Here is a 144,179-nt window from a genome sequence, read left to right on the forward strand (position 1 = left end):
CAGCTCAGGAGAGGTTTCATTCAGAGAGAATGGTGATTTTGGACATTACCGCAGGGGAGGGTGAGCCCGCGTCCATGTAGCCTCCTCCTCCAACTTTGACATTATTTACTGCTGGAGGACAAGCAGAGAAAGTAGCCTCTGAGCTTTTGAAGCAGCTTGAGAGCAGGGACCCAAGGTGCGGGGAGCTCTTTGCAGGTTTATTTCTGGCTGCTCACAAACCAGCCCTCTGGATGCAAAAGGGCTTCAGGCTGGTGATGCAACGAGCTCCCCATACAGAAGTCAGCTCAGTATTAAGGGCTCCAGCCTGCACTGCAGCTTGTATTTCCCTGCAGAGCCCAGCCTGGAGGAGACACGGGTGTTGGAGGCTGAGCTGGCTTTCCAGCCTTCATCTGAGGAAGACGGACTGCTGCAACGCTCAGACAATCGATCCAAGCGCCCCTCCTTGAAAGACAGAGAAAAGAATTGAAGCAAAAACGAACGCTTTTGCTAGGAAATAGGTCGATGAGCTTTGGTTTGCAACCACAAGGGCGATCATTTTCCTATCGCATTGCGGCTCTCTGCCCTGCCCCACGCTCCAGCAGTTACTCACTAGGCAGGGGCAGCCCTGATTACCCGCGCCGGCTCGAGCACTAAATTATTCAGCAGCGCACAACCTCGGCTTGTTGTGTACGAATTACCCCCCGCTCGATTAAGCAGCGCCTTTCGGTTGTGCGCTCGGCAGCACGCTAATGTGATAAAACGTGTTTATATCACACACAATTAAACTGTGTCTCAGTCAGGTGCTGTTTTCAGAGGAGCTCAGCAATGTCACGGGGTTAACCACCAACGGAAGCTGAAGCTTCAACAGCCTTTATTAGCTCGGCAAGTGCTCGTAACCACACTCTTCCTAGTTGCAGAAGAGGCATCTTCTTTCATTAGCCTCCTCTCGGGCTGGGGAGGTGGTATTTACCAAATAAAACTGTTGCTGCACCTGTGTAGTTCTCATGTGGCTTTCACCACCTCCCCGCTTAACCCGTTCTTCTTGGAGGATGTTTGAGGACACATCCTGCCTTTCATTTGGTTCTGCAGTGGGGAGGGTCATTTCGGAGCCTTCCTGGTGGCACCTTGGCTTGCTCCAGCACGCTGACATGCCACCCCATGCCAAACTCCCATTAGGTGTGCCCGATGATGGGGAGAGAAGGGAGGTGTGGGGCTGCATGGCAGGAGCGTCTGGGACTTTGTAGAGCTAGTGGCTGCATCACAGTCTTCACAGGAGAAGGTCATATGCCATCAATTGCTTTAATTTGTGGGACAGAGAAGGGGAGGGTGATGAAGAGACAGCCTTCCCACTCCCTGTTGCAACTTCAGAGAGATAGTAAGTAAATAACTTTGTGTTTCCATATGTGTTTTCTTATGAGCAGCATCCACCCTTATCTGTGTCCTGGCCCCTCATTCCTCATTCCTGCTCCGCCGCTGAATTTGAAGGGCAGACTGTTTGTTTTTTTTGTTTTTTTAAGCTGAATCAGACCTGCTGCCTGGTTCCCAAAACACCTGCCGTCGGAAGCTATATTGGCACAGCTGAGGCAGCTGGCTACGGCAACAGGAGAGAGGACAGGAGTCCTGTTGTGACCTAATGTGGAGACTTCCCCTATGAATCAAGCCCCTATTCATCAAGCTTAATGTTGTCCACCTGAACAGCAATGGGAACTAACCTGCAAGGGAAACTCTGTAAGTGGTGCCATGCTGCTCATCCCCAGAGAGGCAACCCAAGGGTCAGCCCTCCCAAAGCTGCACCGCACCAGCTCCTGGGCTGCCCTTAGGAGCCTGCCTTCAGCCAGGCCTCTTTGGGGTGCAGGGCCCTGCCACATCATATACCCCAGCTGCAGGAAAATGCTTCAGCCTCTCTCACTGCTGGGATTCCTCGTTTCTGAGGCTGCTGCTTGATGGATACCAGACCAGACCTACCAGTGGCATCTGGCAATGCAGAGCAGGACAGAAGTGGCAGTGTTGGTCTACAGAGGCAAAGGTAATAGACCCTTGCCAATAGTTTGTGTGGGTCCAATGAGCAGCTAGAGAAATTCATAGAAGAAGAATACGCGAAGGGCTATTGAATACGAAGACAGCCTCTCTGGCTCAGTAAGTCCTGAGGATGCAAATTGCTGACACCTGGGAGGGTGTTTAAGGAATTTTCATTACATGATTATTCCCAGCCTCTTTCCAAGGTATTTATTGTTTGCCACTGTTAGCCATAATATACTGCTCTACCCCTAAGTACCCATTCTTCTTAGCTGCAGGAAGCATGACATGCTGTGAGTCTTGTGTTCAACATACGAGGCCCAGTAAATCTGACCTGAGTTGTTTTCTGACCTTAAAATAAGCAATCTATCTCTCAATACTGGGTTACAATTTCAGATGAAAAGACTTTGAGATGATGCTGGTGATGTCGAATGCTTAAAAGGAGGGAACCGAGTTATCCAAATTCTGAGGCTGGCTTTAAAATTGTGAGATTTCACTAAGGAGCAATTCTGTGTTCTCTTTTACTTGCTTTTTTGATGCAGGCATTCAGGTAGCCACATCATTAGGTTTATCTTCACCACTCCGAGAGCTGGACATGGACTGTTAACAGATGCATCTCTTCAGGAATTATAGAAGTTTGTATTCTGGAAACATCTCATGACATTCAGAGGACTGAATGACATGAGACCTGCAGAATACTTGTATTGTCAGAAATGAGCATCAGGAAGGAAAATGGAGGAAAAAGCACAGCCTGGATGCTGACCCAGGCTGGTCTGATCCGTTCCTTGAGGTCACCAAGGATAAACAAAGGCAAAAGTGTTTCTTGCAAACAGTTCTCCCCTATCCCCTATAGTGGGTCTGAAGTCATTGCTGGATGAATGTTACAGCAGGAGAGGGCAGGACTCTTAAGTCAGTTTATAGTTCCTGTTTTCCTTCACTGGTTGACTAATTAGTACCAGATGGGGCTAGTTATGTTTCCCCAAGTGGAAAATGTGCCACATTGGAAACTCCGTGGCAAAATCCTGTTCTCCAAACCTGTGCTCAGCTGCTGTACCATGAACAAATCCTATCTCTCCCTGTCATGTCCTACCTCCTTCATCTTTCCACTTTGGCCAAACCTGGAGTAGGATTCCTACGGGGACTAATCTCCTTACTTCCCCAGCCCTGCATTATTCCAAAAATCCCATCCTGGTTATTCAGTGAGGAAAAGGTCCTGTGAACTTTTTTTTAAAAAAAAAAAAAAAAGATTATAATCATGTCATTCAGAATTGTGTTGTGTGGCCAAGAGGACCAAACAAACATGGAAATGAAGTTGCTTTTGGTAATGTAGACCTTGGAAAATGCAATGCACTGCTCTAAGGAAGCAAAGGATACCAGCAACTCAGTGGAGGAAAAAAAAATCCAGGGCCGGATGCTATTCCCTGGAGTCCCTGAGGGTAGGTGTTACCCAAGCAAGGTGTGACAATGTTCCAGCACTCCAGGACTATAAACAGAACCTTAAGCAACTCTTTTAAGACAAATCATTTTAGAAATGAAACATTTACTTACTCATCGACATAAAACCTCCACACTTTAATTGTCTATCTCGTTCTATGAAAGCACATTGAAAATTTACCAACATTATAAATAGAACTGCTCAGTAAATGACTGCTTTGATGTCTGAAATGAAGTCCACATTGTTACTCCCCCTGTCTACCTGTCTGTTTTTTGAGATTGCCTCTGTTTAGACCAGCATTCCTGGGCTTGTAGTGAGATAGATGTAAATGAGTGATGATGAAAGATTATTTTCATTGGAAAGAGTTTCTTACTATGCACAAAAAATTAGAAAGGTTTTCTATCTCATGAACATCCCAAAGTAGAGAATGAAGATTATAATGTCAGGGAAAAGGTCAAGTCCTCCCTGCTTCCCTCTGAAAAACAAATCACTTCTTTTAATTGTGATCCCCATATTCAAGTGCTATAGAATTGGAATATAGTCCTCATCTTCTCCAGACTGTTTACTGGGGTGCCTAATTGGGCTACAGTAGGGATTTCACATTACTGATGGATCAGAGTGTAGAGACTGGGATGATTTGAATTACTCATTGGTTTCTTGTCCTAACGTATACAGGCATGTACAGAAAGCGGTTTGAATACGGCCTTCAGAGCCTCTGGTCTGTCCTTTGCTGAGCATCTCATCCCCTAAAAACTGAGACTTCTTTAAAGATATTCTGAATCCAAGACATCCATATTTTCTGTTGAAAACCTTATCCTGCCCTATTGAAAACTCAGCCCTGGGCTGGCAGGTAGGATGGGAGGGATACTGGCCAAGACTGGTTGTGCGAGTTAGCTGAGGAAGAGCCCACCCACGTCTCGCCTGACTTAGGCAAGTGCCATCCATCCCTCATGTTCATAATTCCTGAAGTTACTTCCAAAATTCAGTGTGTGGGACCTGAAAAACTCCTATCATGGAGGGGGACTGAGCACAGATAAACTCCTAGACCTGCTGCCAGCACACTGGAAGGCTAATTAAATGAATATGGCTTTCAGTAACTTCCAAGCTAAACAATTTGCCAAAGCATTCAAACTTGCTAAAAATTGGAAGTGTTTTGCCTCTATTGGCTCTCTGCTCAGGCATCACAGGCTGGTTAGTTCCACCAATAATTCATGTACCTGCATGTTTTAATGACAACTGAAATACCCTGGCATTTCTGGGCTAGCATGTGTGCTATGATCTATGAGCCTACACTCCCTCTACCTTCACTTTGAACTGAACTGCTTTATTAAGCAACCCCACAACCCACCACTATCTAACATGCCAAGACCTGTGAAGTTTTCTTGTACAGTACTGCCTTTGAATCCCTTCCAAGACCCAACCAGTAGCACCAGTATTCAGACACTGTAGGGTGATACCCAGAGCCAATGAACTAAAACTTCCTTTGGGAATCTGAAGAAACCCACGGAGTCTGTTTCTTTTTTCTTTTTTTCTTTTTTTTCCACAAAGCCAATGAGAACCAATTGACACATGCATTGCAACCATTAGGACATGGAGCTAGAAATTAGTGTATCTGCAATAACAATCTCTTTACACCTACCTACTTCCCCAGGATAAAAAGTTGCCCATCCTAGAGGAGCAGAACAGGGCACTTTCTAAAGAGGCATATAGCAAAAAGGGGTTCCCCTGCTCTGTCTATACTGCACATGAAGCTGCTTCAGAAGCTTTGTTCTATTTTCTGGTATTTACTCTCTCATTTTTGCAAGGGAGGTAAGATATAGCCAGGGCCATACCCACTAATAAGCTCATGCTTTTCAAGAGGCATTTAGATATTCAGGTAGGAGTTTGGGATGAGATTTAGTTCATAGATTAAGGTATCTAAATTTAGATGTTTACATGGTGACCTGTGAGCTCCCACTGTGGCAGGTAAAGATCTAACAATGTTTTCAGTGGGATCTAGAAAGATACTCAGCTCACCTTAAAGCACACACTTACATTTGACCCACTGATCAGTTGTCCTGAGTCTAGTGACTGTACTGTCCAGGGGCTTCATCCAGTTAGCCACATACCAACATCTGGTACCAGGAGTGACACCCTAAATTATCCATCATATTTGCACTGAGTTACCAAATATGATTCAGGATCTATGGAAGACCCATGGTCTTCTGGAGCACCATCAGGAGGCAAGACAACATGACCTAGAGCACCTCAAAGGATGCTCAGCACATATGTGTGGAAAATCAGCAGGGTAGAGGAGGCCAAAGGGGCTGGCAACGGTGGATAGAGGGAATCTACGACATGTGCCACCTGCTTCCAGGACCATGGTCTGTTTATTGTCGTAGATGCGTGCTTCGAGTGTAATCTTTTGAGTCTCAGACTTTTGAATCCGCTGACTGGAACCCCTCTGGTTAATATATTGGTTGCACAGTCCTCTTATACCTAACTACTCTTAAGATAAAACAGTATAACTGAAACATAACAGATAGAAAAAGAGGTTTTTAAAAAAACAACAGTCTAGATGCTTATCGGTTTGATCTAATGTCCTCTTATCTTGGGATGAAAGGCCAAGGACAGTCTGGCTTCTTCTGACCACCAAACAACATTCTTTATGCATTTGTTTGCATATATATATTTATTTATACTACAGCACTTCATAGAGAACTAAAATGGTTCGTAGCCAAAGAATGTGCAATGTTTTTCAGTTTGGTCTCTGTGAATAACTCCCAGAAATGTCTGGACAGAGAGAGAGAAAAAAAAATTTGGAACAACACCTACTCCTTGTGTTTTGCTGGATCTTAGCAAACACAAAACAGGATGCAGAGTTGGCGAGAGCCAGAAAAGGTGGATCTCTAATTGTGTTTTAATGCCTCTTGAATTTACCATGGGGTGTCTTCTCTCCAGTCACTATTTTTTTTTCCTGCTGATTTTCCTAGAGCACCATGTTGTGCCCTGCAGCCCTGATTCCCAGATGCCTGGGCTAGGCACTGGTCACCATCATTCCCTCTGGTCCGCGTGCCCCAGATTCTTTCCTGTGCAAGTAAAGCCACATGGCTTTCCATGCACACCCGAGTCTTCTCCTGATCTGGGATCATGATGTGTCTGTGGCATGTGTCCAGCCCCAAGCACTCAGAATTTCTCCCAGGTTTAGTAGTTTAGAGTCGTACTCATATAATCAAATAGAAAAAACAATCCCAGGAATGAGGTCTTGCTCAATGAATAAACATACAGCTGCCTCCCTCCAGCCAACACCCCCAAGCCTCTGTAGCCTAATTCCCTTCACATCCCACATCGGTACACTTATACCAGCCTGTCTGCTCTGCTAGGTGTGCGACAGGCAAGGAGCAGGCAAAGGGTTTTATTACTCTAACTATTCCAGGATAATTAAGCAGTACAGCTTTTGGGTGTGAGCAAGGCCTAAGCCCCCTTTTATTGTTCTGACAGAGTGGAAAGGCCAGAAAAGGCATTTAATTTACCATTACCCTCAACAATGAAATTCAGAGTCGGCCCAAAAGAAAATCTATCCATTTCAGACTCATTGACTTTGGTGGAGCTGAGATTTAGCCCTTAATTTCACAATCTTGGAGAATATCCACATTAAAACAAGACCCTTAAGCAAGCCATTACTATAGCCTTTGAAGCAAAACACAGAGACAAATGTCAGGAGATGACAGCAACCCTGGCAGTATGAATGAAGCCTGTGTGTCCTCCAGGGAATAGAGATTTTCGAACACCCCTGCTGTACAAGGAGGTGGCCTCTGCTTGCCTGTCCTAAGCACTGGCGTCTTCTCAGGTAGCTACTCTTGATGCACTCTTATAAACTATACCCTTCTCCTTGACTCAAACCTTTCGGTGGGATTTGCAAATGCTCAGCCTCATCTATTAGGCTGTAACTTTGCCTGCAAAGTCTAGTGCCTGCAGTTACTTGAGCAAGGATATACTGTATCATCGAATCTTCAGCATTTCCTTTATCTGTTATTTAAAATGGTAAGGCTTACCAGGGAGATGAATAAGGGAACAGAGGAGTTGAAAGCTTTTATATCAGCCTTGTGCAAACAAAGTTAATGTGTCTTCCTTGTGTGCAAAGATTAACTGTGATTAAGTGCTCCAATATGAAAAACGAAGACAGAAAAATAGAAAAGTGTTGCAGTGCTTAGCTGTCCTTCTTAAAATAACTACCATTGTGTTAGGCTTAAAAGGCATTTGCTGAAGATTTTGTGAAGAATTAAGCTTATTTGTTATTCTTTTAAGATAGAAACAAGAGTAAAGGAAAAGCTGTTAGTCAACATTGTCTTAGAAGATAAAGGTTTCTAGATAAGAGCATATATGGGTCAATGGAAGCTTCAGTAAATATCTTTCTTGATTGACAGGTCTCTTGAGATTTTTTTAGCTGGTTTAATGTCACCTTCTTTCTTTCTTTTTCTTTTTTAAAGGCTCCACCAGTAATATTAGCTGATGGAGGCAAGCAAGTTGTGTCACACCCACATTTGACCTACAGTGACACCAGGAAGAGCAGTGAGAAGCTACCTAAGGGATGGTCTGTGCTCTGTGTCAGCCCAGCTCACCCATTTATCAAATGATTCAATCAAATGAACAACACGGTGTTGTTCAGACACTTACCTCAGATTACCAATGTCTCCGGTAGGAGAGACTTTTCTCTGACTAAACTAAACTCATTTAAAATCAGACCTCAGAGCCTGGGTAGAAAAGGCCAAGCTTTGCAAACGCCAGGCCTTGGACTCACTTAGATGGGACCAGGCATCCATGCTTTGAGGTATTTGTCTGCAAGGTGTTGCTGTCAGGTGCTAAAAATAACAAGCCTAACAAAAAGTCCTGAGGAAAAATATATAATTAAAAGATCTTTTAATTTGTCTTCTGTGGATAGGGTTACTTTTTCTACTTTTCACACAGCCACAAGGATTAAAAGCATCTTATATACATGAACCAAAAAAAAAAAAAAAAAAGGATATTCTCAGATGATAACCTGATTCCAGCTGCTGGGTCTTTATAAGAGGATTCGAAACAAAATAAGCTGAAACAGGATGAAGATACGTTTGGCCCCGTGCTCTCCTGAAATAACGTCTCACTCAGCAGAGATTCCCTTGGACATCGGTGTGGCTATCTGAAGAGTAAAGTGCTATTTAAAGCAATAACACACACCACCCCTCGAAATTTATCCACCTGTGTACAAAATAAGCTGCAACCACAGTGCAGCCATCCCTTGAATATAAGTTTTAAAGGGCAGCAGCCCCCCAAAAGAAATTCCTGTGCTGAATAGTAAATAAAGGAATAAATAAATATCTCTGTTTTGCCTCAGGATGCCAAAGTTGTAAAAGGCAGGAGAGAGCATTCAGACAGGAGCGTAGAGAGGCACAGAGGTTCAGCCAGGATGGAAAAGTCGAGCCAATTTAATTTCACTGAAGGACCAGCAAAAGTCTTTTTTTTTTTTTTTTTTTTTATGGAGAGATCAAGACAGGAGCAAAACCCTTTTGAATTTTATTGGGCAACCTACCCCACAGAAATTAAGCCTTTTCAAATGAACCTTAGACTAGTTGCAGAGTGCCTGCACCAGGGATTCACAATGGCTTTCAGCCGTGTCCCCAGGGCAGGTTGGATGCTGCCGAGCTGTGTGTGAGCCGACGAGATGTCCACATGCCTGGACACCGCCAAAGGCTCTGGCCACCCTTCGGAGCTGGCTCCCAGCCTAGGTCCCAGCACATGCTGTCTTGCACCTGCCAGTCTGACTGAGGCTCCCACGGTTACTCTCCTTGAGGCAAACAGGGAGAGAGCAAGTCGTCTCCCCAGTTAAGGTCACTTTGCAGAGCTCAAGTGCTGCCCTTGGCTTCTGGAGCCAAATCCTGTTTAGCCACCGAGTGTCACCAGATATCCCAGTGCCTAGGATAGAGTGGAAACCACCAGGCTGAAACACGGGACCCTTCAGGGCAGAGACAGACCCCGGGAACCAGGTGTCCACTGAAAATACAGGGATGTAGGAGCTGGATGGATGCTGCAAATGCCTCGTTCTGCAGAAGCAGAGAGCCAGCAATGAGCAGGGTGAGATTCCTTGAAACGTTGTCCTTTCTGCTTCACCCATGGTGTCCCACAGGTCCTATTTCTGGGATCGTTATAACCCTGACCTGTGAGTGGGGTCAGAGAAATGGCAAAAAGCTGCCCTGAGAGACCTACAACCTGGGTATCAGAGATGGAAAGGAAATTCCTCCTGGGGAAAGAGACACAAATACAATTACAGATAAAAGCCTTCGAAACACACTATTAAGTGACAAGGACAAAGCTGATGAGAGATGTTTGATGAGGCACGGGCAAGTTTCTAGACAAATTTTAACTCATGAGCTTTTCAGGGGGAATTAGTGCTGAGTGTATGGAGGAAATTCATGCATTAGTCGTTCCCACATGCCCCACTGCTGGTGTTGGCTACAGCCAGCTCATGTGATTTGAAGCTTGATTTATCCTCAGCGCAAAGTCCTGCTTAAAATTCAGTAACGCATTTACTTATTTTTAGGCACAACCTATTTCCCCAGCCTAAAGACTGCCTGAGAGGCAACAGATAGTTCTGCCTTGAAATGTGATATGGCAAAAGCCCGGGTGATTTTGGCCTGCGTCTATAGTGTGATCACCGTCAGGGAATAAAGTCCTTCTCCAGTGGGCTGTGGGGACACTGTGTGTGGATTATCACATGCATTTCCAGGCCTCTCACTTCCAGAGTCTCCGCGTTGAGTGGGAGGGGTGCAGAGAAGAGCAGCACAAGTTCTTAGGGCTGGCAAAGACCACAGAAAAACATGAGCAGCTTGGTGAAGAAATGAGCAACCTGTGAGCCAGCCCCACCCAGTCTGCAAATGCCCAAAAGGTGTGAACGCTGAGGAGAAGGGGGAAATGGTATATGGTAGGAGAAGAAAATAAGTAGACACAATGAGTGAGATGCTTATCCTGGAAGTCACAGCCCAGGACCTAGTCCCTCTCACACTGGACCGCAGAGATAATCTGCCCAAATGTGCTTATTATGTAGTATGAGAGACCAAGACAGAGGGAACGGAATGGAACTGGAAGGAAAGGGAAGGAAAGGAGAACAAAAACAATGTTTGGTGAAATGCTTATGTTTTGTACAATAAGAGCAACCTAGTGATGCAAATGTTTCACGTGCCCGATCAGCGGTGGATGTGTCTGTGACCACACCAGCTAGAGAGATGCAGGGCTTCAGTTCAGACTTGGGCACATCAGAGCTTTGTGCTCCAGAGGTTTCCAGATCAGCACTGCTCCCCGAGGCAGGATGGGTCTCACCACCCGGGACAGCGCAGTGCTAAGGAAAGGGGAGCTGGGGATGACAAACAAGGTAAATAATCCCATCGCTGATAGACCTGTTGTTCAAAAGCAGAGACTGTATCCCAAATGGAAGTAACAGAAGACCAGCTTAAAGCCAGTCTGGGCCAAAGTTTGGTAGAGGAATGCTCCTCGCTTGCATCTACCCTAGCTTTTCTTCCAGACATGCTTTTTTGATCCAGACAAGGCCTGGTTAAATGCAGAGTCGAGCAGAAGACTAATAAACCAAAGGTCTCCCTCTCCGAATTCCCACTCGCCTTCCTCCTCTGCTATGAATAACAAGCCTCAGGTTTTGAAGTACACCGCTAGAAAATTCCCTTCTGTGTTGTGGTTTCACTTTATCTCCCCCCCCGATTTTGTTTTGTAATTCTCCAAGTTGCCACCGCTTGTTGTCAGGACCAGGTTGTTTGCTCTCAGAGGGCCCTTCTGCTGTTTGTTTTCCCCTTCGCTTTTGGCGTGGGGGAGGATGGCAGAGGGTGGAAGAGGGTTGCTCGTCATCAACAACCGTGGAGCCAACGGAGGTCGGCTCGGTGTCAGAGTCTGCACCCGGTGCAGAGCTGCAAGGACAAGAGCTGGCGTAAAAACCAGCATGGTGAGGGGAAAGGGAAGAACAAAACTTATTTTTGTTTGGGTTTGGTTTCCTTTGGTCAATGGCCATGCCAAAAAAAAAATAATAATAATAATACATGTGGGATTTCAAACTACTGGAGACCCAAGATGCTGAGGTGTGTTAAAGAGATTGGAGTTTGTATGTGTGACATGGATGTCATTAAGAAAAATAATGTCCCTGGGCAGGGAAGGTTGCAGGGGATAAGGAAGGGGGGAGGTAGAAGAGGAGAAAAGCTGCTAAGCTAAGAAAGGATGAGGTAATAATAACATAATTTCCTAAACCGGCTACTAATTAACCACAACTCTGGCTCTTAGTGCTGTGAACTGACTCCATCATAACACAGGAATCACTCTGTAACCTGAAAAAAAAAAAAAAAAGAAAAAGAAAAGCAGCAGCACATGTTTCAGTGATAACTCTAGCCAAAGAAAAGTAGTGAATTTTATAGCTTTATTTTTTCTCCTTTTATTTTTTATTTTTTATTATTTTTCCCCATGCCAGAAAAACTCCTTGTGCACACAGGAGACAGGACATGGGCATTTTTCTGGTGGAAAGTAAAAAATGAGGGGACGCAACTAATGAATAGAGAAATTTCCTTTTTGGTGTTGCTCTGACGAAGCAGAGAGATGAACAATGCTAAATCATACTTTTAAACAATCTCAAAAAGTTGCTCATGCATGTGAGTAAGAAGAAGGAAGCCCTAACACAAGCAATTTGCCTTGCTCCACTCTATCAGGGACCAGCTGCCCCCGCTTTGCACCCTGAGTCGCCCTGTAGACCTGTGGTAGTCAGGTACACTGGATCAGCCTGAAAGGTCTCAGAGGGAATTACAGTATGGTGTTTTAGAGGTTTGGGCTACTGCTGCTGTGCTCCCTGACCCTTTCTCCAGGAAGATGTCTACACAAAATACTATTTTAATGGGAATTGCTATGTAAGAGGCAGGGCAGGAAAGAGCTAGCTCCCTGGAGCCCAGGTCTGTTGGCAAGCGTGGCCTATAGTCTGCACTGCCCTGCTTTCAGCACAGGAAGAGGTGGAGTCCTGGTCCTCTTTCCTACATCATGTCCAAATTCAAAGAGGCTTCTTTCTAGGGAATGACAGGAAAGGAAGTCCGAATTCAAAGACATGATGTGGTGCAATGCTGCAATACAAAGCAGCCTGTAGCTCAATCACAAAGCGCCTAAAGAAGGGTTAGATGGCTATTTTGACAGACTTGCATGAAGCTCTAGATATTGATTTACAATAGCTGATGTGCATGTTGGGGAGAGGGGAGGGGATGTCATCCATGGCAAGTTAGAAAGGGTGGAGAAAAGTAGCCTGCCCAAAGCTTCTCTTTTAATGCCTGACCCGATGTACCGATGGTAGAGTACCAGCTGCTTCCAGCAAGAGAGTTGTTGAGAGCAGAGAGAAGTAGAAACACTAAGACAGGGAGATGAGAGTAGCTGGTACCTACAAGAGACAGAGACATGAGCTGCTTTGGGGCCTCCAGAAAAATGGCCAGTTGTTCACTGTGGGGCTCAATGCTCTAGTCAGGAGCCAAGAAAAGCAATATTTTTGGAAAAATAAACACACAAAAGACCCCCCCCCCAAAAGCCCTCAGGCTTTGATGATTCAAATACTTAGGGAAAGAAGAAGTCCCCGGGTCAGTGGAGAGGGCTCTCCCCCCCAGGGAGGAGAGCACCGCACTCCTGGCTCCAGATCAGCTACTCCGAGCACTTTACAAACGCTGCCTCCTTCATCTGAAAAGTAAGCCATCACGTGCAGTGCCTCTGAGCATCCATTTCAAACTGCTGCTCGGTCTGTACTCTTCATACATTTAACATGAGCAAAATAAGAGATCACAGCTCGCAAGGGAATTGTCTGAGCACAGGGCTTGAGGAAGACAGAGTGTGCAGCAGAGTTACTGAATCAAGAGAAAATATGCTTGGTTTCTGTTTTTCACTTTCTACCTCTATGAGTAGCGGAAAGAAAAGTGTTTCCATCCACCAGGCCTCATTAGTGTCCTTGGTGACCTTTATCATCGCCATCATGTCTGTTTATAGACAGTCAGATCCTCAGCTGGTGTAAATAGTCATAGCTCCCCTGCCTTGACAAAATGACCTTCTCTTTCACTATAGCTTCCACCCCCAGACTCTAGCTTGTCAGACTCTCCACAACTCATGCTTTCTCTAGCTGACTCCAGCCTGACCCTTTCTCAGTCATTTCTAAAGAGCTGCCTTATTTATTCCTAGAATTGATTTTTTTTTAAGACAGGGTAAATATTTATTGGAGCATTTCTGCTTTCTTCCTTGCATTTCTTAAATCTGAAAAACAAAGCAAAAAATGATCACAAACAGAAATTTCAGACACGTTCCCATGTCACAGGAGAGCGAGAGGAGGATTAGTCCTGCGTTACAATCACAGCGTCACCCACTGAAGGTGAGGGTGGGATTCCTGGATCCAAAAAATCCTGAACTCTTTTGTAGCAGTAGGATCAGCTTGAGGGTGTTCATACCTAGGACTGGACCTGCCAAGCTTCATCCACAACACATGAGACTCATTTCTTTGTCCCCTGCTCTGTCTTCCCCTCTGGACTATAGACATCTTCTTCACTGCCATCCCACCACCTTGCACGCTCTTCTGCCCCCATCACAGACACAGGACTTCCCTGTGGGAAAGGAGACATCCAAGGATCTACGATTAGGGCTGTGGGATCATCCCTGAAGCCCTGCTGGGCAACAGCTAGGCACTGGCACATGTGTGCATCCTAAAAAACAGAGAAGCACTCATGTCTTCTTGGGGATCTAGATTCATTTTCAGAGAAGGTGCAGGTATTATGGAATTACTGGGGGTTGAACAACTCAAATGAAAAGTTGCTTTCATTTTAACATGCCTTTAAAAAAAGAAAGATCAAAATGATTTCTCCTGAAAGCTTTGTTTTAAATTTTTGAAATAGGAAATTCACCCTAAATGTCCCTTTTTTGCCAAAACATTTTAGTTTCAATAAATAGGCATTTTACAAAAAAACGCCCAGTCAGAAATTTCTCACTGGCTCTCATTCAAATTCAGAGCTGAAAGTGTCACAAATATATGTGAAGCTCTCCCTAAGAAAGACAAGGCACAAAAAATTAGGTACCTTTACTCTAGAAGGATGCAGGTTCTGGTGCCTTTGACATCAGACTGTCCTGGCAAGAGATGTTTCAAGAAACTTTCCTTTAGTGACAGAGGTCTCTTCCCATTATATCATGGAAGTACAGCACTTAAACAAAACACATGATCCTTTCAAACACATAATTTCCACTGATAACAGTGGGAAAAAAGAGGATTCGGACTTTGATGAGATTTGAACCAAGAGCAGCATCAAATAAGCCTAGTAGGTTGATGGAAATGTCAGCGCTTTATTTGCTAGTAGACCAATAAATTGGCCAGCAGAGCCAAATGATGGCTGTAGGAGGTCATCAGAACTAGCTTTCAGAGGAAAGGCATGAAAAAACTGTTCACCACTAAGATTCAGGAGGCAAAATAACGTAGCACTTTCTCATCCTCCCTCTCAAGGCTGTGAAAAAATTAAAATGCAACTCACGCTGTTAAAAGCAATATGCACCTCCCCGAATGCCCATTAAATAGCAGGAGGCTGCCACGGGGCCACATAGCTCTTCAGTAACACCTCATTCACAGGATCTCCTTTCAACACCACTGTCCTCACTCTTGTTCTTTAGCACCCGCTGCCGAGCAGATGGGCAGCTCTCGTGACGTTTACCATGAGGCCCCATTCACACTCTTCGCTGGGGAATACCCCTGCATAACACAGCAGGACCTAAAATCACAACTTTTCTAGGTCGGAGATTGTATGTTAGCAGTGCCAGCTCAGTCAGGGCTTGCATTTTAATTAGAAACTCTAATGGCAAAATAATATGAGAATAATCCCAATAACTGCTTCGCTTCTGGCATCCAGAGATAATACTGACTTCAGGTATTCCCTGATTATCTGCATCCATTTATTATTATTTTGTTTTTGTCCTACAGCATCAGCTCCAGGTCTCTAAATTTGATAGACAATAGGCCTCTAAATAAGTGTGATAAGAGGAAATGTTTGTCCTTAAGCAAGCATGGTCACGGGTAGGTATCTCACTGCCTACATTTAAGCAAACTAATGTGTAGAGGGTGACTAAGTGAAGGAACTTGGTTTAGATGCTCCTCTGAAAGGGCTTTTCTCTTCACAGACTATGTAGGGCGCCCAGTCCCCCAACTCAGGGATCAAAGCTGCTTACGATATGGGGCATAATTGTGCTCAAACACTTCTAAGCTTACCTGTGACCTGCACCCGTAAGGACACTGTTGTAGCAAGAGGCTGAAAACTGGTTGAGGGCAAGTTAAGCAAGATCTATGTGCTGTCCAGGCATTAGGTAGCTCTCTGTTTGGTAGGGCAAGGGGGTCAAGATCTCTGAGGAAAGGCCACTCTGTTCAACACTGTTATACGGACTGGATATAAAAATGCTTCCAGTCTCAGCTTCCATGAGCAGGACCTGTGTCTCAGCTGTTTTTTGCATAGCACAGTGGAGTTTTGGCCACTAATTTAGCCCATACCAACACCAGTAATAACCAGTTGTCTGCTGCTGTCCTGAAAGGATATCCTGTTGGGATATTTAAAATATATTGAGGCAATTTCTTGGGGCTGATGCGGTACCACTCTTAAGGCATTTTAGCCATTTGCACCCAAAGGCATTTGTACGTCTGTCTTCCATGAAAAGTGTTAGTGAAAATCAAACCTGCACTAAGGCCAGTTGTGGCTACTCAACTTCATAAGACATCAAAGCAGGAAAAAACCCTCTCATATGAGGATTTAAAGCACCTCTCCATATTATCAGAACCAGCTTCCTATGCACGCAAAATTACTAGCTTTGTTTTCTAATATACTAACACAGAAAACAAAATCTGGGTACCCAGCAGGAAAAATGGAACAAACAACCAAATTGCAATGCCTGCACACACATTAAGCAGCTGCAAAGGAGTTTAGCTTCATTGGCTTACGCCAGTCCTCCCTGCCAGTAAACTAGGCAGGACTGTGGTTTAACAGTTTTGCAGATGCTCGGAGGCAAAGAGAAAGAGCAAGTGACTCCCAAGGTGTTTGTGCTGGTAGACTAGTCTCTCTCCATCTCGCTTTTTCTCTGATCTGTTAACTGGAGCCTTCAGTAGAAGGACGGAGATGTACGAAAGTGAAGATGATTCATCAGTACCTGTGCACTTAGATTATAATGAACTACACGGAGGGAGTCTAAAATAAAATCAGGCAAAGTGAGAGTGAAAAACAATCTGAATGGGGTGGACTTTTTAAAACCACTTTGTTTTGCAGTTCAGGCTTGTGGATATCAGAGGAGTCAACAGGTACATCCAGGCTCTCTGGTAGTGCAGAATTATGCTCCTTCAGTGCAGTTTCTGATGGATCTGTCCCCAGAAATCACCGGTTTCTGAAGAACTACTGAGCCCTGGGTGACAGTTAGGTAAGCACACTGCTTTCTTTGAAGCTGCCAAACTGCACTAAAAGTAGTTAAAGGCACAGGAAGTGTTTCCTTTTTCCATTTAGGCAATTGTTGTCCTTGCCCCGGGGATGTTATATGAGCACGAGTGGGAGGGATGCAGATCCCCACCATAGGAAAAAGTTAAATAGCCCCGGAGCTGGTGAAGCGTCCTGCCTCCCGTTTCAGCCAGGCACTCCCTTTAATCTGTCAGCTGTCCGCTGCCTACTATGGACCAGCATCATTAAGAACATGAAAGGGGAAAACAAACATGCACAAAACCCAAGAAAACAAAGCAAACAGGATTCATGGTCTGGTGGTTAAAAAGCAAGTGCTGGGCAGTCAGCAGAGCTTGCTTCTCTCGCAGGCTGCGGCACTGTAATACTCCTTGGTTAGCATCTCCTCCCTGTGCCTCAGTTTACCCAGCTGTAAAAAGGAGATGATTAATCCTCCCTGTATATATTAGGAGGGCTCCAAAGCACCCACAGCCTGATCAGTGTTACAGGTTATTCCAGCCTTGGTAACCTGGGAAAAATAAAGGTTGATTCATATAGCCGCATCTTTGCTGGCAACTGGTGGAGAATTTCCTATCAAGTATCACATTTTGAATGTGAGCTTGATATCGTTCCTTCCTACCAGTCTTTTCCATGCACTTAGAGGTGTGTATTGCATATGGTGATGCCCTTTGCCCTGCAAGTCCACGTGCCAAACTGAATAAAGCACCAGAGAAAGGCTGTGGCAGAGCATCCTGTGGGTCTGCTGCCAGGGGACCCCCTTGCAGAGGGGGCCGGTCGGGAGGCATTTTCCTCGCTGCAGCTTCCCAGCATGGCTCTTCCCCATTTCGGTCACCTGCGTCACTAAACCTGACACAACGCCACTTCACACATTGAAGATGCCATCATACACTGGTAGCAGCAATGTACCCAAAGACATACTTGAAGTGGCAGAAGAGAGGAGAGCATTGCTGGTTCATTTATGTTGGTTAGACATGGGTTTGTTTAGTTTAGTTTAGTTTAGTTTTGTTTTCTCATTCAGTTACACCCTCTAACTAAGAGTATTAAGCCAGCAACATCTATTGAAGATCTAACTAAGACCCTATGGTGTCTGCACAAGTTAATCTGTTAACAGGGCTCAATGGTCACACGTCACCTTGTTCTGACCTGTGACAAGCACAGCAGCACCAACAAATGTTTACTTTCTCCTTTAAGCTTATTGTGAATTATAAGCCTAAACTTTTAACTATTTACATCTCTCTGAATCTTTGGCCCTTCTGTAGCATCTCATTAAGAATGAGCATTTCTAAGCTCCAAATGAAGAAGTTTGTTTCCAGAGATCTCACTCCTTTGGTGTGTTCCTCAGGGCTGGTCAAAACATTTCCAAAACATCTTTTCCACTGCTAAATCGAGTTATATGAACTTGCATATGTCTTGCTGGAAGAGGCATCTATCTTCTGTGGAAAAGGACATTTTTATCAAGAATCTGAAAACCTTCACATTTTCCCCACAAATTCTGAAAATGTTCCACCTGAAAACCAAAAATTTCAGGTTTCAGCCTTTTAGAGCAGAAACTCAACATTTTCCTTAGAGGATATGGCAATAAAAACAACCCAATCAGTTCTCGGTTCCTGGGAAAATTCTATCATACATATCACAATGGGATCATTCATGTATAAGGTACATAACAGTGTATTAATGTCTGTCTTTATTCAGATATTTAGGAACCTGCCTGCCTGAGGCAAATGTCAAAATAGCCACTGGGAAACAGCTGGGGCTGAATACCTTTTCTGTACACGTTCACTAGGAGGATACTTGGCCCTGGATTTATCCCATCTCACAGCATGGGCTTGACTTCATTGCCCACAGCTGGGTGTCAAGTGTCACATGAGATGCCCTGTGTCATATTTGCCAGGCCCTGCAGATGGCTCAGATACCCTAATACATCTCAAGGAGCACACGAAGCCTATGAGTAGACAACTGAAAGATCCCTAGGCGTTTAATCGCGGTGTCTGTGTTAGGAGTTCATGCCTTCAGCTCCTGCTGTAGCTAACAGGGAGGAACAGGCACTTCTGTTCACTGCATTCACATATTCGCTCCTATTTCATCTCAATTAACTCTGCACATCTGATAGACTGAGGTAATCGTCTGGAGTTGCCCCCAAAGTCAATGGAGAAGGAGACAGACACATCAGGGTGATTCAACACAGCTATCTTAGACACTTTTATTAGGACCAAGGAGCCCACTTTACAGAGAGCGCCAAGACATCTAGTTTTGGTTTTGGTAAGTCACAGAATCATTATTTATGTTTAAAAACACATCTGGAGATCATCTGGTCCAACCCCTCATTCAAAGCAGAGCCATCCTCAAAGTTAGATTAAGTTGCTCAGAGTCTTGTCCAGTTGAGTTCTGAATATTTCCAAGGATGGAGATTTCCCAGCCTCTTTGGGCTCCTCTTCCACTGTTTGACCGCCCTCATGATGAAAAAGAATTCCCAATTTTTTTCCTAGTTTAGAATTTCCCTGTGTCTGTTGCCCTAGTCCTTTTTCTGTGCACCTCTTGCTCTGTCTTCCCTACATGCTCCCGTAAGGTAGTTGCAATACCTAAGAGTATAATATAAGCAATAAGATCACCTCTGACCCTTATCTTCTTAAAACTGAACCCACCCAGGACTCCCAGGCTCCCCTCTTATGCCAGGTACTCCAGCCCCAACCACCAGTGACTGTCCACTGGACTCGCTCCAGTAAGTCAATCAAATGTTTGATATCTAACGTTAGAGAAGGCAAACCCCCTTCCCCCTATCCTCCTGATGTGTAACCTAGGCGCTGTGAGTGTTTCCTTATGCTCACATAGGATGAACACGGTCTTTCACAATGAAAGAGAGTTCCCAAATGAGGGTTTTGTTCAGAATAGCTATTGCACTTTAATTTACACTCTACTTCACATTACTTCTTTTGCGAACTTTCTGTGTAGACAAGGGCACTTAAGATCTCTTAAAAAGCTGATTTCCATTGTAGCTGCCATGGAATATGTGACCATTAGAGAGGTAAAGCCTCTAGGGGAATAGGTAACTTTGTCCCCCATCACTGATAACTGAGAAATCTTTGGAGCAAAGGCCTCATTAAGGACTCTGCAATATTATTATTAAAATATGATCTCTCCCACTGTAGATAACATTCCTGTACTGCGTAACTTTGTGCATATAAAGAAGCATTGTTAAAACACTTTTGGGGCAGTTCAAATGATTTTTTCTTTTTCTCGGAAAGGGAGATGGAAGTAAACAAGCAGTGGTATAAATGGATAGCTCACCTAGCATGGAAAAGTGGAAGTAGGGGACTGTAAAAAAGCAGGCTTCGTAATTATATAGTCATTTTACTGCTGGTAAAAAATGGGAAGGGAGAAAAATAAAAAAGGTCCCTTTACTAGAATGAAAAACTAGGTCCACTTGCCCACCTCAAGGGTAATAATAGCCATTCTGGGAGTGCTAAACTCTTTGAACTGTGTCTAAGTACCACCTCTGTTTACTTTAAGGAAGGAAACTGTCAGGTTCTGTTTGTTCATAGTGAGCCATCCACAATGTGCCTGATGCATTCAGGACTAGTAAAATAGTGGTACATCAAGTATAGGAAACAAGAGGTTTATCACAGGATTAGTCTTACAGAGATAAAAGTAATCATGGAGTTGCTCAGGACTTCTTGTTTGCTGTGAAACTTGACTACAGGAGGTGATGGGTCTTTTCTTTTACAGCTCTTTCTGGTTGGAAGGGAAGTGGGGTTAAAATAAAAACCGCTCATCTCTCTCTTATTTTGTTCTTCCTCATCATTTGGTACCTTGCAAAGGGGCAACTTTTTTCAAGGGATCATGTTTCTACCTTGCAACAAATCCTAGTCATGATTTTTATGGCTAATTGCATTCCTGAACAGGTCATGAACTCTGGGCTGTTTTATTTCTATTCCTGATTTTAATTTCAATTTAAAAAAAAAAAAGTAAAAGAAAAGCAAACTGATGCATCTAAGACTTTATGATTATACTGGCAGTGCTTATGTTATGAGGCCAGTCATTTACTGTTCCAGAGAATCACGTGTTTTATAAACTGACTGCCTCAGTCTATTAGCTAGTCATCTTGTGCCAATGTTTCTTTATTTCTGCCACCAAGAACAACAATTTAAAAAAGAAAAATATTAATGAAGAAGCTTTAACCTTTAAGGCACAGTGACAAAGTTTCTCAGGGATACCGTCTGCAAGCTAGATCCTTCTTTCACAGTTCATTTGTACCTTTTATTTGAACTGCTATATAGTGGTTTGGACACACGCACAAATCTGGGGACACACTGTCTTACTGCATGCACATGGATCTACCAGCCAGTGCTTGTATAGTAAATTGGATGCTTGCAAGAAGTTTTGGACTACCTAAGCACCTAGACAAGGGGTGGGATCGGTCTAGTTTAATTTCACATGTGTAAAAGGTAAATGTCCAAGTCTGGGCTAGTTATACAGAATCCCTTTAGAGCCAGCAGAGAGAAATGAACACTTCAGAGGGGCATTGGGATGACCTGTCCTGAGTCCCATCTCTAGTGTCTGATAAAATTTGACCCCATGAATTAAGCATGGGTCTAGAGAGCTGAGCTCTAATATCAGAAATATATCTTATTTCAGGAATGTCTATTCAATTACCAGCACAGTGGCGTGCCTCTATTTCCTGCCACATCAAAAGAGGATGTTCCAGGACTTAGTGGGTGCACTCTGATCCATCTGACCCATCACAGCAAAGATCTAAAATTAAAAAAAAAAAAAATCAGTCCAAAGTGGAGCTATTGGAAAAAAACAGAAACCATCCCAATTATAGGAATTCCAATATTTTTATTGGCAAATGTCAAGGTTCTGTTTAGTTCCAGTGTTGTTTACCAGAAAGGTGACCGGGACTTCCAAGGTTTTACATCAGTCCTTTCAACTCTAAAATCTCCTGGTCAGGAAGTGCTTATTTAATGACGGGTTTTGATGGTGGGTCTTGGAGTCATGGATCGCAACAAGCACAGCAATACAACACGGTAATAACAAAGTGGTATACATCTGGATGTGTTACAGGCTAGATGGTCGCATCTCATCTAAGTTTAGATGTCTACAATGCAGGTGGTCTATCTCTGAGTGAGTGTCTAGGATCCTTTTACAGTCTGAGGAGATCTAGTCAGTGCAGACAGTGGAGTTTATGAAAACATCTGACCTTCTCTCTATTTGGAAGAAGATGAATCGCGCCCTAGTCTCTACTGACCCAAGATGATTTGCTCAAGTGTGGATATCTACCTTATAGATGAACACTTTTGGTCAGATGACTCCCACGTTTAGTCCTTAGGGAGTCACACGGGTTAGCAAGGGACTGTAAGGTCCCTTCTTGTTCCATTCTTGTCACAGGAGCCTCTGGGTAGCTGCCAGAGCTGATAGTCTTAGTATGAAATGAGAGCACCGTTTCTAAGCACCGTTGGGAGGGATGAAAAAAGGAATTAATGCCATGGCTCTGATCACCCCGCGTGCTGTCCAAGTAAATGGAAACAGGATGTTCCAGCAACATTCTGCTACAAATTGACCCAGACACCTGACACACACACACACAAAAAAAAGTGGCCCCAATAACTAGTTCAGCATTCAGACCTGTGGAAGGGTCTGAAGGAGAAGGCTTTCTCCAGTCCCTGTCCTAACACAGAGCTGTTCTTTGAATGATAAATGCTCTTTAACAGTTGTGCAAAACCAAAACAAACCAGAGCTAAGCACTCCCATAAATCACTACAAGTCAGCGATCTCCTTCCAATTCTGTGAAAACAAGGGGAAAAAATGTTAAAGATGCATTGTTGAAAAAACAATGAATTAAAGATGTCATATGGAATAAAACAATGAATCCAAAGCCAATTTTCTGTTTAGATAGCCAGATCACAACGTGAAAGGGAAAATTACAGTTTCAGACATTAATATCATGAAAAAAGAAAAAGCTTGTAGTTTCTTCCTCTCCTACAAAAAGATAGGTAAAAGATAGAGACAATTCAGCAAGTCTCAGAACTGGAGCATCTTCTAATCCCCACAGTCCCTCTTTAAAAAAGGATATAACACTTGTAAAAGTGGTGGTACCACTAGCACTGCAGATCTCCATCTGGGGAGAAAAATAAAGTTTATTTTGAGAAATTCTGTCCAAAATGACAAAATTCAAACTATGACATGCCACCTTGGTATGCTACTTGAAGTCTGCTTTGTGTTATAACAGAGGATGGATTGATACTGAAAGAAAAGGGAGAAACAATTTTTAAAAACTCTTTTAGAAGGGTGTTTTGTTTTTTTTTGTTTTTTTTGCACTGACTTCTTTACTTTTATCCCTACTTCAGGGCATGATCAGATGAATAAATTACTGTAAGATAGCATAAGTATTGGTAGCACACTTGTGCTATGGTATGTCTTACCATATTCCAAATCACTGAGTTCAGTTGATCACACAGATTTTTAAACATTGTCTGAAAACTAGATCTACTTGTAATTTATTTTCCGGGAATTACTGCATGAAAGCAACTGGGTGACCAAAGGAGGGGACCTCTATCCTCTTAGAGGTTAAGTAGGTTATTTCCAGCCAAATGTTCAATATATTCAGGTCATGACTGTCTACTTAAGGGAAAGCAAATGTTCTGGAAGTGGAAGTGGTGGGGACGAGGGGGAGGTAAGGAGAGGGAACAAAAATAAAAAAAAATCTGTCTGCTAAATTGAAAGCCAAAGATGGGCCTGGTCCTTCCCTTCCGAGGCCTGAAAGAGAATGAAGGGAAAGTCTGAGACTTCCTGCCTTTGTAATGAGTTTACTAATTAAATGTTAATTGTGGGCCTCAACTGACCAACATTTAAATGAGGCCTCGGAGCCAGGAATCAGGCTATTGTGGTCGAACTGTTTATACGGACAGGAAGATGGCTTTCTAAACATGGGATTCCTGTGCGTTCGCCAAGTGCTGGAGGAAGTTCCACGTGCGGCGGCCGGGAAGGCAGCGGGCAGCGTTCCTGGGGATTGCACCGGAGCGTTGCTCACACGGCGCTGCCGCGGCCTGAGTCAGCCAACGCGGCTTTTCGTGATAGCGATCGAGAGCCCGCTTGGATACCTCCCACTTCCTTCTGCTTCCTGCAATGGGGTAGCTCAGACGGGTACCCGAAATGGGGATGACTCTGAGCTGGCTTGATGCTGTCACCGTGCCAGGTCACTGGGCGAGCCATGCCAAGGGGCAAGCTTTGCTAGTCTAGACAGAAGGTTATACCTAAAGCCCCAGCTTGTATACCGTGGGTGGCGATTAGAGGATATTTGTACCTTATACAGAGATTAGAAGTGGTTTGTGGCAGGAACTCTCCTTTTTTTCATCTGCGTTAGTACAGAAAGTAGCAGTATGGGACTATGATTGGTGCTCATAGTCACAACTTCTGTAAGATAAATAATACAAATAAAAGGGATAAGGACCCTTCACATTTCCATGTTTTCCTTTTTTCTTTACCATTCCCAATAGTTCCCATACAGTCAGATAGATTGGCTGTTGAAACATGTTGTACTGTGGGCTCTGTGAACCCTCTTGGTTTGGGCTGAATTTATGATTTTGGGACATTCAGTAGAGATTTGATACTGTGGGCCTAGTTAGTTTCCTTTCTCTTTTACCTTCACTTTCCTTTTTATTTTATTTTCCTCAGACACCTTGAAGAGCCTTTTTCACATCCAGCGTTCGCATCACCTGCTGAGGTGTCCAAAACATATACCTGCTGAGGAACAAGACATATGGTCTAGCACTTGAGCCACCTGGATCAGCAGTTCAGCTTCTGTTGTTTCCTCTGGCTTGGCTTTGCAACACGTCTCAAAATCCAGTGCAAAATATGCTAAGCATCCTATTAATGGCTAATTTCAGTTTCAGAACCACATGCCAGGTAGTTTTTGAAGAATTTGTGCTTTAGTCAACTTAATGTGGTCTCACGTTGCTCTAAAAGCATTTCAGTACAGTAGCATGATATGCTGTGGCAAAAATGACTTTGGGGTGCCAGAAGCCTGGGAATTATGCTCTATCTCTTGGACATCCATTTGTCCCCTGAAGGTTTCAACAATGGCGATTAAAGCTGACCTTTGTTCTGGGGACTGAAGTTAACACCCATCCCCACCAACAGCGATAAATTTGGCCAGGTAAATTCTAGTTGAACTTTCATCCTCCTACTGAGCTCCCCCTTTTGTTTGTGCATTTAAGTCGTACCTTTGTATTGTTGGTAGTTTAGATTTGAAAATGCATTTGACTATTACATCCCAGGGGGGAGGAAGAAAACTCACCTGATTTACCAATTAGCCTTCTATTTTATTTTAGAAATTGATGTCAGGGAAGTGAAGTGATAGCCTAAGCCATGCTGAAAGGTTCTATTAGTTTTGGGGTAGCCACGGTGTTAAGCAATTCCAGCTTACCTGGAAAAGGTCAGATGAGTCCGAGCGATAAGGTTCACGGCTGAATGTAGTGCTTTATTGTGGAACAGCTTCAAGCTGTATTATCCAACAGTGACTTAAACTGGTAAACTGGGTTCCCATCAAGTCCAAATTAAGCTCTTGTACAGAAGGGTCCCGTTGGATTTCAAATACTGAGAACTGCAGCAAAACTGACCTTGCTGTAGTCTTCCCCCTCAAAAGAAAACAAAAATTCATGCTTTGGGGTTTCAGAGCTTCTGTGTTAATGGGATATGAGGAAGCAAAATGCCTCCCCATTGTCCCTATTTTTTGAAATGCCAAGAGGCCACAGCACAGCAGAAAGCATGATGAGAAGCTTCTGGTGTCCCTCAGCTTTGGGATTTGGTTACAATCAGCACAAGGATGATTCTTTACCGAGGTGGTGAGGCACCGACAGGATCCCTCCAGCTCTTGTCCTAACAGCAAGTAACCCAGTTCTGTCCTGTACTAATGAGTCATGACCTTGACTCTCTTGGATGTACACTTGCTAGCAGAAAAAAGTCATCTCCAGCCCAACAGCATGGTTTTCCTTCCTGCCCAGCATGGTTATGTCAGGGACTGAAAGCTGATCTGGCTCTGTATTAATGGAGCTCCTGTAGAACCGCACCCTCAGCTCCAGTTTTATAAGTCCATTTCATCTTCTGCAGAATCCTGACCTGCTTCAAGCAGTTGTTCTTTGCTGTTTTGCTCAGGTACATTCCAGTTTTACACAAAGACGTACAGAACAGTATTTGCTGTAATATGATCCTGCCATGCTGTCGGCCAAATTATCTGCTGGGATCAATCAATATAGCATCGCTAATGTCAGGGAAGTAATTTACAGGGATTACTGAGTGTCTGCATCCTTGTATTTAACAAAACTTTGCTTCTATTAAAGAAACTGCTTCCTATTTCCTCCCAGTTTGAGAGTAAAACATTGAGTTCAGCACAGTTAGTTCTGATTAAGCTACTATAGCTGCATCAGATGAAATGAACTGTATGTATTCCTACATATCCATTTTCTTGTAAAAGAAATAGCCCTCAGGCTTATGCATTTTCTTAAACGATGGCTTCTGTAGTAGTGCATGTTCATAACAGCACAGGAGCACAGAGCAACCAGGAAGGATTATTTCCCCCACTTTACAGATGAGTCACTGACCTGTTGGGGTCCAAATTCATTCCAACAAATTTTGGACAGTGACTGCAGCATCTGAGTGAGGTAAAAAGTCAGCTCAGACTTTGCCTGTCATGAAAGGGGTGGGTGGAGGTGGTAGTGTCTTAATCAACGATGGTTAGAGCTGCAAAATCATCTCTGTTGGGGAGATGTGCTGTGGGGACTGGTGAAGAGGAAGTGCAAACTGCAGCACCAGTTCTCTTGGCTTGTTGTTGTTGTTGTTATTTATAGGTTGTGTCTTTAAATATTTATTGTTGTTATTGGTTTTCATTTGCTTTTTTTTCAGGGGTGGAAAAAAAGAGAGATAAAATGCCCACCAAGAAATTTCCACTTAATATTTCTGAGTCCAATGTATATGACCTAACTGCTTTCTGTGTAAATACATACACCATGGCTGTTTAGAATTTGATTCTCTTCTCCTTGTGCTAGAGACATGTGAATCTCTTATTTTCCATAAATAAGCCTATCCCTAAACTCTCTGAGAAACTCTGGGAAAAGTACACGGTAGGGAAGAAAGGCTGGTCTAGCAGTTTGTGGGTTACCCTCTGTCTCCTGACACTTCACCCCACATTTTCTGAGTGAAGGCTTGGGCCCATTATCATGCACCCTGGGTCACTGAGTTATTTCCATTAATTTGGGACACAACTCAGGTAGCTAAGCTGGGCTGAAGTCACCTTCAGTTCTCCCTGGAGTCACCAGGGAGTCCACAGAGTAATGCATGTCTGAGGTGAACTGTCCTTCTTTGGCCAACAGAGATTTGGCCTCTCTCTCCTTTGGCCATGAAGGAAGCCTGTGCAAACAACAGCCCTAACTTAGGTACCCCAGTCAAGTGCAATTTCAGTGAGCTGGAGGAGCACCAGTTTCCTGATGGAGCAGCAGCCAGGAGGAGCCCCATCCTTGGAGGAGCCATGCTAGGATGCAATTGCCTGGCTTCAACCTCACCAAGCAGCCGTTTGCCCAATTCATGTCTCTGCATGTCACAGGCAACCCCTGCTCCGGGCCCCGGAGAAGAAGCAGTTCTGTGTCACGCCTTGGAGAAGGAAGTTATTGCTGGGATCTGCAACCAGGTAGAAGTTTTGCCAAAGGAGCCTGCCCTCTCAGGACACCGATTTTTCCTTCCTGAGTGCCAGGCTGGCTTTGCCGAGCGGGTCGTAAATGAAGAGAGGAAAAACGAGATCTCAGAAACACTGTGGAGGAAGAAGAGGCAAGATCTGGAAATTGTCTTACACATCAGGCAAGGGAGGTGACGGCTCAAAGGTGGCTCCTACATGGTTAATGGTGGCACGTTCAAGTTTCTTCTTAGAGGAGCAGTGGCAAAGGGACATCTTGTGTTAGCTGTAAGGCCCACAGCTGTGTGGGAAGCTGTCTCAGATAACAGCAGCAGACGCTAACCTACAAACTGCCACGCCGGAGTATAACCGTCAAAATTGGAACAAATCCATAGTTACATGCATTCTCCATGGCTGTCAGTGTGCATCACAGGCACGCCATGCTCCCTGGTGATGAGGCAGGAAGGTGGGATTCAGAAAACTTTTGCACAAAAAGCAGGCCCTGAACACCTGAGCTATAGGACTACCACAGCTCGAAGTAACCAGCTGGTCCATGGTACGGCAGTCATTTGGATTTCCCCAATGGAGAATGCCTTTTACCTGTTCTGTTACACCAGCACCAGCCTAAATGATATTCTGCAACCCTGAGTACTGCTCTCACTGCCACCCCAGTGCAGCTAAGTCGGAGCCGCAGGGATATTTAAGGCATCTAATCCTGCTGATACTCCATCACTCGTACCTGAAGTTCAATACAAATTGGTATTTTTAAAGATCCAAGCCCAAGTGCTCACAAACATTATGCCATTAGGAAGTTTTGGCTCCATTTCCCAGATGGGGAGATGAGGCACAGAGAGAGGAAAGACAGTCCCCTGCTGCTCCATGCAGCAGAAGCAGCACAGCTACGTCAATGCAATGCTCCAGGCAGGCCAGTGAGCCCCCTCTGAGAAAAAGGAGCCATAACCTGGTTGGAGCAAGATATTTCCAGTGCTCCCTGGCTTTCCATAGCCAATGGCATGGCCCAGCACTCATCACTGCATGATTCTGCATTAGCTTAGCTTTTCTCCTCAGCCACCAAGTCTGATGGTTGAGGGAAGATACCCTGCTAAGGAATGGTATCGAAGCAAACCCAGTAACAATCTCTCATAATAATTTCCTAGCAGAACACACAGCCATTTCCAACCAAAATCATTAAATCAAGTTCAATCCCAGGTAAGTAAACAGTTGTCACAGGACCTTTAATCTCAGGAGAACGAGATGTGGGCAGACTGCCAAAGAGATGTTGCTTCTGCAGCAGGAATTTTCCCTCCAGCAAGAGTAACCCTAACCCTGGAGAATTTTGCCTCCACTTTTAGAAACATAAAGTCATGTTCACACTGTCCACCACAAAAGCCTAATTTAAGTACCTCACCTCTTACAGTGTATAAGGGCAAGAGAATGATGAGCAATTCAGACCACCTACTACCACAGCTGTCAGACCCTCATTCCTCTTACAGTTAACAGAGAAAAATAGTGAGAACGCCTCAGTCGAACAGATTGTTGGTCATTATAGGTAAGGAAAGCCTCCAAATCGTGGTGTCCTGCCCACAGCCCATGGACTTTATCAGCCTGGGTCAGACCCCTTTCCATCTAATCCAGTGTCCTTCTCCAACCAAATCCAAAGCCAGAAGAGGGGGACACCATGAGGAAGGAATTGAAAATGAAAAAAGCTTCACAGCAACCATCAGTTAAATACACTGTGACTCCCACCTCAACTCCTCACACACACACTTCCCCTGTTGGTGAAAGATGGATGAAATAATTCTGTATTAAATCTTTTTACTATACAAAAGAACAAGTTTAGACTCACCAAATTTTTGTAAAATTCTCGTTACTTTTGTCAAATGGTTTCATTCAGAAAAAGTCAGAAACTGGGAAAGAAAAATTAATTGTTTCAATTTTTCAAGGTTTTTTTTTTTTTTTGGTAATGCATGTGAAGTGACCCAGAAAATCAATTATTTGCTCTAATATAGAGCTATAATCCTCTCTAACAGCCAGAGTTTAGCTTAAGCCCTGAAGTACAATGTTTAATGTGCTTTCCAATAGTTTTATTGTCTTTAATTATGGTTTGTATTGTTATCCTTGGTATCTGTATAAATAGCCAATCCCTTTTTCAGTCTGGTTTCCTTAGGGGACAGTATGTGAAATCACACCGTCTCTGTGTCTTCGCGTCTCTGTACCTGTTCCGCAATAAGAACTTTTTAGTCCCTAGGCCAATTTCAATCAGATTTGACAGAGAAGCAGAGATACAAAGATATTAAGTCCTGAAAAGTTTAATTGTAAGAGGAGCTTGGAAGTAGAGCAAAGCCACCACTGAACGAAAGACTCATGGAAAACTGCATGGAAGAAAAACTTCATAAAAGTCCAGCTACCACAAACATTGACCAACGTTTGGACTTTATTATATATCAGAGAATATGACTAGGAAACTAAATCCACAGAGCCTTCTTTTGCTTTGTTTCTGACAGGCTATTTATTTTATAATCTTGTTAAATCTCAAGTTCAGCAATGTCTGATAACAAGAAGTTCCACAGTTTAGCTGCAAATTGATAGGATAAGCATGATTCTACGGGCATTTCAAATGCATGGGGAGAGAAGGGGCTGGTTGTATTCCCATTATAGTGATATAGCATCCCCAAAATGCCAGCAGAAAACGGTTACAAAACCTGTGCTACAAAAAAATCCCTTCTGTCTCAGCCTGGATAGTTCTGAAAAATATCAGAGGTATATGGTTCAGCAGAACTCATTTTCATGGAGTAAATTCAACTTATACAGACAGAAAATACTTTCTGCAGTATTTAGAAGATGGAAGAATTAGAGGGATTGAAGAATTTATGGAAAGATGCACCTATATTGCATATTCACTCAAATCTGATTCATACGTCCTGTATTTTCTTTCATGCCTTCACTCATGTCATGCTTACTTCCTATATTGGTTCCAGATGCACTTATTATGCTGTTGTCCTCCTACCTGCTTGTTATTTTACTCTCCATCTCTATTTTTAAATGCAATGCACACATTTAGTAGGTACATGACTAGCCTCAACATAAGTTAACTTCAACAGCATACGTCTGCAGTGGAGTCTCCCATCCAAATACCTGCCAGGCCCAGTGCTGCGTGATTTATATGAGTTAATGGCATCTCCGCCTACGGTGCTGAAGCTCCAAGAACTAATCTGCTGCACTGTAATGATTCAGTTCTTATTACACTGTGATGATGAAGGCCACAAGTTCAAAAAAGTGTTTAAGTGCATATTAAATACATGCTTAAGCCCTAATTGTGATAATAACAACAACACTTCCAATTGTATAGCTATAAAATAGGGGAGAGCTACCTGGATTACCTACTGGAATCTTTTTATATCCTAAATTAAAGTGCAGTGAGAGATGAGATAGATGAGATGAGATGAGATGAGATGAGATGAGATGAGATAAGATGAGCTATGAGACAGATTTACACATGCTTCTGTAGTACTAAGTGTTTTTAATTCTTATATTTTAAAGCTACTATTAAAAACTAAACCATTTTGACTTCCTGTTCTTTCATCCAGTTAGGCCCGTATCTAGTCCAATAGGTTGTGTTGCACTAACATATTTCTCCCTGGAAGGTGACTCGATTTAAATTAACTAGTGCGCATCAGGAAATGGAAACTCCAGCACTCTTTTCTGTAGTTGCTTAATCAGCCTCATTGTTAAAAAGATATGTGCCTTATTTCTAAGATGAACACGTCTAGCTTTCATTTCCATGATTCTTGTTATCTGCTTTCTGACAGATTAAACTGCCCTTTCATATCTTGCATTTTCTCTATTATACAGAGTAATCAAAGCATTTCTCAGTCTTCTTTCTGACAAGCTAAACAAATTGAGTTCTTCACTTCTTATACCATCGTGCATTTTCTCCCAGTCCTCTAATCCTTTTGGTGGCTCTCTTCTGCACCTCCTCCAAGTTTATAGCGCTCATCTCAAAGCGTGGGCCAGGCAGGGAGCTCCACGTTGCATGCCCAGACCCGCTGGTCCGGCTGCAGATGATCTATGTTCAGGGACTCTGTCAAAATGTTCTGGTTTTGCCTAAACATTTTTTTCAGACAAGCTTTTTAAACCCAGATCGTCTGGACAGAACCAGGGTGGGTAGTAATGACACCAGCAGTTATGCCAGCAAATCTGAAGGTGCAACACCATTTGCAAGGTGCATCACTTGAGGGTTGAGGGCAACAGCCTCTCACCCATCTCAGCTACAGCCATCTGACCGTGCCATAAGCCTGCTCCACCACAGTAAGCTTAGGGACTGCCCAGTCGTTTCTAAGTTACATCAGGCTATTAAGCTTTGATTTACAGATGTCATTTTACATAGTCATTTTATACTTGGTAGAATGTGGTTTGATTACCCCTTACTGTTGCCTTATCTTCAATAGCTACAAATGCTATTAGCAGTTGTGCAGCAACTTATTCATATTTAACAATATAACAATAAAGCCTATACCATGGTTAACCATGCAGGAAATGTCACTTGCAAATTATCATTTCCAATTATTCAGTATTAATTTAAGGGACACGGTTATCAGTCCAGTTACAATATTCTTTTCTTTATGTGACCTTCTATTCAATAACTACAGATTTATTTTCCTTTCTCTTTTCTTTTCTTCTCTTCTTTTCTTTTCTTCTTTTCTCTTTTTTCTTTTCTTTTCTTTTCTTTTCTTTTCTTTTCTTTTCTTTTCTTTTCTCTTTTATTTTTTCTCTTTTTTCTCTTCTCTTTTTGCTTTCTTTTCTTTCTTCTCTTTCTCTTTCTCTTCTCTTCTCTTCTCTTCTCTTCTCTTCTCTTCTCTTCTCTTCTCTCTCTGTAAAATCAGAAAGTGTGAGCTTATTTCTCAGGAAGATTTCATGCCTCTTGTCTAAAGGGCAAGTGTTTCAAAATCACAGAAATTGCCTAATCAAGTTTAGTTAGAGGAATCTGATGTCCATTTAGGGAGGGCTGGAAAGCATATTTCCACACTCTGTGAGATTCCAGCAATTGATTTCACCACTTAAAGATGGCTGGCAGGTGGAATGAGAATTTTTTAGAAGAGGAAGAAAAAAAATTGCAAGAGCACAGACTGTTGGGACGGTGTTGAGTCAAGCAGTCTGGAAGCTCTAAGAGCCACAACAGAGACCAAGGCTGCCCAGGGCAGCAGAACCGGCTGAGGAAATCATTGCTGTTAAAAACGACTTCCATGAGCTTCCTTCCTGTGATACCTTCCTCCGCTCCCTGGATGGAGTCACAAGCACTCAGCTTGGAGAGACACTGCTTCTATTCTATCTGCACAAATTCAGGAGTGCCCGTGTGGGTTCATATCCCCCAGGGTCTCTGACACCACTCTCAAATTTGTCTGTTATAAATCTGTAGCACACCTCTACCCAGCAGAGCTGTAAAGTATCTAGGTCACGTTTCTAGGAGGGACAAAATCAGGTTCTCTCAGGGCTGAACTGAGAGTTTCAGTTCCTAAATGACTGTTCAAACCAGTGGGCTATTAAGCAAGGAAGATAATATGCCACCGGCTGGGTTTTCAAAGCAAAGCAGCCAAAACTGCATTTTGTGAGAGCCTGATCCTATTAGAATATTTTAGAAAAACTCTGAGGACACCCACACTGGCAGAAAACCAAAATGCTTCTCTACCTAGCCCAAGATCCTAATGGGGATTATGCAAAGAGCAACTCTCCCACTGCTAAAATAAGTGGCCAAGAAAAAATGGGATATTTACTCTCTGGAATTGCCTGTGTTTCTCCATTGACTACAGAGGTAGTCCAAACAACCGGCACAGACCAAATCACCAAATGTATATAATTTGGTAAGATACACCCACCCTTTGTGTCTCAGTTCCCTATTTACGAAATGAGAATACTAAGATTACTTCCTTCCGTCACAGGTTATTATTCGGATAAACCTTCCTGAGAGTTGCTTTCATACTGTTAGTATGAGGTTATAAAGTTTATAGAAGAAATACTGCTCTTGGAAGAAATCAGTTCCCGCGCTCTGAGAGAAGAAGGGAGTTTCCTTCTTAGATTTGTTTCACTCCACTGAATTTGCTGTCCTCTCTCTTCAGGCCCGGCTTTTTGCTCAGAGCTGGTGAACGCAGGTGCAGAGGAGCTGGAATAGCCTCTCCTCCATCCCTTCCCACTTACGTATTAGAGAATATCGCTTGCCTCCATAGCAGCCAGAGGAACCTCTACTTATCTACACGAGAGCACCGAGAGGGGACCTTATGTGGATGCCCGGGAGATTAGGACGAAGCAGAGCTACAGGACAAGCTCCGATGAATCTTTGGAAATCCACAAGAAGCAAGGGCAGCTCAGCCTTACGCAAGACGAGACCCGAAGCAGGGTGTGCAGCAACAGACTTTGTTAACCCGTCAGCAAAGGGTGGCGGGTCCCCTTCGCTCTTTCTCAGGAAGTTTTATATAAACATAAGCTCATTTGTGGTCACCGAGTTTGAAACGATTATTCCCACAAACAGACCAATAGAAAGCAGAAATAGACTGAATGCGTATTTTTCAGTTTGTGGTCTCCCCTGGGTTTAAATACAAAGAGAGAGTTAACAAAATGAATGACAACATTACACCTGAAGACGATTAGGAAGCAAGATAAGCCACCCCTATGTTTATCTTTGACAGCCATTACAACATAATGTAGCCAATATATACTTCAATCAGTTCTGATGACACTTTCTTTCTCTTTTTATGATAAGAACCGTTAGATTTAAATCCTGTCAAGCAAAACCAGTCTAGATATTGGAGACAGTGATAAGAATTGCTCTGCCTTTGGGCTAATAATACTTGATACACCTATCGATCATAAAGCATTTCACAAATGTTAATGATGTTGATTGTCATTTTCTTCTAATTTGCAAAGAGATTTAATAAGGTCTTTAAGCAACTAACTGCTACCAGGCACTAAGGGAATTTTTAAAATTTGCCTAAATCCATTGAGCATTTAACTGCCACAGAGTCAAGTGAGCACTTGAACCCACATGCAGATCCTACTGGGCAGCTATCACCTAAGTAATGGATGATTCTTTTCTTATATGCTGTTATTGCAGCACCCAGTCGAAGGCAGCAATACGCCTCACACTGTCCTAAAACCCAAGGAGCTTGCAGTCTGAGCAAAGAAAGATGACAAACAGGGAAGCTCCCAGGACTAACGAGACAGCTTTGGTCAGCATGAAATGCAGTGTCTCCACAGAGCAACTGTCAAGCTTTCTGTTGTCAATCGCTAGGCAATTAGCTCTACATCAGTTAGTGTGGAATTAATTTCACATAGCTTAGCCAACTAAAAGTGCTGTTTCTGTGTCAGAGAGTAAAGCCAGATTAAGAAGTTCTTCTTTCACCAGTGACTGATTCCCACTTTTGCCCCAACTCTTGCAGTTGTGCCACCGCTTAACTTGAGGGCAGGGGGGAGGAGAACAGGAAGACTGATTAATGAATAATGAATGAGATTTAAAAAAAAAAGAAGAAAATAAACCAAAAAATCATGTTGCTCTCCTTAACCTGCATGATTTCAGGCTACCCTAAAGAGCAGCATTAGCACACCTGATCTGCACAAGGGCAGCATAAGGTTGGAGCTGGCGGAGAAGAACTGTCTTTTGAGGCGTCCATCTCCTTTTGTGAGCTTCCCATGGCTGCAGTCAAGGAGCTTAGACTAGATGTGTGACTTCCAAGGAGCTAAGGGCAACTCTTATTCCTAGAGAACAAGTCACAGAAAACCTAATGCATAAGTCCACTCTTTTTGCCACCAGATCAGACACAAAAGGACTGATGGGGAAACTGTAATTTGGCTTGTGTAGTTATAGCTACACCTATAAATGTTCCTCAGATAATCAGATAATCATAACCCTTTTCTAGACCATTGATGCTTCAGTTCAGAAGATTGCCAGGATGTTTACTGGCTAGCTAAGGCTATGTAGGATTTCTACTTTTTTTTTTTTTTGGGGGGGGGGGCAAAGAGCATAGAAAGGCACTTATCTGTTCAGTTACTTTGAATTCAGAGGTAATTTGCCATTCTCATTGCTATGTATCAAGAGAAGAGGCAAATACAGAAACTGTCATTTATTCCACTAATGGAATTAAAAATGAATGTAGTCCAGAGCAGTAATCAATGTCTTGCTCATAGTGATGGATTATGACTTAGCTAAAGACTGTGACCTTTAATTGTCTGCAAATGTAGTTTCCAAAGTCTCCCATATACTGTACAGTTAATGTCTCTGTCTGAGCCTCTTTAGGCAGATGCAGCTCTCTTGGGTCTTTAATCCAAAATCACAGTTCCATGGGAATGTGACACCAGCAAGAAGGTGCCATATCTGGATACTCAGCAACTCTGCTTCCTCAGATCTAGCTCACAGGAAGCATGACTACGGGTCTTACATACCTGGAGGAAGTGGAAACTAAGCTATTTGGTAGAGACAGAGGAAGGGAGGACCATCCCACATGCTTTATGTGGCATATGGCTTTGTGGACTTGCTCACGAAGTAAGAGCTTTGTGACCCTTGTCAGACCCTTGAATACCACAGAGGTGTTAAGACAGACATCAACAGCATATACTTCCATATTATAGGTCTCTACTACCCTTTTTAGCTGGCAAACCTCACCCTGAAAGGCCTCACTCACCTACGAGGAGACAGCCCTAAGTGACTGTCTCATGGTGAGTATGGAAATCCAGAGCTGAATAGAGTGTTGCAAGTAGGTTTTCCCCAAAAACTAAATGAATGTCCAAATTTTTAGTTCTCCTTCATTCTCCAAATTTTCAGTTCTCCTTCATTCTGAGCTTCCTAATGGTGCCCTCTTTGTTTTGTGAGTTGGTCAGTGCATTTTTGCTTGAGATGGGCAGACAAGAAAAATTCCATGTCCCTGACAAAAATCCAGGGAAAAATAACCTGAGACCTTTTTGTTAGAGCATGAGCCCAGTATCTGTATTCCAGAATTGTCTCAGTCAAACTGAGATTACTACTGACCATAACTGGATAAGCTCATCTCCTTAGTAGACTTATCATGTTGAGACAGTGGTGCAGACCAGGTCCTACTACTTCATGAAAAACGATTAAACTTTACCTTAATTAACAGAAAAAAAGACAGATAATAAGGCTGTATTTCTTGGATTCTGATGCACCTAACAATCACCTTCTAACATAGTTTGGTCAGTGGTGAACGGTGGTCTAACAAAGTTTGGATTTACTGGTCAAACTATGGTTGATGATGACTCACATATCTCTAGCTCTGATCTCAGCTCCATCTGTGTGTCCAAAAACAGCCCCATCTGAATAGAGACAGGAAGACGAAACTTGTGGAACTGCTGCGTCTGCTGTTGCCAGTCCTCAGGTTCGGCAAGGAATCAGAACAGAAAGAAGAAAACAAGCATCTCCATGAGCACCAAAACAAGGGATGGAGGTTTATGGATATCTGTTTACCAGCTGACTGATACTTCCTCTGATCAAGACTTTTGGCAAAATTTGGACATTTGTTATACATATAACACAACATGTGAGTTCTCTGGTGTCTAATAGTGTTGAGTTCATACTTATGGGGACAATCTTGTGGGGTCTTTTTCCCCTACTTGACTGCTTTTTGTGATGAAGCTGGTACAGATGTGCTATTTCTGAGGCCTCTAGCCCTCTGACAAATCTGGTTTAAAAGAAGGCTGGTCCTGAGGAGAGAGAGGGTAAGGGGAACATATGGGCACACACAGGGAAAGCAAATACCTTCAACTTTGTTCCTGCAAGAAACAATGTTAGAAAGGAATTAAAAAGAGACTCAGAAAAAAAGTGAAAGCAAGGAATCTAATGTCTTACAAGCCACAGGTCTTGGATCAAGTGTTTATTTATTTATTTATTTTTATCTGGGGAGGGAGGGTTAGCCTTTAAAAAATAATGTGCAGACCCTGCCATGAAAGACCTATGCCACATCTCAGAAATGAGTTTTATCAAGATGCTGCTGCTCAGTCCACCTCTCTCTGAGTAGACAACAGCAAGAACAGCAAAAGCATGAAATTTGCCACCCACACACCAGTGGCCTAAGAGAGGTTCTAATTTCAGTGCTCAGTGAAGGTTATTTACATGTCAAACAGTCCAAAAAAACAGTCACACAGAAGGAACTCAGCTTTATTTTTTTTGTATACTCCTCTTTCATTCTCTACCTCCATTTCTTCTATCTTAAATGATAGACATTTGCAATCCCAGAAAGTCTCCAAAATGAGATACTTAGGTGACCTGCCTTGTATGGGATGGAATCTGACTTTTTTCTTTATATTCAGAAGATCCTCATTCTTAAACCTGAAATGCCTTGGACGCTTCTGCCAGTAGAAATTAATATCCTCTTCCCTCCTGGGCTTGGCTGGTGATGGATAACGCTGGAGTCTTGGCAACTGGTCGTTCAATGTGTGTTAGTACAGTTAGCCAAAGAAAGCAGGTTCTTCTCATGGTTTCTTGCTTTTAGTATTTGTACGGATTAACCACTAGGCACCTTAAAATATTCTGTGCTAGACACATACACGAGCAGGCAAAACAAGTAAAAGAGAGGGAAGAGGAGAAATTCTTTCCCACCATGTTGTAGATCTGGGGAAAGCAACACAAAAGCCCAGGTTTGCAAAGTTATAAAGCCCTCCAAGTGCTCTTTTAGCATTCCAGGTCCCACTGCATGGCTCCAGAAGCCAATCTGGGCACCAAGAATTGAACTCAGATATTCTCAATCTCTGTCCAGTGCCTTCCCCCAAAACCAATATACCACCTCAATATTCCTCCTGCCCTGCCTGTCACGAAGAACATGAGACCTTCTGCAAAGAAGAAAATATGGTCACGAAGACGCAGTGATCACGTTTTTGGAGCTTGCAGCTGTTTCCTCTGTGATTCACAACACTGGATGGGTGAGCACTAAGATCTATTTGGCATTGGATCAATAAATAAGCAGAAAGACTTTTGAAAGATACAGGGGTGAAACGACATCAGTTCACAAATTAAGGTGAGAAATAACTAAGCTGCTCTGTCAACTGTAAATTTTTGCTGCCATTCTTAGAAGACTAACAGCCAATCAATACTAATAAGTAAAATTAAGACATTTCTTTGCTATACATACTTCCCTCCCGGTTTCATGATTTTATCCCAAGTGGCTTTGTGGCACCATTCTTAAATTAGATAAACGCAAGTCAGAGATAATTCAAGACAAATGTTTCACTTGGGATGACCAACTTTATTCTGTCAGAAAATAGTGATTTCATCTCATCAATATTTTCCAAAAAAGTAATTGCAAAAAAATATAAATATATTGTTACGATGAAAATTTCTCGTGTCAGGTTTTGTTGCCATATATAAAATATACCTACTTTAGTCCAGGATTAAATTATAAATCAAAACGGACAAGTCAAATCAATGAAGTCAAAATGAAAATGTCAATTCCACTTATCCTAAACATGATTTTAGAACTTTGGCTGTGCAGGTGTTTTCTCATTTTCTTACCAATGAAAGACATAAGAAAAAAAAAATCATTTGCAATCTGCTGTAGTAAATAATCCTAACTTCCAATTTCCACTGTTCTACTCTTGTGTAATTTTTAGCAGAAATTTCCATCAGCTGAGCTCTTGTCCTTACAAATAAGGAGAGTTACTTTCTTAACTTTACAACTATTTGTGATTTATCTGAAGAAGTAATTATTCAGAATACTTTTAAGTCCTTAAAGCTACTTTCAGGCTTTTTACACACCTTCGAGTTCCTTCTCTCGTTTCATGTCTATCTCATAGTCTAGAGAAAACCTTGTTTGATAATGGATAGAAAGATGGTGAGCCAAGGCTGCTGATACAGCACAGAAAAGAATTGGTGCAGCTAATATGTGTTTATTAATTTTTTATCATGTCCTTTCCTCCTTTCTGAGCAAAGAACATAAGTATACATTAACATGGAAGCAGATTAGCAGATTCACTGGACTCTGGAAGACTGCATTCCTCCTTAAGGTTGAATGTCAGTCTACAACTAAAGTTAACCAAATCCAGCCAGATTTACAGAAGTTTTTTAATGCCTGAAGATGCAAACAATGCAACCTCTCACCTTTTATTTTAAGGGGCACCTGCTATTTCATTAATTTCTACCATGAGTAAGGAGATGGCAAATGGTCCCATAGCTACACAGTGCAGGTAAACATTACAGCTGAATTAATTTAACGGCGGTAGCTGGGGCAGTCCCATTCCTCCCTCCCTTCCTCCCCTCTCACTTCACACTACATCCCCCCACTGCTGCTGCTCCGCCAGCTCCCGCAGCACCTCACATCTCTTTCTGAGCCAGTTCAGCTCACTGAGCTGACAGAAAACACGGCAATAGAAATTGAGTGGTTTCCTGCCAGTTTAGAGAAGTGAATTAACCCAGCAAAGGGTCCTGCGAGCATCAGCAAGTGAAGGAGCTGGGTCGTTGGACGGTGGCAGGGATGGGAGGAAGCAAGCAATGGATGGGAGAGAAGGTGAGAGGGAATACAATTAACACTGAGCAGTTAGATTAGCAAGCTGTAACCCTGAGCCATGCACAAAACAATGAAAATGTTACTCACACCCTGGTTTCAGGGTAGAATTCAACCTGAAGAAGCTTTGTCTTCTGACAAAAATAACCACAAAGTTCAAAAAGGTATCTTTTAATGTTTTTAGAAGATGGTGCTGAATAATAGATGTGGCTTCATGTTTGAAACTTTGCCTGTTTAAACATGATATGACCACAATCTTGTTTTTGCACTTGTAATTCAGTTAAAGAAAGGAACACTCTAAGAAAAATAAATTTGGAAACGTTCATTAAGGGCTATGTAAACAACAGATGCTTGCTACCTATAGCCATTCGCACATCTCTTTTGCAAATATTCACTAGTATGACAAGCAGTATCAAGTTAGCCGTTTCTGCAGGGCCTGGATGTTTCTAGATGGATATTTTTTAGTGCTCTCTGGGAATTTACAGTTAAACTCAGCAGGCTATACTTTAACAATATAGTAGTATTTGTATATGATGCTTCGTTCATTTTGGCAGACACAATGCTCTCTATAAACTGGTGGAAAAAATATCTTCTTCCAGCTGGTTACTCAGCTATTATTCTACTTAATACAATGAAGTACACTACGGGTAAGTCATAACTTGATCTTGAAAACTGGATAGCAAAAGTTTTCTGACACTTCTCCTCATCTTTCTAAAGAATTACAGAAGACATCCCACTTTGTCTGCCCTGAGTACATGTTGATGCATGTTCTCACTAAATGAGAATTGAGAGGATTGTTAAATATTCTCCAGGCTTTCAAAGTTACTTTTGTACTTAGCATTTTCTGTTTGCAACTTTTACATTTTTTAAGGATGACTATCCAAGCCTGCTAACCTACTGGTCTCTCAACAGTCAGTCAAACTGCTGCATCCCCCAGAGGCCTTGACACAGGACATGACAGCAGTCATAAGTCTGAGCACACTCCCATCCCCACCACAGCTGCAGCTGGCCTTGTCCATCAGGTTTACATCAGCTGTTTTTAATATTGAATCAAGCGGACTTTAAAAAAATTATATAAGGTCTTGGTGTAACTCAGTAGTGCTTCAGTTGGCCTTGCAGCTTTCTTTATGTCTGTAACAAATCCATTCTTTAATAATAATACAAAATCCTGCTCCATAAGGCAGCAAAATTCCTTCTTTAGGATGCAACAAAGATGGCCCTCATTTGTATCAGACCTGGGCATGGATTTTGATCTGCCTTCTGAAACCAAGTTTCAGACGTAAAGCCTCCAGATGAAGCCGTGCCAAAGCGAAAGAGGAGGGGTTACGTTTTTCAGGCAGGGAAATTTACTTCTTAATGTTCAATCCATGCATAGTCCTTGAACAATGGCTTGACTTTTTTCCCCCTCTGGCAATTGAATCATGTTGTACTGTAAATAATGTGCTACAGTGCAGCCCTCCCCCTTCCTAACGAAAGAGAAAAAAGGAAAAATAGAAACCTCTCCCATAGCTGACTATGCCGATATTATTACTCATTGACTGCATCAGCACAGGTCTACATGAGACACTTGTCAAAATCCCTGCCAAGAGAAAGTTTTCATTTTCATCAATTTATTTTTAGTAGAGCAGTTGGGAAATCCAGTGACTGGCTGAGTGGAGACCTGGAGCTTGGAGCGGAAAACCATTTTTTTCAAAATGCACTTCAGGTTCCCTCTGCCTACAAGCGAACTCTCACAGGGATCTTATCTTGACAAGGCTGGACAAGAATAGGCCTTTTTCAGCTGTGTTCACCGCAAGGTCCTGGGACTCTGCCCAGCTCCAAACACAGAAGGCCAGTTTACATAGGTGTTTAATTTAGCTGCTGCATCTACCACGGTGGCACAGGTGAAGAGAGCGGTGAACAGTTCAGATCACCATCATCAGGGGCTCTTGCTCTGTCAGTGCGGAGAAATAGCCACTGGTCTTGAATTAACGACCCCGTGGTTCCTCTCACTTGCTCATTATGAGCTGCTGGGCATAGGCTAGCAGCACCGGATCCCTCTGCACTTGGTGGAGAGCGTAGCTGCCTTAGAGAGTGGCTGCCCTAGGAGGTGGCTGCCCATTCCAGCCATTCATTTAGGATGGGGTCAATCACCTTGGGGAAGTGCCTGCTTCTCTCCGTTGATTATAGAGTGGATCTAGACATCTACCTTAGTCTAAACTTCTACCTGGCTGGATGAGGTTCAGTCTAAAGTAAGACTTAATGCTGTTGTCTTTGTGAGCGAGTCAAGTGATCGTGGCAAAACCATCGTTTTGCTCTGCGCTAGTGAATGAAAACAGGCTGCTCAAAACTCATGCAAAAACCCTGGCCTTCATGAACTCTCTTTGGGCTAAGAATATTTCACCATCATGGCCAGTGAAAACCGAAACGCGTGTTAGCTTGATTTTCTATTACTTCCTCTTTTGTGAATTCTCCAGTGTCTAGTAACATAGCTGAGCTTAGGCTGATGCCTTTGTCTTCGGGGAATGCCTCACTGAGGGCATTAATTTGGCAAACTCTTTTCTCAAATTTTGTAGGAATGTCATACCTTTGAGTTACCACTCCTCTTCTCTCCTCCTCTCCCTTGGCTTAATTTAAATCAGTGGGTTAAAAAATGACTGACCCACTGACAGTGAAATTGAATAATTTGTGGTTTTTTATGAAACTAGACTAAAAAAAATGAACCAGCAACTGGGACAAAATAACACAGGAGGGAAGCCCAGATTGCTAAGTCAAATGCATCAAACTTGCCAACTTGACCAACGAACTCCCAGGTTGCTTTGCAGTTCTCCGTCCTCTCTCCCTCCACCCTCCCAGGTACCCAAAACCTCAGACACAGTTGGCTAGCTACCCAGTCAGCCATGTGTACTAGTTAGACCTCAGAGCAGTGCAGAAACCACAGCACTGCGCTGTGCATGATAGAGAAAGAGGCCCCATGGCAGGAGCAAGTCCTCACCCTATCAATACCTTTAACAGTACTGAGGGAAACTGCCCACATTTATCGTAGGACCCCCAGAAACATTCAGAAATCCAGCACAAGACTTCCAGACCTCAGTCTGAATGCAGGCCTTATCTACACAGCAAAGTTTAATTTAGTTTAATTTCACCAGTTAAAATATATGGACTTCAACCAGAGCAGCCACATAGTCCTTCCCAAGATAACCTAAAGCAACATGAAATATAGTATAGCGATATTGTCTGTGCCACACTGGGGAAAAAAATAAAAAGTTCTTTTTTGTGAGATGCTTAGCACTAGTTGTAAAGTCCTTTAAATCTTCTGATCTTGTCAGGTTTTTAAGCACTCTCCATTTCCATTCAGAAAAATGTTCCATCAGAAAAAAAAAATATTTCTAAAGACTTTTTTTCTCCTAAACAAATCCAATCAATACAGGCTGCTTTTAAAAAGATTTAAGTGTTCGTGTAGTGTCTGATAGCACTTCTTGTACAAATTTAATTAGAACATTACAAGTATTGCGGGTAGACAAAACTTTAGTTTTTTAGAATCTGTAGCAGTGTATTGTATTCACAATGATCCCATATGCCAATGCCTCCATGTGATGAAGTCTTTAAACAAAAAAAAAAAAGAAAAATTTTGGTGAAATTACTGGGACAAGTGCTTTTAATGCAAGTATTCGTTCAGTACTGTAATAATAAAAGATTCAAATAAATCCAAGTGAAACACTAAGCAGAACTTCATGTATATGTAGGAGGGATGTCCCTGGGGAACGCACTGTGGTTATGCAGCATTCAGATAGACAGGACGTTAAACACACACACACACACGAAAACACAAAGTTAAAATAATGTAGAGACCATGCCATAAACTTGCCAGAAATAAGAGAAATTCAGAGTAATGATAATTCATTAGAGGCTTGATTCTACTCCCACCCCCACTGGCTTCACATCAGTGTCATGCATTTGACATCCCTAGCTTTGCTATCAATTCACACCAATTTTAGGAAGAATGAGGTTCTAGATTAACTGTTGACGCACTGCTACTTAACTGTGACCTCAGGACCACAATTGGCATCAAAGGGGCATTTTCATTTCAAGCCCATGTTTTGATTAGATCAATATTTGGAAAGAAAAAAGACCCCATGTGCACAATCTTTCATGCTATCCTTCAGTGTTTGTATTATTATCATCATTTAAAAGTGAGATACAGTTTAAAACATTTTGCATGAGGTCTCAGGGCCCACAAAGACCTGAGCTCAGCTGAACACCAGGCAGAGTCAGAGCAGTGCTAGTTTTGCTGTGTATTTGATAAGCTCAGAAGGGATATATAACAGAAGAGACCATTCCCCATCCAACCTTCTCTTGCATTAACAAAACGTAAAGGTGAGCATGTTCAGGCATACACGTTTCACATGGAAGACCAAGCAGCATTCTCAGATCTCTACACCAGGAGCGTGAGGCTTGCTGAAATCTCCAGGGGCTTTGTGTCGGGTTGTCACTCAGTGGAGACAAGCAAATGAGCCTTGAGTCATTGCATGTCACGACCACACAGTAAAAGTCAGCATTATCTGTATGCATGAGACAGAACACAGGCAGGCTGTCCTGATGACCAGCTAGTCTGCAGCCCTGTGCTGCTGCCTGGTTGGAAAGTAGATGAGGGTCTCAGAAATGCTCAATAGCTGCAAAGGGAAAATCTGCTAGACAGGGATTTGTCAAATTATGTTTTTCCCTAAGCCTAGCCATTTTTTAAGGAAGGAACAGTCTAAGCCCTCTTGACTATGGGCCTGATCCAACATCTAATATGTCAACAGAAGTTATTGGTGGACTTTGGATTAGTTCTAATACGCTTCTTTCTCCTTAGATACACCATTAGTAAAGCTGAAGGCACTGGACATGGGTGAGCAGAACCAGGAATTCCTGCATGCTGAACTAGGCGGAAGCTGTGGAGCTGCATGAATATAGTGCATTGCCCAAACAAATATGTCTTGCTTCTCACCATATGCCTTCAGTAGAACTTATTAGCCTGGGCAGAGCTCCATCCTAACATGATTTCTGGCTTTTAGCTCAGAGCTGGCCTAACTCCAGCCAGCTTGGAGTGTAGGCAAAATGAACTTCATCCATTTTTGCCCATCTATGTCAATGTGCCCTGACCAAGAAGCTTTGAGCTAAGCTGTCCTAACTGTCAAAGATCTTTGGAAATAGCAGAGGTTTTTTTCCCCCCTAAGAAAAATCAAAATTGCTTCCATGTGTAAGAGTGACTTGTGGTTTGTGATGAGGAGGCTCTGTCAAACTAATGGCCAACCAGTGATTAAAAGCCACTTTCCATTTACTGTACCGAGACCTAGTGTAAAGTAGCAGCTGGCTTTTTTTATTGTGTTACAAATTTAAGAACCTCTCTTTTTTCACTATTATAAAATGCTGCATTCTAAAATAACTCTGGTTTATGTATTTCTAAAAGTAAAAATTATTAGTTGTAGGCATGAGACATTTATTACTAATTCTGGAGGGGCCCTTTGTGAACAAGTGCCTTTCATTTAGGGCTTGGAATTGTACACCTGCTATCAAGCAAGGCTTTTGGAGCAATAAAAGCTGAGAAGAAGAGATAAAAAGGAAGATTTCTTTATTGCAACATGCTGAGTGCTCCTAGAAGATGTTGCACATTTTCTGTTCTTAAGGTGGAATTTTTCAAGATCATTTGCTGGAACTCATCTTACCTCAGTTTGGTCATTTAGAAACTAGTGATGAGATCTGACTCCAGACATGGAACCCGAGGTTCCATGTGTAGTTGTTCATATGTGAACCATGAGGCTTAATTCAGTTGCTCAGACGTCCACTACTATTTTGGATGTTCTAGGCTATCCAAGACATCCCTACACCTAGCATAAATGATGCATGACCTATGGGAAACACTTGCCTTCTGAAGAGGCATCCAGAAGCCAAAAAAATACCATAGGGCACCTCAAAGGGCATTAGAAACCATTTCATGGCAACTGAATTGAGACACATGTGAATACACTGCTACTATAGTAAATAGAGATCAGGGATGTGATTCAGGTGCCTAAACATAGGCAGGTAGTGCCATCTGGGATGCTCTAAAAAAGCCAAGATTTCCACGTGGCAGGTATGACACAGTACCTGCACTCTTCTGGGGTATCTGCTGGAGCCGAAGCAAGATATACTAGGACAATTCGGATGGCAAGAGACTTCAGCTAAACTGCACCCCTACAGGTATGCAGATGATCAAATGTATCTACTCTAGGGTGAGATGAAAGAGCTCTCCAGACTCCACTGACTGTCTTTACTACATATCCATCGGCTCTCAGGAGAGACTAAGCATCTAGTTCTCAAGCAGACTTTCAAAATTTCAGTCTGTAACTGAACCCTGCCTTAGATGCCTAAACTTTTTCTTTTCTTTTTGTTGCTTCTATTAAAGTCATGAAGTGAGACAGTGAGCGATTCATTCCGCTTATCCTGGACTTCTGCCTTAGGATGGGATGAATCCGTCTCTGGAGGTGCCTGTATCTCCCCACTGAACAAAGAGTAAGCCTACCCAACCGGATTAAATGCACTGCCTGTCTTTCAGAGGACAGAACTGATGTAAGGTGAGCCCACCCTCTTCACTGGCTTCTCTCTGCTTTCACTGGAATCAGTTCTTAGTAACTTAGCGGAAAGAGCCCAAGCCTGAGCATTTCTGGGAAACCCACTTCTAACATCTTAGAGTTCGCTGATGCAGTGCTTCACTTCCACCACCTAGAGATTGGACTCAGCTCCTCCAATGTGGTTCATTGCAAACACATACAAATCTGACAGGTCTAGGAAATCAGAGAAGTGAACATTTACGTACTCTTGCCCTGACATCTGTCCTATCCCTGCAGGTCACACTAATAAAGCATGAAAGAATAGGGCTAGTAGTGACCTTTCCCCAGAAGTCTTAAGCTGATTCAAGCAATTTGTGGCTCAGAGACTTTCTGAGCCAGGAATGTATCTTTGTATCCAACAGCCCCAGATGATCTTTTCTTTCATGGATTTGTGCAGTTGCTTGTCTAATCCATGTGAACTTTTTAGTATCCAGACAATTTACTGCAGCAAGGAGTTCCATTGTTTAATGATACAGCGTAAGAGGAAACACTTCCTTTTGTACATTTTGAACTTGTCACCTACTAATTGCATAAGTGTCTCCATAAGTATCTCTCTTAAAGCATATTTGAAAATACAGCCCAGCTGTGTGCTAGTTTAATACAGAATTGCTCAACTAACTCTAGGCAAAGTCTGCTGGCTAGCTTTATCAAAGTTGTCATTGTCCATATTGAACCTGAGCATTCACTGCAGAATGAGGACCACTTTCTCATTATTTTTGCTTTTCTCTTTCCCACACAAAAAGATTCACTTTACACATAAAGCAAATCAGTGAAATAAATCAGTGACTGCAACCCATACCAGATGCACCGAAGTTGTAATGATTTGCATTATGAAAGCAAGCTCTATAGCTTTGTTCCAACTCAGATTCATGTGATTTTTTTTTTCCATTCCGTGAAACTTGGCCAGAAAACTTATATAACCCAGTCCTGTTGTGATGCCTGAAATGGGAGAAAGTGGCTGAGGAGTTTATAGAAACAAGATTCCTTTATCCAAAAACATTCACTCTGAGGCTTATTGAATTTATCTGATTTCTAATGAAACTTTCACCTTAGTATGCCTATACTCCTTATAAGGCATTCTGTATATGTGCATGTGTACATAAAATCACTTCTCTCAGCTATATCTTTATACAGATACAGGAAGGATGGTTTTGTGGTTGAGAGAGTGATGCGGGACTCAAGAGATCAGGGTATTATTCCTACACACTTCCTCTGTGATTTTAAGCAAGTCACATAGGTCCCGAGCCTGAAGACACCAGTGCTGTGACACTTAGCTCTGCTGTCATAAGTGGTGTCAATGAATGGGCCAGATTAGACATGTGGAAGAGCTTAGGCAGGAAAAAGACTTTGATCTTTCCATACCTTAGCTATCCTTCTGTAAAATGGGACTGTAAAATTGTCCTTCTCTCACTATCCTGTTGATTCAAGTTCTAAGCTCTTTCCAAAGCCCGTCCCCTTTCCCATGCATTTCCACAATGAAGACACAGTCTCAGCTGGGCCTTGTAGGACCACATAAGATGGTGACCAGGGGCCATGATATTTCTATTGCTTATCTGCGTTGGGTGCCCTAGGTTCCACGTACAGTTCTATGCCATGTGCCTCACCCACTTTTTGGTGTTTCTCTCTACTGGGAGTAAAGATGACTCAGACAATGCCCAGTGCAAGGCAAATATTTCCTGTAGATCCAACATAGAATTGTTCACACTTTTCTTTCAATGTTCGGGGCTCAACAGACAAAGTTATGTATCTATTTGGGGTTTTGTTGTTGTTTTTTTAATCATTATTCAAATAGCTGTAACAGTGCATGCCTTATGTTTAATTTAGAAAGTACATTACATCAGTGGTTGTTTTTCCAGTTTTGCGTTCCTCTAAATGTCCTTTTTGCCCTTTCCTTGTCTGCTCTTTTATAAGAAGGCTTAGAAAGAGGAAACGTTTGAGTTACATTATGAGCTGTTCAGTCTGGCTAGGAAGCAGAGCCATTGTCACTCGGTATAGTTTACTCACTTAGACTTCCTCTACGAACCAACAGATATTTGGCAATGACTCCAGAGCTGGATAGTTGGGTTAATTGCTAATGATTCGTGGCCTCCCTATATATGTCATCTGAATAATTATTGAAGTCTGCCAAGATGAAAAAAGCACAGCAGCTAGCAGGTTGAGTCCAGAAAATAAAAGTCCTGTAAAAGAGAGGCTTTGGTTTGGGCCATGTTCTGGCTGCTGTGCTTTGTATGGCTGGATGGGAGCACCCAGAAAGCCCGCCAATTCTCCTGTCAGGGGAGACCTTTGGGGTCAAAGTCCCTGCAGGAGTAATTCCCACCACGTTCACAGACAGTGGTCCCCAGTGGCTGTCAGCAGCTGCTTCATTGCAGCCCGGGGCTCTTCCGAACAACATTGGAAGACAGGCCTGTGGATCAGACAGCCCAAATCCCACTTCTCTTTCTACTCCGCTTTGTTGAATTTCAACTGATCTGTCATTCTTCTTGGCTCCTCCATTGAGACATTCCTGTACTTAGAGCTTGTGGTGTTGGATTTTATGATGCTGACATCAGTCCAGTAGGAGCAAGACCAAGGAGAAAGCCTAGTCCCACTCACATTGAAAGCAAAACCTCCATTAACTTCACTGGGAGAGGTATTCCATCCATTTATTTTCTGCACAACTACATTTTCTGCATTACACAAACCAGTCAAAGTGCATTCATAAGACAAGAGGCAGTGGAATAAGAAGTCTGTAATGATTTCAGTGGAGCTATTTTTGCTATAACCAATCTGATGATCTGTCTGCATCCAAGTTCAAATATATTCCTTCTGTAAGTAATGTTTGCATAAGAGCGTGGTATCAGTAGCAGATGTGGTCACTGCCATTATCGTTTGGTAGATTACTCAGTAAACGTGAGATAATTGCAGATTGATTTCAGGGTTCATTTGGAGACACTCCCTTCATGCCTTCACGTGGTTTGCTATCCTTTCACATTTCTTCATATACTCAGAATGACCTCCCACAAAGCTGACAAAATATTTGGAGTGAATGCACCATACTGTCAGAAATTCTAATGCTAGGTCTAATTTTTTGTCTTTATGGCTACACATTTTGCAATAATCACCACAAAATGCAACCACCTCTGGAGAAGAGCACATCGGCTTTGCAAAAGCACCAAACACTGCACAGCTGTGTTACCCACACTGTAATAACCACTGCTGCATTTCCCAACTCATGACATCTCTCAGTAAAGTAGATCAGAATGTTAACTCTGATTGAAACCTCAGTGAAAAAAATATGCAGGCAAAATGCCTGCATCTGAACTGCAATATAAACTAAACCCTGGGAATAATAGACTCTTCAAGTAATTGCAAGGTTTCTTGCACTTTTATAACACAAAGTTACACAAAAGACTTTAGTAAGTAAAAACAAGATACTTTGCAGCTCCCTAACCTCCAGTAGCCAAGGATCTCAAATCTCTTTATAAACATTATAAGAATGAATTAAGGCTCTAACAGCCTTGAAAAGCAGGTATTATTAATCCTTCTTAATGTATAGGTAAAATGAGGCATAGAGTGATGAAATGAGTTAGTCACTAAGTGAATCAGTAGCTGATCCAAAAATAAATAATTCTAAGTAGCTTTGTGCTCTAAAATAAACAAGCTGGAAAAGAAAAGGTATGGGATGGTGAGAGGTGGAAAAGAGAGAACAGGGGATAGGAGGGACATATAATGAATGGTATTGTAAGAAGGCAGTGCCTATTAAAATGCCCAAATATCTAACATCTTGTTAATAAGACCATATGTACCAAGGCACTTCCTTGCTCCTATGTCAGAAAAATTTCCTTTCACAACTTTAAGTGATTTTGGGAGATGGGGAAGCTAGTTCAAAGTATACTGCTAAGCCTAAGCCCTCTTAAATTAACATGTTGCTTTCAATTTTTCAGTAGAGAGAACTTTGGTGTCACTGTAGTTGCAGCGTGAGGAAGAAGACACACAGTTTCTATCCTGGGCTCTGTCACTAATTACAGGGCCACCCAAACGTGTCTAATCAGCTGGATGTCTCAAATTTCAACAAGAAAAGCAGAGGAAAAAAATTATTCCTGCCAGTCTTCTGTAATACTTTTCCAGGGAGGGCAATGGAAAAATGCATGGGAGAAGTTGAATGTGCTCTTGCCTCTCGTAGTTTGCCTTCATAGTTTAGTGCAGCCCTTTAAAGAGAAGCTGTGTGCGTTTTTTTACCAGTATAACTAACCTCAAGGACAGTGCTATGGGGAAGTATCAGCTTTTCTGGGATTCATTCAGGTTTTGCCTCTTGCCAGTGCACTAGTTGTCCATCCTTCCCTTCCATCCATGGTGGAGCAGAATGAGTGAGCCCTGACTTCCCAGCTATGAGACCACATTCTCCACCTGTTGGAAATGCTCTGCCTCTATTTCAAAAAAATAATCTTATTCTGTCCAGAAGGAAAAGCAGGGAAGGAGATTAGCTCCAGCGGCTCAGTGATAGATTCACGCATGCAGTGTGCTTGAAGGAGGAGGCAGTAACTCTGGAACTGATTAAATAGTGACATTTATGGGCTTTGGAGGAAATCGCAGCCATTCCAGCATGGCCACACAAACAGTGACCAGGAGAGGGGAACCTGACTAGCGTTTAACTGGGCTTACTAAAGGATCCCTTAAGGGAGAGGTTTCCCCGACACCAAAACTAAGTCTCCACACTGGTTTCATTCTCAGGCTAGCAGCTGTGATGAAAAACAAGAAGCATTTTGCGCAGACAGGTGCAGCGAGACCCGAGTTTCTCTGCCCGCACTCTGAGCCAGATCCGGTTTAGGCATATTGATTTTGTCAGCTCCGTCAAAATGTGGTGCTAACTGCACTACACAGCCTCAGGATCAGCACTTGTCCCTCATCCAGCCAGCTTGGAGCAGGTCAGACAGAGCTTATATGCTCCTTGTTATTCATCCCAGGAGATGCACCAGGAATGTTACAGCCTGTAGATGCTAAACTGCTCTCACACCTCAAGAAAAGGCCTCAAGAGAGGGTCTGAAGCCACTGCTGGACCTTCTGATCCAGTTTGGAGGTAAACAAGAGACGTCATTTTTCTGACACAGGGTTTGATGCAGACTATTGAGGTCATCTATGCCCACTTCAGCACAGGAATGCAGATGACATGGACCCTCCCTTCTCGACTGACTGGCTGCTGTGTACAGGATGTTTTGTTCTTTTCCTTTCCTGTTTTCTCTTCTTTGTGGGACAGTGTTTTTGTTTTGTTTCTTTTCTCCTTTTCTCTTTCCAAACCACAGCTCAGGCCAACATAGACAAGTTTCTTTTTTCTTTTTTTTTCTTTAACTCTGCTTCTAGGGCAAGATACAGAGCATACTCTCTAGGAAAAAGGAATGAAGGGTTTGCTCTTCATTTTCTATCCCCTCCATCCGCCTTCCGAGAACAGGACTGATTACAAGGCTGAATGTGACCCCACAGCAGAGCTAGAGCATGGAGGGTATTTTGGGCCAGGTTGTGTGTTTTGCACCCCACACAGCTGGACAAGGCTGCCTCTGTGCTGAGATGTAAGAGACAGCTTGAACACAACAGGTCTGTCACTACCCCCTTTCTGGTCACCTTGCTGGCTGCAGATTTGGCACAAAAGGTCTACGCTACCCATAAAAGACCAAACTTGAAGCTGGTGGATGGGGTCTATGATATCCTTCTCCATGTACACCTCACTGATCCCTGGCTTGAGCCCACACTAAGACTCAAAGCACACTCAAAGCATCACCTGTTACAGAGCCCGGAGGTGGCCTGTTAGGTCCAGATCCATCCCACCCAACTTCAGGCACTTGTCTGAGCACCTAGCTCTTGCCTTGAATTAGGCCCCTCTTTTACACGCTTATGGTTAGGTGGGTTAGGCCTCAGAGCAGCTCTGAGGGTTTACAGCCCAGATGATGGGCAAGCAATGAGCACAATCTGAGAGCGGGTTTGACACAGCTCAGCTAACCCACTTGACACGTACTCACAGTTTCCTCCACCCAAGAGCAGGCCCTCTTGAAGAGCCACAAAACATACAGAAACAGCATGTAGGTTCTCAGCAAATCCTGCTTTGCCTGTCCTGGCTCCACAGGTCAGTACGAGAAGGACAAGTGGGACAGCAGTGTCCTTGGATGTTTGTGTATGCTCTGACCCTCGGTAGAGTAGGGACCACAGAAATTACATTTATTTCCCCTTCTTATGCTGGTGGTTCCTTGTGTCTACTCCAGACACAGAGAAACAATCTCCCAGGCTGCACCTAAAAAGAGGAGTCTACTGGTGTGACCCAAAGGGATAGAGAGCACAGTTCAGGTGTGGAGACAGTAGCTTATCGCTCCCATCAGATGTGCTGGCTGCAGCTCTCTAATGAGCTACAGCATTTTGATATTAGTTAGCTCTCCACTGAGAAGCTTGTGTAAGCCTTCCCTTTATCTCTACTTGAAGCTGTTCTTCAGAACTGCAACCAGACCTCTCCCTACCCTCTCCCAAGGGCAGCTAGAGAAGGAAAAGGACGTCTTACCTCATCCCTTCCAACTCCTCGCTCCCTATCTCACATGGCAATATTATGCATCCTGTTCTCATCACTGCAGTTCATATTAATGAATGAAACAAACTCCTAGAACAATGGGGCTCCATGATATGTTGACCACCTGGTGTTTTTTATTAGCTCCACAGCCAGTACCTTTTTTTCCCATCCCATAAAAAAGTTAGTTAGTCGATCCACGCGTTTCGGTCTGGCTTTTCACATTGCCACAGAAAGAGGGGGGAAGACAGCTATTCACCAGAGAGTGTTTACAACCTGCTTTGCCCCAGATGCCGTCACAAATGCTGCCAGATGAACGCAATCCTCCGCTCCTACGCGTCCCTTCAAAGCGCGCTTCTGCATTTCGGTGCACGGGCAGCAAACGAGGCATCTGCAAGGCACGCACCACGCTGAGCCTTCCCAAGCGAGGGATCGGCTATACGCAGCGTGTCAGACCGTCAATGCAAAAGTCAGTCTAAACGCTTCAAGCGTAACCGTGAGCACAAAAGCCCAGTCAAAGTGCGAAGATCAGCAGTATTTTTCAAGCCTGTTTTGAAGGTGCTTTTGACTCTTCCCATCACTACTCAGATACTGCCGCCTATCCCCATGACCACAATATATTAGCTCCAGCAGCTTTTTAGCGACTCAGCTTTGCCACAGCTTCCTGCTTTTGAGCATACCCTCTGCACTCGGCTGGAGCTTTGCCAGCCCAGCTTTTGCTCAGGCTTGGTTCAATCTAGTACAAGCTGGGGGATGGGAGGGGTGTTTTTTTTGTATTGGAAAAAAAAAAAAAGTCTAAATGCTGCACCTGAAGGGTGTAGAAAAACTGCTGCTTGCGACGAATCCTCCCTGCTCCTGTTTTAGAGACAGTTCACAGACCTCTGTGCAAGGGCAGCTCTAGATGATATGTTCCTATTGCTGTCAATTAATTTCAGGAACTGATACCTTCTCCTCTCCTTCAATTCACATGCATTTGCCCCAGGCTAAATCCTTGCTGATTTACACCAAAGATGAGTTTAGTTTGGATGGAGAAGAGATGGGGTGGCTCTGAAGGAATACCATGATAATTTTTTAAAGCAGTTAGCTAACTGGCAATGCCAATCTACCAAGTATCCCTAGTTAAGTCAAGCCCTTGAGCTAGGTCTACAGTTAGGACTTGCCTTCGCTGCTAAAAAAGCTGGTTTGGGTTTGGTTTTTTTTTGTTAACCTCAGGATGACTGAAGTGCCTGAGTTATTCTCAGGTAAAATTATAATAAAGAGAAAGCATTTTATTTTGACCAGGGCAAATTGGCTGAGGTCAGTTCTTCATCCCTGAACCCCACCTCACCCTGACCTCCTTGAGTTTGCCTCAGAGCAAAACCGAGAGACCTCTCCTGCCCGTATTTTTGTCTTGATTAGTGATCTGTAGAGTGTTAGCTCTGTTCTAACATGTTCTACTTAACACAAATTTAAAATCCAAAGGATGCCTAGCAGTGCTTTACCCTAGGCTAGGAACCAACATTTATGCAGTGCCTGAGCTAAAACTTTATGACTATGTTAGAATAAATGCAAAAACGTGTCTAAAAAGCTCCAAGAGCTGGCATGTCTTTACAGCATCTTCCTCAACAGCAGCGTGGACTTGTAGAAGGAGCGAGAAATGTGGATTTTCCCAGCGCTGGCCTGTTGTATGACCCTGTGCCACTGTGTCCCCGTTATTGTCCCCCCTCGTTGTCTGTGTGCCTGCAGCCGTGAGCTCCGTGGGGCGAGGACGATGTCCCAGCCCAGCGCAGGGACGTGGGCCAGGGCTCTCGTTCTGCTGCTATGGGGTGAGTTCTCCAGCCAGACGCGTCTCTGAAGCACGGTGCAAGTCAACGTCAGTACGTGCTGCACCCGCAGCGGCAGTGTGCCACACCTTCGGGTCCACAGTTGTTTGCCCCTGCTGACCTGGAGGACAAGGCAACACCTCACTTTTCAGGGGGACTTTTGGTGTCTGCATGCACGAGAGCGGTGAAGTGGGAGTGAGGAACATGTGCTACCCTTTTTTTTCTCTAAAGGTCTTGCTGGTTTCCTCTCTAACAGAAGGAGTTTTGACTGCTGAGTTTTATCTTTAGCGTGGGACCTAAGCTTTTAAAGAAACTCCTGTCTGGCTTTGTTTTTTTCTAGAGGGGCACTTTTTTCACATTTTGTCACAAGGAAAGTAACACAATAGGGGTGGAAGAAAAAGTGGTCAAGAATAAACAAGAATTTCGAAGAAAAGAGTGCCTTTTCAGTTTCTGCTTGAAAGGAATCCATCTTAGCAGCATTTGTCATGCCTCTGCAATCTCTCCCCAAAGTAGCCTATTGGCAGACAAGAAAATATGCAAATTCAAGTGGATACTAAGGTATATTCACCAAAGAAAATGCAAGAATTTATTAGTAGTGTATTTATCAGAACTAATGCTTGCACCAGGAGGCTAGATCCAAATTTTATCCCTAGCAATTGTAATGTTGATCTCATAATTTCCGTTTGTGATTGTGGTCTTCACAGAGTTGCAGTTATAGCTATATAAAGGTGCCTTATGTCAGCAGACCTTATATTTCTACATCTATGGCCGCTGTCCATACCAATGCATGAACCTTTAGCTTGTTATGCATCTGTCCACACATGAGGTCTACTGCTTTTAAACATACACGTTTCTAAACAACACAGATAATCATGATATGAAAAACTTCAGGGCTGATCATCCCTAAGAGATATGCTCTGCTCCAGTCCAGGAACAGACGCTATACCATGTGACCAGTTTGCTCAATCAAAATAGATTTAATATAGAATGAATGAAACAAAGAAATGTTAGAATAAAATAGAAGTTCCAAATAATTGCTTTGCCAGCAATTCTAGATGCGATAAAAGTGGGCAAAACTCACTACTTATTGTTATGCTAGGACTGTGCAAATAACTAATTTTTGGTTCACTTGAATTTCAAAAACACCGAGCAAGATAAAAATTCAATTCAGATTGACTCAAAATGAAAATATTCTGAATTTTTGGTGTGTCAATAGAGTTCAAAGTTTACTTCCAAAAGTAATGATTTCATTCAATGTTAATCCAGTTGTATATTTTCCTCAGCTTTTTAGATGTTACTGTTTAAAACCACTCTGACACAAAATTTCACATCAAAATGTTGTTAAATAAAAATTGAAAATGCTTCATTTTTAAGTATAAAAATAGAACATTTCTGCTATTGAATAATTCAACATTTCTTCTGAGAGATCCTCATGCTGTAGCCAATACCAACTCACAAAATATTTCTGTCCACTTGCATTTTTTTACATTTTATAAAATAAAAATTTGGAGCCAGGAAAAAAAAAAAAACCTTTTAGCTTTAAGTTAGCTGCTTCATCAGCACTGGCCAAACGCAGGACTTTAGGCACAACCTTGAAATTCTGCTCCCAGCCCCATCCTGTTCTGACTGTCAGACCTGCCTTTGCTACCCAAGAAAAGGGAAAACCAACAGCTCCTTATTCCAGTTGGAGCAATCCAGGATTTGCACAGACATGACATGGTCTGGAGGATCAAGTGGTGTCATGAGGTGAGGAGCTGAGGAAGAGAAAATGTCCTTTATCAGCATAGAAACATTCATTCTGAGTCAGAACAGTTATTCTGACCACGGCCAGTACCGAGGACTGCAAAGACCAATCTTTGCGGTGGAAAGAGGTGGGTGGTAAGATGCCTACTCACCTCAGCCTCTGACTTACTGAGTATCTCAGCTTCAAACAAGAAAATATTTGAATAAATTAGTCCCCTCAGGAAAGCAAGAGAGTAAAAGCTGCAATAGGTACTACATAGGAACAGGCAGGCATATATAAAAGAAGGTCTAATTGAACCCATATTAGAAGAATTCACTGAAATGAGGATGAGGGCAAAATTACAGCCGTTCTGTTATTGGTAGAAAAAGTCATCGGTGGGTTTGAACCATAACCTCAGATCTCAACCCTGATACTGGGACTCTGGATCTCTGTTTCTCTTTCTAATGGGTGGAACTAGAAAGAAATCAAAATGTCCATACACCTTCAGGTGGCTCTCCATACACCTTCAGGTGGCTTCAGGCTTGCGTCTGGGGCTGGGAATCCAGGCTGAGAGGCACGGCTTGGCCTTCAGGTTGAGACCAGCTGCTATTTCTTTTCGGCAGCGATTGCTCTGAAGGGGGAAGCAGTCCATTTCCAGGCACCGCAGCCGCGTCAGCTTGCTCCGCTCCTCTTGCCTAGCGGTTGCCTTCTTCACCTGCTTACGAGGGTCGCAGAGGAAACAGCTAACTCATCACTTTTTGTTGTCAGTTACAACTACAAAGAGACCCCAAAAAGGGTTTTATCCGTTCTTGTCAAACTTCAGTTGGGAACAGCAGGTAGAAGCTACAGTTTGGTTTCTGTATTTCACCACGAGGGTGCTATAAATAGAAGCCTGTGTGTGGCTTTCTGGCTCTCTGAATACATGCCTCACACCTTCTCCATTTTTTTTTAACACCCACATAAACATTTGCATGTCACCAGACCCACAGAGACACACATTTTCCACAACATGCATATCAAGAAGAAAAAAAAAATTAAAAAAAAAAAGTTCTTTGTATGTGTAAGCCTGTGTGTACCGGTGTCTGGGCATGTGTGTGTTTGCATGCAGCTAGGTTTAGGCTCATGTAAACACAGCTTCAGCAGCCCTTACAGTCTGGACTCTGGCTTGCTTATAAATTAACCTCGCTGGCCTGAATTTCACATCTCGCCTGACGTGTGTCTGAATGCTTTCTCTGTCGCGAGGCTGTGACTTGGCATTATTAGTACCATTGCTGCATGTGGCAAAGAGATTCCTTAGCCCATTCTCTTATGCAATTTTCAAATTACCCCAAATGTTACGAGAGAGGCCAGCCTTGAAAACACTGAGCTGCTTTGCTGGAAATCCACCCCAGGAGAATGAGAGCCTTAGAAGAAGCTGTGCTCATCCCCTCTGGGCCAACCCTGGAGAAATTGGGCCAAGAAAACCTGGGGCTGCAGAGGCTGTAATGGATGGCACCTGCTCTAGGCACCATCCCTGCAACAGCATCCTGATATTGCACCCGATGGGGTTATGATCTGAAAGGGGAGGCGCCACATAAAGGGGCATGATTTTTGTAGGCATTTCTTTGTTTCTGAAAGCACAGTTAGCTACTGACCTGGATAAGTCGTGAGTCCCTCCTGCAAAGCGCTAAGCGCTGAGAGCACTGGTAGCCTTGGAGCATTTGAGGGACCGGTTCCCTGCATCACATCAAGGCTGCTTCCTGTTAGAGGTTTCAAAGAGGTAAAACGCAGTGCAGCTGCTGTGCTTTCTGCTTACTGTACCAAGGTGTAGCTCTGATTGCTTTGCCCTATATCAGCCTGCAGAACATGCCCTTCTTGGCACTATTTCAGGCTGCAAATTAGGGGGTTTTTTTCCTTTTTTTTGATTTTTCCCATTTTTTCTGTTTCTCTTTTTCATTTTTATACTGCCGCTGCATCGCGTAATGCTGTGGCACATGGCAAAAATCAGCCGTCAAGAAACTTTTAAAAGTCACCATGGAATTATATTCTTATGCCAAAAGGTGCATTCCCTTAAGTCATCTGCCAGACTGGATTGTTTAAACACCCTTAGGATATTCAAACTGCCTGAAGACCTGTGTACAGATAGAGACAGTTGTAAAGAACAGGAGAGAAAAAATTGTGAGGTTTTTCTCATTCCTCCACCCTCCTTTTCTTATTTTTGCACAGGCGTTCAAATTGCACAGATCCAAGCTAATCTTCAACTACTGCTTGAAAAAGTGAAGTTAAAAAAATAACAGGGGTGGTTCTATTTTAATTTTCTACTGAAAATTGAAAACTCAGCGATATTTTTATAGATGCTCTGAAGCTTGAAAGATACTGATACAGTCCATTTAGACTTGTTTTGCCACTTTCCTCACTGATCCAGCATGACATACCAGTATTATGTAACAGTACTTGCTTTCAGATGACAGCATCTTGTCAGACAATCCTGCTGCCATTGCCTCTTTTTAAGAAACTGAATAGAACTATACAGGCTTACAAGAACTGCTTCCTTTATTGACTCATGTCCATGCTCTGTGGTTTAGGCATATATCTTCTTAAAGGAAATGTGTACATTTGTGAACAAGACTATAACTAAAAGAATTGCAAAAGGTTGTCCTGGGTAACAGTGCTAACTTCCTTTAAAAGTGAGTTAAACTCTCTTCTAAAGAAAAAAAAAGTACTTGAGCCAGCTGAGTTATTGTAAAGCCTATAAAAAACAATAAAAAAAGTGTTGCAATTATCTTATCAGAATAAAAAAATGATGAACCATATCTTCGAACCAGCTACGTGGCCTACCAAACCTTACACTGTGCTGAACCTTGTTTGGCAGAAAGTTTTCCGTGATACATGGCAAATGAAGTTAGCTAAAGAGGTTCTCAGTCATAGTGAAATCGCTAACAGAGCGCTCAAAAGTAAAATGATAGAAGAATCTGTCGCCACCAGAGATCCTGCAAGCGATGGGATGACGTTAGCAGCAGTAAAAGGAGCCTTGATAGCAACTACATAAAAAGTTTCTATGTTTACCATGAAAAATGGGTTTTGAAAGTGAATTTCCCATGGCATTAAATTGATTGCAAGGGAAGGATACAGAATCACACCAGTCAAGGCTCTGGTCTATCATTCAATTAAGGAACTAAATGTATGAAATGTCTTGCTTTGCTGTTCTAACTAGACTGCAAATGTGTTTACAAGATAAAATAAAAAGAATTCATTGTCTGTTTTCTTTTAAAAGTCTATCTTTTTGACCTTCCCAGGTGCCTCATTAGCTATCAGTAGCTATTGCCGCTATATGTGGAAATAGCTCCGGAAAGAAAAATGAAGAGCTGCAATATGAAAATAGAAATAAATCCCAGTGAATGCTTTCAGTTTCTGAAAACAGCATTCAGTCTGTTCTAGTAAGACCAACTGTCTCCTGTAAGAGTTGCCTCCAAGTCCCTCCTGTCAGCTGGAGAGAAGTTGTAGGCAGGCTGATGTCCCCAGGCACCCGCTCACAGCTTCCACTCTCCTCGCTGGGTCCTGTAGAGGAGGTCCCTCAGTGCTGAAAGGCCCAGTCACAGTGCAAGAATTTATTCAGCCAGACCCTTTTGTCTTTGCAAAATCTCAGAAATATGCTTAGAATCTGAGAAGCATTTCCAAAACCAGCATAGTGGCTGTTAACTTCATATCAGCTCAATACAGTTGAAAACTGTGTGCAAAGCTGGGAGAGAAAGCAGACCCAAAGGTATCTGTATGGGACAGCAAAGCGAGGGTGAAGGGTGTTCAAAGAATAGGAAGATAGAAATCTCTAGGAAATCTGTCATGTTGGTGAGTTTTGGGTGAGTACCCAAATAACAAGAAGAAAAAAATGCATCTCTCCAAGCATGGAAATAGCAGAATGTGGAGAACAACAACAACAAAAAAATACCAAGAGCATAGAGAATTGCAGGGAACATGGAATGAAAATGAGGGAACAGGTATCACTGTGGGCTGTATTAGCTAGACCCTTAACGGTGTAAATGACCTTGAATTACGGTGAAAGAAGGAATAAGTTAAGGAAGGTGTTGCAGTGGCCAGGAACAAGTGAGAAGATCTTCAAAGAGGTGTTTTGATGAGATCCAAAACAAAGGTAACTTTCTGTAGGTCAAATCAGAGGATGGTTTTGAACAAGCAGTGGGTACAATATTTTAGATTTCTGTCCTCTAACTTAAGATACGTAGAAATTAGGAAACAAAGGTGGGATTATAGCTTCAACTGTCTAGGTTTAGGCATCTAGTCTAAGACAATTGTCTACATTTCCTCTCTGGTCAGGTGAAAGAGGCACACCTACAAGGCAATTAGGGACATTTATATGCTAATATGCCCCTGAAATCACTGTCTCCCCAGAAAACTAAGGAGTACATTCAGACTGGACTAATTCCCTAACTTTTAGATGGCCTGAATCTGGGGATATGCAGTGGGAATGCTCCCTCATTGTACATCTCAGCAAAGCTGGGATGTGAAAAAAGTCCTCATTTCCAAAAACAGCAACAAAACTTTCCGGATGATGCCAATAGGTACAAGGGAATTCATTTGTCTTGAAGAAGAATCTTTTTGAACAGTAGTCAAAAGTTAATACCAAATCAAATCCCTTTCTCTGTTTTCCCACTTTTGGCATGCAAACCTTTACAATTTCTCTCCAAGGACTTTTCTTTCCATATCTAGCCAATCCCAAGAAGTATCCCAGAACTAAAAAAAAAAGTGATCCCTTTGGTATAATAATAGTTTCTTGCCATTATTATCATTATTTTTCAGATAAAATATACTCGTGTATTAAAAGTCCTGACCCTCCTTTCAAGCTGAAATGTATCCAGCAGGCCGGCCACTTCCCTAAGGATCTATGAAGCTTTGTTCTTCACAAGGCAAACAACCTGGGACCCTGCTCCTTTTCTCATTAGCATACTATGAATTAGAGTTAAATCCATTGATACTGATGAGGAAACCAGGCTATAATAAATAAAGAAGACTCATACTATAAAACTTTATTATTGAATTTTTCTAGCAAAGCAAGAGGAAAGCATGTATGCTGGACAGCTGGCTAAAGGGACAACTTAGAGGAAAAATAACCATTTCATATTTGCAGCTGATTGTGACCTGTATTCTTGAATTGTCAATGGTAAAATCCGATCCAGGATTCAAAAAAGGTTTTAATTTTTTTTTTTTCCATTGGTCATTTCAGAAAGTTACAATGTTCCTTCTTCCATATTAATTTGATCTGTGCCTTCCACTGGGGACAAAGGTTGAAACTGCCAGTAAGTATCTGATCGCTAAGGATAGACTGGATTACTCCTGTGGTTTCTGCATGTGGCAATTTAATTTCTACACACACAGTTCTGTGCGTGAATGGCTTTTGTAGCATAGCGTTTACACGGAAATAAATTAGAGGATAAATTCCAAGCTTGTTACTGTCTTTTTGGACTCTGTGAGGGTGGTTTTGCAGTTTCAGATCTTTTTGTTACAAATTATCAGTTAATCAGTAAAGGAATTAGTGGATGCAGCTAATAAAGCATGCTTGTGAACCTGCAATAGCACAAGCTTGAACCGGCACCTGCTACCTTAGGATTCTTATATACTTTGAATATCCAAACATCTAAGTGCAGGGTAGGTAAGTGTGGGATCTCACTTAGCTTTATCCACCTGTGAGTTATGCATTTCATCTATGTTAGTCATTCAGCAAACCCCTGGGAGATAGGCACCTTCAGAGGGTGACTCATCTTACCTTTTTTAATGAGCTAGCTTTATCAGAATTGCCCAGCCTGAGCAAGGAGGTGCCTGACTTCTGCCTAAGACTCATCAAACCCTGAAAGCGGACAGAGCAAAGACAGAATCCCCCGAAGATGCAGATCCCCCAAACACGTTTTCAGGGCGCATGGAAATCGTGCTAGCAGTATCAGAGCCCTCACAAAATGCAGTCACATTCCTTTCTTTCTCAAAGTCAGCACAATCCATCCCATAAAAGACAACTCTAAATTAGAAATAGTGAACTAAAATCCTCTTTTGAGCCTGTAAGCCTCTCTTTGGACACTGTCACTGCTCAGCAGGTGTTTGCAATGCTTAGGTTATTAGTCCATCTCAGGACGAGACCTGTGGGAGCCTGGCTTTGGGGATGGTCCAAGGAAAGCTAGCAGAGTACTTTTATCATATGTCTGGTTGAGATACAATGTGCAGTCAGACAGTCACTCTATGCTTTTCTGGACTTGGCTGATTCCGAGCAAAAGGTGGACGTGCACAAGGTTCTTCTCCAATCCTTTGAAATGCTGGGTACTGAAAAGTGCTGAGAGAGCTACACATTGGTTTACGGGATACATGGATGCTCCAGACAGTTAGCTTTCCAGATGTGGAGTTGTCCAGATGGCACATTAGGCTGTTCTGGAGGATACTATAAAGACCAAGAGGTCATAAAGTTCCCTCCATGGCACGCAAGAAAGGTTATATCTCATGTTGTCCCCAGGGTGTCCCAAGCTCAGAATGCAAATAGTCGGAGTATTGTGGGGTCCGTGGGAGCCCTGTAAAAGAAAAACATGGAAACACCTTTATAGAACAAAAATTTCATTGGTAAAGATCTCTAACATCAATAATTCCCAATCTTCACTGGCCCAAGTCCACCACTCAGCAAGAATGTGTTAATTGAAACATTAAGCACTGTTCTTCCTATCACCTGAACTGTATCAGCAATGGCTTTCTGAGGCCATACACTATGGCTGTCATTGGCTACCCATCAGCCATGAGGCACAGGTTGGGCCTGCTGCTTTACGGAGTTCTCCAAGTCAGTATTTGAAATACAAGCAGACCAGAGTCTCTCCTAATTTAATGTGAAACCACCTGCTTTGGTTACATTTTTCATGGCATAACGTTCAGAGAGCACATAAGTCACCACTTTCCTGTTACATGCTATCCAGTGGAAAAGAAGGAAAGAGGGGGAACATATATGTAAGTTTGCATAACTTTAGAATGGAGTTTAATGAGGGACCATAACACTTAACTCAAAACTGAAGCATCCATTAGTACATTACATTTCCACTGTATCAGTGCAATACGTTTCATTCCCTTTTCCAAATCCCATTTAACATAAACCATTTATTTTTTCAACTTTTCCCACAAGTGCTTTAATGCAGGATTTGGACACCTTTCAGAAGGGTCGTGTGATGTAATGCATTTGAGAGACATAACAATATATGTGGAGTTTGGAAAATCTTTTGCAACATGAATAAAAATAACTGCTCCTTTCAAAAGGCAAGATCTGACTTGCTGTCAAGGGTTGTGGGGAAGGTGGGGGAATGGAAATTGCCTTCATAATTAGTATTGTTAGTTTATCATATACAACCAGATTTTCACAAAAACACCAGGTATATCTACACAGTGCAGTACTAGCTTGGGTACTGAAAGGAGCAGAGCCCCATGAACAAGCTCTCCTCCTCAGTAGGGTCAAGAGTGCCATGCTAACAAAGCAATGTTGTTTCCAGGATCCAAGCAGCTAACTATATTTCCATATGTGATTACACTGTGCTGCACAGGCCTGCCCTAAAACAAAATTCACTTCAACAGATGGGATTCATCTGAACCAAGTGGACATCTGACATAGGGTGATTCCTCTTATCTTAAAAGTGATATCTTTAGAAGTATAAAATGGTACCCCAGGGGCACTGGGCTCAGCAGCCCCTATCATCTTGCGTCCTTCACAGCTGAAGGATCAGATTACTTGGCTGCCCATATACCACCACCTTCCAATGATAAATTGCTGCCATCAAATATGGCAGCCCTTCATGGAAGGCCACCTCAACTACTCATGAGCTTCATGTTGTTCCAGAGCCGTTAGTTAGACATATTTGCCCTAAGAGAGAGGACAATCTTCTATAGCCCTGATCTGAAATTCAGGAGAATGAAACTGAAGTATTAGCGCTAACAGCCTTTGTGGCCTTAAGTAAAGCACCCCAACTGTAAAATTCCATATTTCTTGATTAGGTGTATCTGAAGATCTCAAATAATCAGTACAGGGCAATTGACCATGTATTCAGTAGTATCAAAGGATTTCTGTTGTGTTTAATGTGTGTGCAGTTTACGGGAATTTGCATAAACACAGCCCACAACCCAGTCTATCCTATACTGTCACAATCAGTAAATGGATTTTGATATTTTCATCTTGCTTTCATAACTCAAGAAAGTCCTGATATCTTATTTCATAACTAGTCATGAATTTCCACCAATAACTTTCCATTCTTTTGGGTTTGTTGAAAAGCAGGGAATGTAGGCCCTTCACTAATCAATATTTGCAATCTGTGTTGTCACCTATGTCACAGCTGTGACTGGCTGACCAAATCCTTTAAGCATCATGGCCAGTGACAAATACCAAGGAATGCATAGACATATTTTTCAAATAGAATACGTTTATAAGGAAATATAATCAACTTTGGGGACTTAGCAAGAATTTCAGCACATTGGCAGCTGTCTGAAAATTTGTTATCAATTAAAATGAGATAGAGTCTACAATGCTTCCACATGTTAGCAATATTTAAATCCACAAGAACATCCCATTGAAGTCAATAAAATTTAGCTGGAGTGAAAGAATCGAGATTTAACTGAGTGTGATACTGTGACTAACAATGGAGAAAGGCTATCACAATCGTTCATGAAAATTTTCAGCGGCCAATTTAGTAATATTGTACTCACTTTTAAGAGTCCCAAATCACTAGGATTTAACCTGAGGTAAATTAATATGACATGAAATTAAACTTCAGATTCAATATGTTAAATGCATAAAAACTCTCAAGAAATAATTTTAATGTCTTCCCAAGAAGAAAAGAATGGAAACCGTAAGCAAAAAATGAATAAGCTACATCTGACCAAAGGAAGACAAACATCTGGCTGAAGAAGGATGCACTTTCAAAAATATTTTTTCCTAGTATCTTGGTTTGTCTTTGTTAGCTCAATAAAAATTATAGTAATCGGGTGTGCCTATGAGACAGATAACTATCTGGAAAACACTGAAGTAATGCTCACACAGTATTGCCAAAGCCCTAGAGATTAATTTATAACAGGATGCCTGATATTCTTTCCACCCCCAAAACCTATTCAAGCACTATCTACAACTTCCTTGCTTGCACTTTCACAGCATATGCTAACCCTGTAAGACGGTTTCAAGGACATTGCCATTAACTGAGCAGAAAAACTGGTCGCAGTGTTTCAGATAACGGCATCTTATCCAGGACCAGCTGACGGTAGATCAATGAAACAAAGGCAGCAGATCTTTCAGAGCTCCTCTTAGACCATCCCTGTTGCTCTCGCTCTGCCACTGCTGCCTGGGGTGATTACCTGGGCGATTATATCTCTAACCAGTCTTTGCTGGGGGAGTGCAGCCTTCTTCCACCAATGTTTCTCCTGAAGGAAAATCACCATGGTTAGTTGCCAGATGCATCTGCTGATTGTTTAGGACAGGGATAGATAGGGAATGATGATATTGTGGTGAGATGGGGAAGTTTCTGTTTTCCCCATGAGCAAAAAAGAAACTGTGCTCAGCACAAAGGTAGACCAAGGATGCCAGCTTGGTCCTTACCTGGATGAATTTGGAGGTGGTGGCAGTTACCTGTTTATCATGATGCCTAGAGAATAAAAGGCATGTGGGCTCTCTCTAATCTCTGTGCTAATGTTGGGGCAATATGACAGGAAAGGGAGTAGATGACCACAGAAAATAACCACCAAAACTTAATTGGGAATATCCTTTTCTTTGAAACAGCACAAGAGAATAACAAATTATTAGTGCATTGGACTTTGTAACCAAAGTTGATGCCACTGACAACATCCTTCCTTTTGTATACGTGTGTGAGTTAAAAAGTCTTCTGTGTCAACGGTGGTTTGGTTGCATAAGCAGACAAAGGAAACTGGAGCTGCTGCTTGCCTCTTCCTCGTCAACAAATAAGCTATGGCAGTGAATCCCAGGGGAAAAGGATCTCTTCCTTGGACATGTAATTATATGAAAGATCAGTCAGCAACACCATCTAAAAGAGCTTCTGGTCTCACAAAAATGGACATGGTGATATGTTCGCAGAATCATAGAAGAGTTGGGGTTGGAAGACACCTCTGGAGAATCATCTGGTCCAATGTCCCTGCTCCAGCAGGGTCACCTAAAGCAAGTTGCCCAGGACCCTGTTCAGACGGCTTTTGAATATCTCCTAGGATGGAGACTCCACAACCTCTCTGAGCAGCCTGTTCCCATGTTCAGCCACACTCACAGTGAAGAAGTGGGTTTTCTATGTTTATCTGGAATTTCCTGTGTTTCCCTTTGTGCCCGTTGCCTCTCATCCTGTCACTGGGCACCACTGAGAAGAGTCTGGCCCCATCTTCTTTGTCTCTTTTGTCTCTGTTGTCTCTGGCCTGTTTTTCCCCAGCACATCTCTGATGGGGGGACATTTCATTGGCTGAGGGGGGTGGGGGGGGGCTGTGTTTACATTCCTATACGTCAATACACAAAGTGCTCATCCAGCATGAACATCTTCTATGTTCTATATCCTATTGTCTATACAGAAGAACATTTTTTTCTACCGATATCTGAGAGAGAAAGTCTGACTTCAGCTAAATACAGAAAGAAAGGAACTCACTGATCAAAGAACAGATTTTCCTGTGAAATTGTAAGCTAAGATTTTGCCCGGTCCTCGGTGTCCCAGATCTAGCATTAGGACAAGCAGGGGCTAAGACATGAGCACCTGCACATTGGAGGCTTTATGTAACTACCTAACTAAGCCTGTTGCTCTTGCTTAACTCATGCCCTGTGGGCCTCAGGCAACCAGCTCATATTCACACGGCAGATGTCCACAAGTGGGCAGATAGGTAAACCCCAGAGCTCCCAGAGCCTGTGGTCTTCACAGGCATGCCCCCACTCATCCGATCACACAGCTCCAGGATGCAGAAGCAGCCCCACTCCACCAGCAAAGCACTGTGCCGGAAAGAAAGAAGTAGATCTCTGCAGGTGTGACTTTTATTTTTTTTTTCTGGTACAAACTCATACTTGTGGGGATGTGTTTCAGTGCAAGGATATCACTTGTCTGCATCACTCTGCCCACATGCAGAGAACTACCTTATAGCCAAGTTCCCTGAAAGGCACCTCTCTTACTAAAGAAAACTTGTCACTTCTCCCAAACAAGGGAGGAAGGAAGAGCTCGCGGTTAATGCAGCAAATGGAGGCTCAGGAAATCTATGTTCATATCCTGGTTCTACCACAGGCTTCCTGTGTGACCCTGGGCAAGTCCCTTAATCTCTCTCTCTGCCTCCCTTCCCCCATGTGTAAAATGTGGATAAAGTAACTCCCACTCTTCATGGGACTCAGATCTTAAACTGGCTTATGAATGCTATCACAAAGCAAGTGAATAGTTATGTGTATGGACAAGTCCTTACTTAACTGCATGTGATCAGCAAAAAAAGACTCACAGCATTAATGTTCATAAATGATCTCTGTTACCTGTTTTGCAATAAGCTTCATGCCACCAACCACGAAGAGCTATCAACAGGCGGTTCTGAAGCTTTAAATGCCAAAACCCTGTTGGTCTGAATGGATGGCATATTTGCTCTGTATGGATAACTGCCTTACTAAGAGGCCAAGAGACTTTTTGAAGTATGCTTTGTTTGTTGTGTAATCCTCCCTAACAAAAAACATGATCATTCAAATAGAGCAGTCTCAGGTCAAAAAACTCAAAAGCCAGAATGTCCCCCCAACACAGGCCATAACACTCTGTTCAGCAGTTTCTTCCCTAGGCCCTAATTTATGCTTGCCACAGTGTTTAAAAAGAGACATCCTGGTTAGTCTGTTAGCAGTCCAGTGACCTCCACTGTACTCCACTCCCCCAGCTGACCAACACCATGTTTTCACATGACATGTGTCACTTGTTTCTGGACAGTCCTGGGTTGTCCCCTCTTCTCACTCCCACCAGTCCCACCCAGCCCCAACTGTGAAGGTGTATTAGTCTTCAGTAGATATTACAGATGTCTGCACATTTGATAACAGAAGCCGTCTGAGTCAAGTTGGCCTTACCACATATCTACCAGTTTTTAAAGTAGCTCAGGAGGAACCGAAAGTCAAAAGAAGATTTTCATCCCAAAGCCTTTCGATTTAGAGGTGAGAATGTGACAAACCTGGGCTGTAACAACATAGCCAGCAGGTTGGCAAGTCCATCAAAACCAGATGTGCTCACTCTTAAGGTGAAAAACAGGCTGTGAGGTTTGATTTAAAACATACATTCTGTTCTCACATCCCTTTGAAGAGATCATGTGGGATAATTCGAAGTCTCCTTCTTACACAAACATTGCAAACATTTCCTGTTGGTAACTATAAAAGGACAGTCTAGCTAAGTAAACAGTCCTCTTCATAGTTGCGTCTAAGCAGGAAAGCCCTGTATTCTTCACCGATAGTTCCATTGATGACTACAATTGTTCGAGTTATTGTTTGTATTCAAAATAACACTGATTGTAACAAAAGATGAAAACAGGAATTTCCTTATTAAATGCTTGCAATGGGGTCCTGAATGTTGCTGGCATAGAGATGGTTGTGTGTTGACACAGTAGAAAAGAGGGAGCCAGGTCATCAGCTTGTGTAAATCACTGTCTTCACAAAGTAAAGCTAAAAGCTGTCAGCTGAGGACTTGGCTTCCTAATGGTATCTTGTGCTACCTGAGAGCTCAAAATGCCCTGCTGTTATCCACCAAGTTTCCCCACCCACCATTTTATTCTACCGTGAACAAAAGCAAAACCGAAATTTGAGAAAATGAAATAACGGGACCAAAAGCATATAGTAAGTTCATGGCAGCGTTTCAACTAGGACCTCCTAACCTTCCATTTCTCTCACTGTGAGTGCCCCATAGCACTTCCCCTGAGGCCCTTAGTGATCCTCAGGCAGCCCATACACTGTGGCTTTGTTTTCTGTGTTCTTCTCTTTGATTTATCATACTCTTTTTTCTTCATATTATTATTATCATATTATTCTACCTGATAAGAAGCCTACAGATATCTTTCAGACTTACACTAGTAAGCCTGAACTCCTGAGGTATAAGGAACCATCTGCCACTTCCACTGATGATAAACACACAGTTTGTGGTATTTTCAGTTTCTACGACACCATCAGTGCCCAATGTTTTCAATATCATATGAAGAAAAATACCCATGTTGGGTTAGATAATGGAGCTACAGCTTTAAACTGGGTGACGTACACTAACACCTTACTCCCCCCAGCTGGGCCCTATAGTTCATTTCAGCTCCTCATTTCTACGTCCTAAGTGTGTGAGCTCTCAGCACTGAGGCAGGGGAGCAGTAGACATGTCATTGGTAGTATCATGACATCCCAAATTCTGGTTGGCATGCTATTTGTTATCTGTCCCAGTAAAACCAAGATTAAAACACAGATCTTAATTAGAAAGTGAACTTCCACTAGGCAAACAAATGAACTTTCCTTCCTTGTCAGACTGAGTCTCCCACAGGTTAATAATTTTGGTACAAAGGCCTAGGAGAATGCAGCTGTTAGTAAGACAATATGTGATGCCTAGAAATGGCTCTAAGAATGGCTCTAAGATCCAAAAACACAACTGGGCTTAAGGACAAATCATGCTAAATCATGCTGACAACTTTTCTGTGTGACAGAACTGAAGTAATGGCATGGGGAGGCACTGTTTGTCCAGGAAGGATCTTCTATCATAGCTGCAAAGAGGACCCCCCCCCCAAAAATGAGCAGAACAAAATGTAAGGTGCTGCTGTGAGGACCAATAAATTCTGCTTCAAGTTCTAAACCTGAAATCACTTGGAAAGAAGGCATGCCACCAAGGAAGCAGGAAGAGCATCATCATTTCTGATGTTTGCTAATCTGGGCAATGATCTGTTTTGCCTGGGCTGGAGAAGGAAACCTCAGATAGCTGGATGTAAGTTGAGACCTGTGGACACAATGGCTCACTCCCAGCTTGCCATATGACTGTGAAGATAGGATGCTCAGACTTTCCTTTTTAAATCTCTGTGGACAGACAGTCATGGCCAACTTTGCAAGGAGAAGGATGCCCCAGCATGCAGCCCAAATTTGAGGGAGGCAACTTTGCTGCCACCTTCCCCGGTTCCTTGCAGCAACTGGATGGAGCTCAGCCTCCACGGTTTTCCTGCCTATCTCCCCATACAGTATCACTATGCCTTGTTAAGACCTCAACATGCTCAGCCCCAGCATTGCCTCTAACCTGACAGGGAGCAGAAACCCATATCAAGAACCCTTTTGTTCAGCTTGTGAAAAGATTTGTGTTGCCCATGTGTAAAAGAGGCTTTACACGAAGGCAGGTGGATGGTCTTCCAGTTCATATGCTGAACAAGGAAAGTCGCGTTGATTCCCCAGCTGAGGCACATAGTTTTTGTTTTCCTGTGTGACTGCAAGGAAATCCCTTCCCCTTGTCATTTCCCTTAGTTCTCCATCTGCAAAAAGGCAATCACAACTCTTCCCTTCTCTCTGTGGGTTGCAAGTGCCTGGGATCAGGAGCAAACTCTGACACATGTGCAGCACCTGGCGCACCAGCCACCCAAGAGCAGCTCTGACCGCCACCTGCAGCGGTAACCTACGTCCTGATGGGGCCTGCCACAGGGAGAAGAATGGAGCATCATGCCTCTATGGAAAGAACTGCTGACCTGACTTGATGTAATGCACAGAAATTGTTGTGGCTCTAAAGCCCAGCACATGAACTACAAACCTTTCAGCCCCTGGTTTCACAGCAAGATAGCAGGAGTAAGCTGCCCAGCGTGAACTTTAAGTGCTCGCCGCTCCAGCTGATGGCTCGGTTATGCTGCTCCATAAACAACCTGTAGTAAAACCAGAGCCGTCAATGGCACGGCCAAGAAATCCTAATGCTTCTCCATCATTTAACTGGGATTTGCTCCCACTACAAGCCATCTAAGCCAGTTAAGTGGCTTGCTGTTACTGTTTTGCCCCAAATGACATCACCGTTTGGCTTTCTGAGCATACCTCTTTGGCTCTAACCCCCTTTGGCTCTCTTCCCTGTAAACAGGGCCTGATTAATGTTGCAGAAGAAGGGCTGTGAATCACGTATTCCATTCTCTTATGGGAAGTCAGAATGTCAATTTTTCCTAGTTTTGAGTGCAGAGAATTGGGATATTTAATGCAGAATCCCTAGCAACGACACAGAAACTGCAGCCTGAGCCCACAGCTGCAAGCTTCCCAACATACTTTCTGTAACAGCAGCTGATGAATCACACACTAGAAGACATGCACTTAAAAAAAAAAAAAGAAAAGAAACAGCATTCACCGATGCTGCCTATTATTATCCAGCCCCAAACACATTACAAGGATATTCTTTGATAAGGAAAGAGCCCTCACACGCACACCCACAAATCTCTGCTGGGCTGTTTAAAGGCTGAATGGAAATAGTCCGACAGCCACAGATGTTCCCTCTCTGTCTTGGGTGGCAGCATTTTATTGCCCATGGTACCCATCGCTGCTAAAGTTTCCGGCTGGTGGCCAAAAGCTGAGTTTTGATCCGAGCTTTTGCTTTGCAAGAAAATTAAAAAACAAGAGTTTTCAGAATAGCTCAGGGACTCTGCTGTGGTCCCTTTCCCTTCCCTTTTTCATGGCAATCTTTCTCAGCCTTTCAAAATAAAATGACAAATAAAAAATAAAGCATGCTTTGGACCAGTCTTTTAAAGGGTTTGTGTATATACTGAGTCTGGGAAACATAATAGAAGTCCAGAAGAAGGCTGTTGTATAGGAAAGGTTCAGGGAAATGGATGGAGAGCCCAGCTGTTTTTAAAAAACACTTGTTTGACAAGTGGTACAACTAATTCTCTGACACACTTTATTTCCTGCTAGTGTTATGACTAACAATGCAAAAAAATGAAACAGAAAAGCAGCCAATGGTTAAATGAAATAGAGGGGCATTTCTTTGCAGGATGATCATTTCAATTGTAAATAGATTTTACTCATATTTGACATGGATGATCCAACCCTGGGAGATTGACAAGAGCACACAGGATGATTTAGGAGTACACAGATCTCACTGAGGTGCACTGAGAAACAAGCTCCTAAATCCCTTAAGCCCATAGGGAATTGCAGCCAAGAATGAGCCTTCCCCTTGACAAAAATTAGCTGAAATGAAATATTAGATAAATACACATGATGAGGGGAGACGTTCACAGATAACGAGGTCAACAGCTGAAAAATAATCCACATTAACCTCAATAGTATTACTGAGGATTACTTTGTTCTCCAGTGTATTATCAGCGTTCATTCAGGATATGAGCCCTATTGTGCTAGGTGCTGTAGAAACACACCAAGTATGTCTGACCCAGATGTATTTCATACACTAATATAAATGCAAGGAATTCAGATGCTGATTTGCTGGCTGTGGCATAGAGATTTGGGCTGGGATGTGACTTCAGGCAGGTTCCTTTGTTTCCCTATATCCCATTTCTCCTAATGCAAAAAGAAAGCAGAATTCTTCCCTTCCCTGTTCAGCTTGCAAATACGTGGGAGCTGGGGCAGTCTCTGATGGATTCATTAAGCCCCTGTGCAAACCCAGCCAAGAACCGAGCAGTCGTTCCAGAGCAAGCCAGGTGTGTTACTCCTCATGTGATGGGGAGAGGTGGCCGAGCTTTTCCCCCTCTCAGCGTGGTGGTTGCAGCTAGTCCTATAGGGCCTGGCAGAGAAATGAGGCTGATGGAGAGAGCTTCTGAGATTTACCCACAGCAAAGCAGGAGGCAAAAAAGCAAGTCCTAACTGACTCCTTCAGCTGTGCAGGACTTAGGGTAGATTTGGCCCAGGTGCTGTGTGTTTCCTCCCCAGGAGCCAAGGATAGGGAGGGACGTGGGAGGGGAGGTGGAAGAGAGCAGGGATATAGATACAAAATCAGAGCTGCTGCTAAGCAGCCTCATCTCCCTGAAGAAGGTCTCTTGTTTTTCCAGCCCCATGTAAGATGAGCTGGCTATAGGTTATCATCTCCAGTATCAGTGGCTCAGGGACTTGGGAGAAGGCCTAGTTAACTCTCTGGTTGTCTCTTCAAACATGCAGCCTTGCAGGTCCTATTTGTATGACAGCTTCTCCACTACCAAAGCCAAAGGGGCCTTAAAACCCTGAAAAGAACAGCCAGAGATCTCTCAGAGAGAAGAGACCAGCTCACCTTCCAAACCCGGGTTATGTAGCACCTGCACAACCTAACACCATGTACTCTCTTATCATGTTGCCTCTTGTTCATGGTCAGGTCATCCAAGCAGACTCATCTATCAGGAAAGGCCTATTAAATGATCTATTCTGAGAGACCTTCCTTCAGCATCTTTGAGTTGGCCAACAGGATGTCTGCAGTGACCTGTGGGACCAAGCACAGATCTCGGAGATCCAGGATACTATTCATTTCAGGATGGTTAGATACTGCTATTGCAGCAGTCGCTGTGTCCTCATCTCCAGTCCAAGGCATTTGAACCTGTTCTACCAGGTGGAACATGGCACCAGGGTTTCCTTTAGCCTTGCCTACCAGGGAGCCTTCCTTCGCTACCTCTGTTCCTCGCCAGCGACCAGTCCAGACTTGGTATGTAGGAGCAGCATAAAACTTCTTTTGCACTAGGACAAATAATTCTTGGTTTTAAGAAGAAATAGAGCCACAAGGATACAAACAGCAACATTGCTGTGCCATGTCAGGGACGTAACTGTGCTGCTCCCCATTTGCATGACACCCAGAGTAACAGAGGCGGCCTGAAATGCAGCCGCTCTTGAGTGGGTGGAGGCAAGTATCCAGTTGACTCAGAGCATCTTGTTCTGCACTGGGGAGAAAATTTAAGGGCAGCTGGAGGGATGAGAGGGGAACTTGCCCAACAAAATAACTTGTTATGTAGATATCTTTATGTGGGGGGAAAATAGCTGTAGGGTTTTCTTTAGAAGTTCCATGTTCATAGAGGGCTATGGAGGTGGAAAGAGGGGGAAATAATTATTAAATCATGATCGCTATCTGTAGTATTTATGTGAGTTAGGCCACACAAGTGTCTTAATAGTGGAGGCACCTTGGTATTTATTTATTTATTGTTTTTGATACGTATGAAGTGATTTGGGAACCATATGGTATGGAAGGTGCTATATAACAGGAAGATAAAACTTATTTTCATAGCCAAAGGAAAAGATCACTGAGAGAAACAGAAGGGATGGGTCTCATCTCACCTGCTCTTCAATGTCGTAAAGTCTAGGGCAGAGGTAGTCAGTGGAAAGAAGGAGGAAACATTGGAGAATGATTCATCTGACCCATGCCAGATCCTTAGCTCCCCAGTGCAGGCACAGCAGTACCTGTGCTGGGCCAGAGCTGATAACTCCACGTGTCTTGCCCTCTCTCTAAGTCTGTCCCTGCAGTAAGCTTCCCAGATCCATCCATCAGACCAGTATGATATGGGTTTTCTGTTATATGGACTCTTTCAGACATCATAGATACTGTATATAATACCATAAATAATGGACGTATGGCAGCAGAATTGAACAGCCAGGAGGAAGGCTGGAAAGGTGCAGGACATCAGGGCTCTGATGGCAGCTTTGCCAGTGATCTGCTACGTGATGGCTGTGTCTCTGCCATGCCGTTTTCCAGCTTTAAGATCCTGTGGGCAAGGACTGTCTTTTATCGTGAGTGCATCCGCCACCTGGAGCAATGGGGCCTCAGTTTTGGAAACAGCCTCTGACCACCAGTCTTAATGACAGTAATTTTAATAACCAAAGGGCCTGGAACAAGGGGCTGTTTTGTGTCCCTCTAGATTGTTCTTGACTATTGGCCACTAGTAATAAACTATTAGGGAACAAAAAGCAAATGGAAAACAATAGAATTAATTATATAGCTGGATGAATGTTTCACTTCAAATATTATTGTCTCTGTGAAGATATACAGCATGGATGTGTTATTGCAAAAAGAAATATGCATTGATCTCTTTACCAGGAAACAGGTATGACTGTATTATGTAAATATTACTTCATTTACTGTCAACAACTGTAGGCTTATTTTCACTTTGCAAACAGATGACAAACGTGCTTGGAGTCATACAGCATTAATCTTATATCTGACAAGGATCCCTCATTTTGTAGCCAATTCTTGAAAGTCAAAAGGCCAAATTCAGACTTGGGCTAATGCCATTAACTCCAGTAGGAATGAGATGCCAGATTCTCTGCATTAGTGTAAATCAGATGTGCTCTATGAACTTCAACAGCCAAAGAAGTGGCTCTAAAGCTGTTGACTTCAAAGATAAATTTGGTCCACAGGACTGAAGCAAGGGGTGAGTGAGAGGTCTGAATTCCCCCCTGCTGTGAGCAAATGCAGCCCAGAAGATTCCTATAGAAATTAAATATCATTTGTAATATTCCTCGATAGGACATTTGAAAACTCAGCTAACTCTGATCAGTTGCTAACGCCAATGAAAAACAGAGCTAAAAATCAGAGGACATAACAAGACGTATCCTTTCCGGCCAGCAGCTTGGAGAGACCACCATGGAAGTGGTTACAGCTCCCTCACTCCGTCTGGCTTTGCCCACTAGCTCAAGTTGGACTTCCTGACTGAGAATGACTCTAGCTTGGGCCCGATCACATTAGTCCCTGTAGGATTATTTTGGCAGTCATGTACTTCCAGAGGGAATCATCCTTTAGACCCTCTTCCTGCTCTCTCCTCCTCCCGTGTCTTAGCCAGGAAAGTTAATTTACCCTTCAGGGTCTCGTCCACGAGAAGGGAATATCCAGCCAGAAGTGTGCAGCCAGCTCCTGATCTAAGACCCAGGGGGATTTGAGAATCAGAGACTTTCCTCTGGTGACTAATCACCCTGTGATATCACAGGCTGAGATCTTCCTTTTCTCTTTTACAAGAGTTGCTCTTGCAAAACGGGGCAGTCCTTAGGCTCACACAGTTTTAAGCTACTCAGCGAGACTTGACCGGTCAAAGGGTAACACAGCTCAGGTCTGGATGTATCTTTTGTAGGTCAGAGTGTAAAAAAATACATTCTCATGTGATTTACTTGCTTGTTTTTGAAATACTGCTGTGTGGTGCTAGCACAATGGATAGGATTTCTAACAAGCCTAATCTAACTTGCAGGGTGTTCAGTTCCCAAAATGTATTTTTTGAAAGAAAGTGGAGATACAAGACATACCAGAGTGTGCACTGTGTTAGGTTGAAATGCCGTCAGGAAATGTGGTTAAAAGGAGAGGAGTGAGAGCCAGCTGTTGTACAGAAAATAAAAGTGCTATATCCTGTATCTATCAGCTTTTATTCTACCCTCCAGTATGTGGTACTTTAAGCAAAGCCACAAAGACACTCGTGTTTCTGTCTCTGACTGCAAACTCTGAATAGGATTTTTCCCAACCATTTTGAGCCACAGTCTACAAGAGGTGCCAGAAGAAATCCTGGCACAGGTGAATAAAACCTAGATAACAAGTCATTCAGATGAGACATACGCGGACAGCAGAACAGCCACATCCTGGGGCACAGCAGCATATTGAGTCTGAACTATGGGGACCTGGTAATTCAGCAGTGTATCACCTGGTATACAGCTGTCTGAGCACCTTAGGAGCCTGAAGTCATCAAAATGTGAGAAAGTACAAGGCAGGTCACAACAGTGGTTGCAAAGGATCAATGTTATTTGCAAGGGGAAGGATCGTGACATTCTGGTCTTTGGTGTAGGCCCATGGAGTGCTCGAGAGGAGGAAAAGAAGGGCAATAGACAGGGTGTTGATTATCTTGTCTGGATTTTTTAGTGGTCTAAATTTAGTGGGAAGGTTTTCACAGCCTTTGAAGCCTTGTGTGTTTCTTTACTTGAACCTTCACTCATTCTTGAAAAGATGAGCAGAAACCAGGGATGTCTATGGTCCTGTGAGGGCTCTAATTTACGTCCAGAGACTGATTAAGAGCACAGCGGAAGTATTGCACCTACAGAAATATAGCTTTTCTTGCATCATCCAAAGTAAGCAGTGATTTGTTCACTGGAGCCTTCAGGAATGAAATTCCTCTGACCAAATGAAGGTGTCCACAAGCTTTCTGTCTGAGCTGGTGACGCTAGGTTTTCTTTAAAGTCTGTGGAGAGAAGTAGACATTTCTACACTCCAATTCCTCATTGTGTCCCCTTGTAACCTAGGTCAGCCAGTTTGGAGCTCTGGAGATGCATTGCAGGCTGTTGAGAGACGAGGGGAGAGAGAGAGGGTTTCCCAGTGAGCGTTCAGCTGAGGCAGTAGGAGCAGGAAGGTGTGTGTAGCTGTGCTTGGGACACACCATACAGCAGTGGTTCAGAGCAGGTCTTGGGAAAATATAATGGCCACCACCCATCAGGGAAGAGTCAGGAGGGAATTAGCAAGAGATCACTCAGCATTTGAGCCACAGCCAGGTCAGTGGTAACAGTTCTGTTAAAAAAAACCCCACACCTTCTTAACCCAAGCCCACTATGACTTGTGTACACAAACAACAGGATTTGCATTGGCAAATGTCATGTACCCCTGAATACTGAACACAAGCAGATTTGCAAAGAGATCAGTTTGGAAAGCAGAAATCTCACCCAATTAAAACAGTGAGGATTTCAGCAGTATGCTTCTCTTCCAGGGCATTGGGTCAAGAGTGAAACAAACTGTGTTGATGTGGGAAATTTTTACCTGTTATTCCTATATCTTTACAGAGAGAAAAGCAGAGTGTGGCTACACCTATTCTGGAGCAGGGCTTCAGGGCTATTTTAACCTGGCAACGAGGCTGGTAGAAAGCACAGTTATCTGAAGAGCATCTGCACAGAAAGTGAGGACCATAGCTATTAGATTTAATTTCTCTTCAAGTAGATAGTGTGTCTTGGGACAAAAGGTCACCAATAGACTCAGGAACCAGCCCCTTTTCTTGAAACACATCAGTTCCACTTCCTCAGTGGCCTCCAGATCACGTGCATTCTTGTACCCCACTGCTTTGTACAGTGAAGAAAATCATACCTTGAGACAGTGAAGCCGCAGGATGCCTAGCCACTACCCACAGCTGTCCTTAGTTTTGGGTTCTTGCTAGGACATACCACCATGTCCAGGATGCTGCAGGTGGCTGCCCAGGTAGCTGGGTGATGGTCCATCCTTCATGAGTTGAGCAAAATCTTAGTCATCATGAGATCAGCAAAGCTAGGTGAGGCCTTAAAGACTCTGTGACCCATGTGCTTTGGTCTGTAGGGCTGTAGGGCCAGCTGTGGCTCAGAGCATCTGTGTTGTGTTTAGCAAGAGATGACCTCAAGGTGGGAGCTGGCGGACTGCCACACATCCAGCCTTGTTGGAGTCCACGCTGTGTGTTCACCTGAGCATTTCCTCACCACCACCACCTCATCCTCCCCCTCTGTGGAGACCTCTGCACTTCAAGACAAATCTGCCTGAGTTTCTGGAGACAGTGTGGATGGGTCTGGCCTCAGAAATGGGCTCAGAGCATGCCCAGCTTGCTGTGTAGACAGGCCCTCCAGCCACCGAAGATGCACTTAAAATCAGGTCATATAACTTATGTTTCCCGTGGCTGCTTTCTGCCATGGGGCTTATTCCTGCTTCAGCTGTGAGCCCCAGTGCCTCCCGCTCCATCCCCCAAATGCCTCCGCAGCCTCTCTGCTCGCTGAGGTTCAATCGGTGCCGCAAGCCCCCCAGGTAAAGCCCTGTCAGCAATAACCACAACAGCTCTCCAGCTGCTTGCATGGGATTAAATACTTCAAGGCCGTGCTGAAAGTCCTCCTCCACACATCCCTTTCCCTCAACTGGGTAGTAATAATCCCTCCCCAGCTTCCAGATCCCCCTACGCCTTGGCCGGGGAGTCGAGGGCTGGACACTTGCTACCAGCGCAGTAATCTTTTCCCAGCCATGACTGCAGAAGGGTATTACAATTCCCCTGGTATAGCCAGGTTTCAATATTATCGTCTTGTTTGTCCTAAACCAAAGACACGCTAGATGGCTGACTATTCTGTGTGTGTGTGTGTGTGTGTGTGTGTGTGCGCGCGCGCGCATAGTATAGTGTAGTAAAATAGCATAAATTTTAACTGCACAGTTAAAAATGCTATTTTTCAGCCATGCTAATATGAAAAAAATTCTTCTGATTTCTCTCAAGACCTGAAAAAGTCCCCTCTGTTATTGCTTGCCTGCACTCTTTGCATCCATGGGCTGCCAACAGCCCTACAGAAAGTAGCAATTTTACCTCCCCCCCCGCCCCCGGGCAGCTCTGGCACCAGCAACCATGGTTTTTCAAGAAAAGGTCAGTACGGACACATAGCCATAAGGACCAGACAGTCCTGATGTCCAGAGAGATCCTTACGTCCATGTTGATTCCAGGGGAGATCAGATTTTGTGATAGAAGGCATGATCCATCTCCCCTGATTTTAGCCACATGAAGGTGAGAGTCTAATTGTAAGTAGCTTTTGAGGTTTCCTCTGTGGTGAGTGGAAGGGGACAAACACTGGCAGAGGGCAATGCACCATAGCCAGTGTTGGTGTCTAACCCACCCTCTGGAGGTACCTGTCTCTCTGAGGACACGATGGCCAGCTGGGACAACGCACCAGCCTTCGAAATGGCTAACAGTTGAGTTCAGTCCCACCTTGGCTGACAGACAAAGTGTGGGAACCTCTGTGCAAAGCTTAAGTTCCCCTGAAACTCTCTCTGCTACTTCAGCTTCAAGACCAAACTCTTCCCCCCCAGAACAGAATCTCCCACGAAGGTCCGATGCTGTGGGATGCTGAGCATTCCCAGTTTGCATTTGCAGGGTATCCTCAGCACCTGCCAAGACTGGACTCTAAAGCAATGTTGCTAGAACGGCAGTTTTCCTTATGCTGAGCAACAGCTGGGTTGCCAGCCATCACAACGTACCTCGCAGTAGCAGTGTTTTCCCTAAAGTGCCAGCTCTGCTTCCCATGGGAATGTCTCGCTCTTTACTAAAAAAAAAAATGATGCCTGTTTTAACCTTCTTTCACTGCAGAGAAATCCCAAAACAAGCTGGAAGTGAACTGGAGACAGAAGGCAAAGAGAAAGATCCCTGAAATGGAATTTTTACAGCAGTTTCATGGTTTTTAACCCAACCTTGTAATTTTGAAGAGCTTGGCTTTGTGATTTCCGAAACCCTGGGATGAGCAGTACGGAAAGCAAGAGGGGCATTCGCATCCCTCTGGGTGTCACAGCTCCGAAACGTGCCACGGGGAAAGAAAGGAAGGAACTGGCGAGGTGCAAACGAAAGGGCAGGATGCAAGTGAGAAATGTGTCTTCCTTGCCCCCTCTCTCCCCACTCCTGGCACGGGCCAGCCTGCCTTTTGAGAGGCGCTACTTTTGTTCGAGCTGACCTTCAAGCAGATGTCCCTGGAAAAGGTAACTCTGGGAAGAAAATGCCACAAAGCATCGCCCCGCTATTGTAAAGCAGGTCTCTGAAAGGCCGAACAGATGGCCCTGGAGCCTCCCAACTCCGCGGCGAGGACGCTTGGCAGCCGAAGGAACGCCGAGAAAAAAGGGAGCCGCTTTCACCGGCTGCCCTCGCTGCTCGAGCCGGATGGCTTTGCCTTGGGTTCCTGCTTCTGCCGCCTCCTCTCCCGCAGAGCGCAATAGCTCTTTAAACAAACTACCAGCCACAAAAAAAAACCCTTTCACAGGCTCACGCTCATTAATCAGGAAGCTTGTTGCCTATATTTCTTTCTTCTCCTGGCCTAGGTTTACCTTGCTGGCGCAACCAGCTGCAAGACGCTCCTCTGGATGGCGAAGCATGTTTTCGTTTAGAAATCATCCTGCTCGAGGGTCTCATCAGCGCATGTCCGTGAGCATAGGTGTCAGTGCATGCAGAGGCCGACAGAGGCACCGCTCCCTTTCTCAAACGGTTAATCATTTACAGCAGACTGAGAATGTGATTTTTTTACCCCCACCCCCCCCAACTCCAGGTCTTTCAAGCCGCAGGCAAAGGTTGTAAAGAGGCCTTAGGAAGACGCATCGTGTGAGCGTACAGGTGCGACGCGTGCAGCCGCGCTTCGCTCGTGCACGGTGCCGAGTGCCCCGCGCTGGTCGCCAGGGAGCTGCGGGGCTCGCTGCGCCACTGGTTTTCCGTGCATCCTTGGGCAAGTCCCTTAGCATCCGCAGTCGTCAAGATGCCACCTAATTGCTTCTGCGCGCGGGAGCTTTGCTCTCCTTTTCTCCCTCTCCATTACAAGCACGGGGAGGGCTGGAAAGCTTCCCCGCTTCTCTGGTGTCACGGGTGGATAAATACACTCATAAAAAAGAGCAAGGAGTGTCCCGCAGCAGGGGTGGCTTGTGTCAACAGTGGCTTAACTGAGAGAAAGCAGGGAATGGGGGCGGGGGGGACGAGGGGGAACCCTTGCTCGCCCCGTCCCCGTTAGCCGAGGCGAGCGCTGCGCGACACCTGCCTGGCGCGATGCGGCCGGGGCTGCGTGGCCCCACGCTCGCTGCCCTCGGCCCGGCCATGGCAGCTCCTTCCACCCCTGTAAACTGGAGCTTGTCGGATGTCTGCTAAGGGACGTCCGTTAACGCCTGCTTCATTTTTCGCAGACGCGCACGGGGCTGCCGCGGGAACCCGCGCTGGCAAAGAGTTTGAGAGTCGGGTCTCCAGTTTAGGGAGGAAACACAATTTGGATAGGCGCAGACCAAAGGCAGCGGGGTCCGGAGGATAAAGTCTGGGTCTCGGGCAATTTAGGGGGCTCCTGACTCCGCTAGTGACCTCCAGAGCCACCTTGGCCCCTTCTTTTCCTGGCTGTGTGATGAGTTTTCCCAGGCACCAGCGTTCTCTGGCGGTGCCTCGGGTGCCCGAGACGCCTCCCCTTGAGCTCCCACCTCCAGCCCTTAAACTTCCCTGAAGAGAGGTTTAATCTCTGTCACCGCAACAGAACGGCGTGCGTTTGTTTTTTCACCCTGTGTAGCTGTCAAGATTAATGCTGTTTAAATAACGTCAAACAGCCACTGCTCGGTTCGCAACTTATTTACTCTGTATGACTTTTCAATGGGACCGTAATGCTTTAGCAGAGCAAGCAGAAAAGGAACAACAAAAAAAAAAGTCCTCAGTAAAGAAGACAAGAGTAATAAACTCCAGAATTTCTATCCCTAAACTGGTATTTTTAATCACAAAAGCACGAAGAGCCCAGAGACTCTGATAATGAACATAAAATATGGCTGTCATTTAAAAAAAAGTTCCCTGTCCCTTCAATTTCAATTTACTTCACTATAAATCAATGAGCTACTTAATCAAATATTCTTCCGCTTTAATTGTTTTATCTTGCTTTTATGTTAAATTTCACTGAGTTACTGCGGGCACTAGTCTTCACATTATAGAAAAAAATGTCAGTGGATTGGCCCTAATTAGTATAAAATTCAAACATTGGTTTAGAGCATTAGCCATATTGAAGTAAGCGCTTGCAATTTAACTGGTTCAGTGAAACCAGTCCAAGTAAAAGAAAGTAGGGGGGAAAAAAAAACAACAGACTCTAAGTTGGATTAGTAAAGTTAGCCATCCATCTATTGTCAAATTCTGGAATGAGTTCCTTTTGTCTTCAAAATAAGAATAATTTTTTAACAAGTCTTTTGAAAACTGTCACTTTGTGTTATCCCATGAAGCATTAAAACTCTGTTTGGGTGTCCTTTTGAAATTCCCCAGCCTTGCCTCAGTCCACTTAAAAATCACAGATGCTTGTCTGGACTAGTCTAATCTTTCCCATGAGAAAATATATCAACACAAAGTCTATAAAAGTCTGGGCTCAAACTCCAGTGTTTGCCATGAAGGGCATTACCCTTGCATTGTGAAAAGACAAGAAACTGTCCCTGGTGAGTCATTTTGATCTGTAAATAGGAGGGGAAGGGTTCTTTTGTGTTTTGTTTTGTTTTGTTTTGTTTCATTCTGTGTTATCGATCGATACCTTGTCGAAAAAGGCCACCAGGGACACTTTATTAGTTAGTGTTACTGATAAAGCGTTTGTAACTGTGATTTAAGGATGATCTTGCACGATATAGTTGTATGCAACGTGGAGAAATAGCAACTTAAAAATGCAGTCCTCTTCTTGCATTGAGGGCTAAGGCAGCTAAACTGACCTGACGTTGGCCACGGCTCCGAGCGTGCTCTTCGACAACTAACAGAGGGTAACTTGTTTTTCATCACTGACTTGTTCGTGTGTCTGATCTCCTTATCTGGAAACAGGGTCAGGACCATGAATAAGTCATCTTCTCAGACCTGGTAGTTTGAACCCAAAAGTTTCTAACCAGCACCCTTCCTGGAGAAGGCATCAAAGCTAGCTCTGGATTTAGGCAGAAAGTATCCTTCAGATGTCCTATGTCCCAAAGCAAGGCATTACCCATCAGCTCACAGGAGCAACCCTGCAGCGGGGGAAACGGGCTCTCAAGTGCAGCCCCTTGCACCTTGCTGGGCACGCGGAGATAGTCCGTCCCTTCGCAGGAGCCCCCTCCTGCTCCACAGCCCCCAGCTTGAGGTGGAGCTGGTCAGCAGACCACGTTCCGCTTGTGCGGCGCACAAAGTCCCAGAGCTGGGAAAAGACCTAGAAATGTGTGAAAGCATGTGCCACGCTTGCCTGCCTGTGAGCAAATGCACCAAGATAAGCCGGTTTACTCTAACTAGCCTGCGTGATGTGGAAAAGTTCAAATTCATGAGTCTGAGGGAGATGGGGGCAAGCCTTATTTCAGGAAGCCGTTGCCAAATTTCAGATCCAAACCAGGTCTGCTATTCTTTTTTTTTCTTTCTCTCTTTCTTTTTTTTTTTTAAGCAACAGTGATGTACTGAGGTGCTTAGTTCCAGGTTCTGTTTTTTTAAGCCACCCAAGTACAATCATCTGCATCAGGGAAAGGAGAAAAAAAAAAAAAAAAACAGCCCTCCACAACATTTACATGGAGGCTTTTGAATTTCAAAGATCTTTTTTTAATAAGGCAAGAATGAGGAAGTCTAAAGATGTGCATATCTGCTTTACAGTTGTTAGCCTAATAAATGCAAATATTTCCAGCAGCCAAAGGTTTTACCCTGCAGTTTTACCTGCTAACATTTCCTTGTTTTGAATTATGCAGATCAGAAATGGAGGAAAAACATATCACTGGTTCTAAGGGTATAGAGCTGTCATCTAATTTTAGCTAAACATTCTCCAAAGCAGAAAGATGCATAACTGTGGGGTAAATTGCTACTGAGCATTTTTTATATTTTTAAGTATCTGTTTACAGCTTTGCTAGCCAAGCTCGTAAAAAAAGGGAAAGAAACAACAGAGAGAATGTTGAATATTTCAAGAGAATTATGAGTAGAAAATACTGCTTCTCAACTTCCAAAACTACTTGGTTTTGAAATATAGGTCAAAATCTCACTTGAAAAAAAAAAGTGTGCAATATGCAAGGTGCCAATTGTATATTCCAGGTGCGTTAAGTGAACCTTGCCCAAGATTCTTGAAAGTAGTTAGAAAGTTGGGGTGTCTGCTTGTATGTTCCTGATTTAAGACTTTTTATCAGAACGTGGATTTCAGAAAGGGGGCACTCAACACTCAGAAATCAAATTCATGGAGACATCTAAGTTCAACCCTTTCAGAACAGAGACACTGAAAATCAGTAGTTGTGCTCGAAAATTCTGGCCTTTGTGTTCCAACGTTCAAAGTCTAACTTCCAAGGTGTTACTTATGTCATTTTATTAATCCAGGAACAGGTCGCAACCTGGCAGAAAAACCCTGCAGACTCCAATCTTCTTGGTAACACATGATCTGAAGATCAAAGTCACATTTATACTGCTATCGTTTGAAAATAGCTCCACTGATGTGAATGGAGTCTGCACTGAAGTCTGTGAGATTAAAATTACGTTGATAACTGAAATTTTATAATAGGTAGTGAAAATGCTTGAAATTGATAGGTTTCTGAATCAGGTCTAAAGCTACTGTTGCTGCTGCCATCACGATTATTGCTGTTGTCATCATCTCTAGCAGTTGCAGGCAAGATCTACCAACGCTATGTTTGATGCTCTACATGTCCATGGCAAGACACAAGCTTTGCACTGAAGGCTGCATGGTCTAACCATTCTACAGACAAAAAAAAGGTGAGATTTATCTCACCTGACTCCAGACATGGGTATATGAGCTAGTAGTGAAAGTTCCCTCTGGTTACCAGAGAAAAACAGGGACTTCTAGATCACGACTCCTCTGCCTGAAGTGAAGTGTCCACCTTAGGATAAAATGATCTGGATTCCTGGAGTGCCTCTTTCTCCCTGGTGATTACAGTGGGCATCTAAGATGATTCCTCTTCACATTGTAAGCATCTGAATGTAAGTTAGATGAATCCTGTGCAGGGCATCAGGCCTGGGCCTGGGCTGAAGCAAGACATATGTAAGAGAAAAAGGATGAGGTCTTGCTTCCAATGCATCCTTTCTCTCATGTATGAAAGTGAAAGATAAGCATAAAAGGACCTTAAAAGCCTAAAAACTCTCAGTACCTCAGGAATAACCTTCATGGAGCACAATCATAAGGCTATTCTGCAGAGGAAACCACTCACCTCTTGAATCAGGGATACAAGAGAGTGAAGGCTAGTAACAAGGAGAAGTGGAAGGGGTCTCTCAAACATGGGTCTTGTCCACACTGCAGGAGAAAATGCCTTCAAGTGCCCTCAAAAGTTCAGAATGTGTCCAAGGTCTTCCCCTGATATCTATAACCCAGGTGGTCCTAAACCTCCACTTGGTAGCACGGTTGAGGGTCAGCAGTTGGGCACTCAGCCTAAAAGTACAGGGTGGGCATCACCAGAGGAGACTTAGAGGTATATAATCCCTTTCATCGGGCAGTAAATTCTTGGATATCTACACAGTGTGGCTGTAGTGACTTCCACGGTAAGTGTACAACCTCAGTTCAGCTAGCTGCGGTAGCAGCAGCCTTCCCACTCATCATCTTTGATGAAGTCTTCACTGCCACAACTTCACCACAGTTTTTCACCAACTTCTCAAGGTCACAACTCAGCATCCTACTTAAGCTGAACCTGTCTTTTCTATGTAGACTACCCCAAAGGTATAACTCCAAACCACACCCCACAGAAATGAAGACACTCTACTACTATGCTACACTTGTTCTTAGCTAAAAGTGCCTCAAACTTATCCATTTTTCAGTCCTTCTCACTCAGCATTTCTGCCCAGGAGGAGTCACATAACCGAGGGAAGCAAACAGGTTCTGCACTGGTATTTGTAATGTTGAAACTGTTTGGGAACCTCAGAGATAAAAGCTCTAGAAATGCAAGATATGATGATATAAATTATTCTCCTTAACACGTCAGACAGGAGCAGTAAAGGCCAAATATGGTCATAATTACCACATCCGTGCATATCTAGCAAAAAGAAGCAGAGATCATATTATAAAAATTAACCTGGGGGACATTGCAAATATTGCTCCTAATGGAATTTTATCATCAACAGCCATATATTATAATATTTAAATAACTTTCAGAAAGATTTGTTCTTCCAGCAATGCTTATTTTTCTTCCTCCTCTAACCAAAACTAATCTTTAAAACAAGGTGCAAGGCAAAAGAAAAACTGACCTTTCAAGCTATAGGAGTTGGAAACTTCACACTGATGTTGTTAAAGGTGATTTAAGAAATGCAAAACAATTATTTCACAAATGCATATGTTAAAACTGTAAATTGATATATCAAAACCACAACCTGAATATAGCAATTTGTCTCTTTTTTTCTCTCTTCCTTCCCCTCCCTGTTGTAGTATATTCCACAACTGCCTGCCAGATAATATACTGATTGCAACTTTCTTAATTTACAGAGCCTTTAAGTCTAATCTCATGAGCCAGCCTAAAGGGCTTCTTCATCCATTGAAATGCCAGAATAATTGAAATTGTCTTCAGCTGACAGTCAGGCAATAATGAATATTTTACTTTGCTGATTGCGTGTCTAGGTTACATATAGCACTGCTAACAGAGCTAATCCTGTGGATCTCAACCCAGGCTCCCCAGTACAGTGTGTGCTTCTGGTTTTTTGTTTTTTTTCATTTTTTGCTTCCTCTTTTCCATGGATCTGTGTGAGCAGACTAAGACCAAACACATGGGCGAGCAGTATAGGGTGACCCAGTTGCCATCTGAACAATGCCATTGCTGATTTTCAACAGCGCTCTAGAGGCAAATGAAAGTCTGGGAAAGGTTTTATTTAAAGATTTCCCTGAAGGGAAAAAAGAGAGGGAGGAGGGAGGAGGGAATGCACAAGTAGTCAGTCAAAAAAGGAGTTGGGAGGAAATCTGTGGTATGGCATGAAAGAGGCTTCTGTGTGAATCCATCCTGAATAAACTCCTCAGACTTTCATTGCAATCTCACATGGGCATTTCTTGATCCAAATTCAATGGCTGGTCAATAGAATATTAATGATACCAAGATCTATTGGGGCAACAAAAAGTATCATTACTCTATTGAAGGAAATAGTGCATCCAAACATGGCATTTTTGCCAAAGAACAATGTTCATTGTTATTTTGGAGCAACAGGAGCTCCTGAAAGGCCCAGCTAGGAGCATGGACCCTGTGGACGGAGGGCTCTGTATTTTAAGGGATCATCCTTAAGCACAAAGCCCGTAGTGCAACTAAAGAGAAGAATGGCAGAAAGGAAGTATTGCTGTTTGGGAGCTGGGAACAGAAATAAAGGCAACATGTAGACTGCAGAACACAGGAGTGATCCTGAGTCGCTGGGTCTGTAGGTACCTTTCACCTGTGCATATCAGTGTACGTCCCAGAGATACACCAGCCACCTCATACACAGTGATTTCCCTAGGAAACTCCAGCACATGTTCCACAGACTGTCACGGCATGCACGGGTGATCGGGAAACCAAATCCCAGGGCATATTGTGACTCATCCCACCAGGCAAATCTACATAAAGCCCAATGAGAGAAGATAAAAATATTCCTCCAGCCCAGTTGTCTATGACGACCTCTGACAATGAGACAGTATGAGAAGAAGGAAATGTGTTGCCCTTTTCCCCACGAATTTCCCTCAAACACCAGCAATTGGAGTTTGTGGATTTCTTGTGCCATAGGTGGTTTCTACGTAAGTGTAAGAGCTCTATGATGTTTTTTCTTCCATGGTTCTGTCCTACCAGATTCAGAATCCAAGGAAACTTTTAGTATCCATAATAGCCTACAGCAAGGAATTCTGCAGTTTGAGTGAATTTCCCCCATATTGTAGAAGAAATCTATGGTTAAGCCAGGGTTTTTTTTCTGTAATTATCTCACCCTGAACCCACATGACCATCTTCCCCACATCTTGAAAAGACAAATGTTGGTCACCAAGCCACATATACTCTGGATTTTTCACTCCATCAGAAAACTCATTTCTGTGATGAGTTTTTACGTTTCTGTTCCAATTTATATGAAGAGAGTGAGAGAGAAAGAGAGAGAAAGATTTATTTGGGGAGGAGGAGGAGGGGGAGAGCAAGCTAAACTAATTCTGTTTGGGGAGAACTATCATAAAATTTGGGGGCTCTTGGTTTCAGGCCTAATTTGGCAATAAGACTTCTGCATCCTGAGCAGTCTGGAAGGCCAAAAGCTGCTGGGTTTCACAGCCAGCCAGCTCTGGACCTGGCCACCCAAGGAATCAGAGACCCCAAAGAATCAAGGGTCAGGACTGGAGAGCAGTGATCCCCATGTAATACAGACAAATACTCAACAGTCTGGGTATAGCCCTGAGCACCTTGGTCTGAGCTTGCAAGCTGTCCCTGAGTTGAGCAGGAGATTGGATAGACACCTCTTCAAGATCCCTTCCAACCTGAATCATCTTATGATCCTGTAATTCTGTGGGGACCAAGGGCAGTCGGCTGCCAGGCCAACATCCATGGAGGCAAGGAGCTCTAGCAGGAAGCTATGGGGGATGTGGGCCTTGGCTGTGGGAAAGCAGCCGCTGCAGAGGCACAAGGTCTTTGCAAAGAGGCCAGCCTTTCACTGGGATGTCCTGCAGCCTTCCCACTGGGGAACAATAAATCTCTCATGAAGTCTTGCAGAGAATTCCCTCTTTCTTTGGCACTGCTGTGGGACCCAGCCGTTGGATCCTTCACTTCTATTCAGCCTTAACACCGCACTTGATCATATGCCCTCCTCCAGCCAACCCCTTGCCTCAAGCAGCTTCACACAGATCTGTGATAAGATGTTTTTCCTCTCACCGGTTTGCTAGCTCAGCTGCTGGTGTGAGACTTTTTAGCTTGGTTTGTCTTGAGAGCTGCAAGTTAGAGAATGCTCATCCCACTGATCTGAGGAGGCAGTGGTGTCCACGGGGGCAATAAGAGCAAGCTAGGAGCATCTTCCACTGGCAAGGTATTTGCTAGATGTTTTGCTGGATTTGCTAGATAACATACATATTCAAGGCCCTTAGTCCCTGGGTGAGATTTTCTGAGATGGAGACTGGGTAAGAATCACCTCTGGAACTGGTCCAACAAACGTTAAAGAACCTGAGCAAAAGAGGACCTGTCTATGTCTTTATCAGCACCACCACCAGCTTGTTCCTTTAACCCTGGAGTCCTCCCTTGTCGCTCACACGCTGAGCGCTGAGCTGAGCCCATCCTTGCAACACACTCCTGTGAACATTTGCATCAGAGAGAAGCAGTGCAAGTGCATCCCTGGCTTGACAACAATTTCTTCGGCTGCGGTCTGCCAGGGGTGAGCCTGGGCCCCAGGATCTGAACTCCTCCCTTCTCAGGTGCAGTGCTGCTCTGAAAGGGGTGAAAGAACAAAACAGGCTTTCTGAGAGACATAGGGAGGGGACGCCAGCTCACAGCGAATGGCAAGACACTGCTTGAGACAGTAGCAGAGACAGAGACCACAAGCAGTGGCAGGAGTTTTCTGCTTCCAGGACCTCCTAGTGAACACTCATGGAGCAGGGTCTATTCTCCAGGTAGCCACACTTTCTTCCTCGTCCCCCATTTGAAAAGGGGGTACAGAACATTATGAAAACCAAGATAATTGAATAGCTGGGTATGAACAAAACTTTTTAAAGAGCTCCCTCCTTATAGATCCCATGGAGTGGAATTAAACTGGTAAGAGCTGTCATTGACCACACAGAAGGAGTCAAGTGGTTTGCTGTTGTAATTTCACTGACTTTACACTTTGGCTTAAATTTAGCAGGCTGCCTTGATAATCAAACCATTTAGGAAAATCTCGGAATAAAATAAGGACTCTTGATTATTATTAAATTATTGTAATAGTAAAAGCTGGCCTTGGTGGACATTCAGCACCCATGATAATGGCTGTTGTAGATAGACAAGGTAGGCTGTAGGCTGGCAATGCCTCCTGCCAACCACTTTCCTGCTAGCCGGAGCAACTTGGACTTATGCTCCAAAATTAGGTTTATTTTCCAGAACAATTCTACCCTCCTGAAAATTAGGCAGATGGACCCCTCAGGGAAACAGTTCCTTCATATGCTGAGTAGCTCCTGTCTGAGCTCTCCTTTGCCTTCCTGAGCTGGAAACCTTTTAAAACAGTGATCTGGGAACCAGCCCATCTCCCCCTCCTCCCTCAGCCCCTACTTTCCCCCAGGGCTCATTCCCATTATTTTTACCTGCTTATCCTGGCAAATAGGTCCAACTGCCTTTATGGGTCCTGAAAGAGCCCGTACCCTCTGCTACCATGAGATTATAATTAACTTCACAAAAGACAGACTGGGAAACAGAGACAAGAAGGGAATTACCCCAGGTCTCCAGCACGGTCAGGAATGCAGTGCCAGTATCCCGGGTCCCAGACCTGTGCACCATCCACCTCACCTCTGGCTTGTTCACTCCCACCTCCTTTATGCTCAGCTTGGGCTGCACTCCTAAGCATGCCATGCTGGACATCTCCCACACTGTATTTTTAAGCTCATAATAAAGAAATGTCGACCTAACCCAAAAAGGCTGCAGTCAAGTCACTCTGGCTCTTCTGCGACACTCTCCGATATTCTGCCATGTAACAGCACTGGAGTATGAAAGAAAATGTTGCTTCACACAGTTGTACAAGACTGAATAAGTTCTCTAAAACCTGACCATAAGAGTAAGAACAAGCAGTTGACCACCCCTCCTGTCATCTCCTTACTGGACTCATTTAAACCCAACCTGTGTTTAAGTACTTTTTGGTTCTTCTGGAATGAGGCCATGGTTGTTATTCAAGGCTGCAGCCAGTGACTCTGAGCAGCTGGATGGTCAAAACTTGAATGGGATCTCGATAAACATGATAGGAATCCTTAAACACAAAATAGTCAAGCATGTGCTCTCCTTCTTAATGGATTTGCCTTTCCTTCAGATTTTGATTTGGAAAACTCCATCCAAAAAGATTCATAGAGTGCTGGAGGTGCTTGACATACACTTAAAAGCTCCAGGCCAGATCTCGCAGCTGATATAAATCACTGTCAGCTCCAGCAGCTGCCTCAGAATACAGCAAGAGTTAGCGAGAATAAATCAGTGAATTTATCAGTGTGTCCCCTTCTCCTTAAACCCAAACACACTTGAACTGATGGATTGGGCCTTTCATATCCCTGCATTATTGTGTCTGAATTGCATACATTTGTGCTCTCTCCACTGTGTAATAGACACAAATAATGAACAGCTGTAGGAATGCAAATATAGGTGGTATAGATATGTGTAGTCATCTATACACACACACACGCACGCTACCTCCAGCCAGCAGCTCAGCAATGTGGCTCTGGTGACCCTACTCTGCAGCTGAGGATTTGATTTATTCCTGAAAGAAAAAAAAAAATCTGTATTTATTTATTTTCATATTAATAATGATGAAAAGGGCTCCAGCGCACCATTCCTAATACAATTAAGTATATTCAAGATCACAAAATAATATTACAATAACCAGACAATATATACATAAAGAACTCACTTTAATCCAGCAAGTACAGAGCTAAGGCTGGAATTAATGCATTATCTGAGCCCATTGTGGCTAAGTATTAAAAGCTATACCCCGCCAGAGCAGGAGAGCACAATAACGGAACATCTGTCTTATGTTACACCTCCCCAGGTCCTCCAAGATGTGACGCCAACAGCGTGACGCCCAGCCTTTTGCAGTGAAACTGCATTTAAGGAAGGCAGCTGCCCTTTGTGCCTCACTGGGTCCAGCTCTTCGTCTCTAGGAGTTTCTAAGCCTGACTCACCCCTGGCAGAGCCTCACTCCTCCAAAATTCTCATTTGTCACCTGGGCTCTGGTCCTCACCTGCATGTGTTTGCACCTCTATTTCCACTGCCTGTGACATCTGGTTACATGGAGTCAGCAAGGGCAGAAGGAGCTGTGCCTTGTTTAGCTGTGTCCTTCATAAGGCCAATTTTCTTCCCACTAGACAGAAAAAAGGAAGTGGCTGTCATAGGAAAAGGATCTGGTTTAACTGTAGGATCAGATGAGGATGAAGAAATCCAGCTGCAAAAGAGAGACAGTGCCTGGTCTGGAGGGAAGGAGCCCTGAATGCCCGAGAGAACTCTGACCCCATCTATACAAACATAAATATTTCCTTTGCGCTGCCTAAAGTAAAAAGTATTTTGTTCTGCAGAACCTTCCAAAAAGTTTTTTCATCCGTCTGCTTCCGGTGTCATGTATTCCTGGGTTAGTTGTAAGCCGGGGTGCCCCTGGTGGCAAAACACAGAGAAGGATGGTCCCTGCCCTGGGAAGGGGTAAGAGGTGATGGGCTTGGATGTGTGTCAAGAGGTCAGAAAAAACACTGTTATTTCCTACACAGGCCAAAAGAGGTATATGTAGGCTCCAAAGCCAGCAGCTGGGTGTAAAGAGCCGTAGTAGGTCCTGGCTCTGCACTCCCTTGGAGTTGAGGCTGGACAGCAGCTTGTCTTTGGCCTGTCTCTCCCAGGTGGAGCCCAGAAGAATTGTGCTTTGCCATCCCTGAAGACTTAGTTTTTAAAGTTATTCCCAATGCAAAATCACCAAGGGATCTCAGGGCCAAATTGTGTTAATGGGATATTCCCTGAGGAAACTCATTGAGCAGACTGGTTCCTCGGTTTGACTTTACCTTGCTGATTTCACTGATGACACTCCCGATTCATCCGTTCATAACTGAAAGCAGAATTGGGCCCCAGACTTAAAATTAGAGCATGCAGCAATCAACGTGAGGCACAGCAATTGCAAATACATCCAAGCAAATTTTAAAAATGCAAATCAGTATTCCCATAAGCCACTGCCATGGTCTTTGGGGTAGATACACGTTTAGGTGATTTATAAAACGATCATTATTTACCCAGTAAGCTGTGGCAACTCCTTCAGCAGCTGCCATGCTCGGCTGACTTAATACATATTTAGAGTATGCAGAGTAAGAGTGGGCAATGCAAGGCAGAGCTGAAACATCTCAGTATTAGATACCTTGGGGGGGTGTTTCTCCATATGCCAGATTAGACAATATTGTGGATTAGTCACTTGCCAAATTCCTTTTCTTTTTTTTCCTCCTTCTTCTACTTTTTTTTTCTTTTTTTAATCCAAGCTGCTTGAATTAAATAAGAGCCAAAAAATATAAGCATCTTCATCCAGGAGACACCTTTGCTACTGCAATTATATGTATTTCTTTCTAAAGGAATGCATTACTCCATCGTTGTGTTGGAGGGGGCAGAAGGAAATGCAGCCCCATGCCTGACACTTCAGTATGTCAAATTTCAGGCCAAAATAAATCTTTCCTCTCAAACTCTAGCTCTTGCAGGGGCAAAAATCCCTTAGTGTCCCGACATTAAAAATTTCAAGAGCTGGCAGTGACAACTACTGCAATATCATGCCCAGTGCTTAGCAAGAAGACTCTGAACCTTGCTTCCTTTTGATTGCTCCTTATGTAGGATGAATCCAGATTAAAGGCTAATTTCTTTCTGACTTTGCTTGGTTTGGAGCCTGTCTCTTACTCTGGCTTTGTTGTGCAGTGAGGTAGAGTGTAATTTTCTGACTCTTCCCAACTCCTTACTTTGAGACAATAATCCACTCTGTCTCCTCTTAATTAAAGTAAATAACCCGGGCTCACAATAGCAGTTCAGAAAGGGCCTTAAGTCTGGTCATTCCCTCAGTGCAAGGAGCTAATTGATTTTCAAATGATAATGGTGTTTACATTAGAAAGCCCACATCCCTGCCTCCCCCTTCCTTTTCTCTTCTTAAACCTTCCTCATCGCATGAATATCAAATGGCCAGGATACCTCCATTGTGGCTGCCGGCTCCTTCCTAATGTACGTGGTGTCACTCCAAGATGCTTAACAAGCTAATGGAGTGATTTCTGATTTACATGCCCGCCTCTCGCGCCCTGTTTGTTATCCACACACGGAGGACCTGCAGGAATGTCCCCTTTTTTTTCTTCCTTGCCCCATTGTCTGGGGATACAGAGGCCACAGTTACAGGCCTGGAGGCAGGACTAGTTTTCGGTTGGGTGGAATTTTAAGGGTGAATGGGAAAGGTCATTTAAATGGCAGCTCAGGAAAAAAAAAAAGAAAGAAAGAAAAAAGAAAATATATGAAAATGGGAAAGAGCCAATGCAGCAGAAAAGAGAAATAAAGTCAAACCTGCAAGTACTTTAGCTAAAGTACAAATCAGGATGCTTGATTCGTAGGCCAAGAGAGACTGAACGGGATGTGAAAAGTGTTAGTTTCACAGTAATTTAGAAAAACGTCCAACTACAACTTCATAAATCCAGTATGTAAATATATGTTGCCTATCTAATGTGTCTATGTAAAGAGATGCAAAAAGTACATCAAACAACTCTAACTCTCATCTCCAAGTCAAGCATTCAAAACTTTGGAAGTTCCAGGATTAAAGCTGCTATTCTGCACACATCCACTCTGCAAAAGAAATGCAAATACACTCTCACTTACTTCTCTTTTCATAAAGCCCTTGCCTTAATCAGTGCATAAGGTGGACAGAGCTCCCATAGTTAAGAGCTCTTCTGGATTTTACTTTTTCTTCTCTGTTCACTGCATGCCCCTCAAGATATTTTTTTTTTTTTGCGTGTTATCACAATTTTGCCCCAAGACAGAATGATTCATTTGAACATGGGCTTTTCCTCAGTGCCCATCGCTTTAATGCCTGAAGGCCCAGCCAACATTTACTCCATTCTCTCTGTAACACCTCTGTGTGTTTACATGGTTTTAGTAGCCTCATTTTCATCCATGGGGAGACTGCAGTACAAGTGAGATCAGGTCAAATGCAGCCACTGATTTGGGGTGCTGGCTGTGACAAGGAGCAACCCATTTTCCAGAGGATTTTCTAAGGACGAAGCAGAGTCATTAGGGGGAAGAGTGGATGCTCGGGATCTCCAGGCTCCCTCCAGAATGAGGAACTTGCAATAAATGACCACTTCCTACTGCATCCCACCTCATCCACCATAGCTTGCAGCACTGGCAAATGAAGTTCTCCTCCCATAGGCTCTGACCAGGTCTCCATTGCCTGACCTTACCCATGTCTCCATAGGTCCCGCCTGTACTTTAAACACCCAGAGTGTGGGCAGGGGGAAAGTGCATTATATCTCTTTGGACTCTGACAGAATGCCTTTACCCAAGGAACTGAATTACAGTTGCAGAGAGAACTTTATTTCCCAGTGCAAACTTTTTTTTTCTTTTTTTTTTTCCTTCCACACATTAAATCCCCAAATTTGATAACTTTGGAATGTTTCAAATTTGACACTGACCTCAAATCTTTTGAAAGGGTTGTGTAAAAATGTATTTCATTTTGAAAAAAAAAATTGAGAAATTAAAAAAAAACAATTACTGTATTCTGCAAGTGATAAAATGGGACATTCTGCCATTGCTAAAGTGCTTTTCTCCCAGTCTTCCTAGCTGAGCATGGCTTTTCAAAACATGAATTGAAATGAAACATTTTTTGAAAGAATTTTAATGACAATTTCTAAATCATCTATATTTCCAGGCTGCAATGGTAGGCCCACTCCTAACTTAGTCGTATGATTTTAAGACAGGGCAGGGTGTGTGTGTGTGAGCACATGTCATTATATATACATATATATGTAGGTTAAACAAGTAAAACACTATATATGTATATATTTATAAATACACACATATATACATACATGTTCCCCTCTCAGTAACTTAATGGCAAATGTTGTTATTTGGGCATTAGATTATAGGCTCAGAGTTTTCTAAGACTAACTGGCTCTTGAGTGGCTTGGGATGAAATATGACATCCCCCGGAGCACCGCAGTTAAGACCAGTTGTTATTAGACACTGAACAGCCTGACTGTGAGAGACACAACCACATGCGTCCCTCCCCCTCCCTCCTTCCTTCCCAAGCTCTTTCTTCTCTTTATTAGTCTCCCTGTTATATTGAAGCCTCATCATAGTTATACCCTCCATCGCGGAGCTCTCCTTAATCGGCACTTAAGAGCGCAGGTTCAGTTCCCGTCTTTGACACAGCCTGCGTGACCTCGGGTGACTCATTTAACACGTCCAGGTCCCAGTGCTCCACCTATGAAAGAGGAAGAATAAGTTGCTTTTTCCCATTCTTAATTTTGTCCATTAAGAATGCAAAACCTTTAAAGTCAAAGCTGCAGGTTAATATATGTTTCCCCAGCCTAGTATGATAAGGTTCTGATCTTAACTGGGCCCTGCAGGTTACGCCACAGTACTAATAATTAATGACACTAATTATTTGGTGTGCATGATCATTGCTTTTTAATAGGCGTGGTTGTTTTCTATTCTATAAAGCTGGAAATACTGTAAAAGCATCAGCCTGGGCCACTGTTTCTCGCTGTTGCAGAGTGTGTAAAAGGGGGATTGAGCCCAGGGTTTAAATTTCCTGACACTGCTGAGCTATCCAACCCCCAGAAAAAAAAAAATTGTTAGGAAAAAATGAAAGGGGAAAAAGACAAAGGGGTGGGGGTAGAAAATGGATAGAGAGCTTTTGCTGCTACTTCATCTGGCCAGGAGAGAGAGGAAAAGGCAGAAGAGCTTCCCCTTACCAACTCTTTTCAGCAAAGTGAAGGACACCAAATTGATAAGCCACCACTGCCCTTTGCTTAGCCCTTGTTTCATTCTAGTATTGCCCGTTCTGTTGAGAATCGCACCTGAACTGGAGATTCTTCTGTTCTCATCGCATCTGTGACACTGATTTATTCTCTGGCCCCAGGCAAATCACTTAAACTTCCTGCCTTGTAAAATGGAGATGGTCAGATGCAATCCATGGGTCCTGCACTGACTAATGCATTAAAGCATAATATACCTTCTACCATATAACATGGTGCTGCCATATATACGCAGACTATATATATACATACACACATGTATGTATGTATGTATGTATATACGCATATCACATTTTTTTAATCTAGTTTTCTTCTCTCTCCAAAAAGCAGTGCTAAAATCTAAGGGGATTTATAATCTCCCTCTAACACCAAATCTGCAGTTGTCCCTTGCAGGAACATTGATGCTATCTCTGGTAGACAGCCATGTCTCCCAGCCACTACCTCTGTCACTCCCACTGCTGTGACTCCAGCTGCCAGAGGACAAGATTTCTTCAAAGGGAATCTAAAGGATCTGGGGTTCACTTATATAAAGGATTTGCTTATAACTGATACAGCATGGGATACAGAAGTCATTTAAAGCTTTTACTTGTGTTTCATCCCTATGCACTTTTCCTCTTAAAGGTTTGAGAGATGAGAAAGTTGCCTGATATTCTCCTACACCAAAGCTGTTCTTTTTAATGCCACAGAATAAGGTAAAGTAAGGGGTCACTTCCTCAGGTAGGGTGAATTTGCCTAGCTCTTTGAAGTCATAGCAAAGTTGTAGAAGATCTTCCTGTCTGAAGCCAGCACAGCTCCACCAAATAACACAGGTGCAGAGCAGACACTTTCCAGGACATAGTGAAAGGAAAGAATCACCCACAGCTTCATCAGTCAGGTCTGAACTAGGAAGGCAGGACATTGTCACTGGACATACCCAAAGTATAAACAGGTTTTTAAAAAAAATGAGATTTCAAAGGATAGGTACATTGGGGACTGTTAAGCCCGGTACTGTAAGTGGAGCCTCTGGAAACCTATAAATCACTGATTGCTGCAGGCACTGATATTTATTTTTCTATGTGTAGTTTCTTATCCTTCTCTTTAACCACTTACTCCTGACTGCTACTGGAAACAGGACACTGGACTGGCTGGGACCTCTGACTTCACCTAGTATGGTCACTGTCATGTACTTTCTGTTTAAAACCACATTAATTAACATGATTTTGTTAAGACACAAGTAAAATTCTAATGTGGGAATGCTGTTAAGTCCTTTTAAAATGTGTTAGCTGGGATCTATCAACCTTAAGTCCTCTTTAAGCCACTTTCCCCAGAAAGGATTCATCTCACCCTTACTTAGACCTTTCTAATGCAGGTATCCACACCTCTGAGATAGCCACCACCAGCTCCATCAATAGTTCAGATGAGAAACAAGCATTTCTAGGGTACAATTTGCCTGTAGATATCTATGTCAGCATGATGCCTTGAAAAGGGTGAGCAGCTCAGATGGCTTGATGGCCATCAAAGGTGGTCAGGCAGATTCTACCCCACATGTCAACACCGTGCTTTGGGAGAGCTGCATCCATTGGTGGCCTGGGCTGGACCACCTTCCTCTCCATGTTCTTCCTTCCATCCAGACTCCATAAACAAGGGCATGCATCCACTCCAAGACATCAAACCTGGTCAGGCTTTTCTCCTTCAGACAGCCCTGGAGCTCCAGTAGGACATGCATCTGAGCACCTACCTGCATATAAATAACATTGGGAGCAGGCAAATCTGGGCACAACATGGGGCTTGCACCAGTAGGTGGAAAGCTGGGATGATTTCTCCCTGCTCCAATCTCATTAAAAGTGGTGTGTGTCTGTCTGCTGCAAAGACCACCTGAGCTGTTTCAACATCTACTTTAGGATGAAGATCCCACCCCAGGTTGTTAGAGGTGTCAAACATTATGCTGACCCAGGGCTAGCTGTGGAGAGGAGGAAGCAAGGGGAAAAGCCAGCTAGCCAAGGAGGAAGCCGAGAGAAAGAACACAAGAGAGTTGTATTTACTTGCTGATTTAGAGGTGGAAAAGAAAGGAGCTGGAGAGGGGGGCTGCTGCAACTGAGAGGTGGACCTTGCCCATTACAAACAAAACCACCAGACAAAACCCTTCTTCCAGCCACCCCACAAATGGGGAGGGGAGGATGGAAGACAGCAAAGGGGGAGGGAAAGGCAGGGAGTCTGCCAGGGAAGGACGAAGAGGACGGGAAAACCACGGAAATTTGGGGGGAGGGGGTGAGAGGGATAACAGTAAGAAGCAAACATTGGCCTTGGCGATTTTAAGAGACAGAGGAACTCAGAAGTAATTTTCATAAACTTTTAAATATAGCTTTAAATATTAGTAAAGCTTAAGCCTGTGCACACAAAGGCAAGTTCCCTTTGAAAGAGTTCCAGAAAACCATGAAATGCTGTTGATAAGACTGTGCCAATTTGTAAAGCCTGCCACAATCTCTGGCTCACGTTTTCTCTCTCTCTCCAATTCTCTCTTTCTCTCCCCCCCCCTATTTTTCTCATTCTTTCTCTCCTTCCAAAAGCTCGCTGTGCTTTGTGAGTCAGAGGAGCTGCAATGACAACAACAACAACAACAACAATCTTTATTTCTGAAGCTGGAACATCTTCTCAGCAAGGAGGGGAATAAATGTACTGTCCGCGTTTGATTGATTCAGTAAAAATAATGTCAAAGTGGCATTTGCAAAGGCAGATAAAAGATTCTGATGGAAAGTGCCCAGTGGGGATAACATAAGTAAACTCAGCCCAGAGTTTCTTAGCTTTTATTAGCAAATTGTGTTCAGCCTTAATTATAGGTTTGCCAGGGCCTGACACTTGTCAGTGTATTTACATGGAAAGATTGAAACGCTGATAAGGGTCTTTTTGAACTGAAGGAAAAATAAGTTCAGCATGGAGGGGGATGGGAGAAAGTCCCTCAGAATGGCTTTTTGACAGGTTCACCATGTCATTAGTTTAATTTTTCAAGATTTTCTTTCTCTTTTTTTTTTTTTTTTTTAATGACATTATTTGGAGGACCTAGCTGGGAAGAAGGCTTCACTTGACGCTGCACATATACTCAAAAACCAGTTCTTTAGTCAAGGGGAATATTCTTGCAAAGGCAACTGGAAGACAGGAGGAACACAGGCTGACATGGCTCAAGGTCATTCTATGGGACAATGTTACATCAGCAGCCTCGTTCCCAATTTAGATCCCCGTCTGCTAGATCAGCCCTCAACTTACATCCCTCCTTCATAACCTCCTGGGAAATTTTGCTTCTGCTTTGACACCTCCCCTGCTGCCTTTCAGTCCCTGCATCAGGTTGGTTCCTGTTCACTCAGATCACCCAGGTGATAAAGCACGAAGAATGAAAAATAGATTAAAAATGTATTAAAATCCAATATAAGAAAGGAATTAATGAGAGATGGTTAAAATAAAGCTTGATCTTTCAGTGATATGAGTTCCCATAACATCTCTCATGTTCTGTTTGTCTCCTCCAGGTGGGGTGGAGGGGTGTGCCTCTGACTGGAAATTCTTTTGCAAAACTTTGATTTTGACAGTTCCTAGAAATTGACCCTGCCCATGGTCCAAGGTGCATTTCAGCAGGTTGGTGGACTTCAAGAACTGCTAGAAAAACCTCTTGAAGTGCTCAAAGCATTTCACTTCAGCATATTCAAAAGCCAAGTTTACACCTTTGCCATTACAACTGACTCTTTGTTCAGAAATATAGACTTAGAAAAATAAATGCATTTGTGCAAACAAGAAAGCTGGACACAAAGGAAATATTTTGAATTATATCAAACACAAAAAAACAACAAAACCTGGGTTTCACTTTGCAGAAATTTTGTATGAATTTGCTTTCATCCCTTTCTGAGAGGTGACTGTACTATTAGTTCAACGATTGCAGCATTTCTATGGGATGAACAGCCTTTCCGCAGCCAGCTCTAGAATTAATCCCGGAATTAATTTTAGCTGGGCACAGCTACAGTCTGAACAGGTCAGTTTGTCCGCAGCAGCATCTCCACACCCAGACCACACATGGTGTGCTGGACGGGGCGAAGGGGGATTACAGTGCATCCGTCCCTCCCTGCCAGAGCAAATCTCCTCCGTTTATGCAGCAGTGCAATAGCTAAAGTACAATCTGTTTGTGCAGGGGTGATGAGTTTCCTTTTTTACCCCATCGCTGCGTTTCCAAAGGCACCCTGAGCCAGTGGCAGGGTGGCTCTGCGCGGTACCCCAGCTCCTACTGATCCCTCAGCATGGTGACAAAGCTGGGAGGTGGAGAAGGGTGGCTGAGCTGACCTGTCTCTGGGGACAACAGGATCAGCCGCAGGGAGGACCTTCTCGGTGTGAAGATTGATAAGAAAGGGCTGGTGGAAACAGCTCTTCTTTTGGGGGCAAGTGGGGGCAAAACTGGGTTAGAATTTACCACATATAGCATTCACGCTTCACGTTCAGGGGGGACGCCAGGATGAGGCACAGTCACCCGAGCATGGCTCACCACCCGTACCCCTGGGAAAAAGCCAAGGCTCCCAGTGCCAGGTTGTGTTCCAGCCCCTTCCCCATGGCAGAACCCAACCCATCCTGCGGCCACATTGTCCCATCTCGACCCACACCCCAGCAGGCTGGCCCAGCCCCATTTGTCACGTAATGACTATCATTAGACGACAAAGACTTCTAGAGGCAGCCACCTCCCCACCCTGCGTCACATGAAACTTCATTCAGTGGGTCAGGAGAAAGCGCAGGAGCCTACCCTTTGCCTAAGGCTCCCAACTGTAATGTATAAGCTAATTACAAGGCTCCTTTCACACAATGTGGAAATCTAGTGTGCCTCCATACCCCTCCTCTCCTCTGGGGCAAATGCAGCAGCCTTTTAACAGCCAGCAGCAACACTCCCAGAGCATGGCAGGCCCTCCACTGAAGAACATTTTGTACTTTACACAAAGCAACAGTGAGAACTGCGCACGGCACGATGCAATAACGCAACGGACAATCTCTGCTCAGAACTGCAAAAGAAATGGAAAATCCTCTTAATCCCCCGAAAGCATGACCAGGTGTGCCAGACACACTGGGCATGGACTTCGCTGTCTCCTAAACAGCTACACGGACCTGTCTCAAAGGCAAGCTCAGCCCCATCTCCATAATAACCCACCACTCCCTTCCATAACCTCCTCCTCATATAAAGGCCTTTTATATCTTCTTTAACAGACAAGACTGGCAACGTACCAGAGGTTCACCTGGTGTAAATTTCTGCAGCACTAACCATGGGTGGTGTTATGCTGATTTACACCAGTGAACATGCAACAGTCTGAGCATGATAATGTCTCCATCACCTCTAGATAGCTGCAGGCTGCAGGATATTAAAGTCCAGTAAGTCTAGACACATTAGGCATGTGAGGACATCTTCAGTGTCTGCTAAGTGTGATGCCTCTCTTGAAACAGCTAACTTTGACATGAAGTCATGAATGGCTCAGCCTCCTCCCAGCTAACTTCAGGCATTTAAATGAGCTAGACTATCTTGGCCTACCTAGCATCCAATGTTTCTCTGTCCCTGTCTACCCTCTGTTGCCTAACCAAGAAGGTGAAGGCCTAAGCCTTGGACTTAACTATGGGCGTTACATTATGCACTGAGCCATTGCTCTGTGGAGGGGCCAAAGTTATTCATCTGCTGCAGCTTGAATTTATCTTCTCCACTGTTACGTTGCCTCTCATCCTTGCCCCCTTCCCAACACTGCACAAAGCATTTCCTGACATTCCCAGAAAAACAGAAAAGAGGAAGTTATTGCCTTTTAAGAAAAATGGCATGATTACTTTCCCCAATCTGTGGAGTCGAAACATTTATGAAGGACTTTAGGACAATTTCATTAAAAAAAAAACACTCACTGAAAGCTTAGAGCTCCTGTACTGTCTCACAACTGCCACATTTCTACGATGGGACATTTTGTAATGCTTGCTATAGGAAGTACTTAATTCCCATTTTACAGTCAAAGGAACGATAGTCTTCACCCAAGCATTGCTGCTCTAGGAAAAGGTCTCTCCCTTCCCCCTTCAAAGTAGCCTTTTCTATTAGTACTGGAGATTGCATCAGTTACACCCTGTGCTATTTTGGTGTGTGTATTTGGTTTGGACTTCACTCAAATGTTTACCTAAGATCAGGGAGGCAAAAGGAAGACAAGGTTCAATGAACTACAACTACTTCTCCAAAGAGAATTGCTTGCTGTTCTGTTTTCTTTTTTTTCTGTTCCTTTTCTTTCTTTATTTATTTCTTCTTCCCTTCCTTCCTTCCTTCCTTTACAAAGTCCATGGAAAACTGCCCTAATGATGTTGTAAATCTTTGCATAATTGGTCCTCAGACTAAGGATGCCCAGATGCCCATTACCTATTGCAAGTTTCTATTGCTATTCTTCCTTACGTGATAGAACAAAGACACCTAGGAACTTTGGTTGTTTGAGGATTTTGTGGGTGCACGCAGGAACTTTATAGACCCACAATCACAAGTAAAGAAAGAGGCAGTGAAGATGTGGTGAGCGCAACCACTGCAGCCAAGAGGGCACCATGTAGCAGAGACCTACATTTGATTAGCTAAGTCACTCCTCAAAGTCACTTCTATCTAAATGTAAATGTCTGAATCTGAAGCCAAACCCCTTCTATTATGCCTGCTTAGAGTCCAAGCCTACGTCAAACCCAGACTTGCCTCATGGCCAAAGTTTGGTCACAAGACCATGCTGAAATACAGATTTGAGGGGGAGTTCTGAGACTCAGCCGAAGACATGCTTTGGGCCCATGCTGCCCTTTGGAGAGGCCCTAACACGCTTGTTGGGCAGGCATGATGGGCACAAATTGTGCCATTTCTTCTATGGTAATCACAGGACTGAGGGCATGCAAACCAAATGGTCCAAGGTCTTTTCTGGGAGGGACCAAACACCACAGACAGGTGAGATCTGTAGACACCCTGAACAGTTTGGTGTGCTGCACTGCATAAAGGCATCTTGACTCCACAAAAATAGGTAATGGAGAGCTGGCAACTTTAGCTTGATCTCTGACTGATTTCCTGAGATACAAGATAGACATAGTCCAAAAGAGCAGTCACAAAGGCCAGGCAACTGTCTAAAAAGTCAACACTGACCCTTGAATGTTATTTAATCTCTGGGAATAGGAAAGAAATGGATGATGCTTTTCTCCCAACCACTAGCTTCTCCCTGTTTCTCTTTCTTTCTCAAAGCCTCTGCAAATCAGAGAAAAGATTCAAACTGTCTCATTCCAAGCATTTCTTTTCCACAATGTCAAAAAGTAAGATATGCCCAAACCACTGGTGCTTCCACTAGCAGAACATGTTTCCATGAAATACAGGTTCTGAGCCCAAAATTCCTCTCTGCAATGCAAAACATGCCAGTCTCACGTGAAGGCATGCAGCAAACTGAAACGCAAAGGAGTATGCCAGGATTAGCACAGAGTTTAAGGTGCAGAGGTCATCAGCGCTTAACAATAACCTTCTCACAACAGTCAGCAAGGAAAAATGGGTTGTGAAATAGAAGTAGGAACAAGTCTTAAAAACTCACAGAATTATTTGTATTTCTCTAGTCTCTAACACAGGAAAGAAAATCTCATATGGGAGTGCTCCTATAAAGGATATTTTATTGCATTTTTGATCATGTTTATGGTATTGGTACAATGTTATAAGTGCTCATTTGCTGAACAAGAGAAGTGTCTGCCTGGAGGCATGTGATATGTGATTAAGTCTCACTCTAGATTTGCAGCAAAGGCCACCCACACCCTTCTCAGGCCCAAGTAGATACCTGGTGATCCAGATGGGGCAGTCAAAAATGTCACTGCAATGTTGTACCACTCTAGGTGCCTCAGTGTGCTGCGTGGTCACTGGTTGCAAAACTTGGTCTGCAGAGATCACATTAGCTGTGTAGGCCATCTCAAGTCTTCACGATAATTTGAATTATCTGAATCCACTGGTACATCAATACACAATTATTCCATCACTGATCTTCATTTTACTATAACCAAGCTTGATTTCTGAGAATGCATCTGTTATTCAAAAGTATTTGGCCCAGCAGCTTATGTTAACAGATTTTAACTTATTGGTAATCTTCATCTGCTCAACTGTATTATCTGTCAATTATGTTTGATTGGCCATCTGGGTCAAGTAGTATTTTCTGTGTCATCTGAGTACATGATGAGGTGACAATAATAAAAGAATGAGGAGATCACGAATGGCAAATGCTTTCACCTGTTTTAAATGCTTTTGCCTTGATCAATGCATGAGCATGCAGAGGTATAGCAGCCACTCTTTCTTTTTTCTCTCTCTTTTTTTCTTTTTTTCTTTTTTCTTTTTTTTTCTTTTTTTCTTTTTTTCTTTTTTCTTTTTTTTTCTTTTTGTTTTCTTTTTTTCTTCTGACAAAACCCATTCAGGCATCCTGCATAATCAAACCTAGGGCCAGTTTATCCCACCTAAGGCACTAACAGGCTCACCTAATTTAGACAGGTAGCTGTTCTTGAGGTAAGATAGCAATAACCGCAGAGCAATTCAGATATGAGATAGGGTGAATCATCTTTACAAGATGAGCGCTGAGCTCTGCTGTCTGTGGGTGACCATGGACCATGCTGCCAATTTAGGCACCTCTAGTAAGAACTCAAGTTTGATCAAGTTAATTTGGGCCTAGAAGGGTAATTTAGAAGGCTAATTTTCACAAGGGCTGCCCTGCTTTTTCCAACCAGCTCCAGTAAAATATTCTCCAGACTATTATTTTTATGCAATATTTATGTAGTAGTTGCCCTTTGAAGACAGTCAGACTAGAGTCCCACCAGATGAACATTAAACCTGCATGAGATGCATGAATGGGTCAAAGTAGAGAAGATGAGACAGCAAATATATTAGGACATGGTCAGTTATCAGTTAATTGGGTATAGAAACTGTTTAGCAGTTCACCAGCTATTGCATGACCAGTTTTGCTCACCTGAAAAACTTATTGATGGCTTGCTAGAAACCTAGTGCTTGAGCTGGAGGGAAATAGAACGCATGCAAGTTCTTGTCCTGAATTACAAAGACTAATATTCCCATCACAAAATGCTTATTCCCATAGAGATGCTTACATCACAGTTCAGCTAATACTGAGGATCTCCAGTCTCCACAGGGCTCCAGATAAGAGGTTGAGGTACAGCGGTGCACAAGCTCACGTGTTTCAAGAGCTATGCAGAGTTTATATCTGTTGTCAGGTTCAAAAGAATAGCCGCCTTTGACATTTGAGACAGCCTTACTAAGGACAGACTTCAGCAAACACTCTCCTGAGATGCTTTTCTAATTCTGAAGTCTTTGCTCGCACAATCCCCCCTTTTTAAATTAGTTTTGCCTGGGTAGTGTCTTTAGTCTTTGACCATCTATTCTATGGGTTCAACACACCAGAGAAAAGGAATTCCCTTATCCCTGCAATGGACAGCAGAAATTATTGTCCAACTTTGATCTTTCTGCCCTTCTTGGTCTTCAGATTGAAGATGTGGTAAAATTTGGAAGTAGAAATGTGTCTGTATTCCAATGGCTTATTGCTTTTGCCAGATGACTATTCTGCATTTGGCTACAGAGCTTCCACAAGCGCACACACACACACACACACACACACACACACATTGGGAAGCAGAAGATGTGAAGAAATCCAAGAAAAGCTGAGAAATGGAGAGATCAATTGTTAATCCCCAGAAAGTACCGTTTGTGGGCAGCACAGCTAAGTTTAGAAATCAAAACCTATTTCTCATAAAATAATCGTCACTAGAACAAAAAAGCCTGCAACATAAATTATTTCCTTTGGACCCTATAATGCAGAAATGCTATTTTTTAACTCTAATGTATCACTCATGTTTTCAAACTGTGTCAAAGTCCTTCATATCAACATGGTATTAGATAGAGGTTATTCCTCTCCCTGTGGAACTAGCTGCAGATATAGTATCTACATCGACATCATGGTTTCTACCTAGCAAATTAATTCAGAGCATGTCAGCAGTGCATAATTTTTTCCTCCTTTCTTCTCTCGTATTTTCTTTGTGTTTATTTCTGATTCAGTTATCACTAAAATACACATTTTAATTGTATTGTACAAGATTCAAACTTCCCCAGCTTTGAACATTCACATAAACATTTTCACTCAACTTACCTTCACACTGCCTGGAATCCTTGTTGAATGTTTGACTGCCTGTCTGCATTATAAAACACAGAGGATTTTTCCAAACATGCACATAACTTTCTAATAAACACACACAGACGTGCATGAACACATGCATATATATATATATAGTTATATATATATATATAGTTATACATATATATGCGTGTGTGTGTATGTATATATACATATATATGTTCATATATTATAACCAAACAGATCTACAGAGTAATAAAGTCCAGTAGAAATATACCAGGGGCTCTTTGCCTATGAGACATGTAATTGTTATCCATGAATACTATCTGGGTATGCAAACCATCACACAGGGTAATAAAAATGTGCTGTAGATACACCTATTCTTTTATTGTTATTACATCCAATGTGCTTTAGACAGAAACTTTAAAAAAAGCCAGAAGCCAAGTTCATCCAAGTTCCATTTATTTTAGTGGGCATTGAGTCAAACCCAGAGGTTCCAGCACCAGGGGAAAGAAGACTCTTGTAAGTATTTAATATTAAAGTAATTGTTCAAAAAATCAGCAAGATGACTTATGGGCTAAAAGGGCCCTTTATGACGAGGTAGACTCCCTGAAGTTAGATAGGCTGGTAGGTACACAGATAGACAGACAATACTTCCTCCAGCTACTCTATCATCTTATGTGTTATTTATTGATTTGCACTCAAGTAATATTACACCAGATTGCAGTATAGTATGGAAGTGCAAAATATCAATTCATCCATCTATCTATTCTTTTATCTACTTATTATATTGTGCGCGCATGCCTATAAATGCGTTCCACTAAGACACAATATTACCTGCATGTAAAATCAATAGTTATATGACAAGCAGAAGATAGATTAGCTGAGGGCAGCAGGATTCAGCTTTGAAAGCTAAGTACAGAAGAGCTGGCTTAACCTGGCTTTAGCTAGCCCTGCTCCACCTTCCTCTTCTGACTCCTGAGCTACCTCTCACCTCCTGGGGCCAGACTTCCCACCGCGTCCCTAGGCTGATGCCTTAAAAGCTCCTTTCAAATAAAACTTGTGTCACTCATCCCTGTTTTCTTCCCCGCAGCATTATGCAGCCGCACTTCCCTTGGAGGAAAGGAGAGGATGTGTGTTTGGGACAGGGAAGGGAGGAGGAAAGGGGTGTACAACTTCAAAAGTAACCCAATGCAGCGCACTCAGCCTAAAGCAAAGAAATTAAGAGCAGTGCTTCTCCCAGCTGATTGGTAGAGGAGATGAAATCCATATGGTGGTCTCAGCACACTTCCTAGTGGCCATGTGCCTGTATCGTAAATAATGCAGACAGTATCCTGCATAGTCCATCCCGAACCCACCAAGGCTCAAATACATTACCCCTGAATGGAGTAGCCCTGAAGGTCTGATGTCTACAACGCAGACATCATCCAGGTTGGGAAAGCAGAAAACTGCATTTCACCTCTGCTCTTGTTTGAACAACAAGAACCAAAGCCTAGCCATGGAGAAACCATTGGTTTGTCACTGGTTTTAAGAGGATATGGATTTGCATACAAAGAACATTGCTTTTCAAGTATGGCACTTCCCACTGATCCAAACAGGAAAAGCACCCACCAGTTTGTCAATTTAACCCTTTCATGCTGCTCCTTGGTCTGGAAAGGTTTAGCAGCAGAGATGAACTGCAGAGACGCTGCATGGAAACTAGTAAAAGCTGCAAAGCTTGCATCTTAAACCCAGTTTCTTGGGAGCTGGTGAGTAATGACCACCACTCACTGCAGATGGGCACAGGGACCTCCCCTGTTCAGGCCACGGGCTTCTCGAATCTGACCTAGTGCTGCCTACCGAGAAGGAAATCAACCCATGCCAGAGGCTTTGTGGCATGCTCCGACCACAAGGCCACATCCTTTTCTAGTCTTTTGGTTCCACCCCAGGCATCCATGCAAAATCTGTTCAAACTGAAAGGCAGGTGCTCAACTGCCATAGCTCCTTTGATTTTGAGGGAGCTGTAGTGGCCACTACTATCTGATAACCTGATCTCTAAGGTGTCGTCACCACCTTCAAGTTCTAGCAAACACATGTCATTACCTTATTACAGATGGTCCTTAAAAATCTGCTCCTATGAAGATGTCCCTGGAGAGTCTTCCCTGAAGGGGACAAGGCTTTCCATTGACCAAAGCAATCTGGGGAGCAGGCCTACAGTCAATCTCACTGAGCAAGAAGTGGAGCCCTCTGTTGCTCCTTTTCTTGATTATTATCTGCAGTGACAACAGGCAATTTCTCCCCAAGATTCCTGGAGGGAGAGAGTTCCTCATAGGAGGAGAGGGGCATGGTTGGGACAAATTGCTGGAAGGAAAGCTCTGGGGTTAGCCTTCCTGTTCTTGTTGTTGATAGGGCTGGCTGTCTTTCTCAGGGGTTGTCACGTTGCCTTGCATTCTTGCCCTTCCTCTGCCAGCTTGCTTTTGTATAGGCAAAGGAGTTTGCAAGCCCATGTCCATTTTGCCAGACTGGGATATCTGCTGTCCTCAGCAACCACTGACTTTTTGCCCGTGTCTAGAGCTGTCCTTGGCTTCCTATACGCATACAGATAGGATATACAGAGCAGTGACTGACGGGTGTTCTCACTGCCACATGCTTATTGTATTTTCCTCAACCACAGATAAATAAGATATCCTAAGAGTAAGATTAGCATTTGTGATCTAGCTCCTTACTGCCCTTTTTGGTAGTGCATTGCCAGCTGACTACATACTGCCACTCCAGTCACTGAAAGGTAATGATAGCTCAAAGGATGAGTCAGATTCACAGGAAGTTTCACAGCCTGTCATACACATTTTGTCATTACTTTGGAGCTGAACGGTGTCTAATAGCACAACCTGTCTCCCACCCACACGAGTGAAAAAGGCTAACTCATTCTTCCTCTCTCTTCCCCACTCTACCAGCTTTACACATCCTCTCATCCTCAGCTGCCCTTTGCTGGTGTCCTCAGTGACTGAAGCCCTTTGCTATTGCTTGAATCCTTCCTGTCTTAAAGGTGGCGAAAAGGAGAAAGGGTGGTCTGTTGGACTGGATGCTATCTATGCAGTCAGTTTCTAACTCAGGTAACCTGGTGATGAAGGAGTGGTGGCAATAAGAACTCAGAATTAGCACTATGAATGTTCAAAAGTACTGGAATGAGAGGAAAAAAACATTTTCCAGTCTGTACCTTGCTCTTCCCACATCTCCTCCACGGAAAGCACCAGGAAGCCTGCCTAAAGTACTCTACATCTATTCATTTTGACCAGTGGTGTCTGGCACAGACATACGTCAATAAGTAGCAATGTAGAAAGAACAAGGCACCAATAGCCTTGATTATGTCTGATGCACCTTCATATTCACAGCACATTCCTGCCAAGCTTCCAACTAAGGATTTAAATCAGCAGATCTTCCAGTCTGATTTTCTGAAATAATTTGTTCTGGTTTGGTTCCTGTTCAAGCGCAACAAAATAATGGTTCAGGCTAAGCTCTACTTTGAGAAAAGTATCATTTTCTGAATGGGCTTTTAGTCTGAGTTCAGGTCCACTCCCTGCCTCCAGCCTAAATCCCTCTCTGTCAACCCCTCCTCAAAGAACTGAAGAAAGGGCTTGTGAAGGGCTGGGATTTTGGTAAAAGAAAAAAATAAAAAAAGATGAAATATCTGTTGCACCCCAACTGAAAGATTGTCTTGTCAACTAACATATTGCCAGCACTTTGATCCAGCAGTCACTTCACTAGGTGCCAGTTTGGCATGAAGAAAACATCCATGGAAGTTAAACTCCTCTGGGATATGCTCTCCTTTTATTTCAGCATTGGAAAGCTCTGTACTGATGTTTGCAGCAGTTCAAAGTCACATGCAACAGCTGTCAGATTAACACTGAGCCTTTATTCGTGGACGAGCTCTGTTACTCCTGACGACACCGTATGGCAGTGTGCTACAAAAACATTGTATAGAGCAATACCATAGTGCAGTGCAGCACACAGAATACACCACGCTGAACGAAGCTGGACTGGAGACCTCGCGGCTGTGACTATAGGGCACTGAATCAGCCCTCTCCTTCCCCACTCCCTATTGCTGACGGAGGGACTGTCAGGATTTAGGGCAATGCCCAACTCCCGATGCTGACCATTGATTCAAGAAGGGTTGAGTTGTCCCAGCTGAAGGATAAACGTTCTTCTCCAACCTAGCCAATACAGACGATCAAACACTAGTTTATTACCTGCATCAACCCACTGCAAGGCACAGGGTGGAGAGGGAATTCTTCAGTCTGGACAGAAGGGTTTGGGTCACGAGACCCAGCAACAGAGGGCCCACGGACTATTCTCCAAGAGCCTCCACAACCAGCTGTACATTTCCCTCATACTAAGCTACTTAATAACTGAAGTCTGGCCTCGTGTATCAAAGGATGCTGACCTCAGAGAATTCTTTGCAAACCAACCTATACAATGGCAATGATGTATTGCTGGAAGTGCAGTTTTGTGCTCAAGAGGAAGTCGCCTCTAGCAAAAAAATTCAGACACCTGATTTGCCTGCAGACAATGCAACTCCTTCTGCAAGAAGTGTCCCCGTGCTCAGGCTTGGAGAGAAGAAAGACAGTGAAAGAGCTGCAACGCAGCGAGTGAGGTGAGGAAACCAGCAACTGAGGAAACCAAGAGCCGGAGAGCAAAAAAGTCTGAACAAAGAGCAACAGCTGGGCAAAACACCTTCCTATTTGTCAAAACCAGGCAGCCCCCAAAAAAATCAAACTTCTCACAAATTCAGATTCAGTTTGGAATCATTATTTCAGTGTGTTTTTAAATGATTTTTTATTATTCTTTTTCCATTTTCAGATGGTGTTTTCTTTTCAAACTGGACTTAATTTTTTTTGTGTGTGTGTGTGTGATTATTATTAAATTTAGCATTCAGTTACTTAGTTTAAATACCCTGAAAACTTTCCTCCTGCTCAAACTACGTGTTTGTGGGTTGAAGAGCCCGGCAGTTTTTCTTTTCACTTTCTTTATCTCACTGACAAAAAACACTGAATGTTTTTGTTTCAGATCAACTAAAGGCAATTCTTAAAATATTTTGTCTTATCCACAACCCCCCACCAAAATTAGGTATTCACACATTTCTGGTGAGAAATTCTGGAGGCCTCAGAAGCCATCACCTCTGCTCTGAGTACCTCTACCATCTACTTCCAGGAAAGCTGCGTGTGAACTGCTACTAGGCGAGATCACAGCCCAGCAGTTTTCCTCTCTGCTGTTTCTTCTTTACATTTCTTACAATACACTAATGCTGCTCCCATTTGGGTCTGCATATTGAACAAGTGGCACGTCTATGAGAAACTCCATTTCCAGAGGAGGAAGAGATTTTTTTTTTTCCAGTCTGTAAGGCCAGAGCTGAGCCAGACAATAAAAAGAGGCCACAACAGACTATAAAGAAACAGCCAGTGTTATACTGATTACACCACTCATACAGTTATTTCTGTATCCTGCTTGTGATGTTAGTAAGTATAAATGTTTTGACAATGAATGCAAAGAAATGTGAATTGTGCAGAGATCTTTGTTCTTTGTTCATTAAGTAGAAATGTGTTTATGCCATCAATTTTTATAACCTTTCTAAATTTATTTCTTGTCCATCTAATAATATATTAACTTGATTCCAGATGATAATGTGAAGTGCTTTATAAGATGCTATCATTCCTTATCTGGAAGTTACCATTTTTTTACTGGAGAAACAGTAGCTGAAATCTGGTGGCTTAAAGTAATTCCATTTATTCCTCATTTAAATCAACTAGGAGTGTTCACTAGCCAGTTACTTTTTGCCTCTCAGCTCAAAACCTCTTAGCTTCTGACATTAATTTTATGGGTTTGAATATTTATACACAACCTAGTTAAAGACCATTTCATTATATAATTTTTTCTTGATGGCATTTTGTTTTCTTTTTAATGCTTCTAGGAACTTAGTCTTCATAAGGAATAGAGCTCTTGGTCTCCTTGAGGAATAGGACTGGGATAAGAAGTCTAACCTCCATCCCATCACACTGATATCATGTGACAAGGCCCTATAAAGAATGCATTTTCTTTGATCTATTTTAAACTTGCTGCCTAACATTTTGTGCTGAAAGTCCTCTTGTTTTAATATTATGGTAGAGGGTGGCAGTACAGCTCATTTTGTTACTCCAGTGCTCATTTGGCATGCTTGCATCGGGTCCTTTTATTGCATCCTCCTTGCATTAACAGCCCTAATCCATTTAATCCCTTTGAAACCTTTGCTATGAGGGGGATGTTCAGGATTAGGTAACCAGAGAGCTCACGGCATAAAGGAGGATAGACAGGAAAGGGGAGTTTCCAGCGCCAGACTCCCCCTGGAGAGGGGGCGACTCTCCCAGCCCATGGCTGGACACAGCCAGAGGCAGCTAGCCTCATAGTTTGAACAAGCCATTGGGTCAAGGAAGAAGAGAGATCACTGCTGTGCGCCAGGATGTGGTGAGCTCTGGCCTTGGCTAGGTAAAGATTTGAAGTAGGACTCATTTATGTGGCTATGACACTCACAGGACATCCTTTGTGAAATCGTATCTGAGGACTTGCAGAGGATGTGTGGGAGCTGCAGAAGGGCAAGCATAGGATTTATTTTAATAAAAAGACAATCCAGATGATTATGAGCCAGTCTCAGTTTCACTTTGATGCCTAGAAACATACTGGAACACATTATTCACCAAACCATTTGTAAGCAAGCCAGGGCATAATAAAATAAAACATGAGTTTGTCGAGAACAAATCATGTCCGATCAATCTAATTCCCTTTGATGCTAGGATGGTTAGTATAATGGATGGAGGGAACCAGATAATCTGATATAACAAAACTCTTCTAAGGTTTGTAACACGTTCCTGTAAGTCATTCTCATGAGCAAATTGAGTTCCTGAGGCCTGGGTATGATCACTGAAAAGCAGGTATGGGAGTACTTGTAAAAAAATACTCAAAGAGTCATTATCAACAGTCTGAGACATAGCAGGGGGATTTTTTATATGCAGTATGGCAGAGATCTCCCCACAGTTGAAAGCCATTCAATATTTGCATTCATGACAAACTAGACAGTATCTTTATAAAACCATCACATGGCATCACATTGGAAGAGTTTCCAGATGCTTCAGAGAAGAAGATCAAGAGTCAAGTTCGTTTGGTAGACTGGAGAAATGGTCAGAAACGTAATGAAGTGATGTTTAACCTACGCAAGCATCCCATACTTGGGAAAACTCAAATACCTAAATGCCTAACAGATAGAAGCTCTCTAGCAACAGTACTGCAGATCAGGATCTGGAAGCTATAGGCGATTTGAAAGTCCATCATAACAAGAGACAAAAATGTCATTCCTCTATTACCTCGCAACCTTTATAACATGTCAGAGATTAACTTTTTTATTCTCTGCTCAGCACTGGTAAGGCCTGATGTGGAATATTGTGCATAGCTTTGGGCCTCATGCTTTACAAGGGACATGGATGAACTGGAAAGACATGATAGTAGAAAATATAACCCACAATGAAAGTTTTCAGGAATGAGGCTTGCTTAGTCTAGAAAGGAGGAGGCTCAGGCAGGACAATCTAGCTTTTCTCCCACACATAAAAGGCTTTTTTAGGCATGACAGCAACTATTGTTCTCCAGTGGCACTGAGGGTAGGACAAGAAATAACTGGCTCAGTCTGCAGCAAGACAGATTAGGATTAGCTGTTCAGAGAGTATTCTGAATATCAAGATACATAACCACAGGGGTAGGTTGTTTTGGGCAGCTGTGGAATCTCTGTTGTTGCACAGACTTATGACCATGCTAGATGAATGTCAATCAGGGACTACCTAAGTATGCTTAGATCCCAACTTAGGATAGTGTGAAACTATTGTCATTTTGTCTGCCTGAACAAAGGCATGAAACATCTGCCTGGGCAGAAGACAACACACCCTGTCTTTATGCTACGTAATTTTTTTTTCACATTGGCTGATTCCTGTGATCATTGCAGATTTCCGTAACATTATAATAGCCTCTGTATTAATTTCCCTCTTATTTATCTCATATCACAACTTGTGCTTGTGTTTCAGATCTTCACTTAGAAGTGGTAGCCAAAGTAGAAAAAGCCGGGCTCCTGTAGAATAGATTCACACATGAATTCTTTTGAAAGGCAGAAGGGACTTTTCATTGCCCTGATCTGATTTTCTATATAGACCTAGAATAAAATTTTGCCTCAGCATTGAGCCCAAGACTTGGTTTAAGAGAAGCATAGATTTTTAGAAAGTTGTCTATCCCTATTATGGAGAGATATGAGAAGAAAAAGCTTCTTTGTCAATTTAGTAATTTGTCCTGAAGTTGATCTCACTTACTAACAAAAACATGAGTGAGATTTGTAAGACTTCATTTTCCAGATATGTCTTTTTATTGTACCTTTCTCTATTGGGTTAAAGATGCCCTTAGAACTTGAAGATCTTTTTTCATCATGATCAAACTCACTTCTTGATCTTCTGAGAAGAACAAAGTGAGGGGTATGGTCTGTTGCAGCTGCAGAAGTATAGTTCCATTAATTTCTCATTCTTGGCCAAGGTTCGATTGAGGTTCAAGTTATAGTGGCTAGAGGCAAGTTTACTTCTCTTCATGTGTTCAGTGAAAAGAATACATTGCAAGACCGTCACTCCCTTGGCATATGACTTCTTTTTAACTTTGTGGTACCATGAGGTCTTCGGTTCCATTTCACTTTACAGTCTCCCCATTGAGGAGTTTGGATTTATTGGCACAGGCTAACACAATATGAATAAAGCCTTTATGCTTTCTCATCTAAGTAACAAAAAGGCTTGATATGGTGCTTAGAAATTCTCCAGTTTCTCTCAAGATCACCCAACAGAAGGTTCCCATGAAGTGTGAGAATGTTATTTAAGGTGAGTCAGCACAAGAAGGAAGTCAAGTATTGCAGGAAGAAAAAGTAAAAGAGGAAATGGGAAGAAAAAGAAAAAAAAAAAGGAAAAGGCAAACAGAAACAGAAATGGAAATGGAAAGGAACCACAGCAGAGGAGGAGAGAAAAAAGACAAGACAAGACAAGGCCAGGCAAGAGAAAAATGAAGAGGTTTGGAGATCCAGGAAAAAGGATTCATCCATCCAGTTCAGACTGGAAATGAAGTGAGAAACCAATGATCAGTGAAATGGAAGAGTTACATGCAGGATTGTCATGCCAACTTTTGGAAGAATATCTGAAGGGCAAGAGCACAGGTTTATTTTGAAAGAAGAGAAGACGACAAATGGCAACAGAGGAAGAGAAGGACTTTGAGAATGTACAAGGAAGATTTAGAAAACAAGTTCCACTTTTTTGTTTAGTCTGTTGTTTCTTACTCTCCTCCTTTCTGAGAGTATGACAGAGTGACCTTCCAAGGGTTGTGGACTTGCTGTTCTAGGTGTACCCATTAGCAAGACCAAAAGGAGTGAGCATTCAGAGCTGGAGCTTGGCTTGTGGCAGGTCCACTTGCAAAAATTATCACTGGACTTGTGCTTCAAATCTACTCTGCACAGCCTGTCTGGAATTCACAGACCACACACACCTCTGGGGATGCAACCTGTGCTAGGCAGGGTCGAAACCAAGCAGACTTGCATCTGTCAGGGACTAGCCTTGGTAACCAGAAAGGTCCTCCTGGCCCTAAACTTTGTGAATCCATGTGTCTTTGGAGGGACAATGAGACAACAACCTGCTGAAAGCAAATATTTGACTAGGGATCACATAACCTACCTACCACAACCACACCTAGCATAACCACACAAAGATAAGGTTGCTTGAAAGGGATAATGGAAGAGTGGTTGCACCCTCCGTATCAAAAAGTCAGGAAGGTTTATTCTGGTTTTGGTTTTGTTCCCCTCCTCCGCCCCTAAATGAACTGAGTTGTAGTAATTCATGTTGCCTGAAAAGAGTTCAGCAGAGCACAGAAGGATTTCTGATGTTAAGGCAGTCCTCAAACCGGATATTAACCTGATAGCATTTGCCTGAGAAGCTAACAGTTTGGCTGAAGAATCTAAGCATAAAGATGCACTGAGGTTTGTTGCTGAATTTATCTTAAATATAATCCATCTTTATCACAGGCAAAAGCCTTCTTTAAGGTTTTAAAGATATAGCCCTTGCAATCCCTTGGCATAACTACCTGCTACAGAGATTTCACCACCTTCCTCAGAAGCACCTGGTGCTGGGCAATGGAAGTGATGGTATACTGAACATTTAATATTGCCTATATTCTGCTACACTCATGCACATTGATCAATGTCTGTGCAGACAGATTAGGACTACAGAGAGACAGTGTAATTCTGCAACCAAAGAGCTATTTTCTATTCTTGGCTCTACCACTCATTTGTGGCATGACCTTTAGCAAGTCACTACCTTGTCCTGCTCTGTAGCTTCCCCATCTGTTTGATAGGGATCTTCCATGTAGATTGTTTCAGACTTACTGCTAATAAAAATGAGTAATATTGATATCCTTCCCTGGGATTTTGTTTTTTTTCCCCATAAAGTATATCCCCACCCTTGAGGACTTTCCCTGGCATAAGTGTTATCAAAAATGAGGAAAGATTCTCTGCAGAGAGAAAGTACAACTAGACTTTCCAGTATGAATGCATGTGAAGAAAAGTGGCTTTGATTAGAATAGCAAGCAGACTTAATTAAGGAGCATCAAAGGTGGCCAAAAGGAATTAAAGAATGAAGTAGAAATGTTCTTAAAATAAATCAGGAAGGATTCAGAAAATGCACAGAAAGGAGTTGAAAGACAATGAGGCAATGAGAGGAAGGAAAGGAAGGAAGGGAGAGAAAGAAAGAGAAGGAAGGAAGGAGAAAGAGAGAGAGAGAAAGAAAGAGAGAGAGAAGGAATGAAAGAACAAAAGAACAAAAGAAAGAAAGGAAGGAAGGAAGAGCTGTATGTACTGTTTCATTTAATTTTCCTGATTACTGCATTCATAGAGTCACTGAACGGCTGTATCAGATGAATAAAAAATACGTTGTTGCCAGAAATAAATGTCCAGCCCAGTCTGTTAACATAGATTGAGCTGGACAACAACAGCAGGAGAAAAAAACCACCTGTCCTGGAAATAGCAAAGGCTTTTGAGATATCAAAGTCTTTTGTTTGGAATAGGCCCTACATGAAGACATTGTACAAAGTTCTCTTATATTAAATAAAGTGATCACTATGAAAACCATTACCTGAGATCATTTGTGCCAGGAACAAACTACAGATTTTTCATTGCCTATTGAAAAGATGATCTTTTGTGTTTTCCCTGAATATTATAGGTACACAATAGTATATGTGTATAATATTAGAGATGGCTATTATATATAAAGCCTGGATGCCTGTAACATATAGATCAATATGTAATTTTATTTGACCTTCAGAATGCTATATGATACTTAGGCACAGAACCACATCTCCAGAATCCAGGAGTTACCACCACATTTTGACCAAGTCACTTCATTTGGTTTCAGAGTCTAGAAGACAAAGGACTGGGTTGGGGGAAGGGGAAAGAATGGGTCCACTGAGAATTCACAGAAATGTAGTGTATTATCTGTGAGAGAAGCACACCATTTCCTTCAACTTAAGAGCTTTAGGGGAAAAAAATCAATTCATCCCAGAAGAAGTAATAGTAAGGGGCAAATCTGTTCCTTCTGGTACCATTTCTGCAATACATGTGTCCCAGTTACATTTCTGCATCTTTCTTGGAGTGTGAAATTGAGAGCATGAAGCTATTAGTTTAGCGGGCTGTGCAGCAGGAAAGGGATGAAAGCTGTCTGAAAACTGCCCAGAAAATTGGCCTCTTTCACTCTCTCACTTTGGAGAGAGGAATTAAAAAAAAAAAAGATCCCAGACTATCAATGAAATAAAAAACTCAAAATCAAGATGCACTCATTGCTAGTGAGAGTGAAACACTCATTTTGCTCTCCTGCAACAGTGGAGGTTTGGAAATGAGAGGGAAACCTGAGTCTCTTGGGAAAGACAAGAGTGGGAAAAATAAAGAGGGAGGAGGAAGGAAGGAATGGCTGGGGAAAGGCAAAATCCTGTGAGAATTAAACTCAGGTTGGCCAACAGAGCAAGGATATGCACTGACATAGTCCCACCAGGCTTGCTCTGAGATGTGTGGTTACGTCCCACTGAGATGTGGGTTCAAGTCCCAGCTCTGACCCTGCCAGCACCTTCCCATGACTGAATCCGAGAGCCAAGAAATGACCTATAGGCTCGTAAAGGGTTCTTGTTTCAAAAGCAAGTATTTCAGGTACTGAGTTGTGTTTCTGGTCAAAACGGAAACACTGAAGTATGAGTAACTCAGCTCTGACTGGAACTGGAAATTCTTCTGTCAGACATCCAGAGGGGTCCTGAGTGATATAGGACGGACCAGCTCCCTCACTGATGTCCATATTTTACACAACAGGGACTCTGGTTGGAGTCCGACACTGGATTCTCACCACACCTGGGTTGGGGAGATGGAAAGGAGCATCAAACCTCCATTGCGAAACAGTCCCTAAAGGCCACTTTATAGCTGTGCAGTGCAAAGAGTTGGAGCTTCCCAGGACACCGCCGGAGAGCTGCATCCTGGAGCCCAGCTCTCTGCATACATAACACATGGAAAGGCAGACTTGGCTTGTGCTTAATTTAAAATACAGACACAACCCCAGGAGCCTGGCTAGCCTGGGGTCCTGGGCCTCAGTCAGAGCCATGTACCTGACAGCTTGCTCCAAATCTTCTGGTGCTCCAGTCTTTAATCTTTTTGGGTCTCATTTCCCCACCCATCAGATGAGGACAGCTTTGTTCTTCAGCTTATCTATTTAAAGTTTAACCCTAATGTAGCTCTATTGCTGTCTCTGGAACTATTCTCTCTTTATGCCAGAGTTAGAAAGAAGGTAATTAAACTCCATCTGTACTTGTCTAGCTGTGTATTTATATCAAGCGCTCAGCCCTCAAGGAAAACTTTATGGCCTGTGTTCTTCTAAATATCTCCTAGTCAAACAAGAACAAGAAACTTTTCCCCCTTTTATATCTTTTTTCTCTTTTCTAATTCTGAGTAACAAAACAAGAAAACAGGAAATTGTGATATTCACACCTTCAGAAAAGGAATCTGTCAGGACAAATAAGCATTTCCTGCCTCCCAAATTCACCTTCACCTTCTTCACAAGCTCCATTTAAGCATTCAAAGAACAACTGTGAGTTGCCTATATAAAACATTTTCACAGCAGTATTGAAAGAAACAATTATTTCCTTCGTCCTTAGCAGTTTTGGTACTAATACATGAGGAGAGAGACAGCTGATCGTTTATACTGACACCATGAAAACTCTGTAATCTCCCTGTTACAGAAGGACAGAAAATGAATTAATTCTGAAATACAGTAAGTAGCAGAGAAGTGTCCTTACTCAACATATCTGCTTCTTAGTTGTCTTTGAGTCATAGCGGCAAATTGCTAAAAAGAAGAATCATCCTTAATTCAGCTACAAGAAACTGAACCAGATACCCTTTGGGTTCCATTTGTATATGAAAACTAAGAAAGAATAAACATTTTGGTCTTAAAGATTGGATTCAGTACAGAGCAATGCTAACACAAACACCTGGAATTATTCTTATTCTAAAATGAACCTTGGCTGTGTAGTAAGCATACATCTGACACCAATTTCAGAAAGCAATTCCTTAAAATTGCCTGCCAAAAACAGATAATGACAACTGAAAAGTAACACTGATATGCAGCTAACGTTAGTGTCAGGGAAGCTATACAAATGAGGGGAGAATGAAGCTCGTATTATCTAGGCTGTCATCTCCTGTCTGGTAAAAAGAAACCTAACTGCTGAAGAGGCATGCTACCAGCAAAAGATCTTCACCTAGTCTAATATCCATAGTGCCTTGATTAACCAGCGATGGTGGAAACAATACCAGCAGCAGAGCTGGTGAAGTATAATCCCTTTGTGCTCAGCACAAGCCTTAATGAAAAGCTAGAATGACACCTCTGATCATAACACCTTTATCGCTTCTCAGGCAGGAATTTGCCTCCTTCCCTGCAGACATATACATTTCCCATTGTATATCCCCTCCAGTGCTTAATCAGTTAGATGAGAACATGGACATTACATGAAAGATTTACAGTCTTTGGTGAGCTAGAAGTCAGTTATCTAGTCAAAATCAATCGTATAGGATCTGTCTACACTTAAAGGGGGAAAAACAGATAGGTCATTCGTCCTATATATAGGTGTCTTCCCCAGAATAAAGTTTCCCTGCAGAAATTCCTGAATATGGAAGCTAAATCTCCCTGCTGAAGAACCTGACTGTGTGAGGTGAACCCCCTTGTACAGGTCCATTTAGTCTGAGACTAGGGACACACTGTATAGTTCAAAACTGGGGCTCCAAATCCTTTCCTTTAAACCCCTGTTTCATGGGTCCTCTAACTTGAATCAGTTAATCATGGCTGGAAAGGAGTAGGAAGAACACAGTGATGACTGCACAGTTTTTGTCATCAGCACAAAGCTGATGAATTGACTGGGATCGTTACTGCAGAACAAGCAATGTGTGAAACACATCAACCTACAGCAATACAAGGTACCAATGTCTCAAACATACCTACTGGCAATTTTCATTTGTGTTCCTTAGGATTTCATGATCTTCATAACAAAATACTGTATGTTTTGTGCTAGGACATCCTAATTTCTTTTTCAAGCATTATTAGTTCTATAACCAGCTCTCTGGAACTGCTACCCATTTAGAAACTCAGGATGGGGGTTCCCTTGAGATTGAAGTCATCTCCCTGTCTCAAAACATCTACAGCACAAATGCCTATGTTTAAGGTGGTTATCCTAGGTTCCCTTTACAGTCAATAGAGAGGAAGAGGTGTCTAGAGAAGATGATTCATCTCATCCTAATATAGATATCTAACAAGGATCAAATTAATTGCTCTCTGGAGATATCTGTTTATCTCTATTGACAATAAAAGCAGCCTAGAGTGACTAAGTCAGACTTAGCTGACTATATTTTGGATGCCTAAAGTTAGCTGAGATAAAGCCCAGCCAGATCTTCCTTTGATCAAGCAGTTCAACCACTATCAACAAATGAAAAGAAGGTCAAGAGTGGATGAACGGAAAGCCAGACTTGTAAGTTACCTGCTCAGAAATAAACGCACCAATGGAGGGATTCATGATCTTCTACTAGCCCAAAATCCCCAAAACATACTACTTTTCATTCATCCAAACTGGACCTGACAAAAAGACTTTGTCTGTCCTCAGGAATATGCACTCACGCATATCTCAGCCTGGCAGCCTCTTTTGTTAGCCCAGAGCTGGGGATCCCATGAGCTGGCTGGACTCACCAAAGCATATCTCAGCACCTGTGAACTACAAGTTACTACATCCTTCTGAAGATCTGGTTCCTGACCCTTTGTTTCATGACTTAATTAATTTAAGCTTGGGAGTCAGATTTTCATTTATGTTCCAGACTCATTGTGCTGCTACTCAAATGGGGGAAAAAAAGAGAGCTCTGGTAACTGTGTTGGTGCAAGGAGGATTTTCACTTCTTAGCTTGTTGTCACACCAGTGTTTGTCCCTGCCACAACTTGTGAACCATGCTGCAGTGAGAGAGGTTGGAGCTAATTCTCAGCTTGGTATGCAGTTCCTAACAGACAAACTTACAGGTGCCTCTGTCAAGTCTTGGACATAAACAAATCTAAGATCAGTAAACATGTCTCCCTCAAGTGTATCTCAGACTTCAGGGTGTCTCCCCAGCTGGTGTCTCCCCATCTTTTCTAAACACTGATTTTTTTCTTTCATTTCTTCTCATCCTACCAGAAACAATCCAACCAAAGGACCTTCAGCCTGTGTTGACTGAAAGAGGGAAGAAAGAAAAAGTCTGGCTTCAAAAAGTTTTGACAGTTGGCATGGTAATGAGCCCATTCTGACTGAAATGACCTCATTGCTGCTCATTTTTCCTGGCTACCAATCGATTTATGAATGACTTTTAACATCTAGAGAAGTGTTAATGAATCAAGTGTTTAAAAATAACACACACCAGGAGGTTGTAAATTACAGCCCCAGCATCCTTTGAATGAATTCACGTCCCACATTTCCAGCACCCACCTGGTACCCGTCTGCTGCGAGATGGGTGTTCGTTCAGGGTCTGAATTTATTATCCATAAATATGTATTTGGGGTTGCACCAAGTCTTGCCTCATCAGCATCCAGCTCCGCTGTCAGTTCTGACACAACGGAAGAAGCGGGAGAGGGAAGGGTGGGCCAGAGCAAGGTGGAACCACTTAAAGGAGAGGAAATAACTGGAGAACCAAGGCCAGCTCTGTCCCTCCTGAAGGCAGAAATGTCAAAGGAGAGACACACCGTGGTTGGTGCTGAATCAGTGCACCTCACCCCTCTCAGCTGTATCTTGAACAACCGACTGGATCGAGTACCCCTTAGTGAGGTTAACTGAAACACTACCACTGATAATGCGAATGATACAGACTGTTTGCGGGAGCAAAGATTTGCAGACTGAGCCCTTGGACTGGAATTCAGTTTACCCAACTTTCAGATGTACAAATATAAGAAGCAGAGGTCAGCTCACAGACTGAGACGCCCTCTTTTAGGTGTCTTTGTGGGAATGAGAAGCAGGATTCGTCTGACCAAACATTGACGCCTAGTGCCACTTGAAATGGCCTGGAGTACCTAAGACATCTCATGAGATATGAGGGCCTTCTAGAACAGCTACTGGAGGCTGGAAGGATGCCCTAAAGCACCCCCAGGGGTGCTTATGAATAGGCCCAAATCATGCTCTAGTTATCTATTGCAAACTGGTCATCTAAAGCCAAAGCACACAGGTATCTCAAGAAAGTAAACCGATTTGCTGAGCCAATGAGACAAATTCTACCGTAAGAGTTTTTCACTGGACTTCTGGACATTTGACCCTGACCATACCAATCATACTGCTTTTACATAAGGCAGGAAAAGTGGTTCTATTAATTTTCATAATGTGCTAAATATTTCATAATATTAGAAGGCATGTTTCATAACATGCCTTTGCTAAAGAAGCAAAGGAAGTAGAGCAACATCTACCTTTTAATCTTTGCTCCAAATCCTAACGAATTCGGCGAGTTATTTTACAATGGCCTGTTATGTGTGCAAAGGCATTTCTGGCTCCCCAACTCAAACATACAGCCCTTCCTCCTTGGGTAGCTCCCCTCCCTTCTCACACCACCAGATCTCCTTCCGAGAGGAAAGGTTGTGAGTAAAGAAATGGATGTAAGGAGAACAACGTTTCAAAAGCAGCATCTCATCTCAACTTCCAGAGTAATTCCTTTTCATGCACCGTATTGCAAGTTGTTTTCTACTTCAAGTGCCCAAACCTGTCCTGGTCTGATTCTCTGATGCAGCTGACTCTGAGCCAGCAATATGATATTGCAGCAGAAAAAAATTTTTTTATGGATATCAACAAGCATGTTGTGTGCACCATAAAGAAGTAAACTATTCACCTGAATCTGGAATGCTAGACTTAGTTGGGTTAGTGTGTTAAGGCTGAGTGTCACTCTTTAAAAATAATGTTGACAAACTGGAATGAGTCAAGAGGAGTACAACAAGAAAGGTTAGAAGTTGAGAGAACATGACCCATAAGCAAAGGCTGATGGTGTTGGGTTTTTTAAGGTCATCTCATCTTATAAAAGGTAAGACGTATTATATCTGTGTATCTATATCTGATATAGTCCAATTTTACTGCATAGTCCAGGAGATAAAAATGTTTTCTAGGGGCATGTTTAGAATTTTATTTTAAAGGGGATTATAACCAATGGAGAAAGAAGTACCTCCAGCATGTGATTTATTCTAGCCTAATCACTGAAGTGATTTGTTCTCTAGAAGTGCTTGTTTCTTCCTTTGGGCTATAAAGGAACCGCAGAAATAAAATCTGTCATGTCATAATAAAATTTGCTGTGTCATAACTGTGTGTCTGTATGCAGGTTCCTCAGATGCCCTAGGACAGCACAATCCATTGGTGCCTATGATCAGGCAACAGGATCCCATCCTGAACAGTGTGTCATATACCTAGCTATGAGATGACTCCCTCATGAAAAATATGAAGGAAAACAAAGTAAAAGGCTCCTCTGAAAATTATGGTGATAAGTGGTATTCCCTGACCATTGAGAACAGGGCAATAACTAAGTCAGCCTACCAGAGGTGTAACTTGGAGGTGGGAAAAGACTCTAAACGTAAAAATAGTGATTGAGAGGAAAAGGTTAGTCTGGGATGATGTGCTCTCCTTTTCAATTTTAAAGGTTCCTTAGCCAAAAATCTGTCAAGGATGGTCTAGGTTACCCTCACAATGTCTCCAAGCAGACTGATGGAATAGGTGTCATCTCAAAGTCTCTTCCCACTCTTTATTCTGTGGGCCTGTCTTCCTGTAGTTGTGATATGAAGCAGTATGTCTGTGTCTGAGCTGGCTTTAACTAAACATAGTACTACCTCACGCAGTAATCTGGGCACAACAACATGGAACACATCTACTTCACCCTGCTTCACAGATGATTTTGCAGAAAATAAGTTTTGTATTGCCGCACCAATCAACAACCAGTATCATATTTGAAAGCTAACCCAGGCAGGTACGGCTATCCTTCTCTTCTGTCAAACTCTAGACAAATCTTATGGATTCAAACCAGTCAAAAATAAAGATAAATCAGGACTGGAACACTATTCTACCAGACTCCTGGGAACGATCAAGTCAATCCTTCTCCTAATGATGTCAATGGCAAAGCTCGCGCTGACTGAAGTGGCAAAGAACTAGGCTTTAAATCTCCTTAATTAGAATATAAGAGTAATTTTTGTTAACACTTTGCTGAGTGATATATATATATATATATATGAACATCTACTTCTTACTGAAAGTGGTTGGATTCTCATTCCAGACCCACACACTGGCACTCAGGAAAGTGGACTATTCAAATCAACCCTTCTAAGGCACCCAGCCATACTAGAAACCAAATCCAAAAAGACCCATGGAAACAGGTATATTTTGTGATAAAGTGATAATAATTATACTCCTCATTTCTTGGCCCAACGAACTAACTCTGTTCCTCCCTCTGGGTACTATGTGTGTTCCTTCCAGGGGCCCTTCTGTTCCATCATAAAATTTAATGGAAACCAATGGGTTGAAGCAGAAGGTCATCTCACATTCATCTGAGGTCCTTTGCTCTTCTCTTGGCCACAGCAATGAGCTTGTGCTTCTGAAATATCTGAGGGATCTAGGATTACAGGTGAATGAGGGAGGGGCATACTACTTTTAGGGTAACATCATCATCTCAAAACATAAAAGCCATCAATTCATTATTATGTTATGTTCATGGCTTCAGACTAGCAAAATTGTATTGAAGAAAAAAGAAACCATTTGTAAATGAAAATAGGCACCAGCCCTATGAAAACCAGGAGAGGTTAGATTTCATGCAAAGTGTCATAACAGATTTTGTTTCCACCCAAACCTAACCTTCTGCTTTCACTTACATATAGATGCAAATGCTGAAAAATTCTCTCAATTTCCATGCTTTTACTCCAGGTTCACACTGGTGTAACCAAGTACTGGATTTAACTCATTGTGTTATTACTTTTTTTAGTCCAAACAATCTCTTAATAAAATAAACTCATTGAAAGGCTCACTGTAAGACCAACAGCACCTGTCAAGCACACAAGTTTTCTGAAGAATAAAAAAAAGAGTTACATTTTTAACTAAAGTCGACAAAATTTAGGTCTTTGGTTAAAATGCCAAAATATCTTCGATAACACATTTACACACCTATAAAAACAAAAGTTCAGTCAGAAATTCCAATAAATGGTCCTTAGGTTGCATAAGAGCCATACAGCTGCAAAAACATCAGATATATCTCTGATAGATTTTTAAAGTGACAGTCTAAGAAAATTATAGGATACAACTTTAAACTCAATTTTATTTTATTCTTTCTAATTTGAATTCCTCTTTAAATAAGAAGTGAATGTTTGGCCCTTGCAAGCAGAGACAACACTCCGTCTTCGGTCTGAAGATTCCCTATAGATCCCAAGGTGTATCCAACAGAAATTTTTCTGCAGCTAGACAAATAAAGGACAGAAAGGAAAAGAGAAATAAATGAGGAAAAATAATTGTGGGTGAAAATAGTCCAAAATCACATCCTCATCTGATGTAAATCAGCCTGGTGCTAATGAAGTGTGCAGGGTTACATCAGCTGAGGGATTAATCCAGGTCTCACACTGAACGCAAAATGAAAGCTGAGAAACACCAAACACCATCATGATACGAACACACTAAGAAAATAAAAAGGTAAACTGAAATAATGAGGGAAATCAGCTTTCCACATTAGACAAGGCCCCATCATACACTCAGTGAAATCCAAGTCAAATAATGGATTCCAAAGCAGCTTGTTAGGAGTACAATGATTTTCCAAACTTTTACATTCATATTTTACTGGACAGTGTATGGTCTGAGTTTCTACTAAGCCATTATTACATTTTGCAGACGTCATTTTGACACATTTTTGAACAGACTGGAAGCCCTTGTTTATTCAGCTTTCCCCTTGGGCACTTCTAGAAGTTGTTCTCCTGTAATTCCAGTTCTGCTTCGCCTTGGTACACCTTTAACAGTCCTTGTTTTGTTATTAACTCAATGACTGACTGACGGAGGCGACTGGGTTTTGAAACCCTGCCATCAAAGCCATTCCGTCAACACAGTGGTGACATGAGAGTCCATATAAGGAAAGTTTAGAGGGAACAAAAGACTTTTCAAACAGGAAAAAAAAACATATTGCTGGGAACTTCAAAAAACTTATTGCAAAAACAACAACAAAAAAGTTTGTAGATAGGCTACCGAAAGACGTAGCAACCATCTGTGTTCCCAAGTCAGACGTACCTGTTCTGTCTTTGGTTCTGCTTTACTTGTAACAGCAACATTGTCAGCTGAAGCAATAGACAGACCATCAAAGAGTACCTGTCTTCCATAGACCTCTGCCAGACTAGACTTCATGGTGTTTAAAACATTGATAGTCATCCAGAGGACTTACTGTCATCAGTAATAGCTCAGATAGACTTACTGTACAAACAGGCTGTCTGGGATAGACATAGACAAAATAATAAGGTCGCCAGTATTGTTCAGAGTTAGAAGGGATGAATTAATTACAGCACATATAGACGTGAAAAAAGTTTTATTGAAGGCAAAGCCGAGAACATAGCGTAAGAATGGCCATAGCGCATGAAAACGAAGATCTGGTGTTAACCCTGTCTTCAGCAAAGTTCAATAGTAAGTGCCTAGCATAAGAGATGAGCATAAGAAGAGGGAAAGCAGAGAGCTGTTTTCTTAGAAGAGCATTGTGTAAACTTCTAACAAACTGTGGCTCAAGGACCTCCCTAGCTTGAGGTGAGGTTTTTGTATTAAATAACCTTGGAAGGATTTTTCTTCTATCAGTTTAGCCAGCTACAATTCACATGATCCTGTGGCAAAGACTCCCATAGTTTAGCAATGTGTTGTACAAATAATCTTCTCTTTTTGTTTGTCTTAAAGTTGGCACTAGCTAGTTTCATTTGGTGCACTCTAGTTCTTTTACTGGAAAAAAGAGTGAAAAATCATTCCCTATTTGCCTTCTCTCTGAATGGTGAACATCTATCACATCTTTCTTCAGTGATTTATTTTGAAGGCTGAAAATTTCCAGTCTATTAGTCTTTCATTCAGAAGCTGTTCCCTGTCCTTCTCTGTTCTGTCATATGTTCTTTGAAAGGAGGGAAATCAGAACTGTGCACAATATTCGAAGGGTGGAAGCACTATGGATTTATCCAGTGGTATAGTGATGTTTTCTGGCTTGTCCTCTATTCCTTTTCTAGTAAGTCCCCAAAACTAATCTACTTTTTTGACCTCTACCAAGCATTGATCTGATGATATTTTGATCCATCAAAATATAACTCAAGGATCTCCTTTCCTGAGTGATAATAATCAGTTTGAAGGCGGAACCTGAGTATAAATTCTCATCGTATTCCAAGACCCAGGTCTAAATGCGGCCCTGAATTTCGCAGAGGAAGCATCTCTGCTTCCAAAAATAGAAAACCAAAATCCCAGATACAAATCTCTACCGAATCAACCACCAACTACTAGGTTTGTGGAGCTCCAGATCTCCATTTGAAGGCTCTGCTGTCAATATTTAAGGAGAGACTGTCAGTGCTAGCATTACTGTTTGCCTAATGTAATCTAAGGTACAGTATTAATGTTCACCTGATGTCTGCCAAAATAAACATTCTCCCAGACAATATATAAGCAGAAATTGCCTAAGTTTCAGAGTGTACAATTAACTTTTTACCTGTATTTGTAATCCCTCAAGCAATGTCATAGAGTACCTTTCTGATGGACTTTCTTCCACAGATTCCTCCTTCCAGAAAGAATTATTAGAGCCCATTCCCAGCTGTGCTACAAACTCTGGGCTCAGTTATCATTCACACTAAGTCCTCTTTGGCACATCTTTATGAGAAGGACTTGGAGTGGGTGTAAACCTAATGGAATAGTCTTGTTCTAGTCTAAAGACAAAGTAAGGCAGAACCAAGGGGCAGCAAAACCAGGACATTTGACTGTTCTTCCTGGACTTCTTAGCAACAGTTATCCTTTTGAAAAAGATCCTGGAAAAATAAAACATTTTGATTGTTTTTGTGTGTTATCAAGCCTATTCAAAAGTAGGGGTAACATTTTCCATGCCACTGATTAGAAAAATTAGGAAGATCCTAGCACATTGCATTATGATACATTTTACTCTAAAATTGGCCAATCTTTTTCTGGCTGATGTGAAATAAGCTTATAAATGGGGAACTATACTGGATAGTGCATGTTCAGTTTGAAATCAAGGTGGAAAGATAAAGATGGTAAAAGACCCTGGAACATCACTTAAAAGGGCTAAGATCAGAGGTTCACTTGGCCAGATGGATATGTCTACAGTGTAGACGTCCACAACCAATCTATAGCGTCTAGACTGCCTTGTAAGTCAATGAAGAGAATTAGGCACTTCCAGGCTGCAATTCATTTCATCCCAAACCAGATATCTAAGATTGGTGAGATGAATCATGCTCTAAATATGGCTATTTTTTCTATAGTATCTGTAAAGAAGCTGAGTGCGATGAGCTCAGATAAAGACCACTACACAGTAACTATTTTAAGTGGGATGATTCCAGCTCTCCATTCTTTGCTCATTTAAAATATTTTAAATCAGTAGTTTCCCAATTAAAGCCAAAGGATTCACACAAATAAAATATTAATGACAGACTGTGCAGTGACATCCTAAGCATTCATTTAAGCATTTTCAAATTGCTGTCATTGACTTTAAGGGGACAAGAATTTCACCTGGGATGGAGCCTCTCTCACCTCAGGGTTGCTGTCTAAAAGTTAGGTATTAAAGTAAACTAGTTGTCAAGATCCCTCTAAAGTCAACAGAGAGGAACAGATCTGATTTTAGTCATCCTGTCATGAAAAGTAGTCAAAGGTAAGTGGGATGAATATGCAACTGCAAGTGTTCATCTCTCCCCACTGACCATAGTGGGACCTGCTTAGACTGGACTCCTAATTTTTAGACAGCTAAAGTCAAGTCTCTGCTTGGTTTCCATTGCATTTCTTCTTTATGCTGGTTTTAGAGAAAACACAGTAATAACAGTTGTAATATTTGGAAAAGAATCAGAAAATGTTTGTCTTTCTCCACAGAGTTAGAGTTTGAAACTAAAACAACAACCTCTGTAACTTCTAATTTAAGCCGTGTTTCCCACTGGGCTAGAATGTTACCCATCAAAGATGCTCTCTCTTTTGATTTGACCTTTCGAGACATTTTGTCATAAATAACATCCCTGTGCAGTACCTAGTCCAGAAACCTTGATTAGACATAAATTAGACATAAATACCTCCTATAAAATACATCTCCTCCTTCTGTATGTCATATTGACAGGTTTCCCTGCTTAAGAAAGAAGTGGGATCAAGCTGCAAGATAGGGCTTCCTTTTTTTTTTTTTTTTTCTAATTTCTCTCCTGTTTTATTAGTGAAAGTATGGGACAAACCCTGGATAATAACATATACTCTGTAATATTTAGGCATTTTGTCTTCTCTTCTCACAGGCAGTATGTTCAGCAAGGTGTTTCTTTTCCATTTTCAGCCTACCTTTCTCTGTTTCTTAAAGGCCAGTCTTTTCATCATCTCTTAAAGTATTTTTTTCCCCTAAATTCAGTAGCAAAAGTGAAGTTCCTTCAGGACTTCTTAGGACACTATGAAACTTTTTATTATTTGTATTTTATGAATATACTCTATTTAGTATGCTGATGTATTTCAAGATAAATTTCAAGGTGCTGTGAGAGATTTAGCGCAGTGAGAGAAGAGAGAGGTGACACAATAGGAGTGCCATTTTTACTGAGAAAACTTGTATTTTGTATTTTGTTTTTTCCAATAGGAAGGTTTCTCAGCTCTTCCTAAAGATGGTTGCAATAGATTCATAGAAAATATTCTTAATAACACCGATTTCCTTTTTTTTCCACTCCCCTAGAGAGAATGAAAACCAATAAAGAAAAAAAAAAAAGAGTTCAATAAGAAGCAATATATAAATGATGAATGAAGTTAGCTGCACTGCACTTTCCATGAGAATGTTTGGGTATCGATCCAGAATACTGTGGATGGACGGGCCATTTTCATCCTTGACACTGACTTTTTGTGACCTGTGACAAATCATTTTCTTTCCCCTTATATTGCTTGTTTTTTTATATAAAATGGGGATAAGTGCTCTCAGAACTGAAGTTAGCTGTTTGTTCAAGTATTCTGGTGATGAAGACCACATGACTGTCTTAGGTTTGAGCTATTCAAGGATTTTCCACTGAAAATAATTTCTGAAGGAAGATGCAGGTTTTACACATTAAAAAGGGTTCATTTTAACAAAATTAGATATATATTTTTCCATCAGGAATGCAGTTCAGTATGTCTTTTTCAATGTTTCAATTCAAATGCAACATTTCATTATTAACAAACCCAAAATGCCCTGCCGCAAGTCAGTTAGCAAAATAGTCTTTCTCCTTCAACATATTGCCTCATGGGAGTTGTTCCAAACTCCAGTCTCTCCTTTGGGCTATATTCCTTGTAGGAACCACACTTCACAGAAGTCAATGCTCTGAAATCACCCTGCAATATACAGGGTATGGAAGCAGTCACGTTATGGGATGTGCCTTGAGTGCTCTGGCCAGAGACCATGACATGCCAGATTTCCAAGTACTATTTCCCATAAAGTATCTGCCGTTGTCAAGAAATGCAAAGAGACATTGACGTGAGTTGAAACAAAGCTTTTCTGGCCATCTCAGCCTACCATCTATCATCATTTCTACCATCTCAGCATAAATGACACATTTTGTTTACAGGAATGTTGAAGTGTCTCCTTTTGATCAGAAATTTCCAGGTTAAGCTTTCTTCTCATTCCTAATGGAAGGGATGGAGAATTGCTTTTCTGTAGGAAATGATGAAATTTCAATGATGTGTCACATTTTGAGGCAAAAACTAATGTTGAAACATCAGAATTTCTTTGGGGACCAAAATGTCAAATTTCTTCCCACTACATTTTAGACAGTTGTTAACTTGCATTTTGGTCCCCAGCTTCCTTTCCAGTGGTTTCTAATAGATCAGTTAGTCAGCCATCAAATTAATCTAACTCCACTGCATTCAATGTATAAAAAGCTTGAACACTTGTCGCTCAACAAGTTTAAACACATCAGGCTTTTGTTTTTATAGTTGCATACCTAAAACAGCTGATTTCTCTACCATTCTTGATTAGGTGGCCATTCTTGGTTAAGGCAATCCGGAACTGATTCTCTTCCAGATGAGATGACCAACAATATCAAAAGTCTTTCCAATTAATACAGAAATAATGTAACATTGCTTATTCCCAGAACTGTAAGTATATGCAACTGGAACATTATAGCTAAACAGGCACTGATGAAAATGGTGGAAACACTTGCTTTGGGCTCTTCCCATGAAGCCTCCCACACCATGCAAGCATCTACAACTCCCTAAGCCCTTCTCGGCATGGAAGACTGAACCATCCCAGTGAAGCAGTTCCACGTTAAAATCACAAGACCACCTCTCCAGTCCCTACAGACGGGAAGCATGCCGGGTCAAATGCTCTTGTTGGCCTAGTTTTATTATAGTCAGTGGAGTAATGCCAAAACCAGAATTTGGCCTAGGAACTTAAGCATATGGCATTGTTCTATTACACTTGCACAGATCACTGTATATTATTACTGTGAACATACTGGGCCCTTATTTGAGCGCTGAAGGAGAAAGGGTTTGAGCACAGGGCTATGAGCCAAGAATTCTTTAGTTCAGTGCTGGGGTCTATCAAATAAACCATGCTGTTGCTGTTTCTTTGTGTGTGAAATACAGGGATAGTAGGAGGAATATATACACATTATTCACAACATTAATTTCAGCCTAACAAAACTATCTCCCTGGACTTTTTCCATATTCTTTGGAGAAAGACAGGCTCCACCATAGCAGACCTCAGAGAATTACCAGGTGTTGATGTACCCTCAGTGATCAAAAGAAAGGATCCTGCAAAGGAATATGTTTGGCCTATCTGGCTAACTTTGAAAACGGATAGCATTCATGTTCAAAGAGTCAGAATGGCAGGATTTATATACCAGCACATTTCCACCATAGCTCACAGCTAGCATTGCTGTAAGAAGGTGTAGGTGATCTTGCTAACAGAGATAGTATGAAAGCTCATTTGAAATTTGTAAAGCTCTTGAAAGACTGAAACATTTGTTAATGTCAGAATTACTTTAACCACGTGCAGGGTATTCATAGAGGTCATGTCAGATAGTGAGTGAGTATTAACCATCAGGTCAACATATTCAAGAGGTTTCTAAGTGTTTAAGACCAGAAGGGCTCACAGAGTATCATTTCTTGGGACTTTCTCAGTCTGTTACAACTTACCCCTAAATTAAGGCAGACAGATCCCACCCTAGAGGGCCAGACGATGCTGCCAGTTACACAGCATAAAACCAGAGTCAGTGAATGTCATGTTTGACCCACAGGGCAGATTCCCCATTGCTCCCCATATCTGATACTGCAAAGCTCAGGGATGGCAAAGGAAGTGGTTGCGATTCCCAGCCTCAGACACCTGCACAAGTCCTGGCTGCAGTGCAATCTTCAGCAGCTCTGACGTGGTGTGGGTGGAATAGTAAATAGGAGCAGAGAAGGGGGTGAGGCAGCATCTGCTGAAGTTAAGTGTTTTTCATTTCAGCAGGCCTGGACATCTACCACAGGAGTCTTAAAGGAACAAGCTGAAGAACTATTAGTGCTATTTTTTTAGGAAACCTGGGAAAACTCCAAAGGCTCAGAAAGAAGGTAATATAGCTCTAACATCCTTTAGAAGATCTAGTATTTTCATGCATAAGACTTTGAGAAAGTTTCTGGCAGAGGCTCAAAGGCCCATTTATACAGGTGTCAAGAGGATAGTCATATTCTGTGAAGCCAAAAAAAATCCTCTTCTTCCTGGCTAGTGTAAAATTGTCAATTTTTCTCTGAACATGTTACCGGCTCTTAAAGCTGAGTAATGACTGGAATCAGAGGTCAGTTTGCAGGATTTCAATTAGATGCCCTAAACAGAAAGGATCCAAATCCCCACCCTTGCCCCCTGCCACCTAAGACAAATCATAGAGGTTGCCCTCTAAAAATACCTATTTTTCTCCAAAAGACTCAGGTGACTAACCCAGATGTAGACCTCTCATCTGCACGCTACTACAGTTAGGTGACAGGACTGCCTCCTCCCTGCCCCACTGGCATGTCCTCAGATTTCCTCTTATAGTCTTAATTGCAATTTGGCTATGGCATGACATTGTGCCACCAGTGGGGCTGAATAAATCGAAAACACGTCTCTATGCAAAAGCTGAGAAGGGGCGTGCTGACACGCAGCACAAAAAGGTATGGCCACTGGGCCAGCTGTGAGGACAGACGGGACTCAAGACAGGTCAGAAGCAGAACCAGATGGCAACCTGAAACACAAGCTGCTTTCATTATAAGACACAGGCTTATTTTCATCATGAGAGAAGATTCAATTTGCTCTAACGCAAACCACGCACACCTGGCAAACTCCCAGCTTGGTCTTCACCCAGGTACCCCGATCTCCCACACTATGCCTTACTATGCAGTTTCACTGCTGTAAACTATCTGATAAGCCTTCCTGATCTTCCCACGTGCTCCTGCGCAGCTTCTGGTGAAACAGGCGGCTGCTGATGTGCTCCGTCCGCTCTCTGCGGCTTCCTGCGTGCCCCAGGGATGCATCCGAGAGCTGCGAGCAGAGTCCGGGTTGGCTCGGGGATGGGGAGGTCTCTGTGCGGTGCTTTTCTGCTGTTCCTGGGCAACCTCGTCCCCCCCTCAGCTATCCCCATGCAGCCTTCCAGCTCCTCAATCTTTGGTTGTATTAAATCTGCACTTTTGTGGAGCTCAGGAAAACTAAACCTTTAAGCCCTGTTTTTCTCAAAGATGGGTGAGTCACGGTGTCCCTGCCCAGGACCGTGGCAGCACAGTGACCTTCTCACTGACAGCTGTGGGTACCAGAGAAAGCATCTCCCCGCACTGTGCCCTGCTCTTCACTCCATGCTCGCTCAAGGCTCGGGCGAAATTCCCGCTGAAGCCAACAGCAACACTGCTTGAGCAAGGGTTATAGGGCTTGATTAATAGTCTGTTAATTGCTGTGGAAGGCACTGGAGTGGCAGATAACTATCGACAGGTTGAATGAAGAGTGATTTTTTTTCCCTGGTCTTCCAAGTCTTTGTGAGACAGCTCAGATGCCCCAAACGTCAGTCTAGCCTCTAACAATGCAATTTGTGAGATCCCTTTGTTGTCTAAATTCCCTTAAGTGGAAATATGTTTTCTAACAGCACAGAAACTCTCCCCAAGGCTTCTGTTGTACCAGGTTAATCAACCATACATGACAGCAGAATTAGAGGTGCTAGTATTTTATGTTCTGCATCTAAAGTATGTTTCTTCGTGTGTACTTAACAGGCTTTAATTTTATAAAACATTGCGCAACAAGGCACCTTGGGGAAGAGCAATTAACTCAGATTATGTTTTCGTTTCAGTGAATACCAAATGAGCAACTGAAATACTGATTTATGTAGCCACAAAGTCAAATCATGCTCCTTAGTACTGCCTGATTTTTCAGTGTGGCCTTCTTTGGTCACAGCCAACCCTTTTCTTTCTGACATGCAATTAAGAAGTTGCTCAAACTGAACTCTCCTTTACAAATATATCAAGATACTTTATAATCATGATACACAGACAACCAGCCCTGTTTGAAGTTAATTGTGAGACTCCTATCATCTACAGAGAGAGCAGGAATAAACCTACTGAAGACATTTTGGTATAATTTTCCTGTTGATGACTATCACAGCCAGTTTATGTTAATTATGGATGGGGATAGGCACTCCAAAACAATTTGAAGGATGAAGGTACTAATTTAGGATCCAATCTAGCTCTCATTAAAGTCAATGGAAAGATTCCTATTGACTCCAAAGGAAGCTGGTTCAAGCCCATAAAGGCCGAATGAGCTCATGTGAACCTTCTCATCCCATTTCTCACTGCAGAAAAGAAATGATGCATCAGCACCTGAACCACTATTCATTCAGAGGGCTTAATTTTGTCACCTTGACTCATGCACAGCAGCTCCTTACAATGACTGAAGTTCCCTTGGGATCGAGAGGTCTGTGGGCACATGTAGTGATTTGGGCTGATTTGGTAGCCTGTCATCTGAAGGATTTTCCAATTGGAAAAGCTCTTTTGTGGTTTGCAACAAGGGATGAGATGGTACCAGAGGGGAAGGACAGGAGAGTTGCTTTTGCAGCTGCTGGTTCCCGTCTCCTCTGCTCCCTCACCGGCAGCTGCCTGCTTGGCAGCCGGGATCAGGGAGAGGAAATAGGGGCTGAGGCCTGGCAAAGCAGAAAACCAGAGAATTCAGCCTTCCTGCCTGCAAGGCTCCTCTCAAGGCTCAAGCATCCAGGGAGCCAGAGCCCTTCATCCAGTTCTCCCGAAAGTGATATGTTAGAAAATCCCTTGCCATGAAAAGCCTAGCATCTTTTATTTTACTTTATTTTATTTTATAAATGCTAAAATTTATTTTATATGAATCCAGTGCAGTAGGGTTTATTTTCATCAGGACCCAGAATATCCCCCATCAAAAAAAAAATTATCAGAGAGATTTTTTTTCCCTATACAAGGTAAAGAATTTCTGTTTTCCAACCCAATCAGGTAGAAAAATGTCATTCAGGGTAAATAAGGTTGTCATTCTTGCCTACTAAGGGATGTGATTTCTTTAAATGTAAATATATTTAGTCTAGGAAAAGTTCATGAAAATTGAAATTTGATTCCATCAAACAGAATAGGAGATATTTTTTCATAGCATTTTCCAAGCCACCTAATTCTTATGCATGTCCTGCTCTGACAGACCGTTGTGTAATTATGGCACCCTATTACCGGTGGTCATTGCTGTCACTTTTTTCTTCCTTTTGCCCACCCCACTCATTAATAAATGTTTTAGTACTTTTAGTTAGCATACCAGTGTCAGGGAAGCTGGGTAAAAGAAGCTGAATCTCCATCTGTCCTGTGTACTAGCAAAAGAATCATTAGCTAATTTTGAGTTGCAAAATTCTACCCATTAATAATGTGAGAGCCACAGGGAAATGGGACTGAATTTCAGATTCCAGCCTGAATCTCTGAGGCTAGTAATGGGGGCAAAAAATAATATTTTTGATACTGAGGAGTTTTGATGAGGTCATCAGAAGATAACAGAATGGGAATGATTTAGGCACTTCCAAGATAGATCTTAAGTTTTAAGCACAAGATGGAGCATTTGTTGGGTCTTCACACTCAGGTCTTCCAGGTGCAAAAAACCCTGCTATATCATGAATACTTACTACTCTGTGACAGGATATTAACTGTCAGCCAACCAGCCCATCAGATAGCTCCGCTTGCCGTCTCTGGGCCAGGAATTAAGATTCCTACGGCCCTTAGTCAGCATTGCTACCAGGGAAGGCAGAGAGCCCTCCCCACTTGCCAAAGCAGTAGCAGTGCTGGTGAGCTCGCTTCTGACAGAAGTCGCTCTTTGCATATCTTCCACCCATCAGTCTGGGAATTAAGAGATAAGGAGCATTTCCGTACATAAATAACCTCTGAGCTGGCTTTGAAAATAGAGCTCGGCATTTTTCAGCTTACCACTGGCGATGGCATTCTTGCTTATGCAAGGCTCGTTCATCCCAGCCCTGACTCAGTGTTGCAAGAGACGCGATGAAGGCCACCCCGACCCCAGGGTTACTTGCTCCCTGGGCAGAAAGCTGCCCTGTTCCTCCCTGTCCTCTTCTCCCCTCCCCAGAAGGATCCTGCCTTCCCCCCTTGCTCCTCACCAGCCCAAGAGGCTGCAGGGTCAGGACAGCTCCTTAAGGATGGCTGATTTAGGCTCTGGGGTGAATTCCAGATTCATCTGCATTGGCTGAAAAAAGTCACTGTGCCCATCTGGCTTGTCACAGCACCCCTGTCCCGTGGCTGTTTCCCCCTTCAATCAGCCGACTGCCAACACCATAACTCGGTCCAATCTGGGTAACACCTGCTATTTAAACTGCTGCACCAGCCTCCTTCAGGAGGTGTCCATACAGGCAGTTCTGGTTGTGGGCCAGATGGGGCAGTAACCCAGATGAAGGGGCATTCCTGAGTGGGCCGAAAGTGGTGATCCAGTGTCCTGGCACAGCTGCTTGCAGTTGCCTGCACCCATAGTGACCCCCCACCCAGGACACCAGGACCCATCCCTACAGACCCTGTCTCCTGCTCCCCTTAGGGTCCCTCCAGCACTTCCCCAGATCCTCATTCCTGGATGGAAGCAACCACACATGTAGGAAGGATCCAGGTTTATTCACTTTCAGTTAGTGCATCACGTTGCATGTGAAAAAATGCCGTATAGTTAGAGCACGATTTTGACCTCGTCCTTATCACAGCCCTGCGGCACTTGCACAGACAGACCAGCAAGGGAGCCCAGAGAAAAAGGATCTAATCTGCAATCCTGCAAACATTGGCTGAGGACACTGGCCAGAGGAACACGACTATCTTATCTCTCTCTGATTCCCCCCTGGCTGTTTCCTGTATTTCTCTCATAGAGTAGCTGTTACTCCTCCAAATGCTGGAGGTTTTATTCTGATCTCTGTTATGTCTCATCTGCACCCAGCTCTGCTAGCCCCAAGGAAGCCTAGCATCATGACAAGACAAGAGCAGTATACCAAACCCTGTTCTGGCCTTCATCCGTCTGCCTTCTTTTTACACCCCAGCTTCTCAGTATCTCATCACTGCAACTCCCTCCACACAAAATAGTATTTTTAAATCCCTGGGCACATGCAGTAACTTCATTTGGCTCCTGCCCTGCACTCCGGGCTAATGTGAACTTCTGCAGCCAGCCAGCTCTTCAGCTACATCGCACCCTCCTGGCATCAAACCAGCTCACATCAGCCAAGGCTTTTCTTCTCATCTCCATGACCTTCATTCTCTGACACATATGGGTCCTGCTATGCCATCACAGCTGTGGAAAAATCAACACCTTTCTCTGCTTTTTCATTGCGTCCCCTCCTGAGCCTCAGACGTTCAACTACTCCAGTGCATTGGTTTTCAGTCCTCTCCTCTTCCTAATCCATTCTGAAAGGTCACTTCCGTCTGGAAATTCCAACATATATAAATCTCTTGAAGTCTGCTGGTCTTTTCTACTGACTTCAGCAGGAGTAGGGCAAGGCCCTCAAGGATCCATTGACAGCTTTCATTGAAGCTTTCTTTAATGTCGATTAGAAAACAATTCTAAAAACCTGCTTTTGCCAAAAACTACAGCTGATGTCAAGGCAGTGTGTTGGGCCAAAGCCAGAAAATCGGCCTTGAGCACTGCAGAAACCTCATAAAAGATGATCAAGTTCAGAGGAACACTGAGAAAAAGGTTTGCCTCAGGGAATCTCGTTCCCTCCTGTGTTCCTATATTGTTCCCAAAGAGGAGTAATTTTCTGTCCTAAAGAGGAGTAATCTTCTCCATGCCCCATCCTCACTCAGCCACTCTTTTCCATACCCTCTCCTCTTCCCTGCTTTTGGGGAGAAGCTTAACAGGAGGTCAAGGCACTCTAATCTGGATGCATCCTGTTTCATTTCTAGCTCCTAAGAGAGGTACTTCAGTTAGGAACAAGAGAAAGATTTTCTGCCAGAGGATGGTTTAGATCTTAGTTTTACTGATTCAAATGATTCCATTGACCATGGAGGAATCAGAAGATAACTACCACCTTGGTGGATACTTGAATTTTGGTTAAATAGATCCAAGTCTATTCTCCCCAGCCTTAAATTTGGAATTCATGGCTAGGGGAGGTTTCCGAGACGAGGTTGAATGCCAGTGGCTTTCTCTTCCTGTGTGAATTCACATCACAGCAAGGCACAGCCCAGCTTTTGTAAGGACTTTGGTAAGGAGGGAAAAATTCCAGTTCTGTTCCAAACGGAAATTTTATAAATGATCCATTTCTATAGAACGGGCAGAACCGGAAGCCCAGGTGCAAAGCACAGAGGGTTTATATTCCGAATCTAGACTCTTCCCCCCTCACTTGCAGGTAGAACCAAATTCTCCACCTCCTTCACCCAGTCCTGTGAAATCCCATTGACTTCAGTGGCTATTTCCTGCTCTAGCTCTGGTGTATTTTGGTGTAGTCTTGCCCTAGCACAACTTATTGTTCCCAAACTATTCCAACAGGGATATTGCCTTTATTTCATGCAAAACTCCTTGTCCCAGATTTCTTGTTTTCGTTCCACAGTACCAGAAAATCCCAGCATAGCTGAGGAACTGGACTTGACCACGCAGCCAAAGCTATAACTATAGCATGTTCCCAGCGAAGCACAGAAAACAACATTTATGCTTTAAAGCAATCTTGTCAGAGAGGCAGATCAAATAAGGATGGCTAACACGGCAACATCTCTGCCCACAAGAGACACAACACAGAGTGAGTGCTTGTGGAAAGATCTCCCACTGACTCCCATAGATATGCATCATCACAGCCGTAGCTTGGGTGGAGTTAGAAGGACAGGCCTCATGAGAACAAATATGTCCAAACATGCTATCTCCTACTACCACTGTCATCTGGGATAAAAGAACCATGACCATGAAGCAAGAAGGAGGCTGAAAGGAGCCTTGTGAGTAGGGGGTGAATAAGGGAGACATACAAGGTGACAGATGCTGCAGTTCAAGACATCCTTGGCAGCAGGCTGCCAATCTCCACTGGGGGTGGTGTTTCACAGTTTGAAATTCCTAAAGGATTTTGATAGGAGAGTTTTCCCCGAATTTTCTGTTTTTCAGGCCACAGCAAGGGACATATGCACACCCATTTCCTGTGCAGCACACCCCAGGGTGGAAAGAAGAAAACACTTCAAAACCACCTATTTGATTGAATGCAATATCTGAGAAGTGGTGGAGCACACTGAGGGAAGGCACAGACAACATGGGAGAGATACCACAGGCCTACCAGCCAGAAAAGCAGGTTGCAGGGCTACATCAGCTCCCAACTGGCACGACAGTGTGTGCTGGGCAGTGAGGGTCTTTTCACAACTTCCCCTTCCCCAGAAAAAAATTCCTTACCTGCAACCACAGAAGATTCATGGCAAGAGCATTAGTTTTCCTACTGAGCTGTACTGTGCCTGTTTTCTTGGGTCATTCCTCTCCACAATCATTAGTACAAAGGGCCAGGAGGAGATCTTCAGAAGAAGACTATCTCAGGACAGGATCTCACAGTGGATTTCTTCAGAGGGTCTAGTTGCTGGCTTAACTCTGCTCCTAATGAATCACTGGGAATCACTGCCCAGTAAATTTGGGAGTGGAATTCAGCCAACGCTGAGCACATTGGAAAATCCCAGCTCAAAACACATTCAGGTGTAAGGGATGGGCTGAGAGCAGATCAGATGACTCTTTCTGAAGAATTCACTTAAGCCGTGATATCAGTAGATATTGGAGAGTGCTCTGCTTTAGCAAATCGGGTCATGTGTCATATATTTGTACCTATCTGTGCTCAGCATTTACGCCCATATGCCATGAGCACACTCGGTGAGTGGTACTGAGCAACATATAACTGAAAATCTGCTGCTGCTGCTATTAGATTTAGATAGGAAAAGTTTAGGATAGGAGGAAGAAACGCAACCTTTATGCTGACCAATTTGATGCTCCATATCCAAAATCTTGAAAGTTCTCAGGGCCAAGAAATCTCCTTGAAGAATAGCACTAAGGACTTTTTGTTATTTTTAGCCATTTCTAAATATGGATTTAGGATCCTAAATTTAGGTCTCCATTTGAAAACAAAATTCCTGATTCAAGCAGTTCCAAAAGCACATTCACATAAGAAGCCCAAGAAAAAAAGTAATACAGACCCACAGTGGAAGCAGGGGATGGCTATTCCACGCCTTTGGGTTTTGCAATCTTTACTTGTGGCTAAGAACAAAGCCTATTAAAGTAAACAGTAATATGGAATCTGTTGTTGACACCAAGGTCTTGGAACAGGGACTTCAGCCAGAATTTTACACTGAATCAACATCTCAAGGTTTATATTCAGTGAAAATAAAAAAGAAGAGGATTCGTAGCTTGGGATGGCCAACTAGATTCAGCCAAGCACCAGTGAAAAATGGTGGCTCTAGACACTGCCAGAAACAAATTCTCGAAACAAAGCAGCTGTGGCTCTGTCTAGACTGTCTGAAGTTGGTGACTGTCACAAGCCCTTCCCATGATCAAACCCTTGGCGAAAGCTTCCAGTATGAGCTGGAATTTCTTTAGTTGAATCTGCTTCTGCTTCTGAACTGATGAGAGATAAGGACATTTTGAGTTCGGCTCTAACAATTTGCGTTCAACATCTAAACCCCCTCCGTACTTAAATTTGTGCTGATAAAAGGCTAGTTAAAATGTAAGTTATTGTGCCTGTATGGCATTTTTTCTCTGAATTAGATAACTCAGGTAACTCAACACAAGAGAAGAGCAAGAAATACTTCATGTAAGCCTACCTCTGCTTTATGAAGGTATTTACATATGCTCCTCTCTTTAAGCTCAACTATAGGTGTATTTATGTGCTTTCAGGAACTCAGACATATGTTTTTAATGACATGAAATCAGAGACTTCTTCCTATCTGAAATAGCACCTCTGCCTTCCCCTGAGCATTAGAGTTTAAACAGTAAAGGACTTTGATCTCAGCTACCCTTCATTTTGGTTGTGGAGTTGCAAAATGAAAACCCACATGACAAGGCTATGCCAAACAAATTAACACACAGCTTTGCCCGTCTCTGCTGAACCCCCAGCCTGTTAATGCTAGACAGAGATTTCGAGCAG

This window comes from Apteryx mantelli, chromosome 1, assembly GCF_036417845.1.
Source record: "Apteryx mantelli isolate bAptMan1 chromosome 1, bAptMan1.hap1, whole genome shotgun sequence".
Classification (NCBI taxonomy): domain Eukaryota; kingdom Metazoa; phylum Chordata; class Aves; order Apterygiformes; family Apterygidae; genus Apteryx; species Apteryx mantelli.